Here is a 144,179-nt window from a genome sequence, read left to right as displayed (position 1 = left end):
TAGGTGGAAAGCATGGCCAGCCGTAGAAAAATGCTTATTGAAATTCTCAATTATAGTGGGCTTATCGGTGGTGACAGAGTTTCCTATCCTCAGTGCAGTGGGCAGTTGGGAGGAGGTGTTCTTATTCTCCATGGACTTTACAGTGTCCCAGAACTTTTTAGAGTTTGAGTTGCAGGAAGCAAATTTCTGTTTGAAAAAGCTAGCCTTGGCGTTTCTAACTGCCTGTGTGTATTGGTTTCTAACTTCTCTGAAAAGTTGCATATCGCGGGGGCAGTTCGATGCTAATGCAGAACGCCACAGGATAATTGTTGTGTTGGTTAAGGGCAGTCAGGTCTGGGGAGAACCAAGGCTATATCTGTTCCTAGTTCTACATTTCTTGAAAGGGGCATGCTTATTTAAGATGGTGAGGAAGGCATTTAAAAAAAATAACCAGGCATCCTCTACTGACGGGATGAGGTCAATATCTTTCCAGGATACCAGGGCCAGGTCGATTAGAAAGGCTTGCTCGTTGAAATGTTTCAGGGAGCGTTTGACAGTGATGAGTGGAGGTCGTTTGACCTCTGAACCATTACGGGTGCAGGCAATGAGGCAGTGATCACTGAGATCTTGGTTGAAAACAGCAGAGGTGTATTTAGAGGGCACGTTGGTTAGGATGATATCTATGAGGGTGCCAGTGTTTGCGGCTTTGGGGTTGTACCTGCTGGGTTCATTAATCATTTGTGTGAGATTGAGGGCATCAAGCTTGGATTGTAGGATGGCTGGGGTGTTAAGCATGTCCCAGTTTAGGTCACCTAGTAGCACGAGCTCTGAAGATAGATGGGGGGCAATCAGTTCACATATGGTGTCCAGAGCACAGCTAGGGGCCGAGGGGGGTCTATAGCAGGCGGCGACGGTGAGAGACTTGTTTTTGGAGAGGTGGATTTTTAAAAGTAGAAGTTCAAATTGTTTGGGTACAGACCTGGATAGCAGGACAGAGCTCTGCAGGCCATCTCTGCAGTAGATTGCAACACCGCCCCCTTTGGTCATTCTATCTTGTCTGAAAACGTTGTAGTTAGGGATGAAGATTTCAGAGTTTTTGGTGGACTTCCTAAGCCAAGATTCAGACACAGCTAGGACATCCGGGTTGGCAGAGTGTGCTAAAGCAGTGAATAAAACAAACTTAGGGAGGAGGCTTCTAATGTTAACATGCATGAAACCAAGGCTATTACGGTTACAGAAGTCATCAAAAGAGAGCGCCTGGGGAGTAGGAGTGGAGCCAGGCACTGCAGGGCCTGGATTCACCTCTACATCCCCAGAGGAGCAGAGAAGAATGAGTATAAGGGTACGGCTAAAAGCTATTAGAATTGGTCGTCTGTGACGTCCAGAATAGAGAGAAAAAGGAGCAGGTTTCTGGGGGCGATAAAATAGCTTCAAGGTATAATGTACAGACAAAGGTATGGTGGGATGTGAATACAGAGGAGGTAAACCTAGGCATTTAGTGATGATGAGAGAGATATTGTCTCTAGAAACATCATTGAAACCAGAAGATGTCATAGCATGTGTGGGTGGAGGAACTGAGAGGTTGGATAAGGTATAATGAGCAGGGCTAGAGGCTCTACAGTGAAATAAGCCAATAAACACTAACCAGAACAGCAATGGACATTGCATATTGACATTGAGGAGAGGCATGCTTAGCCGAGTGATCAAAGGGTCCAGTGAGATTCAGACAGCTAGCCGGGCCATAGGTAGCAAGCTGGTGGAAGATGGAGGGAGGTCTGTTTTTAGCCACCTCGTGTGTTTCCGTCTGTGGGTTAGTGGGGTTCCGTGTGGAAGGGGGGACCAGTCCAAGTTGGCAAAATAGTTAGTTATAGTGGCCCAAGAAATATTGTCCGATAGACCTATTCAGATCGCAGCCGATAAGACAGCTAACGATTAACGATTAGTGGGCCGCAGATGGGCGATCAGGTTATGTCGCGATAACTCCCTCGGGCAGATAACGTCGGAGGTCCAGTCGTGAGGGCCCGATGGGGCTCCGCATCGGCAGTAAAGCGGGTCAGGATAGGTGATTGTAGCCCAGGGGACACTTCAGCTGGCTAGCTCAGGAAAAGCCCACGAGTGGCTGACGGAACTCTTCAGCTGGCAAGCTCCGGGATAATGTGTGTTAATTCCGGGACCGACGTTGCCAATAGTCACTCAGGTAGCAGCTAGTTAGCTGCAAGATCCAGGTGTAAATGTCCTGAGCCTGCGGTAGAAATCGGGAAAAGGAGAGAGAATAGGTCCGGTATGCTCTGGTCTGAGTCGCGCTGAACAAAAAACTGGCGATAGCTTTTCGAGCTAACGGATAGCTGAGGACAGCTAACCGTGGCTAGCTGAACTCCAACGTTAGCTAGTGAAAATGGCTAACCTCTGGCTAGCTTCTGTTGTGGATTTCGGATTTGAGGTAAATAATACTTTCTTTTTTAAATTGGTGAGGCGGGTTGCAGGAGAGTGCTTTGAGGTTGAGTTTTAGAAAAAAAAAAAAAAAGATAATGCGAAGAAAAATATGTAAATATATTTATACACGGGACACGACAAGAGGAGGGTAAAGGACATCTGAACTGCTACGCCATCTTGGAATAACTGGGGAGTAATGCTGGGGAGTCTGGCGCCTTCGAGCGCCAGGGAGGGGGAGCGGGGGTAGGTGTGACAGATATCTTCTTTCGTTCTCAAAACAAGGTCTGGGCATACTGCCAAATTGCAGCTATTGATAGTGAGGATTCTTTCAGTCAGCCACTTGCATGAACACAGAAATTGGTTATTAGAACAGCACATGAATAGAACACAGAAATTGGTTATCAGAAAAGCACAAACATTAAAATTCCCATTACAGCTTATTCATCACAAAACCATTTGATGTTGCCAATTATTTGAATGATTACTTCATTGGCAAAGTGGACACACTTAGGCAGGAAATTCCTAAAAAGAACAGTGAGCCATCGTACTCATGCATAACAAAACAAATAATGAAAGAAAGTTTGAATTTTGTAAAGTTAGAGTGGGAGAATTGTTGTTATCGATGTATAATGACAAACCTCCTGGTATTGACAACTTAGATGGAAAGCTACTGAGGATGGTAGCTGACTCTATAGTCACTCCTATCTGTCATATCTTTAATCTGAGCCTAGAGGAAAGTCTTTGTCCTCAAGCTTGGAGGGAAGTCACAGTAATTCCGCTACCCAAGAGTGGTAAATCAGCTTTTACTGGTTCTAACAGCAGACCTATCAGCTTTCTGCCAGCTTGTAGCAAAATATTGGAAAAAAATGTTCGACCAAATACAATGCTATTTCTTTGTAAACAAATTAACAGACTTTCAGCATGCTTATAGAGAAGGTCACTCAACATGTACTGCACTGACACAAATGGCTGATGATTAGTTGAAAGAAATTGATAATAAGTAGATTGTGGGAGCTGTACTGTTAGATTTCAGTGCAACCTTTAATATTATTGACTATAACCTGTAGTAGAAAAACACTTTTTTTGTCAATTCAAATAACATTAAATTGATCAGAAATACAATGTAGACATTGTTCATGTTGTAAATGACTATTGTAGCTGGAAACAGCAGATTTTATGGAATATCAGCATAGGCGTACAGAGGCCCATTATCAGCAACCATCACTCATGTGTTCCAATGGCGCGTTGTGTTAGCTAATAAAAGGTCATAATTTAAAAGGCTAATTGATCATTATAAAACCCTTTTGCAATTATGTTAGCACAGCTGAAAACTGTTGTTCTGATTAAAGAAGCAATAAAACTGGCCTTCTTTAGACTAGTTGAGTATCTGGAGCATCAGCATTTGTGGGTTCGATTACATGCTCAAAATGGGCAGAAACAAATAACTTTCTTCTGAAAATCATCAGTCTATTCTTGTTCTGAGAAATTAAGGATATTCCATGCGAGAAATTGCCAAGAAACTGAAGATCTCGTACAATGCTGTGTACTACTCCCTTCAAAAAACAGCACAAACTGGCTTAACCAAAATAGAATGAGGAGTGGGAGGCCCTGGTGCACAACTGAGCAAGAGAACATGTACATTAGAATGTCTAGTTTGAGAAACAGACGCCTCACAAGTCCGCAACTGGCAGCTTCATTAAATAGTACCTGCAAAACACCAGTCTCAACGTCAACAGTGAAGAGGCGACTCCGGGATTCTGGCCTTCTAGGCAGAGTTGCAAAGAAAAAGCCATATCTAAGACTGGCCAATAAAAAGAAAAGATTAAGATGGGCAAAATAACACAGACACTGGACAGAGGAACTCTCAGAGGAACTCTTTTTTAAAACCATGTGACTTGATTATGAAAAACTGGTCCCATCATAGCCCATATAAAACATTTTTATGATGAATCACTGTCATACCTTATAGGGTCCAGAGTTTTCCTAGTTCGGTTAACATATAACGAAAAACTCCAGGCCCCATGAGGTAAAAATTGCCCCACCGCTCTGGGATCTATGGTGCCACCAGTCTGCTTGCAGTTGTCAGTTATCGTCAGGTATGTGGATGATCAGGTCTTTATTCACAAACGTTTCTTGGGCTACTTTTATGTGTCAAGTGGGCGATATGCGCAGTCTGTGTTTGACTTTATGAATTTTGAGATGTCTGAGTTGAACATAGAGAAACTCGTTGTCCAAACCTACGATGGCGCAGCTGTAATGGAATGTATCTGCTATTTGTATTTACAGCTAAGTCCCCTCATGTTCCCTGATTAAGAGGTGATGACTACTCCACTCCACTACTATTGTCAACTTTCTCCTGACATGAATTGAAGCCACGATGTCTCATGTGCCCACTCATCCACTGGCACATTGAATGGTTCCCTTCCAAGCACTGTGAGTACCCCTATCAATTTTCTCTCATTACTGTATGTAGAGTCAATCACATACACAATCACATTATTACACATCAACGATTTTACTCCTTGCTTGGACTAACTCATTCTTAGCTCTTTGTCTAACTGTGTAGTGTCTTGTGTTATTGTTTTTTGTCTTCCCAGTAAAATCCTGTCCTGCATTGGTCAAGCCTCTGAACACCTCAACTCATGCCTCACACCCTCATTCAATCATTGCTGTGATCTCTTTCCAACACTGTGTAAGTAGCCCTCTCATTCCCCTTCCCCATAATACTGTACTATAAATGTCTTAAATGCTTTAGGTTAAAATAATTAGTCTTTGATGATTTTTGAAACACACCTTGTGGTCTCTGTGCGTTCCGGGCCTATACCGTGAGTCTCCCATCCTCCTCAATTGTTCAAGTCACCAGCTTCCACTGGTACAGAGAAATCCTTGATAGAAACCTGCTTCAGAGCACTCAGGACCTCAGACTGGGGCGAAGGTTCACCTTCCAACAGGACAATGAAAATCAAACTGGATGGACGTCAGAAATAGAGGAAGGACTAAAAACAAAGAAAATATAACTATTGTAAAATAGATTGTGTCTGTAAAATGTGTATAAGATGTATAAACTGAAGGTAGAAGCCTAGGTGTTTATTAGTTTACTTCAATTGGGTTTGCGGGGAATAATTAAGGTATATTCTTTAAAAAGTATGTATATCTATATAGGTATGTGTATGTATATATGTGTATATGTATGCATACGTGTATATATATATGGATATATATATTTACCCCAAAAATATATGGGGGATTGGAAATGATCCAGACAATTACATTGATGGAAGCAACAGTCTTTCCGCAATATTAAGCTGATCCACCCTTTAAAAAAATATATTTAAAAAAAACAGGACAATGACCCTGAGCACACAACCAACAAAATGCAGGAGTGGCTTCGGGACAAGTCTCTGCATGTCCTCGAGTGGCCCAGCCAGAGCCCAGACTTGAAACCGATCAAACATCTCTGGAGATACTTATTTTTTAGAAAATAGCTGTGCAACGACGCTCCCCATCCAAGCTGACAGAGATTGAGAGGATTTGCAGAGAAGAATGGGAGAAACTTCCCAAATACAGGTGTGCCAAATTTGTAGCGTCATACCCAAGAAGTCTCAAGGTTGTAATCGCTGCCAAAGGTGCTTCAACAAAGTACTGAGTAAAGGGTCTGAATACTTATGCAAATGTGATATTTAGGTTTTGTATTTTTAATACATTTGCAAACATTTCTAAAAACCTGTTTTTGCTTTCTCATCATGGGGTATTGTGTGTAGATTGATGAGCGAACATTTTTTTGGAATCCATTTTAGAATAAGGCAAAACAAAATGTAACAAAATGTGGAAAAAGTCAAGGGGTATGAATACTTTCAGAATGCACTGTATATGCACCCTCCTTTAGTCCAGGGTCCATGTGTCCCAAATAGTGCTTTTGACCATGGGTCCTGGGTAAAAGTAGTGCACTAAATAGGGAATAGGGTGCCATTTCCTAACAACTTTGAAGAAAGGTAATGTTTGACCTGGGTCCACTAAAGCCTCAGTCATTAGTTGGATGAAGACCTATTCCAATACCCAATTATTTCCACCAGCTAATGCCTCTCTAGTTGATCCTCTCCTCGCCTCTACTCTGAACGAAACTACCCAGCTTTAATGGACTTTCAGCTATCCTGTAAAGTATGGCTAATGCCCATTTATGTGAAGGGATGATGACTGTATTACTTGTGTGTGCAACGAAACCTCTTCAATCGTAAGTCGAGCTCAATTTGACAAAGCCATCTGGGCTATAGGAATAATGGAATGTATATATATATGGTATATGTTTTGACAGTTTGTTTGATAGAGGGTTGATTAATATTTTGTGTTTGCTTATGATACCATAATACTAAGATGTGATTTTACCGTCAGTCAGTGTGATTTTTTTTCACTTTGTATATATAATTATCCAATACATTACATTTTTCTAACTTTCCCTGGGACAGACTTAAAACATCATAACTTACTGACTTGTTGATACATTATCTTTCACCAAGGGTCCTTGGAGAGCCAGTGGTGTTTGCTGAGGTGGGAAATGGATAAATACAGTATGTACTGTATGGATTCAGTGAATATTTTATACATTTTTTTACTAGGTAAGCTGACTGAGAACACATTCTCATTTACAACAATAACCTGGGGAGTAGTTACAGGGAAGAGGAGGGGGATGAATGAGTCAATTGGAAGCTTGGGATGATTAGGTGGCCACGATGGTATGAGGGACAGATTGGGAATTTAGCCAGGACACCGGGGTTAACACCCCTACTCTTACGATAAGTGCCATGGAATATTTAGTGAGCACAGAGAGTCAGGACACCCGTTTAACATTCCATCCAAAAGACAGCCCCCTACACAGGACAATGTCATTGCCCTGGTGCATTGGGATATACATCTTTTTTGACCAGAGGAAAAAGTCCCTCTTCTAGGCCCTCCAACACAACTTCCAGCAGCATCTGGTCTCCCATCCAGGGACAGACCAGGACCAACGCTGCTTAGCTTCAGATACAAGCCAGCAGTGGGATGCTGCTGGCAATGTGATATGCTATTAGACTTTCCTTTGTTTCAGTATGACAAGTTTTCTCACAGGCTGGTCATGACCTCAGCAGAACTGGTAGTAATTATGGCCTATAACGGAGCCATTCTTTACCGCAGTTACCATAGCAGCGCCGCTGACAGCTAATACCATTAAGTTTGTCTCATCAGAATGAGATTGTTAAAAAACATTGAAATGTTAAAACGGGTGGAAATCCCCCTGTTCAAATGTCGACATGTGTTCTCTCTCTCACTTTCCTGTATGAACTTATGTTCAAAGATATTTACCACTAAATATGCGTTTGTCTTGTGTTTTCTGATGATTGGTTTAACATGACCGCATGTTGCAGCTGGGTTCAATTTTATCATGTCAAATGTAATACTCCGGCACACTCGAATGGCGAGGATAGCTGCACTGAGCCTTGTTTTATCCTGTAGTTAACAACACACAAGAAAAACGTATTTTCTATATGTCTGAGGTTACTTCATTTATCCTTTCACCCCAATAACCATTGGAGTGTTCTCCAAAAGAACATCATGAAATGTTTTTATTAACGACTTATACACCCTCTATAAATTCTTTATTATCATAGCTGAAGGCCCATACTGGGAAATGTTTACACAGACAAGCATGCACAGTAGAACAAATCGCAGGCACTGCAAACTGCACACACCTAGTTATAGTTATGTGTTGGTGTACTGATGTTGAATTGTAGCCTAGACATACTTGCCTCTTTGGATTGACCTCAATAATAATGTTTTTCCCATGCAGGAAATGGCATTATGAGTTCTTGCACTACTATGTGGGCCTACAAGTTTCACCTGTGACATACTTGTCTCTCCCAGACAACCCTTATCCATCACAACAGCCATCCATGTCAAAACAATCTTAACCAATCAGCGGTGAGACAAACAAGTACCCCCCCCCCCAAAACTCACACAATATTTACTCCCAAACTCCTGTCACTTGCTTTTTCTCCTTCTCCACACTTTAATTGCAGTCTTGACATTCACATTTTCCCAAGGCCAAGTTTCTGGGTCTGCTATTCCAATTGTAATTGTAATAATAATTGTGGTTTGGGCTAATCTGTAGTCTCACTGTGCCACTGCTCCGGTGTTAGCAGGATTTCAGATAATGAAATAATTATGCCTAAACGCAGCAGTCCACTTTTCCTCAGCGCAGCAGTTGAAACCTCCTGCACCCCGGGACAGAGCATTATCATCATTCATTGAGCATCTTTAAACCCTGTTTTCCACTTTCATTGAAATGTAGATTATTGTTGACCCCTGGGGTGAGGGTTGGTGGACTGAAGAGGGAGAGGATGCTATAAACCACTAACGCGTTCTGTATCATTGAGATTGGAGGGGGATGCCATCTATCTTTAGAGTGTGTGTGCGTGTGCGTGTGTGTATGTATGTGCGTGTGTGTGTGTGTGTGTTTGTGTCAGTCGAGGATGGTGGGAGGAGCTATAGGAGGACAGGCTCATTGTAATGGCAGGAATGGAATTAATGGAACAGAGTCAAACGTGGTTTCTATATGTTTGATGTGTTTGATACCGTTCCATTTATTCCATTCCAGCCATTACAATGAGCCTGTCCTCCTATAGCTCCTCCCACCAGCCTCCTCCTGTGTGTGTGTTTTTTGTATGTGCGTGAATGTAAGGCTTAATAACTGTCACGTCCTGACCAGTATAAGGGTTATTTGTTATTGTAGTTTGGTCAGGACGTGGCAGAGGGTATTTGATTTATGTGGTTCGGGGTGGTGTTTTTTGTAGAAGGGTATTTGATTTAGGTATTCCGGGGTTTTTGGGCACTGTTCCTTGTTAATGTATTTCTATGTTTAGTCTAGTTAGTTGTATTTCTATGTTTAGGTTAATGGGGGATTGGACTCTCAATTGGAGGCAGGTGCTTTCTCGTTGCCTCTGATTGAGAGTCCTATATATGGGTATGTGTTTGGTTTAGTGTTTGTGGGAGATTGTCTCTTGTTTTGCGTGTGTGAGCATTACAAGACTGTTTGGTTGTTCGTGAGTTCTTCGTCGTTTGTTATTTTGGTGTTTTCTTGGTTTCAATAAATATCAAGATGAGCATCCACATCCCTGCTGCGTTTTGGTCCTCCTTTCCCGACGACAACCGTGACAATAACTGAAGGGTGTTCTCTCTGTGTTAATTACCAATGGAGGCCTCTGGCCAGATAACCGCTCAACGGGGACGATAGGCCAATCTCTGCAATACTGGACATACTGTACAGTCACGACCTAAATTATTGGCACCCTTGATAAAGATGAGCAAAAAAGACTGTATGAAATAAATAATACAAATACTGAGCTATATTGTATACTAAAAAAAAGTTGGAAAGTTATATTATTTTATACTAACACAATTGCTCAGAGAAAGAGATTTTGTTTATCAAGTAAAAAAAAAAGTTTTAAAATTATTGGCACCTCTGTTTTTAGTACTCCGGCACCCTCCGCTTGCAAGGACAACAGCACTGAGCCTTGTTTTATCCTGTAGTTAACAACAAAGAGATAGGATAAAACATTTTCTATATGTCTGAGGTTACTTACTTTGTACTTTCACCCCAATAACTATTGGAGTGTTCTCTAAAATAACATCATTAATATTTTTATTAACGACTTATACACCCTATAAATCCTTTATTATCATGGCAGAAGGACTGCACTGGGCAATGTCACACATGCATGCACCTAGACAAGCATGCACAGCAGAGCAAGTCACAGGCACTGTGATCAAGCAAACTGCACACACCTTCTAGTTATTATCCCATGTGTTTGTGTACTGATGTTGAACTGGCTTATTATCTGTCACTTTCCTCTGTCTTTTTCCCTGTCTTTCTCTTTCTGTCTCCTCTCCTTTATAACAAGACCTGAGGGATATCAATGGAGTGATCTCTATAAACACAACACCGACCGGTGGCCATGGCAGCTCTGCTAGCACCTCTCTCCCAGGGACCATTAGCCTGCTCTGTCTGTTTGCTACCTCTTGTTTTCTCTTTCAAGATCATCTCTAAAACAGGAGTCAGACAGTCAGAACGAGCTCAAATGGAAAATAATTGTATCGTAGAAATGTTTGTATTAAAATACTACATACAAATCCTAGTTTCTTATGTACCTCTGCTTTATTTTTTTTTATTTAACTAGGCAAGTCAGTTAAGAACAAATTCTTATTTACAATGATGGCCTACCCCGGCCAAACCCTAACAACACTGGGCCAATTGTGCACCGCCCTATGGGACTCCCAATCACGACCGGTTGTGATACAGCCTAGAGTTGAACCAGGGTCTGTAGTGACGCCTCTAGCACTGAGGTGCAGTGCCTTAGACTGCTGCACCACTTGGGTGCTTCCTCAAATCCCTTCTGTAATTGTATGTGAAGCAAGAACATTAAATGTTTTTCACTCCTAAATGGTTAACAAAAGTTTAACTGGTGGGGCCGCTAAAGTATTTGGAATGGAAGATTTTGCATTGTCTTTCTAATCCAAAAGGTAAACTAAGATAAGGACATTGTCTCAAAATGAGGGATAGTGGAGAGAATAACACACACACACATACAGTACCAGTCAAAAGTTTGAACAAACCTACTCATTCAAGGGTTTTTCTTTATTTTGTACTATTTTCAACATTGTAGAATAATAGTGAAGACTATGAAATAACACATATGAAATCATGTAATAACCAAAAACGTGTTAAACAAATCAAAATATATTCTTCAAAGTAGCCACCCTTAGCCTTGATGAAAGCTTTGCACACACACACACACACACACACACACACACACACACACACACACACACACACACACCCCCTGTCTCCTCATGCAGCCCCATGTGGCTTGTCTCCAGTTACAAGTCACAATGGGAATAATTATTTCTGTTAAGCCACTTCAGGGCCACTGTGACCTGAGCCTCCAGGAATCTATCTGGAAATCAGAATTATTGAATCCATGGAAAAGACTGGGGGTAATGGGAATATGGGACACCACTTAGGATTCAAGGACACTCATGTGGGGTAATAGACAGACAGAGACTAACCAGATATTAGTCTGGATCGGGCTACTGTAGCTACATGATTTGATCAGAGACAGACTGTCACACCCTGATCTGTTTCACCTGTCCTTGTGATTGTCTCCACCCCCTCCAGGTGTCGCTTATTTTCCCCGTTTTATTCATCCCTGTGTTTCCTGTCTCTTTGTGCCAGTTTGTCTTGTCAAGTCAACCAGGATTTATTTCCCGTGCATCTGCTTTTTCTATTCTGTATTTTGCTAGCCCTCCTGGTTTTGACCCTTGCCTGACCTGACTCTGAACCCACCTGCCTGACCATACTGCCTGCCCTGACCTCCAGCCTGCCTGCCACTCTGTACCTCCTGGACTCTGACCTTGTTATGATCTTTTGCCTGTCCACCACCATTCTCTTGCCTGGCCCTTGGATACTAATGAATATCAGAGACTCGAACCATCTGCCTCCCGTGTCTGCATCTGAGTCTCGCCCTGTGCCCTTATAGGACTATGTAAAAGGGCTTTGGTTTGATTCTTCCAGTATTGGTCCCTGGCTTGCAGAGTACTTGACGGATGTTGTATTGTTCTTGTTTATTGAATGAGGCTCCAGCTATTAGAATTATGTACAAGAGTTTTAAAAATAATGTTTTAAAGGCAATTAGCAGTGCTAGAGTAAAAGGGACATAAGAGATTTTATTTTTCCCCAGTCAAAATGAATCATGATTTAACACGCCTATTGTTTCTTGAATAGCTGAAGAAGAACAGAACAAGCCATTTTTTTGTCTCCGCCTTCTATCTGAAGAACTTGTATGTCCTAATTTTTCTGAAGACATTCACTCAGCAATCTAATTAAAGTTTCTGAAGGAACAAAAAGCTGAGCCGAGTCGATTGAGGGACATTAATTGCTTTTGACACAACACATAGCAGATCATGGTAGATCAGATCTAACCGTGGACTTAAGGCCGATTTTAATTAGCAGGGTTTTGTAAGAGCGATTTGTAAGGCCAAGAGAAGTCTCTGCACTGTCTTTATATTCCTATTTTAGACTATTACAGCCAGCAGTTTAAGGGAAGCCCTAGAGAGATAATGGCATAGAAACTTCTAATATTATCCTCAAGGTTTTATCGGAATATACAGTAATATAAAAATACTGTACAACCTTCACAAATTGGACTCTCTTGATACGTGGCGAAGGAGATGGAAGGAAAAGGATCTAACACTAGGTTATACTTTTCATAATACAGCTCATTATATAATCATCAAGCACTATTGTGTAAAGCCTAAAGTCAGCTGTAACCTGGGCAGAGGGACGGACAGTTCGGGTTGGGTATTGATTGGTTCCAATTATTTTCAACTGTTTTTCAAAAGTAAACTTCAGAAGCTTGCTTACACCTGTACACTGTTGAATGTGATATGAAATTGAATGCTTCTGATATTACATTCTTAGACAGATGTTTTATGTGTGTTTATTTTAGGAGGGAGACCTTGGTAATTTAAAATGGCCCCCGGTTGTGTTGGCTGAGCCTCGTATAGCACAGATAGAACAATGAGACAGATATTTCACTGGAAGTATAAATATGAAGCATCTGCTTGGCGTTTCCACTCACTACCAAATATGGTAGTGAGAGGAAGCCCACTGGCGGGAAGTGGTGGAAGATTGAACAAGATGGATTTTGGCCTACATTCTGCACAGTTTCTCATCAATAAAACGTTTGATCTCAATACAGTTATCTGTTCCCTAAACTAGAATCTGTTATGAACAGAGCGAACATTAGCCTTTGCCAAAGTTTTAAAAAATCTCATTGTTTAGAAGGAGTGCAAAGTCGAATTGAGTTATTGCACACGTGCATTTCACAGAGTAGACGTTCCCAAATGGAAATATGCAGATATATGCTAGAACAGGCCAATAGGATCTTGCTAGCTCGTGCTTGGCTCTGCCCACCTCCTTGCTTGTTCTGCCCACTATGACTCATCTGTTCCCATTCGAAAGGACAGGCTGCGGTCTACTGTATCTGTGGTTGTCTGTGGTGAACTTGATTGGTCAACCTCAATGAGGTCAGCAAGGCTACGCTGCCACCACTCTGAAATGACAGGCTTTGGGGATTTGGGAGGTGTCCATCATGAATCACTGAGGTGTTCTAAAATCCCCTTAGGAATGGGACCATGGGTCTTTTTATCTCAGACTTTGTATGATCTGTCTCCATTTTTCTCTCTCACTCTTCCTTCTCTCACTAAATGAAAGCATAAAATGAAAATTAAATGAAACATGCCCCTAAAAAAAAAATATTGTGAAAATAATGTGTCACTGTATGTACTCGACCAACACTATTTTACTGATAATTACCTAATAAGCAGTAGTCCTTTAAGGCTGCAGGTATGAGTATGGTTGGAGGTGTGTTCAACCCACAGGTGCCATTTTGATTTAAACAATGGGCTGCAGGCCCATTGTTTGAGAGAGCCTAGCAGGGTTGTTCCACGAAAAGGGTGCCTATTGCATCCCTTTGATATTTTAACTAGAAATTGTTCACCAATATAACATTTTAAAAGCCTGTTATATTAAATGAAGTGCCCTTTAAAGAGATTCTCTGGTACTTTTGTATACTTTTTAGCCAGTAGTTCTGAAAGTAGCACTTACAAGCCAAAAGTGGTCCCCAAAAATTGCGTACTACATCACATAGTGTATGTGCAGATACTGTATGTGCACAACATCATTGCTCTCCCTCTCTCTCTCTGTTGTGTACACTGAGCCTTATGAATGAAGGCTTGCTAAAATGACAATGTCCCTCCGTCAACCCCGTGTCATTTCTATAAAGATTTCAACCCACTTAATCCCCAGAATTCTCAAAATGTCACCATCATTGTAAAGCCCTAGTTATTTTGTTGCTTTGACAAAGTAATTTCTGAAGATTATTATTTATTTCACGTGATTAGTGATTCATTTACGTCTGTCCCTCGTTTTAACATTGAACATCTAATAATATATGTATGTATCTCTGTCCTTGACCTGGTCTTGTCTATTATTGTTCTGAATTACGTTATGTTTCATGTTTTGTGTGGACCCCAGATAGAGTAGCTGCTGCTTTTGCAACAGCTAACGGGGATCCAAATTAAATACTAACTCCAAATCCTACTGTTCAAATCATAGTTTAAAAACAGGTGAGCTGGTTCTACTCTTTTTGGCCATTTCTTTTGTGTTTTGGGGTGTGAAACTAAGCGGGTCAAGCATAACACGTCAACCCTGTTACTCATAAATAGACACGCTAGGAATGTTTTGGCAATTATTGTTTTTTTTAGGAAACTCCCTGTTGTACACAACAAGCTTCCATTCCCACTGTCACGAGGGGATTTATGGGTAATTTAAGATGAAATTGTCAACCATGTTACTGTCAACCCTGTTACTTTATTTGGCACTTTAAGCACTTACTATAGTCATTTTTATTTAACCTCTTGAGATGTGGAAAAAAAATGTATGAAGTGGAACATACCCACTGGGCACACAATGGTTGAATCAACATTGTTTTCATGTCATTTCAATGTAATGATGTGGAAACAATGTGGAATAGATGTTGAATTGACATCTGTGCCCAGCTCTTTATGAGAGAATTTTAAAAGTTGGTGACGTCAACCCTTTTTTTGATCAAGTTACACTTCTCAAAAGGCACCAAATTGGTGGAACCACCCAGCATTGTTTGCTATGGAAAGGGAATTCATTTTGGTAGAAAATAGAAATTGAAGAGTTAAAGGGCGGCTGAACTCACATGTGTTTTTCTCATGCTCATTTAGAAAAAGTGTGAAAAAAAAGGGAAAAAAAGTGGCAGTGTGTTTCAATGTGGGTGTGTTATGTTGGCTAAATCGTAACCTGGCAGTCATTGTTGTTTGTCCCTCTTGAGTCACGGTAGCAACATTTTGCCCTCAAAATAGTCTGAATTAATATATTAAGATAAATAAAAAAATCTGTAATTAATGTTGACGTTTTTGCCAAGGAGATCTTATGGTATCCGCATCATTCTGAGCCAAAACAGTTTGGAAGAGTTTGTACATATATTATGACAATATTTTGTGATGTTTTGTTTTATCTTGGACTTAGGTGAGGGTTTTTTCAACTATTCGGGCAAACACATTTTTTTCTAGAGGCAAGCCAAAGTCGATACCTGAAGTCTACGCCCCTTCATCTGTGATTGGTCATCAGTAGGTATTCTTCAATAAAGTCTTTGTTGTCATTCAACGAGAGATGACTCGTTTTCATGAAAATTCTTTCACTGAGAAATACTGCACCAAACATCTTAGTTACGAGTAACATTGCGTGACTAAGATCTCTTCGGCAAAAACATCAAAATTAATGACAGATTTATTGAGTTACTTGAGTTACCTAGGAAGTTTATAGTGGCGGCAGCATCTCTAAATGGACAAACAGTACTATTGCTGCTTTTTTATAGTTTTCAAGCGTAGGTCTTTTAACCACTTAAATGTAATTAAATGTAATTGAAAATGTCATCTACGTAATCCCCAAAAGTAATTATTTAAATTGAGAGGGCCATAAACAATAATGAATAATACTGCATACTCAAAGAAAGGTTAAAATCACCTTTCTGGTAAACATAGTTTTAAATTGCTGAGGTGTAGTTTGAGGACACAAGCTCAAGTACACAATATAAAATATACAAATATGAAAATATGAACTATTTTATATGATGTATTTCCTATTCAGCAAAACTGTATGAATAAGGCTGGACATTATTTATGTGCTTTCTAAATATAGCATAATCAATTTATAAAATGACTAACTATAAGATTTCACCTTCCTTATAACTGTAAAAATACATATTTGTATGTTTAGTGTTAGAGAAAATGTGCATATTTTATGAAGGTCTTTCTTGATCCCCATCGCTGTGAACGTCTCATCACTGTGAACGTTTGTCTATGACAAACAGAAAGTGTTTTTTGTTTACAATCTACTAATTATATTTGATTAATGGCTATCAATCGATCTCTGATTGTGCTACCGTGATGAAACCCCTCTCTCCTGCTGTGCTACTATGTAACGATTGCAGGCATGTGCTTTGTCAGTGGCTGCAATGCAGGGTTCAGCCAGGAGTTGATGAACAGTTGGAAAAGCGAAAGAAATTGTAGAAGGAACATCCCAGCTTCAAGTGGTTTCAGATTTCACATCCTACACAGTCTCAGAAAAAAATACTACTGTGATTGTGGGAACCAGGGCTATCGCTCGATGCAAGTCATTTCGATCTTCTGTGTCCACAGATCGATTTATAAGTGAAAATGTTGGTCAGAACTGGTAGCAGTACCAGAACCATGCTGGTCCCCAAAATAGGGGACCTGTTGTGGAAAATATTGAATCAAATACTTCTCAGATACTGGAGCTTGTGAATTCAAATAGACTTTATTACAGAGAGTAACAAAGCCAAGCAATTCCATGGAAGAACCAACTCTTCATTCTTAGTACTTGGCTTTTATACAGTCTTACCCTTACATAACATCGTCATCACTCCACTTTACGAATCTTGTTGTCTTACATAGTTTCTATTCTCTTATTGGCTCAGACATTGGGGCATAGATTCTATTGGTGGCGTGATATGCATACTCCTACTGTTGCCTATCACTGATTAGCTAATGTTCCTGACCAAAGGTCTTCACAAGTTCAGACCGAAGTTGATTAACCCATGTGTGTGTCCAGTAGTCTTCACAAGATCAGACATGGCCCAGACCAGACAAGTCTTGTTGGTTTACCTTGCCTAATCCACACAGATTCTGCTTACATTCTGTTTTTTACATGTCCAATGGTCAATTCGATGTTGATCTAGCTTTGTACGCTCACATCAGCTTCAGCCTTCATTCTGCTTACACATGTCTAATATTTAAACTTATATCGATTATTCTTTCTATTTCAAAGAGAACAGTATAGTTACTGAGAATCATCAGATGACTGGAAAATCCTCCCACAGACCTTACATCTTAGAGGTTTTAATGGAGTATGCAAGCTCGGAAAGGCGCCAGCCGAAGTGAAGCATGCTGATGCCTTGAGTCACAATTGAACATCTAGCTAAAGTGTTTGGTGCGGTATTTCTCAAGTAAAAAAATGGGCATGACTGCAGACCGTATCGAGTCAGCTGCTGCTGCACCCAGGAAAGATTTCTGAGAACATGTCAACAACTTCATCAGCAAGCTGTAAAACGATCTTAAATACTCTAAAGCACAAGGTACACTCTCTTTATCAGTGCACAAAATCACTAGCCAGCTAAGCTCCATCTCTGTGTTTGTCAATGAAGCTGGCACATTGAGCAGACAGTCCACGTTAGCTACTGTAAATCAGCTTACCAAGTCACAGACAAGTGGCAAAGTGCTTTGGTCTCGTTTTTACAACTTTCTCACAATCTATTACCAGAGTGTGCGTCTGTCTAATATTGCTTCATAGCAAATCATGAACACAAGAATAGGTTTTAAATTTTGGAATATTGTCAAGTGGCAGTTAGGATGCAAGTGTGCACCTTCTCAAATCTTACTTTGCACAAAACAGTGGTAGACTCGAGTGATGACTATCAAACATATCAGCAAGTAGCCGCTCGATAAAGGGCTTAGGGACCAAGTGTTGTTTTAACATAACATTGGCGAGTGTTGTCTGAGGTTCTACATAATGTGGGCAGTTCTGTCTGTCATACGATTGGATAGAGCGTACATGACAGTTCTCCGTAGGAGTGGTGGCAACCCATCATTCAGGGCATGTGAGGCAGAGCCCCACCTGTATTGAGCCCTACCTGTTTAGCAATTGATTATTTATTTTTTGCCTGTTTTGCATGTTATTTTGGCATTAATACGTGTCACATATCAGTTTGAAAACAAAAATGTATTGAGTTAATAAAACAGCATACAAACATGGTCTCTTTTTTGGTTTCTTGAGTTTTGCAGCTGCAAAATGCAGGTGTTTCAGCCTAGCTCTGTGCTTTCTGTGGTGGAGGGGCAGCCAGCAAAAAATACAACGCGTGGGGGTTAATAATCTTCTCTAGTTGCGCCGTGATTGGCTCAGTGTTCTGTCACTCATGGGGACCCTACCTCACCGCAAAATCTACAGGGAGAGCTTGAAAGTTCAAGCCCTCTTGGGTGCTGCCATAGATTTACGTTAGAGGTGCACATCCAAGATGGTTCAAGGTAATTGGCCACAGATTAAATTACGTCAAATCACATTATATCTACTGATTGGACTGATCATGTTAACAACATACCTTCAAAATCTTAGCTAGCAAGCTAGACAAGCAGTCATCATCATGAATCAAGTCGACAATATACTGGCAAAACCTTTTCAATCCTTTTCATATGAAGAGAAATTACAGATGAAACGTATCGGCCATTTGACATAAAAATTACACAAGAAGTTGCTATTCGGTGTAAAGTGTCCAAGTCTGGGTTTAAGGGTCTCTTTTCCAAGCTTGAAAGGATAAACATTCACCCGCAAAACCATGTGCCAGAAAAGGTTGAATACATTGGCCATGCTGTCAAACCAGCATGACACTTGCCGCGTTCAAATCACCTGGAAACTCGCTACTGGGAAATCTCAGACTTCAGTGAGTTCAAGACAACTGGGAACTAGGGAAAAAACTAGCTCTAACTGGAAAAATATGTTTTGAAAGGTCATCCAACTCAAAATTCCAAGTTGGGAACTCTGGCATCGTTCTAGAGCTCTGACCTGAAGATCACTGACCTCATGATTCAATCTTGTTTTATTCTGAGTTCCCAGTTGTCTTGAAAGCACAATAAATCCAGAGAATGTCAGACTTTGATGACAAAGTTTCATGACATTATTTGCCCACAAGAAGGACTGCTGCACCGCCTTCCTGTTCAAGTGAGAACAGCACAACGGTGAGTCCAAAAATGTATTGTATGCTGCTGCATAAATTATGTAATATGCCAGGGAGATATCTATACTGTAGCTAAGAAAGTAATACTAAGTGTATATTGTTTAGTAAGCTTCTAGTTGCCCATGTGCCTCACTCTAATCATTTGGTGCCTTTCCCCTCTGCTCTGACTTGGTGGTGCCAATGTAGCCTATAGCCTGTTTTAGAGAAATGAACATTGTAAGAGGTTTCATTGTCTGCTTATATGCCCCCTTAATTTATCCTACTGTTCTGACTTGGTGTACAGGGAGAATACTGTAAGAACGGCCCATGTTCTGAATTCTGTCGCTGTACATTTCAAAAGTGCTGAACAAATAGTTATATTGACTACGTCTGTCTTAGCACGCTCATTAATGTCTTAATCAAAATTACGGATTGCCTTTTATCCACGCATCGTTCCCTTAAGCCATGTTTACACTAGAATCATAAGCGTTTTCAACCAGATACATTTTAGTTCAGCTGCCCTTTTAAGAGCAATCCATTTTCCATTTCAGGGGCATAGACAAAAATTCGGGGGAGGGGGGACTGAGGAGTATTTAAAAAAATTATCATATATAATTTTGGGTTTTTTGCTCAATCTGATTGTGGGCCTTGCAGGGCCTGACTCCCCAGTGGGTGGGCCTGTGTCCACCCACACCCACTCATGTCTACAGCCCCTGATTTCCATTACATTTTTATTCCCCATTGGATTACAAATATTTATGTAGACTTGGACTTGGTTTTCCTTTCAGACCTTTTCATTTACATTGTGGGTTTGCTCTTTGGACTGTACAAGCAAATCAAGGGACAGACTACAGGCTTATGGAGACAGATACTCTACTTGAGCTTACATGTTCCCGCACTCTCAGATGGCAGATCTGTGTGAAAGGCAACCAGCATTTCATAAATAGTTGAACACAGCCCATCTTATGTGTACACCTTCATGAAAAACCACATTATTTCACTTGTGAAATTATTCACAAAGTTTCACGTGGATATTTTTCACAGGTGATGCCCTGCAAACAAAAATGTGTCATTAGGATGTCCCCGGAACGTTACGCAGTCAGTGTTCAACTTACATATTTGACACACACAAGTACATTGTTACATATTCGACATACAGTGCATTCGGAAAGTATTCGGAACCGTTTTACACATTTTGTTACTGTCACGACTTCCGCCGGCGGCGTTCGGCGGTCGACGTCACCGGTCTTCTAGCCATCACCGCTCCACCTTTCATTTTCCATTTGTTTTGTTATGTTTTCCCGCACACCTGGTTCACATTCCTTCATCAGACTAAATGTATATTACCCTCTGTTTCCCCGATGTCTGTGGAATTGTTCTTTGTGTAGAGTGTTACGCTACAGGCTGGCCTGCGCTAGGTTTGTTTGTTTTGTTTAATCAGGTTCATGTTACCGTGGTTGTGCTTTGTGCTGCCTCGCCTGTGCCTTTGGGCCAGGGTGTATATTAAAGTTCTCCTGTTATCACCCATCTCTGCTCTCCTGTACCTGACTTCCTGGCAACCAGTCACTCACCCCGTTACAGTTACATTACAGCTTTATTCTAAAATGAATTAAATGTGTTTATTTTCCTCATCAATCTACACACAATACCCCATAATTACAAAGCAAAAACAGTTTTTTTTAAATGTTTGCAAATGTATTAAAAATAAAAAACTGAAATTACATTTACATAAGTATTCAAACCCTTTACTCAGTACTTTGTTGAAGCACTTTTGGCAGCGATAATATCCTGTTTGGGATAGGGGGCAGTATTTTCACGGCCGGAAAAAAACGTACCCGATTTAATCTGGTTATTACTCCTGCCCAGAAACTAGAATATGCATATAATTAGTAGATTTGGATGGAAATCACCCTAAAGTTTCTAAAACTGTTTGAATGGTATCTGTGAGTATAACAGAACTCATATGGCAGGCCAAAACCTGAGAAGATTCTATATGGGAAGTGCCCTGTCTGACCATTTCTTGACCTTCTGTAGCCTCTTTATCGAAAATACAGGATCTCTGCTGTAACGTGACATTTTCTAAGGCTCCCATTGGCTCTCAGAAGGTGCCAGAATGTGGAATGATAACTCTGCAGTCCCTGGGCGAAAAACAGTAGGGGTTTTGGAGAGTGGTCCATCTGAGAACAATGACACTGGTGCGCGCGTGCATGTGAAGACTCCATTTTCTTATTTCAGTGTTTGAACGGATACAACGTCTCCCGGTTGGAATATTATCTCTATTTTACGAGAAAAATCGCATAAAAATTGATTTTAAACAGCGTTTGCTTCGAAGTACGGTAATGGAATATTTAGAATTTTTTTGTCACGATACGCGCCGGCGTGTCACCCTTCGGATAGTGATTTGAACGCACAAACAAAACTGAGCTATTTGGATATAACTATGGATTATTTGGAACCAAAACAACATTGGGTGTTGAAGTAGAAGTCCTGGGAGTGCATTCTGACGAAGAACAGCAAAGGTAATCCAATTTTTCTTATAGTAAATCTGAGTTTGGTGAGTGCCAAAGTTGGTAGGTGTCAAAATAGCTAGCCGTGATGGCTGGGCTATCTACTCAGAATATTGCAAAATGTGCTTTCACCGAAAAGCTATTTTAAAATCGGACTCCGCGATTGCATAAAGGAGTTCTGTATCTATAATTCTTTAAATAATTGTTATGTTTTTTGTGAACGTTTATCGTGAGTAATTTAGTAAATTCACCAGAAGTTTTCGGTGGATATGCTAGTTCTGAACAAAACATGCTAATGTAAAAAGCTGGTTTTTGATATAAATATGAACTTGATTGAACAAAACATGCATGTATTGTATAACATAATGTCCTAGGTGTGTCATCTGATGAAGATCATCAAAGGTTAGTGCTGCATTTAGCTGTGGTTTTGGTTTTTATGACATATATGCTAGCTTGAAAAATGGGTGTGTGATTATTTCTGGCTGGGTACTCTCCTGACATAATCTAATGTTTTGCTTTCGTTGTAAATGCCTTTTTGAAATCGGACAATGTGGTTAGATAAAGGAGAGTCTTGTCTTTAAAATGGTGTAAAATAGTCATATGTTTGAAAAATTGAAGTTTTTGCATTTTTGAGGTATTTGTAATTCGCGCCACGCTATACCATTGGATATTGGTGAGGCGTTCCGCTAGCGGAACGTCTAGATGTAAGAGGATATCCTTGGTTTTTCTTGCGTATGACGCTACAAGCTTGGCACACCTGTTTTGGACTCCCGAGTGGCACAGCGATCTAAGCCACTGCATCTCAGTGCTAGAGGCATCACTACAGACCTTGGTTCGATCGGAAGTCCAATAGGGCGGCGCACAATTGTCTCAGTGTCGTAAGGGGAGGGTTTGGTTGGGGTAGGCTGTCATTGTAAAATAAGAATTTGTTCTTAACTGACTTGCCTGGTTAAATAAAATACAATTTGGGGAGTTTCTCCCATTCTTCTCTGCATAGTGGTTAGAGCGTTGGGCTAGTAACCGAAAGGTTGCAAGTTCGAATCCCCGAGCTGACAAGGTACAAATCTGTTGTTCTGCCCCTGAACAAGGCTGTAACCCACTGTTCCTAGGCCGTCACTGAAAATAAGAATTTCTTCTTAACTGACTTGCCTAGTTAAATAAATAAAAAAATATATATATACACTGCTCCAAAAAATAAAGGGAACACTTAAACAACACAATGTAACTCCAAGTCAATCACACTTCTGTGAAATCAAACTGTCGACTTAGGAAGCAACACTGATTGACAATAAATTTCACATGCTGTTGTGCAAATGGAATAGACAACAGGTGGAAATTATAGGCAATTAGCAAGACACCCCCAATAAAGGAGTGGTTCTGCAGGTGGGGACCACAGACCACTTCTCAGTTCCTATGCTTCCTGGCTGATGTTTTGGTCACTTTTGAATGCTGGCGGTGCTTTCACTCTAGTGGTAGCATGAGACGGAGTCTACAACCCACACAAGTGGCTCAGGTAGTGCAGCTCATCCAGGATGGCACATCAATGCGAGCTGTGGCAAGAAGGTTTGCTGTGTATGTCAGCGGGGTGTCCAGAGCATGGAGGCGCTACCAGGAGACAGGCCAGTACATCAGGAGACGTGGAGGAGGCCGTAGGAGGGCAACAACCCAGCAGCAGGACCGCTACCTCCGCCTTTGTGCAAGGAGGAGCACTGCCAGAGCCCTGCAAAATGACCTCCAGCAGGCCACAAATGTGCATGTGTCTGCTCAAACGGTCAGAAACAGACTCCATGAGGGTGGTATGAGGGCCCGACGTCCACAGGTGGGGGTTGTGCTTACAGCCCAACACCGTGCAGGACGTTTGGCATTTGCCAGAGAACACCAAGATTGGCAAATTCGCCACTGGCGCCCTGTGCTCTTCACAGATGAAAGCAGGTTCACACTGAGCACATGTGACAGACGTGACAGAGTCTGGAGACGCCGTGGAGAACGTTCTGCTGCCTGCAACATCCTCCAGCATGACCGGTTTGGCGGTGGGTCAGTCATGGTGTGGGGTGGCATTTCTTTGGGGGGCCGCACAGCCCTGCATGTGCTCACCAGAGGTAGCCTGACTGCCATTAGGTACCGAGATAAGATCCTCAGACCCCTTGTGAGACCATATGCTGGTGCGGTTGGCCCTGGGTTCCTCCTAATGCAAGACAATGCTAGACCTCATGTGGCTGGAGTGTGTCAGCAGTTCCTGCAAGAGGAAGGCATTGATGCTATGGACTGGCCTGCCCGTTCCCCAGACCTGAATCCAATTGAGCACATCTGGGACATCATGTCTCGCTCCATCCACCAACGCCACGTTGCACCACAGACTGTCCAGGAGTTGGCGGATGCTTTAGTCCAGGTCTGGGAGGAGATCCCTCAGGAGACCATCTGCCACCTCATCAGGAGCATGCCCAGGCGTTGTAGGGAGGTCGTACAGGCACGTGGAGGCCACACACACTACAGAGCCTCATTTTGACTCGTTTTAAGGACATTACATCAAAGTTGGATCAGCCTGTAGTGTGGTTTTCCACTTTAATTTTGAGTGTGACTCCAAATCCAGACCTCCATGGGTTGATAAATTGGATTTCCATTGATTATTTTTGTGTGATTTTGTTGTCAGCACATTCAACTATGTAAAGAAAAAAGTATTTAATAAGATTATTTCTTTCATTCAGATCTAGGATGTTTTGTTTAAGTGTGTTGTTTAAGTGTTCCCTTTATTTTTTTGAGCAGTACATATCCTCTCAAGCTCTGTCAGGTTGGCTGGGGAGCTGCACAGCTATTTTCAGGTCTATCCAGAGATGTTCAAACGGGTTCAAGTCTGGGTTCTGGCTGGGCCAACTCAAGGACATTCAGAGACTTGTCCCGAAGCCACTCCTGCGTTGTCTTGGCTGTGTGTTTAGGGTCGTTGTCCTGTTGGAAGGTGAACTTTCACCCCCAGTCTGAGGTCCTGAGCAGTCTGGAGCAGGTTTTCATCAAGGATCTCTCTGTACTTTTCTCCGTAAATTTTTCCCTCAATCCTGACTAGTCTCCCAATCCTTGCTAGTGAAAACATCCCCACAGCATGATGCTGCCACCACCATGCTTCACCATAGGGATGGTGCCTGATTTCCTCCAGACGGGACTCTTGTCATTCAGGCCAAAGAGTTGAATCTTGGTTTCATCAGACCAGTGAATCTTGTTTCTCATGGTCTGAGAGTCCACAGTGTTTTTGTGGACCTACAATGCTACAGAAAATTTTTGGTACCCTTCCCCAGATCTGTGCCTCGACACAATCGTGTCTCTGAGCTCTACGGACAATTCCGTTCGACCTCATGGCTTGGTTTATGCTCTGACATGCACTGTCAACTGTGGGACCTTATATAGACAGGTGTGTGCCTTTCCAAATCATGTCCAATCAATTTAATTTACCACAGGTGGACTCCAATCAAGTTGTAGAAACATCTCAAGGATGATCAATGGAAACAGGATCCACCTGAGCTCAATTTCAAGTCTAATAGCAAAGGGTCTGAATACTTATGTAAATAAAGTAAAAAAAAAAAAATATATATATATATATATCCATAAATACATTTGCAAAAACAAAGATAAAATGGTTTTGCTGCTTTGTCATTATGGGGTATTGTGTGTAGACTAATGAGGACATTTAAAAAAAAACAAAAAAAACATTTGAATAAGGCTATAATGTAATAAAATGTGGAAAAAGGGAAGGGGTCTGAATACTTTTCGAATGCACTGTACATGAGTACATTGTGTATGTTAATTTATACAGTAATTATTATTCAACATGTCCTCACCTGGGATTTCGAAGTGCAGAGATGTATTATAGGTAATACATCTGTTGTGGACTCTGAAAGTGCTACAGACTTTGTGGCTCAGCAGAAAGATCAGCGTATTCTAAATCCAGAGGTTGTGAGTTCAAATCCCAGGTTGGGTCATATTGAAAAGTCAGTACTAAGTGATCAGGTCAAATGTAATCATATTGTTTACACTAGCGTGCCACTTAGCGTGCCACCTTAAAACCCCCATACCATTTCAAATCAAATTGTATTAGTCACATGCGCCGAATACAACAGGTGAAATGCTTATTTACGAGCCCCTAACTAACAATGCAGTTTAAAGAAATATGGATAAAAAAAGAAATAAAAGTAACAATTAAAGAGCAGCAGTAAAATAACAATAGTGAGACTATATACAGGGGGGTAGCAGTACAGAGTCAATGTGCAGGGGCACCGGTTAGTTGAGGTAATATGTACATGTAGGTAGAGTTATTAAAATGACTATGCATAGATGATAACAATAGAGTAGCAGCGGTGTAAAAGAGGGAGGGGGGACAATGCAAATAGTCTGGGTAGCCATTTGATTAGATGTTCAGGAGTCTTATGGCTTGGGGGTAGAAGCTGTGAAGTAGCCTCTTGGACCTAGCCTTGGCGCTCCGGTACCGCTTGCCGTGCGGTAGCAGAGAGAACAGTCCATGACTAGGGTGGCTGGAGTCTTTCACAATTTTTAGGGCCTTCCACAGACAGCGCCTGGTATAGAGGTCCTGGATGGCAGGAAGCTTGGCCCCAGTGACCTACTCGGCCGTTCGCAATACCCACTGTAGCGCCTTGCGTTCGGAGGCCGAGCAGTTGCCATACCAGGCAGTGATGCAACCAGTCAGGATGCTCTCGATGGTGCAGCTGTAGAACCTTTTGAGGATCTGAGGACCCAAGCCAAATCTTTTCAGTCTCTTGAGGTTTTGTGGTGCCCTCTTCACGACTGTCTTGGTGTGCTTGGACCATGTTAGTTTGTTGGTAATGTGGACACCAAGGAACTTGAAGCTCTCATGGACATGAAGCTCTCTCTTCCTACAAGCTCTCATAGTCTCACGTCAGAATTAGACATTCATCCATGTTTATCAAACATCCAATTTCAAAATTGTTCCAAACGTCAAGTTTCAAGGTGTTTAATTCTACTTCCCTTCCAAAAGAACACGTGAAATGTGCAATTTCAGATGTGAAATAAGCTGTTTTCACGTTGAGCTGAAACTTTCACATGTAAAACAAAAGAGACACATGTGAGGGCAGTTGTTCACATGTTAACACCACCTTTTCACGTGAGGAAAATGTCATATTTTCACCTCGTGAATTGGAGATTCGCATGTGAAAGTCGAATTTGTATTTTCACATGCAAAAGACTTTTAAATGTTGTCACGTGTAGTTTCATGGTATCAGTTGTTGAAATTTTGCATCCCCATGTTGTCCGATTTTTTTCATATGAGATCATGTTTTCACATGTGCTCAATGTTTTCATATGTGTAGTTTCATGTTATCACGTTGCTTTTACATGTTGTCACATGTTATCACATTAACTTCACATGTGATTACATGTTAAATGTAGGTGTTTTTTCAGTAAGGGTACTGTATACAAACCCATTGTCTTGAGAATGCACACACACTCATCATCCATCATTTGTGCAATATCTAATACAAGAAATATTCACAATAATATTAATGTAATGTAATGTTGATACTTTCCGGTGGATAAAAAAAGATATGTCTAGACACACATACACCCCCCTCCCCCCCCCCCCCTCCCCGTTTGAGATGCTAGGGTCTCAGGTCTACATGGGGATGTTAGTTAGGCTCAGTAGTGGTTGTGACATGATGGCTGAGGACTGACCTGGTTTAGAGTCCAGCATCATGAATCATACATACAGGCCTCAGGGCAGAGAGACGGGGAAAGAAACTCTGCTGTCTGTCCGTCCATCCGTCCGTCTGTCTGTCTGACCATAGAGCACTTAACTGCTCTGTTGGATCACTGCAGTCATCTTCCACTGAGCTGAGCCCTCTCACTTACACACAGATACACACACCTTGGACCTGTCTATGTTGAGTGCTCTCTTTATCTCTCTCTCTCTCTTTATCTCTCTCTCAATTTTTCCCCCATCCCCATTCTTGCTGTAGAGTCTATATCAGCATCCTCTCTTCCTCCACAGCAGCCAGGCATCATCATCATCTGTCTGTCTGTCTGTCTGTCTGTCTGTCTGTCTGTCTGTCTGTCTGTCTGTCTGTCTGTCTGTCTGTCTGTCTGTCTGTCTGTCTGTCTGTCTGTCTGTCTGTCTGTCTGTCTGTCTGTCTGTCTGTCTGTCTGTCTGTCTGTCTGTCTGTCTGTCTCTGTCTGTCTGTCTGTCTGTCTTCCCCTGTCTTCCCTCTATTCCTTCACGGCAGGCTTAATTAAGCAGAGATGTTTTGATTACCCCTGAGAGGGAGAGAGGGAGGGAGCAGGGAGAACAGGGACAAGAAGTGATGGTTCAAACAGATGGTGGAGGAAAAATACCACTTAGAGGAACAGACCATCCTTAATCTTAGCTCTCCATTCAGCAAACCATTTAGTAAACACCTTGGAATGATAGCTCATGTGAACATATACATGTTTTTAGCATCTCATTTGTTGTGTACCTATACTTTAACAAAGTGTCTTAATGTCAGAAGAACAAATATAATGTAGTATTTTCTAGTCACATGTTGGTAATATGGGGCTAGTAAGTGGTTCCTTCCAAGGTGTACCACAGAGCAAGAGTGAGAGTGCAGAGTGACACACACAGCATTTGATTTCATTTTAGCTGCCAGTGATTGGCAGGACTCGCAGGAGGTACAGTATGTTTGTAAATTAATTTGATCAAGCTATGTAGCCTATTCCTTCTTGATAAATAAATAATACTTAAAATGTTTTGTTTCTCTGTAATACCACCCACATAGAAATGTTATGAAGTTGGCTTTAGGTAGCCAGCTAGATAGGTTCCTAATCTCCCAACCTCATACCTAGCTACCAAGCCATTTCAGGCTATCAATCATTTTAGCTGGCATGTCTGCTGGCAAGTTTGCTAGACTTTAGAAAAGCAAGCAATTAGTAAATGTACTGAATAAGACTCACATTCCTTGCAATCATTTCCCCAGATTTTTTTTGCAGAGATGCAGAGATATTTAGTTTATTTAAAAAAAGAAAAACCAGTCAGGAAGATACAGACAGCTCAAGAGGTATGCTTAGATATGAAGAAAATACTTGGTTTCAATGTAATCTAGCACCTTATGATAATATCATGATATTTGTGTATTAATTCCGATGCCATGATATGTGCCTGTATTGATGATATGTATAATGATTCCATGTACTGTGCTGTAATTTGGATGTAATAGCCTATGCATGTTAGTGCAGTATATTGACATGTGTTATTTACAACAGGCAGCATGACCCTGTCATTAAAATTACAATTGAACAGGTAAAGAGGTATGCTTAGATAACCTTTGCAGAAATGTTTTAATATATTTAATATATTTTAAATATAATTAAGCATAATGATTATGTCTCTAGATTGCAGGAAAGAGTTTCAGCTGTTTGAAAAATGCTAAATTATTAGTGCACTATAAAGGGAATAGGGTGCCATTTGGAATGTAATTTGGTGCAGCAGATTGCCACGAGGACACAACTCAGTAGGACTAGAGCCAGGGACACACTCTCCAGACTGTCCCCTGGACAGGACAAAATAAGATTTGTGAGCAAAAAGCTGAGACAGTTTTTCCGTGAGAAATGTAGACTTCGGTTTGCTATTGTAAAAATGATGGATCACTCATTCACTGAGTATGAAACTTGCTGTGCTCAGTGTAAAACTTTCAGCAAAAAATAATTGCTAAACACGAAACACTAAACTAAACATGATGGTCTGTTAGAGCTATACTGTACAATTGTAGATCTAGGGAGCCGAACCTCAACAGTGTAAGTGGATATGAGGCTAACATTGTTGCCAATAGCCTCCCCAACACAAAAATAACTGGAGCAAAGACCCAATTAACTTCACAAGGCTAGACACAACACAAATAAATGGAAAGTAAATATATCAGACTGCCGACTAACGAGTAGCCGGTGTTTTTCAGTTTTTGAAATGAACGCGTTACATTTCCTAAACCTGTGTTTCCACAAGGAACCCATGAGAAAATAAATGAGCAGAGGAGAGAAAGAAAAGGAAAAATGTCTGTGGCTATGTTTGCTTAAAAAACGTGTTGCTGAGGTATTCAGAATGGTGCAGAAGATCACATGGGGCTGTAGACTAGCTAGCCCGTGTCCCTCTCATGTCTTCTTTTGAGAACAATCGAAAAAAACTTCACAGAACGCAGAAAGAATTCACAGGACTAACAGCTGCATTCATTCAATATATGGATTTTTGGAAATGGGCTATTTGACTTCTGTACATTGTCAAAAAGTAAATGTTGACAGAGTGGTTGGGTTACTTTCTTATATTTCTATGGAGATTACAGAACCACAGAAATTCAGATAAAGAATTGCCCTTAGGACTATGTTGTACCGTAAAAATATGTATCTCAACAATAGGCCTATGTGTACTTAAATTTTTTTGGGGGACTTTGGGTCTGTAAAATAAGATATTTCTGTTGGCAGTGAAATAAATAACTAGTGTACATGGCAAAGTTGTATCCGGTCATGATCAGTGGCAGCTGAAACATCTGCTGCAGTGATCACTGACCTCATCCACCCCTGCCAGTTTTCAGGGAACGTCTCTTCTCTCCTCTCCCACTCAGTCTTTTTTTTCTTCATTCTCTCCCAGCCTTTCGTTTTCTTTTCCTCCTCTCTCATTCTCATGACTGAGACCAGAAACATAATTTCCCTTGGTCTCTTCTTCAAAGACTAAAGCAGGGATGGGAAAACACATAAATGGAAATCCCATCTACTATTATTTTTCTCATGGAGAGAGGGAGCGTGAGAGACAGGGAGGGAGAGGGAGAGAGGGCGAGAGAGGAGAGCGAGAGCAGGTGAGAGGATAGATGGATAAGATCGATATCACCACATCATTTAGCCTGGCTGACCGCACGTCTTTAGACAGGAGATCCCCATGACAACGGTAACAAAACACAGGTGAATCCACGCATTAGCGTCTGATGATCATCCAACCACGTCCCACCTCTCAGACAAAGGAGATAACGTATCATATTCAGCAGAAACTATTGTTAACTTTCGTCTTAAGTCCATGCTTGAATTCTCACTGACTCCGTCCCAAATGGTACCATATTTCCTAAGTAGTGCACTACTTTTGACCAGGGCCCACAACTATTATTCAGTTGTAAGCCGGAGTCAGTGGTGTGAGTCGCCGGTGTGAACGCTCAATTGGTTCAGAAGACAACTGTGGAGTATTTCTATTTCTCTCAGACACACACAAGCACCATGGTAACAGTGTATTCCTCTGAAAGGTAGGAAATGCGATACATCAATCAGATATAAATCTTTCTCACCCAAAAGTTTGGCCCCTCAAAATGAGAGCAGTTAATGGTCTCTGAAAAAAATGATAGTCTCTGGTGTTGGATCTGACTCTGGCTGAGAGCTCTCTTGAAAGATGAAATGAGAAGTGTTTGGGGACAAATTATAGTTGAGAGTCTCTGCGAATGAACAAAGAATGGGAAAGTTTTCAAGCCAGATACTTAATCTAAATGACGACAGTTATTGATTGCAGATTTATTTCTGCAAATAGGAAAACACAAACCATTTCAAATTTCAAAGTATTTTTCCTCACTCTTGACATATACTTTAACATTGAACTAGTTTCAGTCCCCACTGACTGTATCCTTCCAGTAGCTGGATTGTGAAAGAGAGGAGAGAGGAGAGGAAGAGAGGGAGAGCGAGGAGGGACTGTAGAAGGGCAGGCAGGCGGGGCACAAAGCACAGCATGCTGGGTAGTGGAATGGTAGTGGAATCAATGTAGTGATAAATGGAGCTAATTTCACCTGGATGCTCCAATCATTACCTTAGCTTTGTCTCTCTGAATGCACAGAGAAGTGTAGTGTAGGGAAAGTCTCAAACCAATAACTACCTCCAATCATTACCTTAGCTTTGTCTCTCTGAATCCACAGAGAAGTGTAGTGTAGGGAAAGTCTCAAACCAATAACTACCTCCAATCATTCATTACCTTAGCTTTGTCTCTCTGAATGCACAGAGAAGTGTAGTGTAGGGAAAGTCTCAAACCTATAACTACCTCCAATCATTACCTTAGCTTTGTCTCTCTGAATGCACAGAGAAGTGTAGTGTAGGGAAAGGTTTGAACTACCTCCAATCATTACCTTAGCCTTGTCTCTCTGAATCCACAGAGAAGTGTAGTGTAGGGAAAGTCTCAAACCTATAACTACCTCCAATCATTACCTTAGCTTGGGTTCTGGCCTCTGTCTCCTCCTGTACGACCCTATGAAACCTCTCTACTAATGAGTTTTAAACATGGATGTATAGTGCATTGTACTGTATGACCAGTCGTATAGCCAGCCTGGGAGTGTTGGGCTAGTCTCACACTATGCATCTGTCCTCTCCTTTCCTCTCTAGTCTTCTCCTGTCCTCTCCTGTCCTCTCTCACTCTTTCCTTTTCAATTTCTTCTTTCTAATTATTTTCCCACTCGGCACACACTGGTTGAATCGCCATTTCAATAAAATTACGTTGAACCAATGTGGAATAAGCGTAGAATTGAAAATGAAGATGGCGCTGCAGTGGATAGCTGCCGTTTTACTGGCTCCTGACCAATTTATTTACGCTGATCTTAACTTTTTTTCATATAATATTTCCGCCATCATTTCCTATGACCGAAAACAGCTTCTGGACATCAGAACAGCGATCACTAACGATCAGCTGGCAAGTGTCTTCACTGACATTTTCAACCTCTCCCTGACCCAGTTTCAAGCAGACCACCATAGTTCCTGTGTGCCCTCCAAGCTAAGGTTGGCACAATAGTGCCCTCCAAGCTCATCACTAAGCTAAGGACCCTGGGACTAAACACCTCCCTCTGCAACTGGATCCTGGACTTCCTGACGGGAAGCCCCCACGTGGTGACGCTAGGCAGCAAGACATCCATCACTCTAACCCTCAACACGGGGGACCCTCAGGGGTGCACGCTTCGTCCCCTCCTGTACTCCCTGTTCACCAACAACTGCGTGGCCGTGCACGACTCCAACACCATCATTACGACAGCCTATAGGGAGGAGGTCAGTGACCTGGCAGTGTGGTGCCAGGACAACAACTTCTCCCTCAATGTGAGCAAGACAAAGGAGCTGATCGTGGACAACAGGAAATGGAAGCCAAGCACACCCCCATACACATCAACAAGACTGCACTAACTCTTTTGACTCATCACATACGCCGCTGCTACAGTTTATTATCATCCTGTTGCCTAGTCACTTTATCCCTACCTATATGTACATATCTACCTCAATGTACAATGGTACCCCGTGTACATAGCCAAGTTATCGTTTCTCAGTGTGTATGTACCCAGCTAGGACTGAGACCCACAGTATAGACAGTATAACTGTGGTTTTAGTTTGGGTCTCCTGTAAGACTATGTTTGCCCACTGCGCTAAAGCCTAGGCATTCTCTCGGAGAGCTAACACCAGACTTCAGGTCTCAAGCAACTCCTGGGAAACACTGAATCATGGGTCAGTGATTAAAACAGCTAAAGTACTGTACAGTCAGGAATCCTTTAAGTGATCGATCTCATTTGAGTATCTGGAACATATAACACATGTTAAATATGTTTTCATACCACACTAGATGTTGTTCTAAGTACATTTTAGCAAGTATCATTGAAATGGGGGAAACTTTGGAACCATTGATAGAAATTGAAAACAGATGTCAGTCCAGTGCGTTCTGAACACCTTATTGGAGGCCAAGGGATACAGCCAGGCGTTAGAGTAGGGCTATGTCCCAAATGGCTACCTATTCCCTATTTAGTGCAATACTTCGACCATGGGCCCTGGTCAAAAGTAGTGCACTATATAGGGAATAGAGTGCCATCTGGGACACAGCCTTATTTCTGGATCAGACCTTTACTTTACCACAGCTGGAGAGGAATGTACTGTACTGTATGGAAAGGAACTCTAATGTACAGTTTATATATGGAATGGAACTCAATGTACTGTATTTTGTTTCTATATGGGAGCTAACTGAAGACCTGGGAGAAACCTCTCACCTGTCACTTCCTTCCTATAATGGTTTTATCCTTGTGGGAGGTTCAGTAAAAGTACTGAGGTGCTGTGGGAAGATATTTGATTTAACATGACCCCTGGTGTGGTATTGTATGGATAGAGCAATAATGATGATGTAAAAATAGTTAATTGACCAAACCATCCATGGAGGAAATAGTTCAAATGCTTTCCTGCCTTGATATACACTCTACTGCAGCCATAGTAAGACCTGGCTTATGACAGTGAAACACAGCTGAAATGCCAATTGATTTAACTTATTTTATATTGCTGAGGTTGAATGAATATTAGTGAACATCAATGGAAAACAAACTGAAACTTTGACATGGAAAAGATGTGTTAGTATCACACGCATGAACATGACAAAACGCAAATGAGGACATTTTCAAAATGTCTTTATTGATCAACAAGATGGATCCAGGCTCCATAGATACAACACAATGTAGAGAATGATGCTCAGCATGTATGCAAGATGGAAAATAGTATACAAAAGATGGTTAATGTGTTTCATTATGTTTCCTATTTAACTTAATAAGACCCTTCCCCAAATGTAATGACATGAATACAGGAATATTAAGACACAGCATAGTGTTTGTGTGTATGGGGGGGGGGGGGGGGGGGGGGTGGGCAGTCCCCTTGATACACACATATACAATGAAACAGCATACATCTGACTCAGTACACACACACACACACATACACACACACACACGTCCTGTGGTTATCACTGTTAACCCATCCACTCTCTGTCTGGTACACAAGGTGATAACAGGTGTGGACGATGGTGAGAAGAGGTAAGAGGATGGTTGAACAATTATTTATATTTCTTAGCTATTCCAGAAAACAGAGGATCAACCTGTATTTCCAACCCGCTTCCAATCGCAGGTGTATTACAGTGAAACATAAATAACCTTCACCTTTTCAATTTCTTGATCCCTCCTTTCTTTCCTCCCTCCATACCACCAGACCTTGTAAGCTATGGGAACGTACCAAATGGCACCCTATTCCCTTTATAGTGTCCTACTTTTGACCAGAGCCCACAGAGCACTATAAAGGGAAAACAGTACCATTTGGGATGCATCCTATACACCACTGTGTATGGGTGACTCCTTGACCCTGTGACCTTTTAGTAGCGACCCTGGTCTCAGCAGAGTGGCTGCTGGGATACATTACATTAACAACCACCAGGATGATATGTGCTTTCCATTTACCTACAGCCATTAAACACTGCACCGTAACGACTTGTGTTAAATGAAAATGTATTACTCTTGTTCACGTTGTAATCACTCAAGTTTAAGTCAATGACAGAATAGGAAGAAGAAGAAAAAAACTACGGAAAGAGAAACAGCACCATAAAACTAGCCCTGCACGGCCACAGCTCCAGCCCTGGCTAGTGTTCTGTAGGTTCGGTTAGCACCAATTTTTCAGCCTGCCTCCCAGAGCGACACGTCTCCAAGGGATAGTCCAGGCTCCAGTCTCGAGCTACAGAACCAGATACAGACGTAGATACACACACACTGTCTGACATGTAGACAGAGACCCAGACATATATTTGTGAATAAGCACACAGTCAGTGGTAAGTAATGGTAGAGCGTTAAAAGGCAGACAGGCAGGCAGCAAACACGCCCGCACACACACACACAGGCATTTGAAAAGAAACAGGAGTGTATTTGCATCACTGGGTAAGTGGTAAAAAGTGCAAACAGAAGAAAGAAAGCCCTAGAAGAAAGCCATGGCTGGATTGTGCTCTAAACATAACTGTAACCATTATGCCATTGTCTAAGTCAGACTCACAGCACAGACGCCATTTTGCAGCTGAGTTGTATTGTGACAGGGGAACAGTGAACTCTCTAGCCACAGAAGGGCTATCGTCTTACTACCGTATGTGTGTTCATGACCACAACCAAAGCCCAAGTAAGTGAACTGGGTCGACCTCTTTGTTGATGGCAGTTAGTTACCGTCTGGACTGGAGTGCAGTGGCAGTAGAATAAACACTACTGTCTGGCGTCTGCCCTTGTAGCCTGCTATCCAGCATGTTTTTAAATGATGAAAAACAGCTGTAAAATTCACAGAGTGGGCCTTTAAATGCCTGCATATCTTTAAAAGGTCTGATTTTTATCATGTGACTTAATGTGACACATAATACCAGTTAGAAGGATGTTGAGCTTTCAGTCTTGGTATTTCCCACATAAACATCAACATGGTTTAACTCTGAAATATAAATGTTGTCATTTTTCCTTTTGTGGTCAGATTAGACTAAGGAAATCCCCCTAGAGTTTGGAGAATATATTTAGAGTTTGTTTTATTTGTCCAGGCTGCGGTATACTTGCTGAGTGTCTGGTAAATAAGGTTTAAGTACATGTCTATTGAGAGCACTGTACTGTCTGACATCACAAACCAATTGAGTTGTTTTCTACACATCAGACACGTGTGAGTTAATCTCTTCTGAGAGAAATGGATTGCGAGCAGAAGTAGTTTTGATTTGGTGAGGATTTACCATTAAGAACACAGCAAGGGGCAAGGGGAGAGCTTACACACATAGCTAAAACCTGTGAAATCCCACCTCACACCCCCATAGCAAAACTATTCACATAACACACCCTTACTCCACAACTTCATTGGGTATATCATGTATATATAAATATAAACAATGAGTTTCAAGGCATCATTTTTTAATCATATACTGATCAATTTATTAATTCTGTCAGGACATTTTCCATTGTCCCAATCTGTCTTACACGAAGAAGGAAGAAGGATGTCGCATTTGTTTTTGCAAAAAGAAAGAAAGTAGAAACCATTATCATGAAACAGACACACATTCAAACACTGCTCACCATGAAGCAACGACACTAGTAACTTTTTTAGGATTCGGTGACCAAATCAAATCAAAGTTTCCTCTGGCCAACCTAACCTAACTCGCCAATTACCAAGAAATGACCTAAACGCCTGCTTCCTATAGCTCAGGTGAGATATTTTCCATTTCAATCGTGAGGTTCCAATGACTCTTTTGTTTTTATAGTACCAGAAAGGGAACCCGCAGCCATGAAACATAAACAAATAGATGCAAACAAGGTATATTCAAGAGTTTGAGCATCGTCATCAAGTCCTTCCGTAAGCTTTGGGCAGAACCACTGGTCAAGCTGCATGCCACATGGTGTGTTCTATTCGCATACAAGGAACCTGCAGGTATGTTCCACCGAACTGTAACTGCAACCTGTTTTCAAGCACTGGAGGAACAAACTGCTGTATCTGTGAATCCGGTTTGTCCATATTGTTTGTTTTCACTTCTTCTGTTTTATTTTCGTAGAGGTTTTCTGAGCAGTCCAAAGTGGATGTAGATGCTTGCATGCACTTGGACACAGGAGAAGACACTGCATTGTCTTAACTGACGTCACTCTCACTCCTATTGGTCCTCGGTCGAGAGACAAGTGCATCATGGGTAGTAGGCGTCTGTGACTTAAGTAGAACTCTCTCAACAAGGCAGTCAAGAAGATTAAACACGGTCTGTCCGCACGTTTACAAAGACCATACAATTATTTTGGGATGCAAACTTAACCAATACAGAACTACCATTTCAGAGGGGTAAGTGTCAGTTGACAGGACCAAACAATAAGCAAATCTATAGTGTAACAGCATTTTAATCTCTTTAATTTATCAGTCTTTGCTATCAAACTGATATATATATATATATATCAAGTCAGATACCATAACAATACCATAACACTCAACTTTAGTGGCTTTTTTTTCAAGAACCTTCATCCTCCCTATTTTGACTAATATCTTAAACTCTATATACAGGCAGAATCTTTCCCCTGTTCTGGTGGTCTGGCAAACCAGCGCTGACGCCTCTGGGTAATAGAACATGGGTTGCGTCCCAAATGGCACCCTACTCCCTAGATATTATATACTACTAGTATCTAGGGAATAGGGTGTCATTTGGCATGCAACCTTGTTTAACCCATGACTATTTATCTTGGATAGCAACCAATATGGCCCCAACAGCTCTTTCAAGAAACAAGTAAACAAATAAACAAACAAAGCCGTATACAAAATAGCAAAAAACAAGAAAATGAAACACAAGAAGAACACAATTGATCTTTAATTAAGGCGATTAAAAATATTGCAAAATATTTTGGCCCCTGTTTTTGAGACAGACTGCCACAACAGTCAAAGTTTCCACTGCATAAAGGATCAAGAAGAGCAGGGAGAGAAAAAAGAAAAGAAAAGAAAAAGAAAGTGATAGCAAAAATGATTATGAAAAAAAAGCATCCTCTTTAGAGAGAAAAAAGTATTTATTTGGTTTGGGTTGTACTTTTCTTCAGGACTGTTTTAAATGGGACTGTAAAAACGTTCATTTTTGAAAAATAAATTATATTTTGAAGGAAAAAAACAATAAAAAGAGACAGGAGTTGGTAACTCGGTGGTTAACTTCAGCAACATTTGTTATTGGGGGTCTTTTGTCTTTCTGAGCGCGTGCAGTAGGGGTTAAGACCTAAGATACTGTAGATAAGAACTGGCTGTGTTCCTCTGATTGGGCGACAGCCTGATATGACAACAGGAAGATGACTGACGCAGTGCACCATGGGAAGAGTTGAAAGCCACATGAAAGTTCTTCCCCGTTTAAGAGCGGTTGCACCAGGCGCCGTCCTAAAAGGGCAGGGCTAGGAATGGGGGTTGATGGGATACAAAATAACAGTACCCTCTGTTCAATCTCAGGGTGGAGGGGTATCTAGGCAAAGGCCCCACCCTCTCCCGCCCCCATTTAAAAAGACGGGGGAGTCTTGGGAGTAGGCCTAAAATTAGATCAGATCATAGTGGAGTCACCGACGTACTGCAACCACCACCACCTCTGTCTGGATGTAATTTCCGGACCATTGATTCCATTATACTGGAGGGTATAATAAAGTCATATTGGTCCAACTAGCGGACCCCTGTGTGTCACCCAGAGACATCACACCCACTCCTGCATGGAGCGTTTGCAGTACAGTATGTGTCTGGGCGTTCCCTTCCTCTTAAACTGGAAGACGGTGTAGACCAGGACAAGAAGACAGAGCGCCAGGACACAGGGGATCACGATGGCAATGGCCTTCACTGTGTTGGCCTCATTTTCCAGCTCAATGACAATGTCGACGTCCTCCGTGGGCGGCCACTCGGGGTCGATGGGGGTCAGGTCGCAGCCCATGAAGTCCTTCAGGATGGAGCGGGGGTAACCGGGTTCGACTCGCAACCTCTGATTGTTGAACTTCCAGTACTCCTTCCCTTTGTAGAAGTAGGTGAAACCTGGAGAGAGAAAGTGATGGAGAGAAAGCGACAGAGGGGGATGAGAGAGAGAGAGAGAGAGAGAGAGAGAGAGAATACAATTAAGTACAATCTGTTCACAGTCTAAGTCTCCTAATATGGTCTCCACATGATTCATTTGGATGTCAATCTGAGGTTGGTAAAGAACTTGTTTCCATGTAGTTTGTAATTCTCTCTTTATTCCAGGGGCCCAATATATCCCTGGGGGTTACAGGCCAGTAGAATAAAGCCCTGGCAGTGATAAAGACAAGTGCTTACTCCTCTCTGGAGGACCTGAAACACTGGACCACAAACACACTGTAAACCAGTGACATATCCCCAGCATGACAACCTGGCTAAACTCCCCATCTCTCCTCTCCTCTCCTTTCCTCTCCTCTATACCTCTCTGCATTATTCATGAATTCTTCTAAGAAAAGAGAGAGGGAAGAATAGATGAGATATGCGCTCTATTTCCAAGTGCACAGAGGAGAGGAGGAGTCCTTTAGAAGGGAAGAGAGAGAGAGAAAGAGAGCGAGAGAGAGTAAGAGTCCTAGAGAAACAGAGAGAATGGGGTTCTAAATCACATGGGCAGCTGAGTTGTTTACGGTTAGCAACCCAGGGAGTGAGAGAGCACGCGCGCGAGAGAGAGAGAGAGCAGTGTCCTGAAAGATTAATCTTGGGAAAGAAGAGAGGGAGAGACTTGGCTTTTAGTTGAGCTCTGACTGGTGTGGGCGAAAGAAGAGTTTCATTCCAAAACGCTATATATTCATTTTCCATTTACCATATCCATTTTCAGAAATGTTGGTAAATTAGCTTAAATTAGGTGACTTGTTTTCCCGACATCGTCATTACATTTACATTTCAGTCATTTAATCAGACGCTATCCAGAGCTACTCACAATTAGTACATTCATCTTAAGATAGCTGGGTGGGACCCACCACATATCGTTGCAAGTCCATTTTCTGGGCATTTTCCATGTGAAAGGACCCATGAGCACCAACGTGAGAAGTTCATAGGTGCATGTCAAATTGGGTGTCAAATGAAAGCTAAGAGCCTATATTATTGAGAAATTAAGGCATATATAATTTTTTTTTAACCATTTCCCATCTTATAAACTTAGAAATAAGCAAAGGTTTTGATTTCTGGTCAAAAAGATGGAAAAGGGGTATTAGACACTCTCTCTCTCTCTGCCACTCTCTCCCTGTTCTCTCTCTCTCCAGTTAATGTCACCTCTCCTGGCTCTTACTGACACCTACCATGACACCTACCACCTATCCTCTTTCCATTTACTGGAACAAGCATCCTCACCCACTGAGCACTGATCACACCGGATGTCCATTGACGTTGAAAAGAAGTTGAAATTTGCTCAGTCCGGCCTGGCCGGACCAAATCTGAACCAATCATAGACATCTATGTTTCACAAGTTTAGGCAGCACAGTAAAAAAATGTCTTATTTAGTTCACCTTTATTTAACCAGGTAGGCCAGTTGAGAACAAGTTCTCATTTACAACTGTGACTGACCAAGATAAAGCAAAGCAGTGCGGCAAAAACAACAACACAGTTACACATGGAATAAATAAATGTACAGTCAATAACACAATAGAAAGATCTGTATACAGTGTGTGCAAATGAAGTAAGGAGGTAAGGCAATAAATAGGCCAATAGTGGCGAAGTAATTACAATTTGGCAATTTACACTGGAGTGATATATGTGCAGATGAGGATGTGCAAGTAGAAATACTGGTGTGCAAAAGAGCAGAAAAACAAAAAAAATATGGGGATGAGGTAGGTAGTTGGTTGGTGTCACGTCCTGACCAGTAATAGGGGTTATTTGTTATTGTAGTTTGGTCAGGACGTGGCAGGGGGTATTTGTTTTATGTGGTTCGGGTGGTTGTGTGTTTAGTGGTGTGTTTGATTTATTATTCCGGGGTTTTGGGCACTGTTCTATGTTAATATATTTCTATGTTGAGTCTAGTTCTTTGTATTTCTATGTTTAGTTTATTGGGGGTTGAACCCTCAATTGGAGGCAGGTGTTTTCTCGTTGCCTCTGATTGAGGGTTCTATAAATAGGTATGTGTTTGTTTTAGTATTTGTGGGAGATTGTGCTGTGTATAGCTTTGTGCCTTACCGGCCTGTTATTAGTCGTTGTGTTTTTTGTGTACATGTTGTTTTGGTTCACCTTCTTATCCATTTAATAAAAAGAAGATGAGTGCACATTTCCCTGCTGCGTCTTGGTCCACTTTACCCTACGACAACTGTGACAGTTGGATGGGCTATTTACAGATGGGCTGTGTACAGCTGCAACGATCGGTAAGCTGCTCTGACAGCTGACGCTTATAGTTAGTGAGGGAGATATAAGTCTCCAACTTCAGTGATTTTTGCAATTCGTTCCAGTCATTGGCAGCAGAGAACGGGAAGGAAAGGTGGCCAAAGGAGGTGTTGGCTTTGGGGATGACCAGGGAAATATACCTGCTGGAGCGTGTGCTACCGGTGGGTGTTGCTATGGTGACCAGTGAGCGGAGATAAGGCAGAGCTTTACCTAGCAAAGACTTATAGATGACCTGGAGCCAGTGGGTTTGGCGACGAATATGTAGCGAGGACCAGCCAACGATAGCATACAGGTCGCAGTGGTGGGTAGTATATGGGGCTTTGGTGACAAAACGGATGGCACTGTGATAGACTGCATCCAATTGGCTGAGTAGAGTGTAGGAGGCTATTTTGTAAATGACATTGCCGAAGTCAAGAATCGGTAGGATAGTCAGTTTTACGAGGGTATGTTTGGCAGCATGAGTGAAGGAGGCTTTGTTGCAAAATAGGAAGCCGATTCTAGATTTCACTTTGGATTGGAGATGCTTAATGTGAGTCTGGAAGGAGAGTTTACAGTCTAGCCAGACACCTAGGTATTTGTAGTCCAGAGTAGTGATACTAGTCGGGTGGGTGGGTGCGGGCAGAGATCGGTTGAAGAGCATGCATTTCGTTTTGCTAGCATTTAAGAGCAGTTGGAGGCCACGGATGGAGTGTTGTATGGTGTTGAAGCTCGTTTGGAGGTTTGTTAACACAGTGTCCAAAGAAGGACCAGATGTATACAGAATGGTGTCGTCTGCGTAGAGGTGGATCAAAGAATCACCCGCAGCAAGGGCGACATCATTGATATACAGAGAAAAGAGTCGTTCCGAGAATTGAACCCTGTGGCACCCTCAGAGACTGCCAGAGGTTCGAACAACAGGCCCTCCGATTTGACACACTGAACTCTATCTGAGAAGTAGTTAGTGAACCAAGCGAGGCAGTCATTAGAGAAACCAAGGCTGTTGAGTCTGCCGATAAGAATACGGTCGAAAGCCTTGGCCAGGTTGATGAAGACGGCTGCACAGTACTGTCTTTTATCGATGGCGGTTATGATATCGTTTAGGACCTTGGGCGTGGCTGAGGTGCACACGTGACCAGCTCGGAAACCAGATTGCAAAGCGGAGAAGGTACGGTGGGATTCGAAATGGTCGGTGTTCACATGGCTTTCGAAGACTTTAGAAAGGCAGGGCAGGATGGATATAGGTCTGTAACAGTTTGGGTCTAGAGTGTCTCCCCCTTCGAAGAGGGGGATGACTGCGGCCGCTTCCCAATCTTTAGGAATCTCAGACGATACGAATGAGAGGTTGAACAGACTAGTAATAGGGGTTGCAACAATGGCAGCGGATAATTTTTGGAAGAGAGGGTCCAGATTATCTAGCCCAGCTGATTTGTAGGGATCCATATTTTGCAGCTCTTTCAGAACATCAGCTGTCTGGATTTGGATGAAGGAGCGGGGGGGGGGGGCTTGGGCCAGTTGCTGCAGAGCTGTTGGCCGGGGTTGGGGTAGCCAGGTGGAAAGCATGGCCAGCCATAGAGAAATGCTTATTGAAATTCTCATTTATCGTGGATTTATCAGTGGTGACAGTGTCTCCTAGTCTCAGTGCAGTGGGCAGCTGGGAGGTGGTGCTCTTATTCTCCATGGACTTTACAGTGTCCCAAAACTTTTTGGAATTAGTGCTGCAGGATGCAAATTTCGATGCTAGTGCAGTACGTCACAGAGTGTTTTTGTGCTGGTCAAGGGCAGTCAAGTCTGGAGTGAACCAAGGGCTATATCTGTTCTTTGTTCTACAATCCACTTCACCTAATGTAGGTCAATAACCAAAATACATTTTTCAAACTAAAGGTGTCATGTCATAGCTGACACCCCAGTCTTTATGCAGACATCTTTGAATCTTAATTCAGAGCAGATATTTAACATTGTTTTAGGAAAATGTGGTCACATAAAAACCTGATAAAGAGTTTACCATCATTCCGTTACAAACTTCACATCTGCACAGTTTTCCAGTAAATGTCCTTTTGTAAAATGTTCAGTGTAAAATGTTCAAAATTGTCCTTGTGCATAGAGTTGTATGGTTTGTTAAACTTTGAAATCAATGGTTTTTGTTTGGCATACATTTTAAAGTGAAAAATCTAAATCAAAGCTCAATTCCGTTATCGTGGAATTTACCTTCCCTCAATAAAGCAGTTATCAGCTAAGTCAGTGCTGGTATGAAAATACCATGGTACCAGACGTTTACCTAGGTTCAGACGTTTACCATGGTACCAGACGTCTACCTGGGTTTCAGACGTTTACCATGGTACCAGACATTTACCCGGGTTTCAGACGTTTACCATGGTACCAGACGTTTACCTGGGTTTCAGACATTTACCTGGGTTTCAGACGTTTACCATGGTACCAGACGTTTACCTGGGTTCAGACGTTTACCATGGTACCAGACGTTTACCCGGGTTTCAGACGTTTACCATGGTACCAGACGTTTACCTGGGTTTCAGACGTTTACCTGGGTTTCAGACGTTTACCATGGTACCAGACGTTTACCTGGGTTCAGACGTTTACCATGGTACCAGACGTTTACCCGGGTTTCAGACGTTTACCATGGTACCAGACGTTTACCTGGGTTTCAGACGTTTTCAGAAGATGGGCAGGGACTCTGCTGTCTGAGCTTCAGGGGGAAGCTGGTTCCACCATTGGGGTGCCAGGACAGAGAAGAGTTTTGACTGGGCTGAGTGGGAGCAGTCCTCCAGTAGGGTTGGGAGGGCCAAGAGACCAGAGGTGGCAGAACGGAGTACTCGGTTTTGGGTGTAGGGTTTGAGCATAGGGACGGGGACAGATGGCATGAGTGTGCTCCACCTCCCAACCTGGCCTGTTTTTTTTCCCATAGAGGCACTGCCAGGTCCGCTCAAACCCCGCCCTGCTGGCCATTACCAACCAATAGGAGCCATTCTCAGGCTTTTTGTACAATCCACTTGTCTAATAAGTCTAGCCCGCAGGCCTGACAAAAAAAAAATAGAAACCTCATCTTTCCCACCCTCTGTGCAGACCAACTGGCCTCAACCTGATTGGGCAGCAGACTGTGGTATTTTGTTTTCTGCTTCCCTGTCATATTCCAACTGGGTCTTACAATATACTGTCAAAACATGACTACTAAATCATAGCTTATTGTAGCTACAAGGTATTAAAATGTGTAGTTACGAGGCTGAAGTAAAGGCTATGTTTGGTATACACTATGTGAGTGTTACTGTCTAGCGGATGGAAGGAGAGGATTAATAGATAGGGAGACGTGAGTGTCATTATGTTACTGTCTAGTAATAATGGTATTATGGGATAGATAGGTGGACATACCATTGGCTTTGTCTACGAAGGCTCCTTGTGGAGAGTCTGGAACGCCCTTCCAGACAGTGATGGATTTAGGGTAGCCTGGGTCCATTGTCCTCATGTCCTCATTGTAGCGCCAGTACCTGGACAGACAGCCATGGGGATTAGGGTGTGGGATAATCAGACATCAAAACACACATCTCACAATTTCATAGGCATCCCAGTCCCAATACATTAGAAACACACACACACACACACACATGAACTGACACACACACACCCCCAATTCCCCACGAAGGCACACACACACACACACAGCTCAGCTCAGTGTACACACCTGTCCCCTTTGAAGAAGTATGTCTTGGCTACGTCCTCCCACCAGACGGCGGTCTCGATGCTCTGGGTTGGCATGCCGTGGCCGAACATAGAGATGTCCTGGGGGTAGCCGGGCTGGAGCATGGTGTCCTTGAACACCCAGAACTGCTTCCCTGGAAGAGACACAAGGACAACAGGGCTCAGAGGGACTGCTGGGACATTACACGTCTCAAATGGCACCCTACTTCCTTTATAGTGCACTACTTTTGCCATAGGGCTCTGGTCAAAAGTATTGGACTATATAAGGAATAGGGTGCAATTTGGGACGCATCCACTCACTCACCAGCACTGAGGGTATTTAACCCAGGGATGACATTTGGTTGGCCAGGAGGGTTTACTAAAACCTGGGGATGACATTTGGTTGGCCAGGCAGGGTAACTATAATCCAGTCTGCCTAATGTGAGCCATACCAAATCAGTTTCAGAACCCCAAGGTGTACAGTATCTGAAGCTGTAGTGTTGCTAGACTACTACATCACTAGAGATCATGAATGTTACAGTACAGTGAGGTTGTTAGAGTCATATCACATTGCACAAGAGTTGCAGCATTTTAAATTTTGGTTATATATAACCACATGATAATATGTTAGGTGCAATAGTCACATTATCATTGAACAGAACATTCTCTCTGGAACAATCAATAATCACAAAATGCTGGTTCAGTAGGGAACTACAATATCTAAGCATTAGTCTAATATTTGCACGTTTCAGCCTCATATTTGGTAGAGTTCATGATGCCGTTGACCTTAACAATGGCCCCAGGACCAGTGGACGTAAAAAAGCCCCAGAAAATCAAAGATCCACCACCGTATTTTAAAGTAGGCATGAGGTTTGTTTTTGCATACTTGTATGCATCCTTATTTTGAGGCCAAACCCACCACTGGTGTGCGTGGCCAAAGAGCTCTATTTCCACCTCATCTGGCCATAGCACCGGTTCCAATCAAAGTGTCAATGGTTTAAGCAAACTCCAGGCATGTACATATGGTGGTTGCTCTAAATAAAGTATTTTTTTTATGGCAACACTTCCAAATAGCCTACTGGCATGGAGTTGGCATCTAATTGTAGATTTGGAGACTTGTTGACCCCAAGATAAAACCAAGTTCTGTAATTCTCCAACTGTGGCCCTTGGTCTTTTCTTTGCCTCCCGAACCATCTTCCTCACTGCTAGTGGGGACAAGATACACTTGAGTCTTCTACCAGGAAAGTTTACCACTGTTCAAGTAGTATTCAACTTGTTCATTGTTGCCTAATTGTGGTAAGTGGCATATTTGTTTTTTCAGTTGTTGATTTTCTACCTCTCACAAACCAAGAGGCAGTCCCAAATGGCACCCAATTCCCTAAAAGGTGCTCTACACGTGACCACGGCTCAGGGATAGGGTGCCATTTGGGACAATGCGTTAAGAGTCTAGATGCCAGGGCCTGTATTCAAGAAGTGTCTCAAAGCAGGAGTGCTGTCCATATAGTGTTATTCATTATGATCAGGTTCGAGAAGTGCAAAGCCGAGACTTGAGGAAGTGATGTCTTGTGTGAGGAATGGAGGGAGGAGGAGGGAGGTAGAGAGGGATGGAGAGAGTGGAGGGGGGAGTAGAGAGTTATGGAGGGAGGTAGAGAGGGATGGAGAAAGAGGAGGGAGGTAGAGAGGGATGGAGAGAGTGGAGGGGGGAGTAGAGAGTTATGGAGGGAGTTATGGAGGGAGGTAGAGAGGGATGGAGAGAGCGAAGGGAGGAGGAGGGAATTATGGAGGGAGTTATGGAGGGAGGTAGAGAGGGATAGAGAAAGAGGAGGGAGGTAGAGAGGGATGGAGGGATAGGAGGAGTGATATGTTTCTGGTAATTAGGTTGTGGCACGGTTTTGACTTGGTGACCCCAGGAAGTGTTTTTTTTTATTCACTGGCATAGGTCTGGGGAGGACTGGGAGGAAATGAACTGGTTTTAATGTCTATGGAAGAGAAGGGCAACTGTGATTGTGGTGGGAGGAAGGGAGGGAAGAAGGGAGAGGGAGTGAGGGTGGGACATAGGGATGTGTGAGGGAGGGAGATGGTTTTAGGGGAAGAGGAAGGGGAGGGAAGGTCGCAGGAGTATAGCCTAGCTCTCGTGACAGGGCCATGTGACAGGAAATGCCTGTCATTACACCTGTTTTATTCTCATGCTCCATACATAGCAGGCTCATGGTTACCATGGTTACTCCAGCCCTGCCAAGCCCCTCTCCCTGGCACAGGCACTAAGGAAGTCTGGGTAAACTGGGTCAGGGGGCATTGGGGTGTGTGTGAGTGTATGTGTGTGTGTGTGTTAAGACGGGTGTGAAGGATATTGGACATAAGGGGCTTCTCAGAACTCACCAGGGTGAGATATTTGGGGAGTAAATAATGATTCAGACTAGACTGACTACATCTTTTAACTTTAACTGTCAGTATTTAATGTTAGCTCAGATGTTCCTCCTGCAGTGAACACTGCTAATCTCCTGCTATCTCCTAACAACGTCTAAACAGTGTTGTACAGGGGATGGTGATCATTGAGTCTGGGCAAGGTGCCAAGAACAACAGGCTCCTTCCTCCTCCACATGGACCACACAGAGTGTATTGTACACACACATGTATATGTGTGTAGATCACACACACACATTACGTAAACACACACACACACACACACACACACACACACACACACACACACACACACACACACACACACACACACACACACACACACACACACACACACATGGCCCCTCCACTCTACCCTAAGCCCTGATTGACTTCAATTGTTCAACATTTTCTTCTGTATGGGACTCAGACCAGTAATTGAAAACAGATCAAACACACACACACACACACACACACACACACACACACACACACACACACACACACACACACACACACACACACACACACACACACACACACACACACACACACACACACTTTCGCTACACTCTTTCACATAGTGACCACACAAAACATTACAAAACACAGGGCATGCATTGACCGTGTAGGCTAGCTTTCTCTGTATAAACAACGAAACATAATCAAGGCCAAGCTAAATAAATCATTGATTGGCTCTAGCAGTATACATAGCTAAATGGTCTCTCTCTCCCCCGAGTGGTAGATTGTATAGATGCATAATTCTCTTAGAACCAAGCATTGATATACCCATTGTGTGTGTGTGTGTGTGTGTGTGTGTGTGTGTGTGTGTGTGTGTGTGTGTGTGTGTGTGTGTGTGTGTGTGTGTGTGTGTGTGTGTGTGTGTGTGTGTGTGGGTGGGTGTCTGTGTGTGCGTGTGTGTGTGTGTGTGTGTGTGCGTGTGTGCGTGTGTGTGTGTGTGGGTGTCTGTGTGTGCGTGTGTGCGCGTGTGTGTGTCTGTGTGTGCGTGTGTGTGTGTGTGTGTGTGTGTGTGTGTGTGTGTGTGTGTGTGTGTCTGTCTGTGTGTGCGTGTGTGGAGGACATGTACACACACACACACACACACACACACACACACACACACACACACACACACACACACACACACACACACACAGCGTCCCATGGCCCCTCCACTCTACACTAAGCCCTGATTGATTTCAATTGTTCAGCGTTTTCTTCAATATGGGACTCAGCCCGGTAATTGAAAACAGTGTGTGTGTATATGTGTGTGTATATGTGTGTGTGTGTGTGTGTGTGTGTATATGTGTGTGTGTGTGTATATGTGTGTGTGTGTGTGTATGTGTGTGTGTGTGTGTGTGTGTGTGTGTGTGTGTGTGTGTGTGTGTGTGTGTCTGTGTGTGTGTGTGTGTGTGTGTGTGTGTGTGTGTGTGTTTCTGTCGGGCTAATCAGAAAGACCATGGATGCAGTGCTACCGAATTAATGGGTTGATGCAGTTATTCTGGTAGCTCTTCTACATTTAGTTTAAGTCTCAAAAGGAACCCTATTCCCTTTATAGTGGACTACCCATAGGGCTTTGAACAGAACCCATAGGGCTCTCTTCAAAAGTAGTGCACTATATAGGGAATAGGGTGGCAATTGGGACACAAGCTTATAGTCAGTGCACTTTGATACTATAACTTCCTATCTTATCGCATTGCTCCCATTTAAAGGTCAGCAGGGTGTGAGTGGACAGGGTATGAGATTTCACCACACCCCTAGTCCTAAAGGCAGACAGCTAAGGAACAAGGTTGTTATGAGTGATGCATATTTATTCAAATGAGGGTCTAATTTACATGCCGATTCAGTGTTTGTATAACACAGCTTTAAAAACAGGGAGTCCGCGTCACAAATGGCACCCTTTTTTCTAAATTAGGACTCCCGAGTGACGCAGTGGTCTAAGGCACTGCCTCTCAGTGCAAGAGGTGTCACTACAGTCCCTGGTTCGATTCCAGGCTGTATCACATCCGGCCGTGATTGGGAGTCCCATAGGGCGGCGCACAATTGGCCCAGCGTTGTTCGTGTTTGACCGGGGTAGGCCGTCATTGTAAATAAGAATTTGTTCTTTACTGACTTGCCTAGTTAAATAAAGGTTAAATATAAAAATTCAAAATATATATTCCCTGGTCAAAAGTAATGTCCTAAATAGGAAATGAGGTGCCATTTGAGTCTGCATGAGTCAAACAACGTCAGAACGTCTTTATAAGCTTTGCCTTATAAGGCATTCAAAGTCAATTAATAAACATTCATGAAGGCTTTTCTCCACAGTCACCCTACATGAATATGTGTTGCCTACATTGTTACCTATAGAGTCACTTTCTTCTGGTTGAAAGCTCACTGTTGTTTTATTACAGGACAGTAATAAACCCTCTTATTTCATGGAAATCTCAACGCTACAACCAGAAAAATAAAAAATAAAATAAAAAAGGGATTTCAGGAGCCCTTGGGTACACAGGGGACAACTATTCTGTTTTTCGAGGAACTGTGAAAAATAGAAATGTGTTTGCGAGCCATCTGTGATTTGTAGTTATTATCAAGACAGACCCAGATTTACACCCGTCTCCTCGCTTCCCCACAGCCCTCCCTTCCTCTCTCATGGGAGTATACAAGTCTGTTTGTTTGTTTATTTGCTGTCTCTCTCAGTAAATGTATATATTAAGACATCCCCTTCTTCTGCTATAGGTTTATATGATGTAAACACGTTCAAAGAAGAGACTAATCTGTGCTGCAGTGGGACTAGTGAGGTCATACATTCAAATAGACTGATTATGGAAGAGACAATGCATGAAAGCACACGCACACACACATTTTCAAAGGACAAACTGCTTTTGACTGTCTGAGATTAAGAGGCAAATTGCCTGGGTTACAGTAAGTACAGGGTCTATAGTCACGTAGTCTAGAGAGATAAGCCTCTGGTTAATCCTTCTACTACAGCAACGTCACTCCACGCACACACGTACGCATACACACACACATAACCAAGAATAAGGAGCAGGACCCATCCTACTGTATCCTATTGAAAATGCTTTTTGGTCCAGGATTTGTCTGATTATGCAGATCAGGGATGGGCAACATTGGTCGGGGGGGAAAAGAGAAAAATGTGCAGTTTTACAGCTAATTTCCTGCAATTCTACACATGTTGCTATACTGTAGGTTGGAGGCAAACGTGTGCAGCTTTTAATATGATAACTGATGATCAATGGTCCACACGCTGGTCGGTAATTGGACCATGCTTACTACAAGTTTAGATAGCTGGCCATTAGACTAACTTACCAAACCCCCCAAAATAAGCTGACATGGGCTAATTGAGTAACTGCTGATGCACAACCAAATTTCAAAAATTGCACTTTGTGTACTATTATTCTAACTCTCAACAGTAAGTAAGAATGAGCCCCCCCCCAAAAACCTACAAAAGGGGGGCCATGCGACCCGCGGGCCGCCAGTTGCCCTTCCCTGATATAGATCATGTATAATACATCTGTGGGCATCCTCACCTTTGAAGAAGACAAATTTCCCCTCGCTGTTCTCGTAGACGGCGTCTATCTTGGGGGGCAGTCCTCTCCAGAAGACATTGATGAGCATGGGGTACCCCGGCATCACTGCGTTGTCCCGTACCCTCCAAAACCAGTGATCCTGAGAGGAGAGGAGAGGAGAAAAGGGAGGGAGAGAGAGGAGAGGAGAGAGAAAGGGTCATTAACACACTGGCATACCAACATATCAACACAAGCTAAAATGTGTTTTTGGAAATCAAAACCCAGCTGGTTAGTTTGACAGCTGTGAAGCTTAATGACCGAGAGATGATTCCATTACTCTGCATCAACATCCATTAGGCGTATTAGTATGTAACCTGTACACTTCAATGTAAACATGCTAAACTATTCAGGTCAAATGGCTCCGTTTTTTTTAAAGAAACTTGAGGAAAAATAAAACAATCTAAAGGAAAAATGCGCATAGCCAAGTTTAAGGTGTGCCTGTCTTTTTGATGCTGGATGTAACCTGAAGATAAGAGAGTTGGGCCAAAACTCAGAGGAAAGAGCTCACAGGCCCAGCTGAGAAAGACATTATGGCTCAGTAAGACACCACACCCTTGGCACGGAATGGCCGCTCTAGCCTTTCACAGAGGCCAAACACACAGTGACCTGCCCTCGGAGAAGTAGAGACAGAGAGAGAGAGAAAGAGAGACAGACAGAGAAGGGGGGGGGGGGGGGGTAGAGAGAGAGGGTAAAGAGAGACAGTGAGAGAAAGACAGGGGTGAAAGAGGGAGAGAGAGAAAGAGAGGATGAGGGGAGTGAGGGGGAAAGAGAGAAGGATAGAGATACCTCATCACTGGCATCATCACAACACCACGCCTTATTCACATTAAAACCTGCACAGCCCATTTATCAAACTCTCTCTGTCTCTCTCTTGTGTGTGTGTGTGTGTGTGTGTCTGTGTATGTGTGTGTGTGGAGGACATGTACACACACTTTCACACACACACACACACACACACACACACACACACACACACACACACACACACACACACACACACACACACACACACACACACACACACACAGCGTCCCATGGCCCCTCCACTCTACACTAAGCCCTGATTGATTTCAATTGTTCAGCGTTTTCTTCAGTATGGGACTCAGCCCGGTAATTGAAAACAGATCAAACTGTGAAATCGGAGCTATTTGATTCCTTTAGACTCTGTAGAAGACAAAATGTTCCAATCTCCCTCTTTCTCCTGCTCTGAAAATATGGACAGTGAGCCAACCTGAGATGTAGGCAATTTCTGCTGGCACTTGGAATTACCCAAATGTCCAAACTAATCAAAATAACTACCAAAACCTCTGTAACAGAAGATTATGGCTCTGTTTCATTTCTGCTTTGTTTGGGAGAACCTGTTACAAATGCAGACAAACAGACTCACAGTGCTACCTTGCAATACTGATGATGCATTTAGACAGTGGTACAGCTGTAAAACAGGACAACAACAAAATAAACAACTCTTAACACTGAATGTTTGAGTTCACAGATGTTCCTCAATGTAGTGCAAATATCACTGCAGGTATGCATGTAGGGCTATAAGTCAACAACTGACATCTTTAAATGATCTGCATTAAAAGTGCTGTAAGTAAGAGCACCTAACCACAGAACAGCCATAAAGCAGCATAAGGGCATCCCTGAGAGACTGAACATGACAAGGGTCAACAATGAGGTCAGCTGAGGCTAAACAAGCCAATTGGGGTTGATCTGATGTGCGTGTGTGTTAAGGTGAAAGGACAGTGGGGAGAAAGGAGTGGAGATGAAAGAAGCCAGGTCCTGGGATCCCCTCAGAGGGATAAGCACAGATAATACACACACTTTGTTACCCACTTCCTAGTAGACCTCGTACATCAACGCACATGTACGTATACATTATGGTCTTTTAACAGACGCTCTGATCCAAAGCGACTTACAGGAGCAATTAGGGTTAAGAGCCTTGCTTAAGGGCACAACGACATATTTTTCACCTAGTCGGCTCGGGGATTCAAACCAGCGACTTGTCGGTTACTGGCCCAACGTTCTTAAATGCTACGGCTAGCTACCGCCTCAGAGAGGGGAAGTCAGGCAGTAGAGACAAGCACACTACTCTAGTTAAGACAAGGAGGAAGGGAAGAATGGAGAAAGATGGGTGGGGATGGATGAGTGAAAGACACTTGGTTAAGTGATGCACGCTCTTCTCTTCAAGCCCAACTGAAGAGGAGAGAGGAGGGGAAGGGAGAGAGCAGTGAGGAGAGGGCGGAGAAGGAGGGAAAAGAGGGTGGGAGGCGAGAAAGAGAGAGAACAAGAGAAATAACCCCCATTTACAAAACAAAAGGTGTAGTAACAGTAAAAAAAGAGATTGAAAGGTGGAGGGATAGAGGGACGAATCAGATGGGTCTTCCTGCTCTGCATCCTAGTGTGACCAGCCAATCCAGCACTACAACTGTTCACACATTCAGGACAGGAAGGAAGCGTCTCTCTGCTGCTCTAGTCTAAATCGGGCTCTCGCATGAGAATGTGTCCCTCAATCCCTGTACGCAGGGGCACGGGAGAGGAGGGGGTAGGAGGAGGTGGGTGGGAGCCAAGGGGTAGCATAAGGAAGTGTGCAATTTTTGGGGGCATGTACGGTATCATGTGGTGGTGATTGCTGGACGCAACATGTCATGTCTGTACAGTTTACTGTTCTCTCTGAAACCTTGCCGACCCTCTTCAACCCCTCCTCTCCACCACTGAAGATGGCAGGGTCATAATAACTGTAAATCCAGACTTGGCTGAATGGTTTTACCGTTGGCTCTGAGCTCCGTCAAGGACACTGGAAAGCTACTGAACAGCATGTGTTTTCCTTTCATCCGTTCCCTCCTCTTCCTGTTGAAAGCAGAGCGGAGAGGAGGAAAGGTAACTCCTTCTAAATGCAGAAAGTCTCCGTTATACATCACTGTGGTACGTCAGATAGGCAGGGGGGGTACAGAAGAGGCCCCAGAGTTTGAGACTGTAACTGTAGTTATGATGAGAGATACTCCCTCAAGGGGTCTCTTGATGTTTGATGGAAGTGTATGATATTTTCCTTCATGGTTTCATATAACTTACAGCTGAAACGATTGTAGGTCTACCACACCATCCTCTCTAGTCCTATTTCCCATTATGGGAACACCTGTGTTTCAGTCTTTCAGGGCTGAGGAGATTTCATCTTTAATGACTTGGCAGGTAGTGACAACGTGTCTTCCAACACAATCAACTGGAGGACGAGGTGAGCCAAAATAGCCAAAGCTCGCTCGTACTCCCTCCCTCCCTCCCTCCCTCCCTCCCTCCCTCCCTCCCTCCCTCCCTCCCTCCCTCCCTCCCTCCCTCCCTCCCTCCCTCCCTCCCTCCCTCCCTCCTCAGTAACCCATCAACCAGACAGACTGTCACTCTGCACACAGACCTGCTTCAGAGGAAATACCACAGACACAGACTAATGAAGATTCCAACTCTACTTGTTACTGGCGCCAATTCATGTACATTGCAGAGTACAGCCCTAAGTATGAGTAGTAAACATCCGTCCAAATTGCTATTCAATTAGAGGACTTATTTGTTCAGGAAACTGTTTATCTCTTTACATCATGTATTCTATCTACTTACGTATCCCTCCCTCCATCCCTCCCAACCTCCCTCCCAACCTCCCTCCATCCCTCCCAACCTCCCTCCATCCCTCCCAACCTCCCTCCCTCTGTTGTTATTCACCCACTCTTGACCAGTCAGTCTCCTCCATGACAACCTCAGTTACCCTGAACAGAACATCCATGCTCTCAGCGTCCTGCTTCCTGTCTGATGTGTGTGGGAGGGATTGTGATTGGCTCTGAGTAGCTGTGAGCCAGTCAGAGAGTAGCACTAGCTTCCTCTTCATCTCCCCTGCTGCTGGTTAAGTGATGCTAATAGAATCCCCCACACCCTCTCTCTCTCTCATAATACCTAGCTTAGATGTGTCTTGACCATGCGGAGCACATTTGGATTTGGGAGAAAACATGCATTGTGCTTTTGTTGCAAATGATGGACAAGCTGAGAGCTTCTCTTGAAAACCGGATTCAAGCCACACACTATAATTACAATGAGCTCAAACGCATAGTGTAAAAAACAACTTAGAAACACAATTCATATACATAAAGGAAGTTGCATAATAGGTGATTTTGTGTTGTCTCTTTACGAGAGGAGATAATGATGATGGTTAGAACAGGGAATGTGATTTATTTTCATTTTAGCTTCGTTAAATATGCTCATTGACAGCTTAAAAACAGAACAAAAAAACAATAGTACAACAGCCCTTGAAACCAACTCTTTCTGGAGTTGAAAAATTGGAGGGAAATACCACTAAACCAAACCAATAAATAAAACGGGTCAATGCTCTCTTTGATCTGCGAGTTAAATATGACCTCTATCCATGGCCTGAATCATGAGTAGTTGGCCAGTGTTTTGATTCATATCCACAGAGTCGTTATTGTGGAAATCTATCCATCCATCCCTGAGCTAAGCTGAGGTGCCAAACTCATAAACGATCAGACTGAGACTTCCTGTGTTCCTGTGTACATCCAAATAGCACCCTATTCCCTATATAGTGCACTACTTTTGTCAAGAGCCCTATGGGCCACTATTTGATGTAATATCTGTCTTAGCTCTGTCTTGAAATCTCATGTCTCTCTCCACTACTGACTATCACCAAGGCCGGGTCGTTCCACGTCAACTTTTGCCAGGGGAGAGGAGGGAGAAACCATGTGAGGTGGGTTCTTAGGCAGACATTTCCATGGAGACACAGGTCACTGAGACTGATGGCCTGAAGGTTTTTCCTACACACAAATATTATACATTTGTCCTTTTATCTTGTCTCCATGATTAAGTACAGCGGACTGAGACAGGAGAAGAGAAAAACCTGCAATGGCTGTTACTGTTTTTTGGAAAGCCGAATGAGAATGAGGATTTTTCCAAGCAATGTAAGACACAAGTAGAATCACTGTTCAAATGAAATAAACCAAACCACAGTGTAAGTGTGTTTGGCAATATTCTATGAGAGGGGTATTTCCCCAGTGAGTTCCACGTGTCTTAGCCTACTTAACCAATGAATACTAGCTATTTATAACCCCTGAAAAATACACACAAAAGAACAGCCGCTCTCTCTCTTTCTCTTTCTCTTTGGTGGAGAACATAGCTGATCTTTGTGTTGCCTGGAGGGCTTTCCCCTTTTCTCCTGTGTGTGTGCATATGTATATGTGTGTGCGGGCGTGCATTAGCTGACTGTGAGCTGCCAGGGCCTTGTACTCAGAGACTCTGAGTCTCTGGATGAGGATACATAAGCATAGACACATCACGACTCTGTGTAAAACTGGACAGAAAGCTACTGTGGGGTTTGTTACTGGACAGAAAGCTACTGTGGGGTTTGTTACTGGACAGAAAGCTACTGTGGGGTTTGTTACTGGACAGAAAGCTACTGTGGGGTTTGTTACTGGACAGAAAGCTACTGTGGGGTTTGTTACTGGACAGAAAGCTACTGTGGGGCTTGTTACTGGACAGAAAGCTACTGTGGGGTTTGTTACTAGACAGAAAGCTACTGTGGGGTTTGTTACTAGACAGAAAGCTACTGTGGTGTTTGTTACTGGACAGAAAGCTACTGTGGGGTTTGTTACTAGACAGAAAGCTACTGTGGGGTTTGTTACTGGACAGAAAGCGACTGTGGGGTTTGTTACAGGACAGAAAGCTACTGTGGGGTTTGTTAGTAGACAGAAAGCTACTGTGGTATTTGTTACTAGACAGAAAGCTACTGTGGGGTTTGTTACTAGACAGAAAGCTACTGTGGGGTTTGTTACTGGACAGAAAGCTACTGTGGGGTTTGTTACTGAACAGAAAGCTACTGTGGGGTTTGTTACTGGACAGAAAGCTACTGTGGGGTTTGTTACTGGACAGAAAGCTACTGTGGGGTTTGTTACTGGACAGAAAGCTACTGTGGGGTTTGTTACTGGACAGAAAGCTACTGTGGGGTTTGTTACTAGACAGAAAGCTACTGTGGGGTTTGTTACTGAACAGAAAGCTACTGTGGGGTTTGTTACTGGACAGAAAGCTACTGTGGGGTTTGTTACTGGACGGAAAGCTACTGTGGGGTTTGTTACTGGACAGAAAGCTACTGTGGGGTTTGTTACTGGATAATCTCTCATGGACAGACCACGTAAACATAAACCAAATTATGCACCATTTTTTGTTCTGGGTAAACTGAGATGAGTTTGCTACTGTGGGGTTTGTTTGGGAAGAGAAAACCATATTCCATCTGGACTAGATGTTATTTCTATGTAAGCTAATAGATATCCAAACAAGTCCTGGGCTTGCGTCCCAAATGGCACCCTACTTCCTATTTACGGCACTACTTTTGACCAGGGCTCTTGTCAGAGGTATTGTACTATATAGGAAATAGGGTGCCATTTGGAACGCATCCCTGCCATAGCGTACAGACCTCACATTTAGAATGTGTGAGTCACTCAGTCACTTACATAATCACTATAAAGTGCTATGTGTAGACTATCCTACAGTGCCGTCTGTTAAATTCCTCTTAAGAAAATGAATGTGGAAGAGAGTTACATTTTAGAGATGTTAAAGTGCTAATTACATGAGCTACAGTGACGTACATATGTCCCCTTGAGTTTCAATGATGATAACGCTTGAAATCTCCTGACCAACAGAAACCACTGACTACTCTGTAGCTATATATAACTACGGATATACCCACTACCCAGAGTGCTTCAGTTATCTGCTACATTAGTACATATTAGGCACATATATGAAGCCCTCCCACACAGAGCCTTTCCATTAGTTCGACTCTGAGATCTGACTAACTGAAAGCACACTTTCCGAAATAAAGGTTTCTATTTGTTCTTAAAGGGGTACAAATGCTTGTCACTGTAGTGGTATCCTGTAAGGTATTCGTTTGTACCTTTAGTTATAGGTATATAATTGTACCCTTGCAGTTTGTACCTTAAAAGAGCCAATCGTTTACCTTAGGGGATGAGATAGTACTTTATTATATGTAGTCCACAGAAGCATACATTTGGAAAAGGTCAACGTTTCCCTTTTTTTGTTGTTGCCTTTTTCCTTTTTAAGGGGCAAAAATGTATGTCTTAAACGGGTTTTAGGTGTTGTTTTAACACTGTAAGGTGTAAAACCTTGAATATTTCCCAGGGTGTTTGTTTTGTGCATGCAAAAACAAACGGGAGCAATAAATCCAACTACTAACAGATCAGTTTTGCTATATTACATGTAAAACCATATTTTGACAGCCTAGTTTTATCCCAACACAGTGGTCTGAAACTCCTGGTTTGCTGGCCACATCGGGCAAGTCACATTATGCTGCTTGCAAAGTGATAAGTAGTTCTTATTGGAATCCAGCCAGAGTTAGGATATCTAAAAATGTGAACTTCTATTCACCTGTAACCTGCATTTAGAATGACTGCCAAGGTAGGGAAAATTGATAAATGAGACTACCTAAACCATCTAAATGGAAACAACCATCTCAATAACGGGTGCAATAAATCCAACTACTAACAGATTAGTTTTGTTATGTATGTAATTTAACTTTGTGTAGCATAAGATCAATCAATCAATTCATGTGCATGCAAAAACCCACATATTGAAACAAAATAAATACAAAAATCTACCTGAAATAAAGCATGCTGGGAAATATTATAATAATGGGAAAAGTTTTGAGAGTGTGTGATGATTGTAGCTTTATATTCAAAATATTAAGTACAAAAATGTACCATTATAATAGATTCTCAGCACATGTACCAGGTGAGAAACGTGTACCTCTGAAGATATATTATGTGTATTTTTATATTTTTGTACCCCCGGGAACAATACTGTACCCTAAAAGTACCCTTGTGTGCGGCTGATCCACAGAGTGTTTCCCTTAAGGGTTTAACTTAAGGAATAATTGTACCTTACCTAAGGGAATTATTTAAGGGCATTGCATAGAGCCCCTCAAATAGTTCCGTAGGTAAGGGCAAACTTAAGGGGTTTTACGGTAGTTTGAAGGCATGTATGGAAGAAAGAGTATCTGGTTACCACGGAGACGGCCTGACTAAACGACTAGTCAAAAAGGTTGCTTTCATTTTGTAAGATAACAAAAAATAACTTCTAAAATCAAGATAGGATAACCATATTGCTTCAGAAGATAATGAACAACGTTTCTTGTAGTTACTTTTTTCTCAACTTACATGATATTACTTTCTCGTACGTCAAGCTAGCTTACAGAGTAGCTATAGCTAACTAGCCAGCTAGCTTTATAGCCATTTAAGGGGGAAATTCACATTAACATGTTTTGTGCAACTAACTTAAAGTTAACCTGTTAGGGCTAGGGGGCAGCATTTGCACGTCTGGATAAAAAAAATGTACCCGATTTAATCTGGTTACTAATCCTACCCAGTAACTAGAATATGCATATACTTATTATATATGGATAGAAAACACTCTAAAGTTTCTAAAACTGTTTGAATGGTGTCTGTGAGTATAACAGAACTCATTTGGCAGGCAAAACCCTGAGACATTTTCTGACAGGAAGTGGATACCTGATGTGTTGTATTACCTTTAAACCTATCCCATTGAAAAACACAGGGGCTGAGGAATATTTTGGCACTTCCTATTGCTTCCACTAGATGTCACCAGCCTTTACAAAGTGTTTTGAGTCTTCTGGAGCGAGATCTGACCGAACAAGAGCCATGGAACGATGATGTCCCATTAGACACCTGGCGCGCGAGTTCATGTTGGGTACCCTCGTTCCAATACGTTATAAAAGAGTATGCATTCGTCCACCTTGAATATTATTCATGTTCTGGTTAAAAAAGGCCCTAATGATTTATGCTCTACAACGTTTGACATGTTTGAACGAACGTAAATATATTTTTTCCCCTCGTTCATGACGAGAAGTCCGGCTGGCTTAGATCATGTGCTAACAAGACGGAGATTTTTGGACATAAATGATGAGCTTTTTTGAACAAAACTACATTCGTTATGGACCTGTGATACCTGGAAGTGACATCTGATGAAGAGAATCAAAGGTAATGGATTATTTACATAGTATTTTCGATTTTAGATCTCCCCAACATGACGTCTAGTCTGTATCGCAACGCGTATTTTTCTTGGCGCAGTGCTCAGATTATTGCAAAGTGTGATTTCCCAGTAAGGTTATTTTTAAATCTGGCAAGTTGATTGCGTTCAAGAGATGTAAATCTATAATTCTTTAAATGACAATATAATATTTTACCAATGTTTTCTAATTTTAATTATTTAATTTGTGACGCTGACTTGACTGCCGGTTATTGGAGGGAAACGATTTCCTCAACATCAATGCCATAGTAAAACGCTGTTTTTGGATATAAATATGAACTTGATAGAACTAAAAATGCATGCATTGTCTAACATAATGTCCTAGGAGTGTCATCTGATGGAGATTGTAAAAGGTTAGTGCATCATTTTAGCTGGTTTTATGGTTTTGGTGACCCTGTCTTTGACTTGACAAAACATTACACACAACTCTTGTAAATGTACTGTCCTAACATACTCTAAATTTATGCTTTCGCCGTAAAACCTTTTTGAAATCGTAAAACGTGGTTAGATTAAGGAGATGTTTATCTTTCAAAGGGTGTAAAATAGTTGTATGTTTGAAAAATTTGAATTTTGACATTTATTTGGATTCAAATTTGCCGCTCTTGAATTGCACCTGCTGTTGATGGAGTGCACCACGGGTGGCACGCTAGCGTCCCACCTAGCCCATAGAGGTTAAGGAAACTTTAAGGGAAAATATAAGGGGAAAAGTAACTGAAGGTGTTTTATGCAACTGGGCCCTGGTCCTTTGAGCTGGATACACACACAAGTATGCATGCACACACACACACACCCAGGAACATGACATGTTGATGTTGTGCTATCTTGCTGTGAAGTTGCTGTGTTGGTCATATGTGGTTTGTTTGTTGTTGTTTTTCTTGTTGTTGTTGCCACTCAGGTAGTTATTTTGAATGTAGTTGAGAACTGGTGGATGGTTAAACACAGTGACTTCCTACCTTGAACACGAACATCTCTCGTCTCAGAATGGCCAGGGTGTTGAAGCCCCCATCACAGATGTTAGGCTTGGCGTTGGGCTGGCTGGGCTTGTCCCCCGTAGGTATCCTGGGGGGTCGCGTCTGCCTGTCAGGCTTGCGAGGGTCCGAGGGGGGTTGTGAGCGGTGTGGGGGGGCTGTTGGTAAAGGCTTGGTCGGCTGGGGTACCTTATCTGGTGGACCTGAATGAAAACGACATCAACAATATTACTAAACAAACAAACAAATTAACAAAAACAATCAAAAGACTACAGAACATTTTAGTAATTTAGCAGAAGCTCTTATCCAGAACAACTTACAGTACATTCATCTTAAGATAGCTAGGTGGGACAACCACATATCACAGGCAAAGAAAGTACATTTTCCCTCAATAACATAGCTATCCGTAGACTCAGAGCTAGAAGGTGGGTTGGGGTCTACACAGCATTGTACTCTCAGGTTGAGTCCCAAATGGCAGCCTATTCTCTACGTTATGTCCATAGGGCTCTATAAAGTAGTAGTGCACTGTAGAGGGAATAGGTTGCCATTTGAGATGCGGACCTAAGGGTATCTGAAACTTTTGGTCCTGACGCAATAGCCGACAGACACAGGACACAGGACACGCATAAGTCATTCTCCTCGGAGCTTTGTGTCGCAGGGTTCCACCAAAACACTCGACTTTAATCCTCTCTAACTACCTGTTACAGAGAGGTGGTGTAATTGGCTTAGCAAATGTAATAGTCATTTAGATTGGTAATAAAGAACAGAGAAACACAGCGTGACACACTGTCATCATTAACACATCAATTACAGTCCAATGTAAACCTAGCTAGACTACAGCCATTAAAAGGAGACGAGACCTAGCCTGCATCACAAATTACACCCTATTCCCGATATAGTGAATATGGCTCTGGTCAAAAGAAGTGCACTTTACAGGGAATAGGGTGTCATTTGGGACTTAGCCCTGCTATCCAACCAGACTCAACTCTCACTTTGTTCTTATTAAATGAATTGACTGTGATTCTTTGACATTATTAGTTCAGTAGTGTTATTGAATGTTAAGCGGCTTGGGTTCAGTGTTGGTGTACTTATTTCGTTAATATAAATAAACAGCTGAAATTCTCTAATGGATGTCTGTCCATAGCTGTGGGTTATTAAATGATCATTAATCCCATTTGGACAGGACCGGTGCCAATCATGCAGCCGGATAACATGGCCGGGGCCAACAACAGTGATAGGACTATTACACAGAGGTGACAGCTTTAGGAAATAGAGAAAGAGAGGGCGAATAAATTCATTAGCGAGTAAAGTGAATGACTGAATGAACGACTGAACCAAAAAAACAAACGAATGAATGGACAAACTAACCAACAAATGAATACATGGACGAACACATGACCTTGGGCAATCATCCCCAGGGATTGTAGGCCCATGGGATCAGGAGATTACAGTGCTACTCCACTAGTTATCATCATCATCATCATCATCATCATCATCATCATCATCATCATCATCATCCCAGTCAGTCAGTACAGTGACCTGATCAGCTGCTTCCTGGGAGGACCACGGGGATTGTATTCATTGACTGAATTAAATCTCTTGAAATAGACCCTGGATTAGTGGGGGCAAAGCACTTTGCAATTATATAATGATAGCGAGAATGATGGAGAGATAATGGAGAGATAAACCACACATAAACAGAAATAGAATCTGCACTCGATGCTATCCCTTATGACGGTAAACCCTCATGTTGGTACACACACACACACACACACACACACACACACACACACACACACACACACACACACACACACACACACACACACACACACACACACACACACACACACACACACACACACACACATGCCTCCAATACAACCCTGATTTTAAGAGGAGGAAGAGGGGAAAGGTTAAGACCCATCCGCTTTATAAGAGTCCTGCCCACTTCCCTTGAAGACCAAAATGACAAGGAAAGGGTGGAGGAGGAAGATCAGTAAAAGAAGGAAGGACGAGGAGAGGTTTGATGGTGTACCCAGGTCTGCCCCTCCCTCCCTCCCTCCGGCAGCACACTGATGATATAAGCAGATGGTTGTATTAAACGAGAGGAAGGCTAGCCTACCGTAGATCTTCTGGATGCCTTGGAGGTCATCGTGGGGCAGCTTGAAGTTCTCTGTGTCCATGTACTGGTAGAAGGGGGCCATGATGGCTGTGGGATCGTTGGAGTGTTCCAAACCAAGGGCATGGCCCAGCTCATGGACTGCCACTAGGAACAGATCATTACCTAGAGAGAGAGAGAGAGAGAGAGAGAGAGAGAGAGAGAGAGAGAGAGGAGAGAGAGAGATGTGTGTGAGACGTGTGTAGTGTGAGATCAGATCAGAGCACTATGGGTGACATCTGCCTTTCGCACACATACAATCCCTATGAGTAAATGCACCATCATACTTCAAATGGACGGGATGTGTGAATTATAATCTGCAGCGCAATTTATTCGGAAACTTTTCTTGGAGTTTTACTATATACCCAAGAAACCCACAATCGCTAAATATGCACACGCAGAAAGAGATGAGTGATATGTGTGTGAGAGGCGAGCAGGGTCAGAGTAGGGTCAAAGCAGGGTCGGAAGGGTCAGAGAGTGTGTGTGACAGCGACAGAGAGTGTGTGTGATCCACCACTGATCCCCCAAATGAAAGGATGATGCAGTAAAAACAACCACTACCACTGATGGGAACCATTATGGTCTTAACACACACACACACACACACACACACACACACACACACACACACACACACACACACACACACACACACACACACACCACACACACACACACACACACACACACACACACACACACACACACACACACGTGCACACGCGCACACACACACACGCACACGCACGCGCACGCACGCACACGCACACACACACACGCACGCACACGCACACACACACACACACACACACACACACACACACACACAGATCAAAATGAACTGGAGTGTCTTCCCTCTGTGAGAGCATGGGAAGCACTGATCCCCTTTCTAATTATGCGGGTAAGCCGGTGATTTTACGCTGGGTTGAACTCTGACCCCAGAAGGCTCCAGTGGCAACCAGCCGTGTCCCAGTCAGAGTGTACGTCCCAAATGACACCCTATTCCCTATATAGTGCACTACATAGGGAATATGATGCCATTTGGGACGTAGCTTTAGAGTCATTCACTAACTGGGACAGAGGAGGACACAGGAACCAGAAAACCCAGAATAAATAGAGAACAGTCGGAAAGCCACATTATCAATTAGTCTCTCTCTTTCTCTCTCTCTTCCGCTCTCTCTATCTCTCTCCCTCTTACCCTCCTACCATCTCCCTCTCTCTTCCTCTTTGTCCCCCCTGTCTCTCTCCCTGTCTATCGCTCTCTCTCTCTCCCTCCCTCTCTTCCTCCTACCGTCTCCCTCTCTCTTCCTCCCTCTTCCTCTCCCCCTCACTCTCACTCTTTCTGAAGCACCCGGCATGGATAAAAGGAGAATAGTTTATTCATTCTGTTCTCATTGACTTGAAGCACTTATCTACAGAGGAACGTATACCATGAATAACAGATCCAGTAACACAGAGCACACCCCTGGCCAGATGTGCTCTCTCAATAAGTATGCTGCTATAGACAAACACACAAATGACTGGGTCTGGATTTGTGTATACAGCAAATAAAATAGATGCCAGTATAAAGTCATATATAGTACCCACTGGGCACACACTGGTGGAATCAACATTGTTTCTACCACATTTCAATGAAATTACTTTGAACCAAAGTGGAATAGAAGTCGAATTGACGTCTGTGCCCAGTGGGTAGTGTCTCACAGTGCTATAATAGGCAATGTAAAAAATGATTCCAGCTGTATTTTGTTATGTAAATGACTGTTATGGTTTAGCTGACATCAAAATGAAAATGTGAGCAAAATGCTAACAATCACAGAAAAGATTTATGCAAGAATATAATGAGGGTGAACGAGATAAATAATGATAGAGAGAGAGAACGAGAAGAGAGAGAGTCCAATGGTTTAAGAATCACTTGGGAAATTGGGGCATATTGCTATGCAAATGAAGAGCGCGAGATGTCTACTCCAATCTATTTCCCTGATGGAAAGCAGAAGAGAAGCGAGGAGAAGAGAGAAGAGGAGAGGTGAGTAGAAGGGAGGAGAGGTGAGGAAAAGACAGGAGCGGTGAGGAGAGGTGATGAAAAAAGAGCAGAGGTGAGGAGAGGAGAGGAGAAGAGAGGTGAGGAGAGGTGAGGAGAAGAGAGATGAGGAGAAGAGAGGAGAGGTGAGGAGAAGATAGGTGAGGAGAAAAGAGGAGAGGTGAGGAGAAGAGAGGTGAGGAGAAGAGAGGAGAGGTGAGGTGAAGAGAGGTGAGGAGAAGAGAAGAGAGGTGAGGAGAAGAGAGGTGAGGAGAAAAGAGGAGAGGTGAGGAGAAGAGAGGTGAGGAGAAGAGAGGAGAGGTGAGGTGAAGAGAGGTGAGGAGAAGAGAAGAGAGGTGAGGAGAAGAGAGGTGAGGAGAAGAGAGGTGAGGAGAAAAGAGGAGAGGTGAGGAGAAGAGGTGAGGTGAAGATAAGAGAGATGAGGAGAAGAGAGGTGAGGAGAAGAGAGGTGAGGAGAAAAGAGGAGAGGTGAGGAGAAGAGAGGTGAGGAGAAGAGAGGAGAGGTGAGCTGAAGAGAGTTGAGGAGAAGAGGAGAAGTGAGGTGAGGTGAGGTGAGGAGAGGAGAGGAGAGATATCGTTGGAAGTGGTTCTCCTGAGCTGGCCCATGTGGACCAACTGAGGACAGAGTTGAGACCGCCTTGAAACTAATCTTAATCACCAAAGCTTTATTTTAGGGAGAGCAGCAAAACAGTGAGCGGACGTTGCCATATGTCCATCATGGAACGAGAAATGCGATGATGCCGTTGACCCTGGTATTTCGAAACTTTTACGTTTTTTTTCCTGTAACAATTGTAACAGAAGCTACAAGAAACCCCATTGTTTTTTTTGGGGCGTTCATTATTATTAGGGGTTCAAACAGTGAAGCTTGCGAGTCAAGTTAGAGATTATCCTGAAGCATGTTCCTCTTAAATCATGGAACTGGGTGATATCAAGTGGATTGTTCTGGTTACCAACAGGGATTAACTCCCAAGAAGGACGCTCTGAACTCTCAGCCAAAGACAACCACTTACCCAGAGTCTGATTGAGGCTGCGCTGCTCCAGTGAACTCAGGAGTTCCTCAGAGGTTGAAGGGGCCACCTGGGAGCCGCCCACTGAGAGAAGTCCCAGGACAACAGTCACAAACACCACCAGCATCATTTCTCAAATGTCTCACTATAATCTCTCAATATGTCTCCGTTTGTCTCTGTACAGAAAGTCTGTCTCACTCCGGCTGTTGATATTTTAATAGTTGCAGTCTTTTATCCACTGTTGTTTGCTCTCCTGTCCCTCTCTACCGCCAGATTCCAGGGACATTTGCTGTTTGCGCTGTCTGGGTCTTAGCACTGTTACTAAATATTAACAAGGTGAAAGTTGGGAATCAATGTAGGCCTGGATTCAATCAGATCCAGCGTTAACCAGCAATAGCAGACACCCGCATAACGGATGTTTTGGCCGTGTCGGAGGTGGAACTTCAGGTGGAACTTTTGAAGCCGTCAAATCAGTGAGCAGCTACTCTTGACCATTGTCACAAAGTCCCACTCTGTTAATTAGTCAGAACGAGAAAGTGTAGGCTATACAGAAAGAATGCCGCTCAAATAGAAAAATGATTCAATTAAATAATGAGGGTTTCTATCATCCTAATAGAGGTGTAGATTACATCTCTCATTCCAACTCGTAAACAAGGCTGCATGGGATTTCTGTTAATGTGCAGCCAATGGCAATGTCCGCTTTAGGTGTAATGCCGGGAGCCACTTGTGGATTTGACAGCTCTAACGCAGTTCCATCTTCGACACCACCAAAACCACCGCCATGCGGATTTTGGCTCAATTGAATTGAGTAGCAACCAGAGATTCTTTGATCACGCCCATATATGGACTAATATATGGACTGATATGTGTCAATTTGAAAGCTTCTTTAACAAAGCTTATCTACTGGACAGCATGTGATTATTCTTCCGAAGAACTGTATCAAAAACATATAAGCCACTTAAATGTTGCTAAAAGTAATTAGGTCATTTTAAAATCCTCTGAAAATGAAAAGTATTCTCTTACTGCCCTAACTCACAGATAGTGATAACATGGACCAACAAGCTATTTGATTCTCTATTTTAGCAAACAAATGTGTACACAATTATTTAAAAGGGAATCAGCAGTTTAAACCTGTTAGGGACAGACGTTCCGCTAGCGGAACGCCTCACCAATATCCAATGGTAGAGCGTGGCGCGAAATACAAATACCTCAGAAATGCTATAACTTCAATTTCTCAAACATATGACTATTTTACACCATTTTAAAGACAAGACTCTCGTTAATCTAACCACATTGTCCGATTTCAAAAAGGCTTTACAGCGAAAGCAAAACATTAGATTATGTCAGGAGAGTACCCTGCCAAAAATAATCACACAGCCATTTTCAAAGCAAGCATATATGTCACAAAAACCAAAACCACAGCTAAATGCAGCACTAATCTTTGATGATCTTCATCAGATGACACTCCTAGGACATTATGTTATACAATACATGCATGTTTTGTTCAATCAAGTTCATATTTATATCAAAAACCAGCTTTTTACATTAGCATGTGATGCTCAGAACTAGCATACCCACCTCAAACTTCCGGTGAATTTACTAAATTACTCACGATAAACGTTGACAAAAAACATAACAATTATTTTAAGAATTATAGATACAGAACTCCTTTATGCAATCGCGGTGTCAGATTTTAAAATAGCTTTTTGGCGAAAGCACATTTTGCAATATTCTGAGTAGATAGCCCGGGCATCATGGCTAGCTAATTTGACACCCACCAAGTTTGGCCCTCACCAAACTCAGATTTACTATAAGAAAAATTGGATTACCTTTGCTGTTCTTCGTCAGAATGCACTCCCAGGACTTCTACTTCAACAACAAATGTTGTTTTGGTTCCAAATAATCCATAGTTATATTCAAATACCTCCGTTTTGTTCGTGCGTTCAAGTCACTATCCGAAGGGTGACGCGCAAGCGCATTTCGTGACAAAACAATTCTAAATATTCCATTACCGTACTTCGAAGCATGTCAAACGCTGTTTAAAATCAATTTTAAAATAGCGATAATATTCCAACCGGGCGACGTTGTATTCATTCAAAGGCTGAAAGAAAAAAATGGAGTCGTCTCGTGGATGCGCATCTCCAGTGTCATTGTTCCCTGCCTGACCACTCACAAAAACTCCTGCTGTTTTTCGCCCAGAGACTGCAGAGACGTCATTCCACTTTCTGGCACCTTCTGAGAGCCAATGGAAGCCTTAGAAAATGTCACGTTACAGCAGAGATGCTGTATTTTCGATAGAGATGCCACAGAAGGAGAACAAATTGTCAGACAGGGCACTTCCTGTATGGAATCTTCTCAGGTTTTGGCCTGCCATATGAGTTCTGTTATACTCACAGACACCATTCAAACAGTTTTAGAAACTTTTGTGTTTTCTATCCAAATCTACTAATTATATGCATATTCTAGTTTCTGGGCAGGAGTAGTAACCAGATTAAATCGGGTACGTTTTTTATCCGGCCGTGAAAATACTGCCCCCTATCCCAAACAGGTTAAACAATGACAAAGTGCTTCCCCGCCCCTGTTTCCATAAAAAGCTGAAGGATGGAGCTGGAGAAATGTAACCACTCTCAAATTCATAGACAGAACTAGGGAAGCAAGGATTGACCATCCATGATATCAACATGATAGTTTTAATGAATACATTTTTTATTAATGTTCAAAACTGATCAAGAGGCCAAACTAAATTGATAAAAGGGCCAGATCTGGCCCGTGGGCTGCCAGTTGAAGAGCCCTGCTGTACAGTATATGGTACAGCGTGCAGAGAGATTCACAGGGTACCTTGACTCTCACCTTGACCCCTGACCCCTGTAGTCTCTGTGACATCATATCCTGTCAACAGCCATATCTCATCCTCCAACAATGGAACCGGATGAAGGGAGGAGCACTGTCCTTCAGATATCAGTTTAAAAACCACTACTGTATATCTTCTCTATATCTCCATCCCGCGTGACCAACAGACAGTGGCATTGTGAAAACCTGCTGGAGCTCTCCTCTCCTCCCCATGTCTCCCTTTTACCTCTCATCTCTCCCCCTTTCCCATCTCATCCCCTTTCTCACCTCTCCTCCACCCTCCTGTCCTTTCCTCTCTCCTCTCCTTTCCTCTATTTCCATCTCTCCCCCTTTCTCCTCTCCTTTCCTCTCCTTCCCTCTCTCCCCCTTTCTCCTCTCTGCTCCTCTCCTCCCTTTCTCCTCTCTGCTCCTCTCCTTCCCTCTCTCCCCCTTTCTCCTCTCCGCTCCTCTCCTTCCCTTTCCCCCCCTTTCTCCTCTCCTCTCCGCTCCTCTCCTTCCCTCTCTCCCCTTTCTCCTCTCTGCTCCTCTCCTTCCCTCTCTCCCCCTTTCTCCTCTCCGCTCCTCTCCTTCCCTTTCCCCCCCTTTCTCCTCTCCTCTCCGCTCCTCTCCTTCCCTCTCTCCCCTTTCTCCTCTCCACTCCTCTCCTTCCCTCTCTCCCCCTTTCTCCACTCCGCTCCTCTCTCCCCCCATTCTCCTCTCCGCTCCTCTCCTTCCCTCTCTCCCCCTTTCTCCTCTCCTTCCCTCTCTCCCCCTTTCTCCTCTCCGCTCCTCTCCTTCCCTCTCTCCCCCTTTCTCCACTCCACTCCTCTCTCCCCCATTCTTTTCTCCTCTCCTCGCCTCCCCTCTCTCTGCCACTACAGTCCTCTCCTACTGAACAGACACTGGAGGTCATACTGTTATAAATGAGGCAGGGAGGAAGCTAACCCTCTCGCACAGAGAGAAGAGATAGGGAGGGAGGGAGGGAGGGTGGGAGGGAGGCTGGGAGGGAGGGGAAGACACTGGAGATTAATGATCACCATCTCATTTTCTATTCTCTCTCTCTGCCCCCTCTCTCTCTCTCTATCTCCCTCCCTCTCTTTCTCTCTCTCTCAATTGAATTGAATTCAAAGGGCTTTATTGACATGGGAAACATATGTTTACAATGCCAACGCAAATGGAATAGACAATAAACAAAGGGGAAATAAACAAGGGAAACCATAGTGAACGTTACACTCAAAAGTTTAAAAGAATAAAAGACATTTCAAAGGTTATATTATTGGCTATGTACGGTGTTGTAACAATGTGCAAGTAGTTGAAAGGGAAAGTAAATAAACAGATCTCTCTCTCTCTCTCTCTCTCTCTCTCTCTCTCAGCAGCAGCAAAATACACAGGAGCTGTGATTAGGAACCTGGAGCTCCACTAGATCTGCCCTTTCCTCATAATTGATTGGTTACGTGGCTAGCTGCACATGCCACAGTGCAGGGCTGCTCGCGGGGACACACGTGACTCAGTCTGTTTCTTACTCACCAGACTGACTCTGAGTCCTTCGTCTTTTCCACTAGATCTAGGGCTCTCGACACACAGGAGTTCTATTGCTCTGCATGGCAGTGCTGGCCTCTACCTGCGGTTGTAACTCTGACCTCCTATTCCCCATACAGTGAGAGGGACGACAGTATTTCACCACAATAAACTTTCGCTTCGACAAGAAACAAAGTCATATGGATCTGACCGTGGTTTACTGTACCTTTCTCTGCTCTACCTCTTTACGTACAGTACTGGACTCTCTCTCTCTCTCTCTCTCTCTCTCTCTCTCTCTCTCTCTCTCTCTTTCTGCTCCTAACTTAACAAAATAAAAGCTTATCATTGCTTTTGTCATGAATGCTGTTTCAGTTGCTCTGTATTTATCTACTCATTCAATTCATCATGGGTTTGTGAAAGGGCATGCGAGAGAGGGAGAGGAGAGAGAGAGAGAGGTAGGGAGACAGGGAGTGAGAGGGAGAAAGAGAGTGAGGGGGAGACAGAAACAGAGACAGAGAGAGGTGTTTGTACGATATTAAAAGGCTGACACTGCATCTTCTGCAGGAACTAAAACAACAACAATTGAACTGCATCATCCACATGCCATATAATTACCAACGATGTAGTACAACACTCCCATCTCTAGCAGAGCTCCCCAAGGAAAGACAGATCTGCCGCCCATCAGCCTTCCCCCACTCAAGGCCTGACACTTGTGTTGACAACTGTGTTATTATTGCATGCTTGCTGTTGCTGCTGTTGTTTACGCCCGAGTCTTAGCACTGAGAATAAGCACTTCCTTTGTCCCTGGAGGAGCTAAATGTTCCCATTGTCTTCCTCCTACCCAGAATTCCCTGGGTCGAGGCCCCTGAAGAGTAGAGCGGCCGTCTGAGAGGTGTGAGTGTGTGCGCCGGCGTGCGTGTGAGTAACTGGTTGTGGTACTAAAGGACTGGAAGTGAGTGGGAGGAGGAAGAGGAAACGGGAGAGGAGAGAGACGGAACGGAAGAAAGATGAGAAAGAAGCTGAAGAAATACAGGGAAACAGTGATTCCCAATATTTTGACAGCAGTGCCGCTTCAGTCAATTGTCAATAACATGTCACGCATATGTACTGGAGAGTCAAACCGAAAGAGGTAAAGTGTGAACGAGAGCAAGGCGAGGGAGGGAGAAAAGAGAGGGAAGGAGTAGCTGAGTGCTGAGATTCCAGGAGCAGTCTGGGAGTTTGGTGCCCCTGCCTGCCTGTGCTGTTGCCAGCAGGGCTCAGGTTCTGTTTCTTATGCTGCGCCTGGCCTGGTTTCTGGGTGTGAACAGACTGGCCATTATGGCTGCAGCCAAACTACAGCACCCCGCCACAATGTTATCTCTCTATCTCCCTGATTTACACTCTCTCTCTTTTCTCGCACCACCCCTCTCTCTCTCTGTCCGCCCCCATTCTGCATACCTGTGCTCTCTGCTTTGGGGAAATTCCATGCTTACAGAATTACGCTGAGACTCCGATTTTTCACATTAAAATGTATATCACACAAAAACCGGAAAAATGCGATTCTCAGCGTAATTCCCTTTCGCAAAAACCTTATCAGTGATCTCCTGTTAAAACACAATTGTGTTGAATGAATCCATCTTCTCTACAAAAGAGCTGAAAAAGGAGGCAGGAAAGGAAAGAGGGGAAGTGGCTGTGTATGGAGGTTGTTTAATTAATGGCCTTGTTGGGGAGGTTATGAGTTTGACTTCCAGCTCCCTGCCTGAAGTGCTGTGGCAGAAAGAGGCATGTGAGATAAACTATGTAGAGAGAGGTCTGTGTGTGCGTGTGTGCGTGCGTGTGTGTGTGTGGGCGGAAGAGGCTGATGCCACCCACATAGCAGCTAGAGCTAGTGTCAGTGGGTGAGCGTCTATTTCTAGAGGCAGCCTGGTGGGGTAGAGAATGGTGCTAGCTTTCTCTCTCTCTCTCTCTCTCTCTCTCTCTCTTATCTCTCTCTCTCTCTCTCTCTTATATATCTCTCTCTCTCTCTCTTATATCTCTCTCTCTCTCTCTCTCTCTTATATCTCTCTCTCGCTCTCTCTCACTCTCTCTCTCTCTCTCTCTTTCTCTCTATGCCACACACTGTGTTAATAAAACAAATCAAGTTCTTTCTCACTGCATAGATTCATTGCTATCCAAACATTTGGGAAAATCATTAAAAATCAAGTTCTTCTAATTATTTTGTCTGCTAGTTCATGTATTTGTTTGCTTTTCCCTCAGTACAGTACAGTACCCTAGCCTCCTCAGTTCCCTCAGTACAGTACAGTACCCTAGCCTCAGTTCCCTCAGTACAGTACCCTAGCCTCCTCAGTTCCCTCAGTACAGTACCCTAGTCTCCTCAGTTCCCTCAGTACAGTATCCTAGCCACCTCAGTTCCCTCAGTACAGTACAGTACCCTAGTCTCCTCAGTTCCCTCAGTACAGTACAGTACCCTAGCCTCAGTTCCCTCAGTACAGTACAGTATCCTAGCCTCCTCAGTTCCCTCAGTACAGTACAGTACCCTAGCCTCAGTTCCCTCAGTACAGTACAGTACCCTAGCCTCCTCAGTTCCCTCAGTACAGTACAGTACCCTAGCCTCAGTTCCCTCAGTACAGTACAGTACAGTATCCTAGCCTCCTCAGTTCCCTCAGTACAGTACAGTACCCTAGCCTCAGTTCCCTCAGTGCAGTACAGTACCCTAGTCTCCTCAGTTCCCTCAGTACAGTACAGTACCCTAGTCTCCTCAGTTCCCTCAGTACAGTACAGTACCATAGCCTCCTCAGTTCCCTCAGTACAGTACAGTACCCTAGCCTCAGTTCCCTCAGTACAGTACAGTACAGTACCCTAGCTTCCTCAGTTCCCTCAGTACAGTACAGTACCCTAGTCTCCTCAGTTCCTTCAGTACAGTACCCTAGCCTCAGTTCCCTCAGTACAGTACCCTAGCCTCCTCAGTTCCCTCAGTACAGTATCCTAGCCTCAGTTCCCTCAGTACAGTACAGTACCCAAGTCTCCTCAGTTCCCTCAGTACAGTACAGTACCCTAGCCTCCTCAGTTCCCTCAGTACAGTACAGTACCCTAGTCTCCTCAGTTCCCTCACAGTACAGTACCCTAGCCTCCTCAGTTCCCTCAGTACTGTACAGTACCCTAGCCACTTCAGTTCCCTCAGTACAGTACAGTACCCTAGCCTCCTCAGTTCCCTCAGTACAGTACAGTACAGTACCCTAGTCTTCTCAGTTCCCTCAGTACAGTACCCTAGCCTCCTCAGTTCCCTCAGTACAGTACAGTACCCTAGCCTCCTCGGTTCCCTCAGTACAGTACAGTACCCTAGTCTCCTCAGTTCCCTCAGTACAGTACAGTACAATACCCTAGCCTCAGTTCCCTCAGTACAGTAAAGTACCCTAGCCTCCTCAGTTCCCTCAGTACAGTGCAGTACCCTAGCCTCCTCAGTTCCCTCAGTACAGTACAGTACCCTAGTCTCCTCAGTTCCCTCAGTACAGTACAGTACCCTAGCCTCATTCCCCTCAGTACAGTACAGTACAGTACCCTAGCCTCCTCAGTTCCCTCAGTACAGTACAGTACCCTAGTCTCCTCAGTTCCTTCAGTACAGTACAGTACCCTAGCCTCAGTTCCCTCAGTACAGTACCCTAGCCTCCTCAGTTCCCTCAGTACAGTATCCTAGCCTCAGTTCCCTCAGTACAGTACAGTACAGTACCCTAGTCTCCTCAGTTCCCTCAGTACAGTACAGTACCCTAGCCTCCTCAGTTCCCTCAGTACAGTACAGTACCCTAGTCTCCTCAGTTCCCTCAGTACAGTACAGTACAGTACAATACCCTAGCCTCCTCAGTTCCCTCAGTACAGTACAGTACCCTAGCCTCCTCAGTTCCCTCAGTACAGTACAGTACCCTAGCCACTTCAGTTCCCTCAGTACAGTACAGTACCCTAGCCTCCTCAGTTCCCTCAATACAGTACAGTACCCTAGTCTCCGCAGTTCCTTCAGTACAGTACCCTAGCCTCAGTTCCCTCAGTACAGTACCCTAGCCTCCTCAGTTCCCTCAGTACAGTATCCTAGCCTCAGTTCCCTCAGTACAGTACAGTACCCTAGCCTCCTCAGTTCCCTCAGTACAGTATCCTAGCCACCTCAGTTCCCTCAGTACAGTACAGTACCCTAGTCTCCTCAGTTCCCTCAGTACAGTACAGTACCCTAGCCTCAGTTCCCTCAGTACAGTACAGTATCCTAGCCTCCTCAGTTCCCTCAGTACAGTACAGTACCCAAGTCTCCTCAGTTCCCTCAGTACAGTACAGTACCCTAGCCTCCTCAGTTCCCTCAGTACAGTACAGTACCCTAGTCTCCTCAGTTCCCTCAGTACAGTACAGTACCCTAGCCTCCTCAGTTCCCTCAGTACAGTACAGTACCCTAGCCACTTCAGTTCCCTCAGTACAGTACAGTACCCTAGCCTCCTCAGTTCCCTCAATACAGTGCAGTACCCTAGTCTCCTCAGTTCCTTCAGTACAGTACCCTAGCCTCAGTTCCCTCAGTACAGTACCCTAGCCTCCTCAGTTCCCTCAGTACAATATCCTAGCCTCAGTTCCCTCAGTACAGTACAGTACCCTAGCCTCCTCAGTTCCCTCGGTACAGTATCCTAGCCACCTCAGTTCCCTCAGTACAGTACAGTACCCTAGCCTCAGTTCCCTCAGTACAGTACAGTATCCTAGCCTCCTCAGTTCCCTCAGTACAGTACAGTACCCTAGCCTCAGTTCCCTCAGTACAGTACAGTACAGTACCCTAGCCTCCTCAGTTCCCTCAGTACAGTACAGTACCCTAGCCTCAGTTCCCTCAGTACAGTACAGTACAGTACAGTATCCTAGCCTCCTCAGTTCCCTCAGTACAGTACCCTAGTCTCCTCAGTTCCCCTCAGTACAGTACAGTACCCTAGCCTCCTCAGTTCCCTCAGTACAGTACAGTACCCTAGCTTCAGTTCCCTCAGTACAGTACAGTACAGTACAGTATCCTAGCCTCCTCAGTTCCCTCAGTACAGTACAGTACCCTAGTCTCCTCAGTTCCCTCAGTACAGTACAGTACCCTAGTCTCCTCAGTTCCCTCAGTACAGTACAGTACCCTAGCCTCCTCAGTTCCCTCAGTACAGTACAGTACCCTAGCCTCAGTTCCCTCAGTACAGTACAGTACAGTACAGTATCCTAGCCTCCTCAGTTCCCTCAGTACAGTACAGTACCCTAGCCTCAGTTCCCTCAGTACAGTACAGTACCCTAGCCACTTCAGTTCCCTCAGTACAGTACAGTACCCTAGCCTCCTGTTCCCTCAGTACAGTACTCTAGCCTCCTTAGTTCCCTCAGTACAGTACAGTACCCTAGCCACTTCAGTTCCCTCAGTACAGTACTCTAGCCTCCTCAGTTCCCTCAGTACAGTACAGTACCCTAGCCACTTCAGTTCCCTCAGTACAGTACAGTACCCTAGCCTCCTCAGTTCCCTCAGTACAGTACCCTAGCCTCCTCAGATTCTTCTCTGTGTGTTCAGCTCTTCACAGTAACCGTCCCTGCTGCTGGCCTCCAGCAAGGTATACCACTGACAGTCATCAATATCAATACCTCTTCTCCAAATGTCACCACACTGGGTGTTTGTAGAAGCAAACTGTTTATGCACGCACACGCGCACACACACACACACACACACACACACACACACACACACACACACACACACACACACACACACACACACACACACACACACACACACACACAGTAAAGAGACAGAGATCAGTCCCAGTTCCCTGGCAGCCGAGCAGCATCAGTGTATAAATGACTGTTTTCTGCTGCTGCAGTTTGAAGGCTGCTCCATCTTATCAAAGCTCCACATCCCGTCACTGGCCGCATGCTGAGAATCCAGGCCTAAAAATAGACCCACAAGGACACCATATGTTCCTTCACAACACAGCCTCCTTCACTGCCACATCTACAACATCCACAACACCAAAGCCTGAAACGGTGTTGAACCATGTTCTACAGTAGGTTATCCCTGTGAGTCTTTCATGAGACACAAGGACTGTATTTTAGCTGCCGGCATCTGAATAAGGAATCAGTTCAACGACAGGGAAAAGAGATTGGAAATAGACGATTAGCAGTTCATTCAATCAATGGAAATGTTTTAAGCTTCATGCTATGTTGCAGTGTGACAACCAATCAATAAACCGACGAGTCAATGGCTATCAACTCCCACGTCCCTGTATGGCCCATCCTCAAACATGTTATTACAGATTTAGGATCAGCTTCCCCTCCCCCAATCCTAGCCTTAACCATTAGTGGGGGAAATGCTGAACTGATCCAAGGTCTAGGGGCAACCCCACCCTATTCCTGTTATTCCATACGATCTCCAACCCAGCAGGATGTGACCCATGTAGAATGTAGACTCATAAAGTCTTGACATTCTATCTCCTAGTGCATTGTTTAGCTAACCCCTACATTCATCGTAGGTTCAGAGTGAAGAAATGCCACCCTGGAACCTTCATTTCCTGTTAGGCACATCAGCTAATATGTATGTAAAGTTGAACTAGTTTCCACTGCGTTAGGCTAGTCGATGCTATCGCCACATGAACGCAGGTTGTAAAGCATACCACTCCTTATAAGTCACTATGGGGATGTCAGTATGGGAAATACCAGTTTGGCATTTTATCTGGTTTGACTGTTATCGTGTTGATCTCGTGCCAGTCTTTTGCCAGTCGACTGAACATCAACGATTAGGAGCGCATACGACTGACTGCTCACAGGGTGATGTGGCCTGTAGAAGGCCACAAATAATCCCACAGCATGCCATGTGGCCAGGTCTGCACCGGATAGTCAAGGAATCTTGGCTTTAGATTTCACTTTTTCTTTAAGTATGTCTGAGCTAAGGCTCTCCGCACTATACGAGATACTACACACCAACGTTGCAAGTGCATTTGGAACTAACGCTACAAGCCCTGCTAGAGATCAACCAACCAGATCAACTACATATGATGTGAATGTTACTTCAAATTTTACTTCACGACTTCAATGTTTTTCTAAGTACCTACGAGGTTGAACACGTAACATGTGGTCCTTGTTATAACAAACCTTTCAGCAAACCAAAGGGTGCTCAACTATAATCCATCCCTGACCAAAATACTTCCCTGTTTCCCATCGCAACCCCTCCCTCCCCTGTCCTCGAACTCTCCACACTGCCTAGGGTGTGTGTAGAACAGCAACAGCCGTGGTAGCTCCAGAGCTCCAGGACAAGAGGAGATGGATCTCTCTGTTCTAGCCCCCAGGCCTCCCACCCTCACTCTGGCTACAGCAGCTGAACATCACCCCCTCTCTGGCTCTCTCCTCTCTCCCACCACCGCCTGTGCTAGCACGACGCTGGCAGGTGTTACTGTTCCCTCTCTCTGTCTGTCTGTCCTCCTGCACCTCCGGGAGTTGAAGACACTGGAGATAGATAATGTTTTGAGGGAGAGGGGAGGAGGGTTGGAGAGAGAGAGAGAGAGAGAGAGAGGGAGACATAGAGAGGGAGAGATAGTGAGAGAGAGAGAGGGAGAGATAGTGAGAGAGAGAGAGAGAGAGAGAGAGAGGGAGAGATAGTGTGAGAGAGAGAGAGAGAGAGAGAGAGAGAGAGAGAGAGAGAGAGAGGGAGAGATAGTGAGAGAGCGAGAGAGAGAGAGAGAGAGAGAGAGGAGACTAAAATATATTACCGGGCCCTATTGAATGTGACCTATTCATCGTTATGCTCTCTGCATCACTGACAGTCACAGAGTGCTTTATTCATTAACGACTTGACCTAGTTCCTGACATCACATGACCCACAATGTTGGGCTGTGATCTCCATTATAAGTGGTGTATGCTCTGTGATCTACACAAGGTGTATTTCTTGTACTGTAATGTACTGTCAACTGGTGCAGTATGTATAAAATATACTGTTTATGATTGATGGGTTACACTTCTAATTCACTACTAATGTTTTCCTGCCATATGTCTTATAAGTAATAAGTGAACTGCTACGATGTGCCAGATAAACTCTCTCCAGCTGTGTATTTGGTTTGCTAACTTGCTAGTGTGTACGTGCATGTGTGCATGCAGACTAAGGGGTTGGTTAGACTGTCAGCACGTGTACAGAAATATGAGAAATATATATATATATATTATTACTGTATATATACATTATATATATATATATATATATAGAGAGAGAGAGAGAGAGAGAGAGAGAGAGAGAGAGAGAGAGAGGAGAGAGAGAGAGAGAGAGAGAGAGAGAGAGAGAGAGAGAGAGAGAGAGAGGAGAGAGAGCGAGAGGGAGAGCGCAAAAGAGAAAGAGAGATCGGAAGAGAGAGAGAGAGAGAGAGAGAGAGAGAGAGAGGGGGAGAGAAGTGACAGGCAGAGTTGTGACATCATCCACAGCTGTTCTCTACAAACACACAGACACACAAAGGGAGAGCTGAGGGAATGAGACAGCGAGAGGGCGAGGTGGGGAGAAAGCTAGAGACAGACAGAGAGCATGTGGAGAAGAGCGACGAAGAGATGAAGCGATGGTGTGAAGGAAGCGATAGTTGTAGCGAAGGGACAAGAAAAGAGAGGGATGTATGATGTGGCGATGGAGTGTTTGGAGGCGAAAACAGGAAGGATGTACTAGTGTGAGGATATGATACAGGTCATACGATGATAGAGTACAACTGGTCCCTAGGAAAAAATTGCCTGGTAACCTCCTGCTGCAGCTAAAGGCTACAGGGTGAGTGAGTTATTCACCCCAGCTTCTCAATTCAATTCAATTCAATTCACCGGGCTTTACTGGCATGGGAAACATGTTTACATTACCAAAACAAGTTAAATAGATAATAAACAAAAGTGAACTAACCCCCCAAAATGAACAGTATAGAGACATAGAGACATTTCAAATGTCATATTATGGCTATATACAGTGTTGTAACGATGTGCGAATAGTTAAGGGAAAATAAGGGAAAATAAATAAACATAAATATGGGTTGTATTTACAATGGCGTTTGTTCTTCACTGGTTGCCCTTTTTCTTGTGGCAACAGGTCACAAATCTTGCTGCTGTGATTGCACACTGTGGTATTTCACACAATAGATATGGGAGTTTATCAAAATTGTATTTGTTTTGGAATTCTTTGTGGGTCTGTGTAATCTGAGGGATATATGTGTCTTCAATATGGTTATACATTTGGTAGGAGGTTAAGAAGTGCAGCTCAGGTTCCACCTGATTTTGTAGGCAGTGTGCACATTGCCTGTCTTCTCTTGAGAGCCAGGTCTGCCTGTGGCGGCCTCTCTCAATAGCAAGGCTATGTTCACTCAGTCTGTACATATTCAAAGCTTTCCTTAATTTTGGGTCAGTCACAATGGTCAGATATTTTGCCACTGCGTACTCTCTGTTTGGGGCCAAATAGCATTCTAGTTTGCTCAGTTGTCTTGTTAATTCTTTCCAATTTGTCAGGTAATTATATTTTTGTTTTCTCATGATTTGGTTGGGTCTAATTGTGTTGCTGTCCTGGGGCTCTGTGGGTTCTGTTTGTGTTTGAGAACAGAGCCCCAGGACCAGCTTGCTTATTGGACTCTTCTCCGGGTTCATCTCTCTGTAGCTGATGGCTTTGTTGTGGAAGGTTTGGGAATCACTTCCTTTTAGGTGGTTGTAGAATTTAACGTCTCTTTTCTGGATTTTGATCATTTGCGGATATCGGCCTAATTCTGCTCTGCATGCATTATTTGGTGTTTTACATTGTACACAGAGGATGTTTTTGCAGAATTCTGCATGCAGAGTCTCAACTTGGTGTTTGTCCCATTTTGTGAATTATCGGTTGGTGAGCGGACCCCAGACCTCAGAACTGATTCAAGTATTTTTCACCAGATCCTAATTGCGTTGTCGAATTTTATGTTCATTTGATGGCGTAAAAGGCACTTCTTTGTGGAAGTTACCTGTGGCGATCATGTTTAGGCAAAGGTATGTTAAGGTTTTTGTGTGCCCTAGTGGAATTTGAATTCGTGGTCCAGGCCTGGACCTGTTTTGGAACACCATTATTTTTGTCTTACTGAGATGTACTGTCAGGGCCCAGGTCTGACAGAATCTGTTCAGAAGATCTAGATCATCAGCAAACAGTAGACATTTGACTTCAGCTTCTAGTAGGGTGAGGCCAGGGTTCTGCAGAAAGTTATAGTGCCCTCTCGTTGATATATGTGTTGTTAGGTTCTAATGGTGAGGCTCAAGCTGCATCCCTGTGTCACCCCACGGACCTGTGGAAAGGAATGTGTGTTTTTTGCCAATTTTAACCGCACACTTACTGTGTGTATACATGGATTTTATAATGTTGTATGTTTTTCCCCGAACACCGTGTTCCATCAATTTGTATAGCAGACCCTCATGTCAATTATTTTAATCAACAAGGCATGTGAAGATTTTGCCTTTGTTTTGGTTTGTTTGTTTGTCAATTAGGGTGTGCAGGGTGAATATGTGGTCTGTCGTACAGTAATTTGGTAAAAAGCCAAATTCACTAAGGAAATTAAGAGTCTGCTGTTAATGATAATGCAGAGGATTTTCCCAAGGTTGCTGTTGACATATATCTTACGGTAGTTATTGGGGTCAAATTTGTCTCCATTTTTGTGGATTGGGGTGATCAATCCTTGGTTCCAAATATTGTGGAAGATGCCAGAGCTGAGGATGATGTTAAAGAGGTTAAGTATAGCCAGTTGGAATTTGTGGTCTGTATATTTTATCATTTCATTTAGGATACCATCAGCACCACAGGCCTTTTAGGTTGGAATGTTTGTATATTGCACTGTAGTTCACACAGGCCTTTTGGGTTGGATGGTTTGTATTTTGTCCTGTAGTTCATTCAATGTAATTGGATAATCCAGTGTGTTCTGGTAGTCTTCAATAGTTGATTCTAAGATTTGTATTTTATCATGTATATGTTTTTGCTGTTTGTTCTTTGTTATAGGGCCAAAAGATTGGAGAAGTGGTTTATCCATATATCTCCATTTTTGGATAATAACTCTTTGTGTTGTTGTTTGTTTAGTGTGTTCCAATTTTCCCAGAAGTGGTTAGAGTCTAAGGATTCTTCAATTACATTGAGCTGATTTAATTTGTTGTTGCCTAATATATTTTTGGTAGGTCTCCACACTACTTTCCTTCCATCTATAGCATTTCCTAATATTATTAAGTTATTTTGGCTTTGATGCCTCATGTTTGAGTATTGCTCTCTTCAAGTAGACTGTGATTTTGCTGTGATCTGATAGGGGTGTCAGTGGGCTGACTGTGAACGCTCCGAGAGACTCTGGATTGAGGTCAGTGATAAAGTAGTCTACAGTACTACTGCCAAGAGATGAGGAATCCTACTGTAGGAGTCCCCTCGAAGCCTACCATTGACTATGTACATACCAGCATAAGACAGAGCTGCAGGAGTAGTGACCCGTTTTTGTTGGTTATGTTGTCGTAGTTGTGTCTAGGGGGGCATATGGGGGAGGGAATGCTGTCACCTCCAGGTAGGTGTTTGTCCCCCTGTGTGCTGAGGGTGTCAGATTATTGTCCAGTTCTGACATTTAGGTCGCCACAGACTAGTCTCTCTCTCTTCCTCTCTCTTTCTTTCTTTCTCTTTCTTTCTCTCTCTCTCTCTTTCTCTTTCTCTCTCTCTGTCACTATCTATCCCTCTCTGTCTCAAACCCTCCTCTATCTCAGGCTGAATCAGGCTGGAAATGCCAATAGTGAATTTAGGGCAACCCTTCTTCCCCGCAGCACTACAAGTAGTTTAACTATAACAACGTTCCAATTCCAAGTTACTACCTACTGTACATATTACCATGATTAAAACACCCACATTTGTAAGTGTGTCATGCATCATGGAGTTGTCAAATAATTTAGAATAGGATCAATAAATCAGGGCAACATATAGTATGTTTCCTTTTCTTTTATAAAGCACTAGCTACCTCATAGCTCAGTGAATAACTACTGTATTTGAGTATCAATTGAAGATCATGTTCTGAATTACTCTGTTCATGCCAATCTACGGTGGTCCTATGGTTAAGTAATGCTACAGAGAAATCTTTATATTATTATTATTATTAGGTAAGTGTCATAGCTCTAAGTAACAACGTTCGACACAGTAGATACCCCATGCCATTCCCATCAACATGCATACACACACCCACGCGCACCCACACCCACATACACACACCTGCGCGCACGCACGCACACACACACACACACACACGCACGCACACACACACACACACACACACACACACACACACACACACACACACACTGAAATAACACACACGGAGGATATTGTATTGATAAAGATACCCAGACCTTAGCCTGTCTTCATGATTACTTTAAGCAACACATGTTTATATTCAGTGGGATACGTTACTGCTCGTGAATATATCATTTAATTGAATGTTTTCATTGATGTGTGGGCAGTGTTGGAAAAAAGAAGCCGCATCAATATTACATTGAGGAGAGAGAGGGGCACTGAATCACTAGCTTCTCTGACAGCTGCTTCTCCATCTCATTAGCATGTGTGTGTGGGTGTGTGTGTGTGTGTGTGTGTGTGTGTGTGTGTGTGTGTGTGTGTGTGTGTGTCCGTGCGCATGTCCCATAGGACTCACTTCAGATGTGTCCTTTAATAGCTTACATCTATACCCAGACTATTTCTCCCCTCTCCCGCCCCTCCACTGGATATGCTGCATTAACCCTAAATCATCAGCTATCTGCTTTACTTCCTACTTCACAATCTGGAACTCTCCAGTACCTCTTGTCTGAACTCTTCTCCTCTCCCTGACCTTACATCTCTCCTCTCATCCTCCTCTTCTCCTCGTCTACCTCTCCAGCTGCTTTTTCCTCCTTTTGGGTATCCCTCTCTCTCATCTTCTCTTTCTCTTCAGTCAGACACTCTAACTCCCTCCCATCTCTCCCACGCCTCTCTGTCATGTCCTTCTGTACTTCATTTTTTTATCACTCATATCGCCATCTTTTTCCATGTTTGTCTCTCTTTCCCTACCCCTCACCCATTCTCTCTCTCTGTCCCTCCCTCCTTTCCCTATCTTTCTCATCTCTCACCCCCATCACTCTCACTACCTCTTCCTCTCTCTCTCCCTCTCTCTCTTCCCCTCTCTCTCGGTCGATGATGACCCTGGTTGTTTTATCCTCGATGGGATGTACTCAGACAGTGCTGCAGACTGCATGCAGGAGGTCAAAGGTCAGATAGTGAGCTTAAACGGAGCGCATCGACCGGCCTGCCGGCGGACCTGTGACTCACCATAACTTCCCCTCCTTGCCTGCTCATACAGAGAGAGGCACAGCCAAGCCCAGACCAGAGGAACACAACACACTGAGTCCAGGCATAAATTGTAAACCAAACTTACATATCAACTCAAAAATACTGTGACAGTTGATAATGTTTGATAGGTTTCAAACACTCAACTAGTCCAGAGGAGTGTGATGTCATAATCATATATTAGTTGACTACATCATTGTTATATAAGCATCAATGTCTGTTTCCATATTAATGTTAAAGGTTATCATTACCCATCTTACCGTCGTGGTTGGGGTTGCCCAGGGTCCAGGGTTCGTCTGAGTCAAAGTGGGTGTCCCCTCCGATTCCGGGGCCCGGGAAGTAGGCGTGGGCCAGGAAGCCCCCCTCTCCGTCAAAGGGCGAACTGTCGCCGTGGAAACCCGAGGCAAAGATGATGGTGATGTCCACGTCCTTCTTGGTACGCTCCAGGTCGCTGTAGGGGACGGCTTCGAAGCGGAGCGGCGTCACGTTCTGCCACACATCGAACGCCCGCCGGATGGCATCATGGGTTTCCTCTGCGCCCACCTTGGGTGTGACGTTCTTTATGCTGTGGCAGGGGGAGAGGATAGAGGATGGTAGGGGTTAGGCCACACATACTGTGTATAGTATATCATAACAGTATATCATAACACACATTCCATGTTGTAACATATTAGAATGTACCATAGCATACAGCAACACACATACCATTACCTCTCATCATTATGCACTAAGTCGTACTACCGAAAAGTGAAGTGTAAAAAGGGGCTTTGAGAGAGAGTGTGCATCCCAAATGGCACTCTATGCACCATGGGTCCTGGTCAAAAGTAGTGCACTATAAAGGAAATATGGTGCTATTTGGGAGGCAGCCAGAGATGCAGCTGAGTCCTCTCCTGCTGCTTGGACTGCTGTAGCCAGGTGTTGAGAGAAGAACTAGAGGATTTCCTGATTTCCTGTCCCTGGAATTTACTTTCTAATTAAGGATTATACACAGCTCACCGCGTCACAAGAGCACCAGCAATCTGTATCCCCTATGGCACCCTACTCCCTATTTAGTGCACTACTTTGGATCAGGGCTCAAAGCGCTCTGGTCAAAAGTAGTGCACTATGTAGGGAATAGGGTTTCATTTGAGACGAAGCCACAGTCTGGCTTGGCCAATCTCCATACCCTCTACACTTTAGTCACGGCTAAAATACGGGAAAGAGGGGCACTTTGAATTTAAACTTATTTTTCCTTCTCAACATTGCACTTGAGCATCAGGCTTTATCCCCAGTTCTTCTCTTGAGCAGAAGTGGATGAGTGAAGTAGAGAATTCAGACACTCGCTACATTTCTACTGAAGTTAGCAGGTACTCTAGCTCCATGGTGTGCTATCTTCTACTGAAGGAATCTAAACTGTTAAGGGTGACTGAGTGTTCAACTCATCTGCTCTTCAGAAGTGATGCCTGCCTCGAAAAAAAAAAAAAAATTAATTTCCCCTCTTTGGAGATGATCTGCTCTCTCCCTCTCTCTCTCTCTCTCTCTCGGTTTCTCTCTCTCTCTCTCGGTTTCTCTCCGTCTATCTGTCTCTGTTTCTCATCTTGGCTCTGGTGCGTTTACTCTTCTCCACTCCTGCTCTCGGTTTCTTGTCCCCTTCTTTCTTTTCCTCTTTCTCTAATTCTTCTGGGCAACATAAAAAATATGGTGAATCTATTGTCCTGTGCTCCTTCTATATCTACTCCTAGGGAGTTTACAGTATCAGCATAGTATAAGCTGAGAGCTGAGCTAACGACTCAGCAGCTCAAAGGTGATCTTTGACATCTCTCTCTATCTCTCCTCTCCAGACTCATAGTCCTCATGGCTATCTGTTCTTACAGATGGAGCTGCTGGACTGCATGCTTCCAGTCAGCATTCCAGCCTTCTATCTCCCCCGCCTCTATGTCTCTCTCTCTCTTTCTCTCCCTCTCCCTACCTCGATCTTTCTCTCTCTCTCTCTGTCTCCCCCAGACGTTCCCAGACTTCCACAGAGAACTCTGGTTAGGCAGAAGGTAGTAGGCTGTTGTTTGAGGAGTTTGATAATCGTCTATTGTCTCTCAGTGTTACGGCAGTAAACACACAAAATACAACAGAAACGCTAACAGATGACAAGACGAGTAAATCTTGGATTTTACAGCACCCCTTCTCTCCTTCTCCCTCCCTCTCTTGCTCTCTCTCTCTCTCTCCCTTTTCCACTCTCTTCATCTGTCACTCAGGTCAGAAGATGTCACACTAACAGAGAATGAAAGATGTCCTCGTCCAATAAGGACTCTAAGTCTTGTTTATTAATTCACAGGGGGACATTTGCCACCAAGGTGTCTCTCTAATCCGCCGCTGGTTGGATTGAACTTTGACTGTCTGCAGCTGTCTGTCGTCCCATGATTACTCTCCGGGCTCTCTGAGGCACAGCTTGATGCTGAGGTACTCTAAGGCCACACACTCGTGATGTCCTTATGCGGAGCACAACTACCAAGGCAGAGTGTCCCGTGATTGGTGGTTTCAGTCAGAAATGTGTCATTCTGATGAGTGATGGCTGTTAGCATCAGAATTGTGTCATCATGTCCAGTGCCATTGCATGAATACCATGTCTAGAATACTTGATGGGAGGCTCTCTCAGCTCAGATCTTAGTGGAAGACTGTGGGTGTTGATTGCAGTGTGGTTTGTGAATCAGTGGTCCATAACTGGAATGTAACAGAAACGTTACAGTTGTGAAGTAAGGTTATTGTTCTAGAATCTCCAGTATATCAGATTTGGATGTACTCTGAGGTATGGCAAACAAGCGGGGGAAAAATAGGTCACTGAAATACATATCAGCTGATCGAGTAATCATAAAACCTCGGCTGTGGAACCACTTTCTCACGGACACAGAGATTAGAAGTAAGAGGTCTCCGGCTTCGCAGTCGACATGAAAAGGCTAAGTGTCCTTGTTTAACCTTGTCTAACAGCATAATGACTCCTACACTTCACCTCACTTAAAATATAAAACCTGTATGGCTATGACCACTTAAAGAATAAAAGGCAAAGAGAAAGTGCACTTTAATTTAAAAAAACTGTTTCACCCCTTTAGCCTGAATTAGTAATACAGTATGCATTTTGTGCAACACTGAAGAGCCAAACAAATAAGAGTAACTGCCACTGTCTCCACTCAGATTGTTCAAGTTACTGAAAGAGTACAACTCGTTGCTGCTGACAATAAACTGCTCGGGAGTCAGAAGCATACAGTAGAGAGGGGGAAAGAGAGAGAGAGAGAGAGAGAGAGAGAGAGAGAGAGAGAGAGAGAGAGAGAGAGAGAGAGAGAGAGAGAGAGAGAGAGAGAGAGAGAGAAACAGTACTGTAGTGTATGAATGCATGTTGTTTTAATGAGGTTGAGCTATAAGGCTGTACACCACCTCCATACTCCATGCTGGGAGAGTTATGGGGATGCTAGAGCTAATTATCGCCTCCCTACCATTAGCATGTGTCTACTGTATGTCAATGCATGCACATGTCCAGTACCAACAGAGAGAGGCATAATCACTTAACTGGCAAACACCCAGACTTCCACTCAGGTTACATGGATACACAGCCTCTCTCTCATAGAAATGCATCTAGGCAATAATGCAGAGCAGGAGTGGTTGGGATAGGTATGATGATGGGACATGGTAGATAGAGAGATGGATGTGGCATGAGGAATAGCTTCATCCCCATCTGGCCAGGCCAGCTACTGGAGACAACCACACACACACACACACACACACACACACACACACACACACACACACACACACACACACACACACACACACACACACTCACACACACACACACACACACACAGACACAGACACACACACACACACACACACAGACACAGACACAGACACAGACACAGACACAGACACACACACTCTCCCCTGCCCTCGTCCTCACCCACTCCCTCTCCCAAAATGTTGTATATCGTTATATAACCATCATCTGACTCAGCTTTCTGCTCTGCATCGCTACCTCTCTTTCTCTCTGTCTCTCTCAGTACTGTCTCTGTCTCTTTCTCTCTGTCTCCCTCTCTCCATCTCCCTCTCGCTCTCTTTCTCTCAGTGTTCTATAAGCATTAGGTCATTGTAACTAACAAAGGATTTCATATACTGTATAATACTGTATATTAAATATAATATCAGTACTAATATTAATATGCTGTATTATCTAATATAATGGTCAGGTATGTTCAACTGTATAGAGATGGACACACATTTTTGGTGGTGGTTGCCTTGACGAATGACACAGTGTGAAAAAATGTCATCTTCTCCTTGAATCTCTCTTTCCCTTTCTACTGCAGCACTCTCCCCTGCCTCATCTTCCTTTACCTCTCCTTTCTTCAATCTCCATCCATTCCTTTTAATGCACTGCACGCACTACAGCCCTTTCTATTTTTGCCCTATCGCTTCTTTCTTCCATTCCTGCCTGGCATCGCTACAGTTCATGAGTGGGTCACAGAGTCCAGATTATAATCAGGGTTTTGGTAATACTGTTCATATTTATCCTTCAAGGCAGACAAAAATGAAAATACATTTTTATTCTGAAGCTCAAGGATTAGTCCATAAAGTATGGGATTGGGGGCAGTTATACTTAAAAATGTAGGGCCAGACCGAGACCTATATTTGATCTGTTGCAAAATTTTTTACATATATTTCTTGGTATATAGCTTTAAAGTGTGATATGTGTTACTGAGTAATGATATGTTGAGACATGGGTGTAATCCTATCTAATGTAGAGTGGACACAGCCTAACAGTACCCCTTAGGAGCAAAGATGTTGAAAGAACAAAAGAGAGAGCGATAAAAGGAGCGTGAAAAACGGAGGAGAAGAAGGGGACCGCGAGGAGTGGCTTCAATGTTCAGATTAAAGAAGGATTGCATGGCAGCTGCCCTTCTAATGTCTGTCTGTCTGTCTGTCTGTCGCATTCTGTCTGTCTGCCATTCTGTTATTCTGTCGCTCTGTTTGTCTGTCATTCTGTCTGTATATCTGTCTGTTTTTCTGTCTGTCATTCTGTCTGTCTGCCTGTTTGCAAGTCAGACGGTTGTATAAAAAGAGGGAGGAATGTGATTTCTAATGAGTTGAGTAAGGCTGCTAGTTAAGTTTGTAGAGAGGAAACGGGTATTCTACCTCTGGTTAACCAGGTTTCAGTATAGGACTTGTTCCCGCAGGAGATGTATAGCTAGTAGCTAGGGGAAAACTCAGGAGACGTATAGCTAGTAGAAAACTCAGGAGACGTACAGCTAGTAGCTAGGGGAAAACTCTGGAGACGTACAGCTAGTAGCTAGAGGAAAACTCAGGAGACGTATAGCTAGTAGCTAGGGGAAAACTCAGGAGACGTACAGCTAGTAGCTAGGGGAAAACTCAGGAGACGTACAGCTAGTAGCTAGGGGAAAACTCAGGACACGTACAGCTAGTAGCTAGAGGAAAACTCAGGAGACGTACAGCTAGTAGCTAGGGGAAAACTCAGGAGACGTACAGCTAGTAGCTAGGGGAAAACTCAGGAGACGTACAGCTAGTAGCTAGGGGAAAACTCAGGAGACGTACAGCTAGTAGCTAGAGGAAAACTCAGGAGACGTACAGCTAGTAGCTAGGGGAAAACTCAGGAGACGTACAGCTAGTAGCTAGAGGAAATCTCAGGAGACGTACAGCTAGTAGCTAGAGGAAAACTCAGGAGACGTACAGCTAGTAGCTAGGGGAAAACTCAGGAGACGTACAGCTAGTAGCTAGGGGAAAACTCAGGAGACGTACAGCTAGTAGCTAGGGGAAAACTCAGGAGACGTACAGCTAGTAGCTAGGGGAAAACTCAGGAGACGTACAGCTAGTAGCTAGGGGAAAACTCAGGAGACGTACAGCTAGTAGCTAGGGGAAAACTCAGGAGACGTACAGCTAGTAGCTAGAGGAAAACTCAGGAGACGTACAGCTAGTAGCTAGGGGAAAACTCAGGAGACGTACAGCTAGTAGCTAGAGGAAATCTCAGGAGACGTACAGCTAGTAGCTAGGGGAAAACTCAGGAGACGTACAGCTAGTACCTAGAGGAAAACTCAGGAGACGTACAGCTAGTAGCTAGGGGAAAACTCAGGAGACGTACAGCTAGTAGCTAGGGGAAAACTCAGGAGACGTACAGCTAGTAGCTAGAGGAAAACTCAGGAGACGTACAGCTAGTAGCTAGGGGAAAACTCAGGAGACGTACAGCTAGTACCTAGAGGAAAACTCAACTGTGGTTCTGGGGTTCCTTTTCTTTATAAACTGTACATTCTGAAAAGTTTTCAGACCCCTTGACTTTTTCCACATTCTGTTACGTTACAGCCTAATCATTCTAAAATGAATTAAATTGTTTTTGTTTCTCATCAATCTACACACAATACCCCATAATGACAAAGCAAAAGCAGGTTTTGAGATTTTTTTGCAAATGTATAAAAACCAAAAAACTGAAATATCACATTTTCATAAGTATTCAGACCCTTTACTCTCTACTTTGTTGAAGCCCCTTTGGCAGCGATTACAGTGTCAAGTGTTCTTGGGTGTGACGCTACAAGCTTGGTACACTTGTATTTGGGTAGTTTCTCCCATTTTTCTCTGCAGATCCTCTCTGTCAGGTTGGATGGGGAGCGTCGCTGCACAGCTATTTTCAGGTATCTCCAGAGATGTTTGTTCGGGTTCAAGTCTGGGCTCTGGCTGGGCCACTCAAAGACATTCAGAGACTTGTCCCGAAGCCACTCCTGCATTGTCTTGGCTGTGTGCTTAGGGTTGTTTTGGCATTCAGGTCAAAGAGTTCAATCTTGGTTTCATCAGACCAGAGAATCTTGTTTCTCATGGTCTGAGAGTCCTTTAGGTGCCTTTGGTCAAACTCCAAGTGGGCTGTCATGTGCCTTTTACTGAGGAATGGCTCCGTCTGGCCACTCTACCATAAAGGCCTGATTGGTGGAGTGCTGCAGAGATGGTTGTCCTTCTGGAAGGTTCTCCCATCTCCACAGAGGAACTCTGGAACTCTGTCAGAGTGACGATCGGGTTCTTGGTCACCTCACTCAAGTTGTAGAAACATCTCAAGGATGATCAATGGAAACAGGATGCACCTGAGCTCAATTTAGAGTCTCATAGCAAAGGGTCTGAATACTTATGTAAATAAGGTATTTCTGTTTTATTTTTAATAAGTGTGCAAACATTTCTAAAAAACTGTTTTTGCTTTATCATTATGGAGTATTGTTTGTAGATTGATGAGGTATTGTTTTTATTTTATCAATTTTAAAATAAGGCTGTAACGTAACAACATGTGGAAAAAGTCTATGGGTCTGAATACTTTCCGAATGCACTGTATAATATAATATAATATAATATACTGTATCGTCACTGTCTGATGAAAAATGTAACTTAAATGTACTCAATATGTACTCAATATACTGTATGAGTACTCTAGGATCAAGAGATTGTATTCGAAATAGCTTCTGAAGTTTCGTAATTGTATGTTCGTTAATGGGAAAATATGGCCGTTTTAAAACATTTCCTGAAAAGGTTTTGTTTTGGAGGGTTTCATCAGACAGTCACAATATAATACAGTGTATGCAACTTAACTGTAGCGTTTTATCCAAAGCGACTTACAGTAAATCGAGTGAATCCCTTTTTAGTATGTGATCCCTGCAGGTATTGAACCCAATGACCATGGTGTTGTTAGAGCTGCGCTGTTACCAACTGAGCCACACAGGACCTTTTACATATAGCCTAGCTGAGAGGTTGCCACGTCTTCACCTAGTAAGACCTTCTTATGTAGACTCATGAACACAGACATGAAGCCTAGACACATCCTCAGGCACATGGCAGACCCATAGAGTAAAGCCCATGTTTTAAAGTACTGTATCAATTGTTTTAACCAAAAATCAATCCCTAGTCAACCAATCATCCAACCAACCAATCAATCAACTCACCTGTATGCGATATGCTTATGCTACCAACCAACCAACTAATAACAAACCAACCAAACAACCAATCACCAACCAACCAACCAACCAACCAACCAATCACAAACCAAGCAACCAAGCAACCAATCACCAAGCAAACAATCAACTCACCTGTATGTGATATGCTTATGCTGCCACTTCTGCCCCGTAAGGGCGTACCGCTTTTTCCGGACACTGAATTTGGACGCCCCTCCTAGCTGGTCTGGTACACCACATCGGGGCTTCTTCATCCAGCTAGGAAGAACAGAGAACACCATTAGTCAAAACAGGGTGTATGCTTGGCCTTGGCTGAACAAACTTTGTAATGCAGTCCTGTCATTACTTCCAATAGACATACTAGTTATCACAAAGTCACACACACACAAACACGCTCGTGGACACACACACACATCTGCAAAGAAATAGACATAATAAGAGATATGCCTCACCTTACTGTGTAATCGCTAACATCATTATACGAAGCACAAAGAAACAAAAAATTAGACTTTAGCATGCAGGTTAGTCATCACAAATTCCACCACATTGTTGTAACTGATTTGATACACACATCATACAATTGATCTCAGCAACAAAGGCACTTGTTTCTCTAATACTTTTAACACAACCAAACTGCAGCTTCTTAGACTCCTTCGTGAATCCCAAATGGCACCCTATTCCCTATTAGTGCACTACTTTTAACCAGAGCCCTATGAGCCCTGGAGAAAAGTAGTGCACTATATAGGGAACAGGGTGCCATTTGGGATGCAGCCCTAGGGACTCTTACACATGTTGATTGGTTCAACGAGCAGCAGAGAGACAGACAGGCAGACAGGAAGACTGAAGCTTTCATTCCCTTTTCTAGGCTTCTAGGTTCAGAGTAATACTGTGGCATTTACCCTGACTTTGATCTGCTGGTGTAGGTGTATCTGCTGTAAAAGAGCCCTTTGATCACATTAAAACGGGACACTTAACCTGTGTGATGCTAACTCTCTGTCTGGGAAACGCTCCCGTCTGTTCTCTTCTCTTCCAGAATGTCAAGCAGCGAATCAGGACAGCATTACAGGTATGTTTATAAAGGTCTGTGACTGTTTATTGGACGTTTAGGGACGTTCATTAACCTACAATGAAGTTGTACTGCACAGAATGAATGATTTATAAAGCACCTTGCATCCCAAATAACTACTCATTCTGTGATCAAGATGAATAATTATGTGCATCTTCCTTCTCAAACCGATCCCCTACAACATGCAAAGTGGTGAGGCTCACTCTATAGTGTTCCTGTCCAGCGATCCTGTGACGTTGAGGCCATAGAGACGCTGCATGGCAGCGATAGCAGACTGCATGGTCTGGGCCGTCCGCAGGACCGACATCCTGGGGTCTGTAGGGGGAAGGTAGCCATACCTCTGGAGCCATGTCTGAAGGGGGGAGAGGGGGAAGGAGGGGGGAGAGAGAGAGAGAAAGGACACAGAGGTGAGTGGTCAGTAAATGGTCAAATAATGTACAATTCCAATAAGGTAGGCTTTATATATAGTATTTTATAAGAGCCATTGAAACCCACACAACCATGAAACAGTGGTGTAAAGTACTTAAGTAAAAATACTTTAAAGTACTACTGAAGTAGTTTTTTTGGGTATCTGTACTTTACTATTCATATTACTGACAACTTTTACTTTTACTCCACTACAATCCTAAAGACAATGATGTACTTTTTACTCCATACATTTTCCCTGATACCAAAAAGTTCTGTTACATTACGAATGCTTAGCAGGACAGGACAATGGTCCAACTCACGCACTTATCAGGAGAACATCCCTGGTCATCCCTACTGCCTCTGATCTGGCGGACTCATTAAACACAAATACTTTGTTTGTAAATGATGTCTGAGTGTTGGAGTGTGCCCCTGGCTATTCGTAAATTTAAAAAACAAGAAAATCGTACTGTCTGGTTTGCTTAATATAAGGAATGTGAAATGTTTTATGCTTTTACTTTTGACACTTAAGTATATTTTAGCAATTACATTTACTTTTGATACTTAAATATACACTGCTCAAAAAAAGAAAGGGAACACTAAAACAACACATCCTAGATCTGAATGAATGAAATCATTTTATTAACGACTTTTTTCTTTACATAGTTGAATGTGCTGACAACAAAATCACACAAAAATAATCAATGGAAATCCAATTTATCAACCCATGGAGGTCTGGATTTGGAGTCACACTCAAAATTAAAGTGGAAAACCACACTACAGGCTGATCCAACTTTGATGTAATGTCCTTAAAACAAGTCAAAATGAGGCTCAGTAGTGTGTGTGGCCTCCACGTGCCTGTATGACCTCCCTACAATGCATGGGCATGCTCCTGATGAGGTGGCGGATGGTCTCCTGAGGGATCTCCTCCCAGACCTGGACTAAAGCATCCGCCAACTCCTGGACAGTCTGTGGTGCAACGTGGCGTTGGTGGATGGAGCGAGACATGATGTCCCAGATGTGCTCAATTGGATTCAGGTCTGGGGAACGGGTGGGCCAGTCCATAGCATCAATGCCTTCCTCTTGCAGGAACTGCTGACACACTCCAGCCACATGAGGTCTAGCATTGTCTTGCATTAGGAGGAACCCAGGGCCAACCGCACCAGCATATGGTCTCACAAGGGGTCTGAGGATCTCATCTCGGTACCTAATGGCAGTCAGGCTACCTCTGGCGAGCACATGGAGGGCTGTGCGGCCCCCCAAAGAAATGCCACCCCACACCATGACTGACCCACCGCCAAACCGGTCATGCTGGAGGATGTTGCGGGCAGCAGAACGTTCTCCACGGCATCTCCAGACTCTGTCACGTCTGTCACATGTGCTCAGTGTGAACCTGCTTTCATCTGTGAAGAGCACAGGGCGCCAGTGGCGAATTTGCCAATCTTGGTGTTCTCTGGCAAATGCCAAACGTCCTGCACGGTGTTGGGCTGTAAGCACAACCCCACCTGTGGACGTCGGGCCCTCATACCACCCTCATGGAGTCTGTTTCTGACCGTTTGAGCAGACACATGCACATTTGTGGCTTGCTGGAGGTCATTTTGCAGGGCTCTGGCAGTGCTCCTCCTGCTCCTCCTTGCACAAAGGCAGAGGTAGCGGTCCTGCTGCTGGGTTGTTGCCCTCCTACGGCCTCCTCCACATCTCCTGATGTACTGGCCTGTCTCCTGGTAGCGCCTCCATGCTCTGGACACTACGCTGACAGACACAGCAAACCTTCTTGCCACAGTTTGCATTGATATGCCATCCTGGATGAGCTACACTACCTGAGCCACTTGTGTGGGTTGTAGACTCCGTCTCATGCTACCACTAGAGTGAAAGCACCGCCAGCATTCAAAAGTGACCAAAACATCAGCCAGGAAGCATAAGAACTGAGAAGTGGTCTGTGTTCACCACCTGCCGAACCACTCCTTTATTGGGGGTGTCTTGCTAATTGCCTATAATTTCCACCTGTTGTCTATTCCATTTGCACAACAGCATGTGAAATGTATTGTCAGTCAGTGTTGCTTACTAAGTGGACAGTTTGATTTCACAGAAGTGTGATTGACTAGGAGTTACATTGTGTTGTTTAAGTGTTCCCTTTATTTTTTGGAGCAGTATATTTAAAACAAAATACTTTTCGACTTTTACACAAGTAGTATTTTACTGGTTGACTCACTTATACTTGAGCCATTTTCTATTAAGGTTTACTTTTACTCAAGTATGACAATTGGGTACTTTTTCCACCACTGCCATCAAATATGATTAAAGTGAAAAAGTAATGTACTATAAATTCAACCATAACCCTGCATGTAAAAAAACTCTTAGTTGGAGAAGCAATGCCATTTTCAATTTTGGTAGTTGTTGGCACTTTAAATAATTTCCAAAAAGCGCCCATGCTAAAAATGTCAAGTGTCCATCCAGGCAGGACGACTTCAGCAGCCAGACAGCAGCCTCTAGCCACAGTGTTAGTGAGGAGACAGGCAGAGAGACAGAAAGAGAGATCCTCTGATGACCTTTCAGCGTGGGAATGTTATCTATTATCACATCGTCTGCTTGTCAGAAAGCACTCTGATGTAATGGAGCTTTCAGGGCACCCAATAAAACCTGAGATCTCTATACCAAGGGAGGAGAGGAGAGGAGAGGAGAGGAGAGGAGAGGAGAGGAGAGGAGAGGAGAGGAGAGGAGAGGAGAGGAGAGGGCCTTGGTCAAAAGCAGTGCAGAATAGAGGGAATAGGTGTATTTGGGACACAGTCATAGAGTAGTAAGCCAACAGCACTGAGCTGGAAGCAGGGAATAACCAGAGCATAAACACACACCTCCCTACAGAGCTATTATGGGGCTGCATTACTGCATTACACATGAAAAAGACCCGCTCCTCTCATCTTCTCTCCTGCCTGGGAGTAAAACACAATCTCACACATACTGGAGCTCAAATCCATATCCACTCCACTCAGAGAGAGGGGGAGGGGAAGACACAGAGAGAAAGAGGGAGAGAGAGAGAGAGAGAGAGAGAGAGAGAGAGAGAGAGATCTGCACAGAGAAAGGCTTGGATTAGAGTCTCACCAACAGAGAGTCTCATTACTCCAGCAATGTGTTCACACAGACTCTTTTACGACCAACACAACCAATAGGCTACAGTGGAACACAGACAGGCCTAGTGGTAGAAAGGAAACAAACAGACATACAGACATGTGTGAAACGTGTCCAATACTCGTATATTGAGGACAAACGTGTCCAATACTCGTATATTGAGGACAAACGTGTCCAATACTCGTATATTGAGGACAAACGTGTCCAATACTCGTATATTGAGGACAAATGTGTCCAATACTCGTATATTGAGGACAAACGTGTCCAATACTCGTATAATGAGGACAAACGTGTCCAATACTCGTATATTGAGGGCAAACGTGAAAATACTGCCATCGCAGCAGAAAAACCCAAGGAGACAGCTATTACAGTATTACAGTATGATGTCTAAATTGACATCGCATATTTCAATCAGATATAGTGATTGGCACGTAACAGTACAGGAGGTTGACTGATCCTTGATGCACTGACTTCCTGATCCCAAAAGACTGGGTAGGGAGTGAAGTAAAGAGAGTCCCACACACAGTGGCAGTGACAGTTTGTCACTTGACTGTCTTCTACATGGCAGGTGTCAAACTGCTGTGTGGAGACATGGTGTGAGAAGAGGAGAGACGAGGAGAGGAGCCAGGGGAATAGAGCAAAGACTAGGTTAAAGCCTTGTGATTGCTCTGATTCATCACAGGAGAGCAGAGACTACTACTGTGCTGTATGCATACGCCACACTTACATTCAGAAAGACAGAGAGACCAGCGAAGAGCGGCGAATGCGACAGACAGACAATGAGACAGATCTCCGACAATTGTCATCCTCCTCACATTCATTCTCAACCTGCATCAACCCACTACTGACCTTATAGCAAGACTCACACACTATGATATTGTTCTATTCGATCCAGAACTGGCGTGAGGGATAATGCCGACTGCTCCATGCTTCAGGACGGTAGTGAGCTGTAGTACAGTGTGAAGTATGCAGGCTAGTTTACGTTCCACAGAGCACTCACTACATCAGACATTGAACTGTTGAGGGTTTATTCTGCTCCACTGCTCCTCCTGAATCACACACACACACACACACACACACACACACACACACACACACACACACACACACACACACACACACACACACACACACACACACACACACACACACACACACACACACACACACACACACACACACAGAGCGAGGGAGCCTTTCAGGATAGGATTCAGTGTGGACTAGACATGTCATCAGTCCTTCCACATCGCTGCACCTCCATCACCTCTCTGTGTTCTTCCTGCTGGATAGAGTCCCATATGTCACCCTATTCTATATTCCCTATTAACTACACTCCTTTTGACCAGGGCCCATATAAGCCAGAAGGAGAGGGAGACGTTTTTTTATTTAAACAACCTCTTTCTTTCTTTCTTTTGATATTTTCTGTGATGTTCTTATTTGTCCATGCAAGGGTTAAAATACAGCGAGCTGTTAAAGTGTCTCTCTCTCTCGCTCTTCTCCATCTGTCCTTTGAGCCTTTCTCTCCTCGTCTTTAACCTCACCTATTCTCTCCATCTTTCCCCCTCTATGCGAGGGGATGATAACACATACGGCGTGTGCCAGTTATTCTCAGGGCTGAAACGGCCCCTGGGGGGGACAGAGGCTAGATACAGTCCAGTGTGATTCCCAGTGAACTAGTCAGGTAATGACACTAGACACCACCTATAAATACACAGAAACAGACACACTGTACTGTACAATACCCAATAAGGAAAACTACGCAAATAGACTGATCATCGAATTCAGTGAACGTTGTATTTTATAACTTGCTAGTGTATTGGAAAGCCACAACCCTCAGCTTTCAGGTACACTTGATAATCAGCAGACTATACACTCATGAGACAAGGATTGATCCATCACTGTAAACTTGTAGAAAAACGCATGAGGGATCTGCAGGCCCTGATAAAATGTACTATAGAGGATCTCTATTTCTCTATCTCTGTCCTTTTTCTTCTGTATATCTCTCTCCCTCTCAATCCCTATTTCTCTCTCCCTCTCCGTCTCCCTATCGCTCTTTCTTTCTTTCCCTCCCACCACTCCCGCTCTCTCTCTCTCTCAATCTCTCTCTCTCTCTCTGCCCTTCGACCACAGCTCCTGGACGACATGGAAGCTATTACAGTAAAAGACTATCTATGATTGTGCTGTCCCAGCACTTTTCTGGTGCTTCGGGGGGTATAACAGAAGTTAGGATGAAAAGTGCACCGTTTAGACATTAGGTAAACAACGCCACCACTATTCACAAGCGCTATCTCATTGTTTCCTGTGAGTCAAATGGGGCTCAATTGTTTTGCTAGGAATTAAAATATACATATATTTCAATGCTCAGCACAGCTAAAAGCAGGGAATTGCTTTGAATTAGAAAAATGATGTTGTACCACTGTCGATGTGCTGTTCCAGAAGAATGTGTTCTGTGTGGAGGAGTATTATGTAAAATGTAAAAGCTATAAATAAACCAAAACAACAAACATCTGGGTTGGAGTTGTATTTATTGTGAGGCATCTACATCCCAAATGACACCCTATCCCCGATTTTGTGCACTACTTTTGACCAGCACCCATAGGGTCCTGGTCAAAAGTAGCATACTAAATAGGGAATAGTGTGTCTTTTGGGATGAAATTAAGTCCCCTAATTCACAGCTCTTAGTTCAGAAGCTAATAAAGTGTAGTCTAGGCCGTTAGCACTGTGAAAAATGTGCTTTCAGGCTATGAGAACAAACTTTCTTATCTAAAAGCACAAGTGTTGCAGAAAGCTGAATTAGTATTTTAGAAAACTGGGGCTCACAGTCACAATTATGATATAGCCCAAGGGATTGCAGTAACACATTGTCAACAAAAACAAAAATTGTCTTGTTAAAATTTCCATTATGATAGTTGTGTCTTTGCATTAGGCTAAGCTATGTAGGCTACTTAAGGATTAACCTATTTAAAAATCTTGCCAGAAGTCAAGGTGTGTGTCCCAAATGACACCATGTTTCCTATTTAGTGCACTAACTTTGACCAAGGCACATCTTAGAAAAAAGGGTTTGAAAACTGTTCTTCGACTGTCCCCAACCCTTTTTAGTTCCCTGTAAAAGCCTTTCTGGTTCCAGGTAGAACTCTTTTGGGTTCCATGTAGAACCCTCTGTGTAAATGGTTCTACCTGGAACCAAAATAGTTCTACCTGGAACCAAAACGGGTTCTTCAAAGGGTTCTCCTATGGGGACAGCTGAAGAACCCTTTTAGGTTCTAGATTAGAGGTCGGCCAGTTCTGATTTTTCAGCAGCAATACCGATACAGATTATTGGAGGACCAAAAAAAGCCGATACCGATTAATCGGACGATTTATATATATGTATTTGTAATAATGACAATTACAACAATACTGAATGAACAATATATACAAAATATAACAAAATATAATACATAAATAAAATTAAATTAGTCTCAAATAAATAATGAAACATGTTTAATTTTATTTAAATAATGCAAAAACACAGTGTTGGAGAAGAAAGTAAAAGTGCAATATGTGCCATGTAAAAAAGCTAGCGTTTAAGTTCCTTTCTCAGAACATGAGAACATATGAAAGCTGGTGGTTCCTTTTAACATGAGTCTTCATGTAGGACTATTTCTCTCTAAACCATTTGTATTTCATTGACCTTTGACTATTGGATGTTCTTGTAGGCACTTTAGTATTGCCAGCCTAATCTCGGGAGTTGACAGGCTTCAAGTCATAAACAGTGCTGTGCTTCAAGCACTGCGAAGAGCTGCTGGCAAATGCAGGAAAGTGCTGTTTGAATGAATGATTACGAGCCTGCTGCTGCCTACCACCGCTCAGTCGGACTGCTCTATCAAATATCAAATCATAGACTTAATTATAATTTAATAAACACACAGAAATACGAGCCTTAGGTCATTAATATGGTAAAATCCAGAAACTATCATTTAGAAAACAAAACATTTATTCTTTCAGTGAAATACGGAACCGTTCCGTATTTTATCGAACGGGTGGCAACCGTAGGTGTAAATATTGCTGTTACGTTGCACAACCTTCAATGTTATGTCATAATTATGTAAAACTCTGCTTACACTGAACGCAAGAGAAGTGACACAATTTCAGGCACCACATTGATTATATGCAACGCATGACAAGCTAGTTAAACTAGTAATATCATCAACCATGTGTAGTTAACTAGTGATCATGTTAAGATTGATTGTTTTTTATAAGATAAGTTTAATGCTAGCTGGCAACTTACCATGGCCCCTTGCTGCCTGCACTCGCATAACAGGTGGTCAGTCTCCTCGTGGATCGCTATATAATCGGCCATAATCGGCATCCAAAAATGCAGATTACCGATTGTTATGAAAACTTGAAATCTGCCATAATTAATCGGTCGACCTCTATTCTAGATAGCACCTTTTTTTTCTAAGAGTACAGTGCAAAAGGTGCCGTTTGGGACAAAGATCAGGGAAGTCAAATGTGTATACGTAAAGCTTGTGTTCCGGTCAAACCAGCCATCGTACCAGCTACATTCTACAGCCATCTGCCAGATCCATCAACATAGACAGATTGATTTAGAGGGATCGGTTCTGTCGTGGTTTCCCCATCTCCCTGTGGGACAATAACGATGCCAATCACATAACCCTTTAGCATTAGAAGGGAAGAGGAGGGGGAGGGAGGGAGGGTGGCGAGAGGGGAGACGGTTGGATATACGGGAGCCCACCGTCAGTCATTTAGTGTTCATTTGTACAGTCGTCCAGTCATGTCTCTCTCTTCTGTCAGCCTGTGACTTACGGCTGTCCGTGTCACGCTATGACACCACTTCAACTATTTGAATCTTGCAAATTCAAGAGCAGATGCAGAGAGAGCAAATAATGAGTGTTACACGTGTGTCTCTGTAGTGCGGACACTCTCTTTCGCTTTCTCATTGATATACAGTATTCATTCTCCTCTTGATCTGGTGTCCTAGCACCGTTGTCTATGTAAGGGTTCAGGACTAAAGCACTGGCGTTTGGCTTTTCATGTCAGACAGGCTCCCACTCAATATACTAGTATTTCTCTCCCTGTCCTCCTTTTCCTAACTCAATAACGATCAAGCTTGTAGGCCCAAACAACTGTGTTCAATAGAATCGGAATGGGCAACTCTTGGCCTTCTGTCATTGTGAATCACCTCAACATGACTCGGACTCTTTCAAAGGCCACAAAACTGCACAAAAGAGCAACCTAAAAGTGTCACACAAAGAACATGTACCAATCAGAGATTACACATTACACAGATTCATCACAAACTACACACAATGACAACATACACCGAGCTACAGGTAGTTAGTGACAGACAATAATCTATAATATGAAAATGAACTACAGCAGCTCTTCTGTCAGTGTCTGTGTGTTGGTCACCTCAGTAGCTCCTCCGTCAGTGTCTGTGTGTTGGTCACCTCAGTAGCTCCTCTGTCAGTGTCTGTGTGTTGGTCACCTCAGTAGCTCCTCTGTCAGTGTCTGTGTGTTGGTCACCTCAGTAGCTCCTCCGTCAGTGTCTGTGTGTTGGTCACCTCAGTAGCTCCTCTGTCAGTGTCTGTGTGTTGGTCACCTCAGTAGCTCCTCTGTCAGTGTCTGTGTGTTGGTCACCTCAGTAGCTCCTCTGTCAGTGTCTGTGTGTTGGTCACCTCAGTAGCTCCTCTGTCAGTGTCTGTGTGTTGGTCACCTCAGTAGCTCCTCTGTCAGTGTCTGTGTGTTGGTCACCTCAGTAGCTCCTCTGTCAGTGTCTGTGTGTTGGTGTTGGTCACCTCAGTAGCTCCTCTGTCAGTGTTTGTGTGTTGGTCACCTCAGTGGTGAACTCATAAGAACTTCCTGTGCCTGTCCCAGCTGGGTAGTGTCAGTGGATCGCTAGATAACGAGCTAGCGCCACATCATGTAGGCTCACTAATTAGCCTGGCCAGGAAATCAAAGGCTAACCTTTAAGGCAGTGGGAATACTTCATTAGAGAAGAGACACACACTTCCAAGAAGAGGTAGCCATAGCAACATGCTTCTGGGACAGTGGCTGTCAACAAACAGTGGTGCACATGGCTGGTATATCAAATCAAATTCTATTTGTTACATGCCTTACAGTGAAATGCTTACTTACAAGCCCTTAACCAACAATGCAGTTTAAAAAAAAATTGAATAATAAAATACCACCCCAAAAAATAAGAATAAGAAATAAAAGTAACAAATAATTAAAGAGTAGCAGTAAAATAACAATAGTATGACTCTAGGAGAGATGATGATTTGCTTGCCGTGTGGCTGTGACCCGTCTTTAGATCGTAAACAGATATTCTCACGCAGACTGCCTTTTAACAAATGACATTTCAGAACATGACACCGGCCTCTTGGGGTAGCTGACGTCACCTCTCTGCTCCTCGATTTCTCACCCTCGCCTCGGCCTGCTTGAATAATACAGTAGGACACACGCCAACCGACCAGCAAGTAGTGCCAACCTTACCCAGGGTCGCCAAGGCAACACAGCTTGACCCACCAGCAAGTAGTGCCAACCTTACTCAGGGTCGCCAAGGCAACACAGCCTGACCCACCAGCCACCCATTGAAGAGATCGCTACGCCGTGTATTGAGGCTGTAGCGCTATTAGGACAAATGTCAACAAATATCACAATGTGGTCATGATACTAGCGATACTAATGATTATTTCCTGTTCCTCTTTGAAAGCGGACATTCTGAAATACTGACTAAATGTTTACGTCCTGCTTCACAGGATTCTGTACTTAACAGAGCGCTCTATCACTTCTGAAATTCTAGGCTTTGTTCATTTTTTTAATGTAGACACACAAATCCAACTACTATTAAGTAAACGATAGTGTAATCAAGAAAGAGAACAAGCTAACAGCGTAATCAAAGATATTTTATAACTAGTTAATCTGTGTTGTTTTCAATGGGAGCAAATGAATGAAAGTGGGCAGAACAAGCAAGGAGGTGGGCAGAGCCAAGCACGAGCTAGCGAGATCCTATTGGCCCGTTCTATTAATTATTTGCATATTTCCGCTTGGGAACGCCTACTCTGTGACATGCACGTGTATGATAACTCAATCCACCCTTGCTCTCCTTGTAAACAACTTTTAAAAACTTTGGCAAAGGGTAAAGTCTACAAAACGTAGTGCTCTCTGTTTGTAAGAGATTCTAGTTTTGGGAACAGAAAACTGTATTGAGATCAGGCTTTTCTTAGACGCCAAAATCTGCAGAATGTCAGCCCAGTTCCATCTCGCTACATACTCTCCCACTGCCGGCTCCTGGGCTTCCTCTCATCACCATATTTGGTCGGGAGTGGAAATTCCAACCGGATGCTTCAGAATTATTCATCCAGTGAAACATCTGGCGCCTTGTTCTATCTGTAGCGTAATGGCTCTGTCTCACAGTGACATGTTCCCATGACAATGGATAGTACTGAAAAGACACAACACGCCTACTGCTGGTGACGACTACAGACAGCTTCGCCTGTGACAGTGTGACTCTACCCTAACTAAAACTGGACTCTTCAGTTTCATGAAAGATTTAATAGCTCGCAGAACTGCTACTAACCACAACCTCGATCAATGTATGAGAGAGATGCAGAGTGTATGAGCAGTAGAGAGGATGGTAGATAATGGAAGAGAGATTAATGAAAAGAGAGAAAAGTTTGAGCAGGAAGTAGAGAGAGAGGGGGGACAGAGAGAGAGAGAGAGAGCAAGGGGGCTGGTAGAGAGAGAGAGAGAGAGAGAGAGAGAGAGAGAGAGAGGTGTGGTGATGGGACTGGACAAATAAACATACACCAAACCAAGCAGCCCCTGCTCTGACCATTGAGCAGCCATTAGTACAGACCTCAGCATTGGCCTCGGTCCCACCATGGAATCATCATAACACTGTTGGCCGTTGGCAGTACGAGACACACACACAGAGACACACACCACACACACACCACCCGCTTTCAATTATTCAGTCAGCCAGGCCTCCCAGGCAGGGCATGCCAACTGGTAACATGAGTCATGTCAGGAATGGGCTCTGTCGTTACACTTGTGCCTATGTTGTGAGTCCTAGTGACAACACCACATCATACCCCATGCTAGATATTTAGCATTTGGGACTGAGATTGGCATAGCTAGCTAACTGTTTGTGCTTATTAATGCATTGTATTCAAAGACACTTGCTATTGTATTGAAATAGTACACTTCATCTCTATATTATATACCTATAAAAATCTCTCTGAGGTGATTTCTGTGTCTAATGTCTTGGTATAATTCAAACCCTTTGAGACTAATCATCCAACAGTTTTACACCTGATTCTGCGCTGAGGGAAACCTTCACTGTATGCTAGATGTGGAGTGGCAGATAGTGGGGTCATAGTGGGGTCACAAGGTTATACTACCTCAGTGTACGTCTGTAAGCATAAAGTGCCTTCGGAAAATACCCCTCGACTTTTTCCACATTTTGTTATGTTACAGCCTTATTCTAAAATGGATTAAATAAAAAAAAACAACCCTCAGCAATCTACACACAATACCTCATAATAACAAAGCTTAAACAGGTATTTAGAAACATTTACAAATGTATAAAAAATAAAAACAGAAATACTGTATTCAGACCCTTTGCTAAGAGACTCGAAATTGAGCTCAGGTGCATCCTGTTTCCATTGATTATCCTTGAGATGTTTCTACAACTTGATTGGAGTCCACCTGTGGTAAATTCAATTGATTGGACATGATTTGTAAAGGCACACACCTGTCTATATAAGGTCCCACAGTTGACAGTGCATGTCAGAGCAAAAACCAAGCCATGAGGTCGAAGAAATTGTCCGTAGAGCTCCTAGAAAGGATTGTGTCGAGGCACAGATCTGGAGAAGAGTACCAAAACTTTTCTGCAGCATTTAAATCCCCAAGAACACAGTGACCTCCATCATTCTTAAATGGAAGAAGTTTGGGACCACCAATAGTCTTCCTAGAGCTGTCCGCCCGTCCAAACTGAACAATCGGGGGAGAAGGGCCTTGGTCAGTGAGGTGACCAAGAACCCGATGGTCACTCTGACAGAGCTCTAGAGTTCCTCTGTGGAGATGGGATAACCTTCCAGAAGAACAACCATCTCTGCAGCACTCCACCAATCAGGCCTTGATGGTAGAGTGGCCAGACGGAAGCCACTCCTCAGTAAAAGGCACATGACAGCCCACTTGGAGTTTGACCAAAGGCACCTAAAGGACTCTCAGACCATGAGAAACAAGATTCTCTGGTCTGATGAAACCAAGATTGAACTCTTTGGCTTGAATGCCAAGCGTCAAGTCTGGAGGAAACCTGGCACCATCCCAACCGGTGAAGCATGGTGGTGGCAGAATCATGCTGTGGGAATGTTTTTCAGCGGCAGGGACTGGGAAACTAGTCGGGATCGAGGGAAAGATAAATGGAGCAAACAACAGAGAGATCCTTGATGAAAACCTGCTCCAGAGCACCTCAGACTGGGGCGAAGGTTCACCTTCCAACAGGAAACTCCCCAAATACAGGTGTGCCAAGCTTATAGCGTCATACCCAAGAAGACTCAATGCTGTAATTGCTGCCAAAGGGACTTTAACAAAGTACTGAGTAAAGGGTCTGAATACTTATGTAAATGTGACATTTCAGTTTTTTATTTGTAATAAATTAGCGGGGGAAAAAACAGCTGTTTTGGCTTTGTCATTATGGGGTATTGTGTGTAGATTGATGAGGGAAAACATGTTTTTTAATCAATTTTAGAAGAAGTCTGTAACCTAACAAAATGTGGAAAAAGCCAAGGGGTCTGAATACTTACCGGAGGCACTGTAACTGTTACAGCTGTGGTTATTGAATAATGTCGTCTTCATTTCCAGGAAAAATGGGGTCTATTTGTATGACTACAGTCATAAAATGTAAAGAAACAAGTGCTGAATGAGAGCGAATGGAAATGCTGCCTTGAACTTGATTCTGTCAATGTATACAGTATATATACACACACACACACACACACACACACACAAATACACCAGAGTAGAGGGCAAAATATATCAAGTACCATGCCAGCAATTCGATTTTTTGCCATTTACTCTACAGAGAAATAAAGACCTTGAACATAAAGTAGTTAAACTTTACTGGTTGAACCTTACTAGTAGTTTGTAGTAAAGTTGTTTCACGTAAGGCAATGACATGTATGCTTGTTGAATCAGTACACTGTGATTCCTTTTAGTCTCTCTCCACCAGGGTCTTATTCATTAGCGGACACTGTAGCAAAACGCTTTGCAACAGAAAATGAAAACAACCGTTTGTTATTGGTCAAGTTCGGGTAGTCCCTCCCCGTTTTGGCCCTTTTGCTTCCGTTTCGTGCCTAATAAAATAAACGACATCATTTGGTTCTCTGTTCTCTCTCTTCCATTATAACAAGGGCAGACTAATGTGGGGAGAATTGGTTTTTAGCAGAGTGGCAGACGGACCAAAAGAGTGAAAATGATCAGAAATGCTCTGCAAAATAAATACTGCACAATGCCTGCTGCATTGGAGAAGAAGTAAGCAAGTTCAAGTTCAGGCCTCTCTGGGGTTATAGGACTCTCAACTAACAACCAACCAGATACAGGAAGTTGGGACCATTATTACACTTTTCTCCAATCCCAGGGAGGATTTCTCTTGAAAATAGTCTGACCACCAATTACAGAGCAGCAGGTTTATGTCAACCGTCATCTTTTATTGTCCTCTGTGACCTATATGTGTGTGTGTTTGTGTGTGAGTATAAAGAGTTGCAGGAGAGACAGGCTTCCAGACCCACCCTGTACTGGCCAAACCACACCGATTCACCACAGTACTCCAAACCAACAACCATTTTTAGTATCAGAGGGATTTAGGGATATGAATCATAGTATGTTGGTTCTCTTTCACTTCCTTGCGTAACAATAAATACCACACACTGTACGCTGTATGAGCTTATATTCCAATGCCCATTCATTGTGTTGTGAATTTTCAACAAAGGAAAAGGTTTAATCTTAGTGCAAATAGAATAATATACCTATTGAGCTTTTATAGGTCATACAAATGTATTTTGCTGTGGAATGACAAACATTTCCTTCCTGCTTTATAATGCAGTTTATCTGTTAGCCTTCTCTCCATGCACTGACTGCAGAAAGAAGGGACTGAAAGCTCAATGTATTTGCATTACAATATGCTCTCAGTCATCTGATCTGATCTCAAGCCAGATCACAATGATCAAGGTTCTTCCGTTTCAGGCTCCTGGCTATGCTTTTGACCGTGCACCAAGACATGACTGCTTCCTAAATGGCACCCCATTCCCTTTAAAGTGCACCACTTTTAACAAGGGCCCATAGGGAGGGCTTTGGTCATAAGTAGTGGCCTATGTAGGGAGTAGGGTGCCATTTGGAATGCAGCCATGAGGTGGGGGAGAGGGAGGGCCCCAGCCCCCTTGTCATGTTGGCTTTGACATCTATTACTGCATGACCTGTAGCATCTGTTTCTCATCTTCACAGGTTTGTATATGTTGGGCTTGCAAATCATGTGGATATAAACCTTCTATTAGCAGTGTTAACATGCTAAATGCATAGAGATCCTATAATTCATCCTATATGTAAGTATATGGGTAACTGCTTGGTAATGGGATTATGTCCATTCAATTGCAAAGGAATGACAGAGCCATTTGTTCACTCACCCTAAAATGGACTATTAACATTTTACTCTATACATGTTCTATAGTTTTGGCACACATGTTATGGAGAAAGTCTACTTTTGGCACAGACTTTGACTTTACCACACCCTCCTTTAATTTTAGGGAATGCAGGCCAAACTTCAGCTGGCACCACCCACTTGGCAAAATATTGACAGTGATAGTGGGTAATAATTTTAATTTTTTCATGAGTACCCGGTACAGGATGGGGAGACATGAACCTTTTGAAAGAAGGCTATGTTTTTGTTTTTATTTAATTGATGTTTAATGACAGAAACATCTGTGTAACATCAGAAATAAACTAGGCTGTGTAGGCCTATAGCCTATTGTAAACCCGTTATAACAATTCATTACCACGTTATAAGCACTCCCTTGTTAAGTTTTGAAACACCAGAAATACTTGAACACTAAATATTACTGACGAATGCATCAAGCGGTTAAACCAATGGATAAATAGTTGAGAACCATTCTGATAATTAGATATGTAGGCTACAGATGTAGGATGATAATTGTATCCTGCAGCAACAGAAAATCTGAATTATTATGTGGATTATAATTATTGGACATTTTTGTAGGGGTTGATACATTTTTCGTAAGGGAAAATGAAGTCTCAAATTTCAAGTGGAAATTACAAACTTCAGAAGCCTTTTTAAACCTCAAATATACTACAAGTTTAACATTTCCTGTATTGCAGGACATTTCTCCTACAACAGGGTAATCAAATTAAGATTCTGATCTGTAAAGTGGGGAGTTTAAATAAATGTTCTCTAAATCCCATTCTCATTTGCCTTGAGTTGTGTGGGACATCACAAATCCAATTCCCACTCTTGCAGTTTAGGTAATGGCATCACCAAATGCGCTAATAGCCTATGGTGCTGCGTTATGAAAATATAAGTTATATTTGAATTAGGATACATAATCACAAGTTAGATCTCAGTTCATTATAATACCACTCCAATCAATGTTCAAAGTTAGTGACCAGATATATCAGCTGAATTTATTTAACAACAACCATTGAACCATAGAAGCATGCTTTGCTTCTAAAATTGCCTAACATATGGCAATAGGCACATTCCACGTATAAAATAGTAATAGCGTCAGGGAAAGGTGGAGAGAATGGAACAGTACTGTTGTAGCCTATCTAGTTCGCACCTCGTAAACACTCACAAAGAGGTCTGCTGTTGAAGCTAAATTCAACTCCATCCCTAAAGCATGGAGGTCTCATAACGGTTCTTATTCAAAACCCAGGCATACATTGGCATGCATTATGATCATATTTGTCTTGGTAACTTGGAATTATTATGCATAAAACACAAGATGTTTCTATTTTTTTATTGAAATAACAATGAATGGTCACCACCAGTGAGAAAAAGCTAGCAGTACCCCCGTTCCCATTCTTACCTCTACGCTGAACGGTTGTTCCTCTCCATTCACGGCACATAAAATCCACAGCAAGAATTGCAAGCACAACGTCCCTAGATAAAAGCTATTCAAACGTCTTCTAGTGTGAAATGCTAACAAAATCATAATGAAGCCCCTTAATTGTTTCTGCTTGTTTTATTAATAGTCAATCAAAACAAACGGACAAGGAGTAAATCCCTGGCGTCTCAGGCGGAGGCTAGGAGGAACATTGTTGGTGACGGTATCTCTCTCGCATGCCCGGGGAAAGAATGCTCGTCGCCTCGCCTCGTCGAGGGTTGAAGAGGAAGTTATCCGGAGAAGACAATAACTCGCAATTGTTTTTCAGATGTTCCGTTGTATTTGTCCACTGCTCAGTTCTCCTCAGTGGATCCACATCTAATGCAGTTGTCAGACACATTTACCTGGGGTCCTACACTGGGCACGGCATAGCTGCTAGTTTTCAACCAGAACTCGGATGACTGCGCCTGCGCTCTCTCTCTCCGAACCCCCCCACCAGAGCCGCATATTATAACTCTCCCATTTTGGAGCCTGCGCGGCTCACCGCGTCACGGAATCTGGGATCAAATACCAAACTATAACATCGCTATGTCGTACCTTATGGACAGTAGTGGAAAAGGGAGGCGATAAAGGAGCCCGAGGTTGTTATTCCTGGGGCCAAACACAAACGTGCTACCTTAACCAAGCCAGTATGACAGAATCTGTGTTGCCCATAACATCGGTGGTTGCTGATGACGATGAAGCTTTCCATTAGGATTTTTACTTGGATTATGATTAGCCTATATAATTGCACAGACGACCTATTTCACTCATTATGACATGTTATCAGCCTACATGTTGCCCGTTCCATTGATGCTCTTACACAAAACTATTTTTAACATTCTAACACTAGGCTACTGTCAAGCAGCAACACTTTCATTTCAGATGTTCTCTGTACACTTTGTTAATAGCTAATGTTCAAAATGTTTTTTGTTGAATGACTTCCGTATAGTCCGTGACAGCCCAGCATATACATCTTATATGTGGTTGTATTTGAAATGTCACTCTATTCACTTTATAGTGCACGACTTTTGACCAGGAGCTATATGGCTTTGGTCAAAAGTAGTGCACTATGTAGGGAATATGGTGCCATTTGGGATGTATACACAGTGATTGTACAGTAGTAGGCTATGATAAAAGCAGAGGAAATGCACTGTACGTTGTTGTCTGTCAAGTCCACCAGAGGGCAATGACAAGCTAAATGTGATATTAGATGAAAGGGAACGTGCCAGCTTACTACTGTACAGTACAATAGTTACATTTATGTATATGCAAACACACAATGTCACAGTCCCATGGATTTGTACAATAGTTGCATTGAATAAGAAAATATACACACCAATCTAATTGGAGTTAAAATTACTATTGCCCCAATCTCTTTCCCGTACAACCCCTCTCTCTTTCTCTCTCTCTGGCTCTCTCGCATCTCTTCAAATAATAGATAAGGAATCCTCCAAAAGTTTGAGAGCTGCACAGTTGAGAGCATCTTAACTGCCTGCATCACCGCTTGGTATGGCAACTGCTTGGCATCCGACCGCAAGACGCTACAGAAGTTAGTGTACCGCCCAGTACATTACTGGGGCCAAGCTCCCTGCCATCCAGGACCTCTTTACCAGGCGGTGTCAGAAGAAGGCCCTAAAAATTGGCAAGGACTCCAGCCACCCAAGTCTATCTGTTCTCTCTGCTACTGCAAGGCAAGCGGTACCGGAGCGCCAAGTCTGGGACCAGAAAGCTCCTGAACAGCTTCTACCCCCAAGCCATAAGACTGCTGAACAGTTAATCAAATGGCTACCCGGACTATTTTCTATTGACCCATTTTTTTTGTTTAACTGACTCTATTGCACTGGCTCTATGCACACTCACGGGACTCTACCCACACACTCACACATATTACACTGACACTCGATCACACACACTCGCACACTACATATGCTCACACACAAAACACACACACACACATGCATATATACAACAGTGGTAGGCCTGATCCCCGACAGCGACAAGACAGCCTATAGGGAGGAGGTCAGAGACCTGGCCGTGTTGTGCCAGGACAACAACCTCTCCCTCAACGTGATCAAGACAAAGGAGATGATTGTGGACTACAGGAAAAAGAGGACAGAGCACGCCCCCATTCTCATCAACAGGGCTGCAGTGGAGCAGGTTGAGAGCTTCAAGTTCCTTGGTGTCCACATCACCAACAAACTAACATGGTCCAAGCACACCAAGACAGTCGTGAAGAGGGCACGACAAAACCTATTCCCACCAAGAGACTGAAAAGATTTGGCATGGGTCCTCAGATCCTCAAAAGGTTCTTCAGCTGCACCATCGAGAGCATCCTGACTGGTTGCATCACTGCCTGATATGGCAACTGCTCGGCCTCCGACCGCAAGGCACTACAGATGCTAGTGCAACCGGCCCAGTACATCACTGGGGCCAAGCTTTCTGCCATCCAAGACCTCTATGCCAGGCGGTGTCAGAGGAAGGCCCTAAAAATTGACTCCAGCCACCCTAGTCATAGACTGTTCTCTCTGCTCCCACACGGCAAGCGGTACTGGAGCGCCAAGTCTAGGTCCAAGAGGCTTCTAAATAGCTTTTACCCCCAAGCCATAAGACTCCTGAACATCTAATCAAATAGCTACCCAGACTATTTGCATTGCCCCCCCCCCCCTCTTTTACACCGCTGCTACTCTCTGTTGTTATCATTTATGCATAGTCACTTTAATAACTCTACCTACATGTACATATTACCTCAACTAACCGGTGCCCCCACGCATTGACTCTGTACCGGTACCCCCCTGTATATAGACTCGCTATTGTTATTTTACTGCTGCTCTTTAATTACTTGTTACTTTTATTTCTCATTATCCATATTTTTTTTAACTGCATTGTTGTTTAGTGGCTCGTAAGAAAGCATTTCACGGTAAGGTCAACACCTGTTGTATTCGGCGCATATGACTAATACAATTTGATTTGATTTGATATTGATGCCACACCCTTTCGCACTCTTCACATACACTGCTGCTACTCTGTTTATTATCTATCCTGATTGCCATGTCACTTTTACCCCTACCTACATGTATATATTACCTCAATTACCTCAACTACCTCGTACCCCTGCATATTGATTTGGTACCGGTACTCCTTGTATATAGCCTTGTTATTGTTATTTGTTACGATTTCCTTTTTTAATTAGCAAATTTGTCTTACTTTTTAACTCTGCATTGTTGGGAAAGGGCTTGTACGTAAGCATTTCACGGTAAAGTCTACACCTGTTGTACTTGGCCCATGTGACAAATACATTTGATTTGATTTTTGATTTTCATTTGAATCTAGTTTAATGAAGCAGACCAATGATTTTCCACTTAGAGTCAAATGTGATGGGGGAAAAACAACCAGAGAGTGGGTAGAGGGTGGCCTTGACACCATTAGTTGTGTTGATGAGGTTTCAATTTGCCTGGCCTCCCCCTTGGGGGTCTTGTTGTACACAGTGTGTGTGTGTGTGTGTGTGTGTGTGTGTGTGTGTGTGTGTGTGTGTGTGTGTGTGTGTGTGTGTGTGTGTGTGTGTGTGTGTGTGTGTGTGTGTGTCTGCTGATTTCAAATGAGCCAATGGTTGAAATCCGCTGTAACTGTATGGTGTATAACTTTAGCAGGATAGCCTGCAATTATTTTGTTATGATCATTATATGCTGTATGTAGGTACGTATGGTAGTGTAGACTTATTTTATGGGAGATGTTATTGCTTTCTAAGTAACTGTTGTGTAGTTCTAAAATCCGATGAATCAGTTGTTGGGAATTGTAATGGTAATTTATTATCTACAATACCTACAAACGACTTTGTTCTATTCCGATTGGTCAGGTGTTAGTTAATTGTTGGAAGAGAACAGGAAGTAGGTGAGTTGATGAATGGCTGTAAGTGTGGTCAGTTGGTTCTTCATAAAATCTACTAACGAGTAATCGGTCCACACCCAGTGTTTGTCTACATAGAGAATTATCCATATACCATCTAAAGAACCCTCAAATACAGTAGACCAAATTCACCAGGTGAGCCATGAGCATACAATTGGATAACATTCTTGTTTTGAAGGTTTCAGCTAGGAATCGCTGGAGTAGCACACAATATACACTACCGTTCAAAAGTTATGGGTCACTTAGAAATGTCCTTGTTTTTGAAAGAACGCAATTTTTTTTGTCCATTAAAATAACATAAAATACAGTGTAGACATTGTTCATGTTGTAAATGACTATTGTGGCTGGAAATGGCTGATTTTTAATGCAATATCTACATAGGCGTACAGAGGGCCATTATCAGCAACCATCACTCCTGTGTTCCAATGGCACGTTGTGTTAGCTAATCCAAGTTTATAATTTTAAAAGGCTAATTGATCATTAGAAAACTCTTTTGCAATTACGTTTGCACAGCTGAAAACTGTTGTTCTGATTAAAGAAACAATACAACTGGCCTTCTTTAGACCAGTTGAGTATCTGGAGCATCAGCATTTGTGGGTTCGATTACAGGCTCAAAATGGCCAGAAACAAATAACTTTCATCTGACACTCATCAGTCTATTCTTGTTCTGAGAAATTAAGGCTATTCTATGCGAGAAATTGCAAAGAAACTGAAGATCTCATACAATGCTGTGTACTACTCCCTTCACAGAACAGCGCAAACTGGCTCTAACCAGAATAGAAAGAGGAGTAGGAGGCCCCGGTGCACAACTGAGTAAGAGGACAAATACATTAGAATGTCTAGTTTGAGAAACAGACGCCTCACAAGTCTTCAACTGGCAGCTTCATTAAATAGTACACGCAAAACACCAGTCTCAACGTCAACAGTGAAGAGGCGACTCCGGGGTGCTGGCCTTCTAGGCAGAGTAACAAAGAAAAAGCCATATCTCAGACTGGCCAATAAAAATAAAATATTAAGATGGGCAAAAGAACACAGACACTAGTACAGAGGAACTCGGAGTCACCTCTTCACTGTTGACGTTGAGACTGGTGTTTTGCGTGTACTATTTAATAAAGCTGCCATTTGAGGACTTGTGAGGCCCATTTGTTTAGCTCTAAAAAAAAAATTATATATATTTGTTGCCTGTTTTGCATATTATTTTGGCATTAATACGTGTCACATATCAGTTTGCAAACAAAGTAAAAAATATATATATTGAGTTAATAAAGCCGCACACAAACATGTTCTCTGTTTTGCTTTCTTGAGTAAGGCAGCTCCAAAATGCTGGTGTTTCATTCTAGCTCAGTGCTTTCTGTGGTGAAGGGGCAGAGCCAGCGGAAAATACAAAGTGTAGGGGTTGGTCATCTTCTCTAGTTGTGCTCAGTGTTCTGTCACTCATGGGGACACTACGTCACCGCAAAATCTACAGGGAGAGCTTGAAAGTTCAATCCCCCTTGGTTGCTGCCATAGATTTACGTTAGAAGTGCCCATCCAAGAAGGTTCAAGGTCATTGGCTACAGATAAAATTACATCAAATCGCATTACATCTACCGTAGCTTTGATTGGACTGATCATGTCAACATCATACTTTCAAAGTCTTAGCTAGCAAGCTAGACAAGCAGTCATCATCATGAATCACGTCGACAATCTACTGGCAAATCCTTTCAATCCTTGTCATATGAAGAGAAATTATAGATAAAACGTATCGGTGCTCAATGGACATTGGACATAAACATTACACAACAAGTTGGAAATCGCAAATTCAACAGTGAGTGGTTTGGAAGGAATCAGTGGCTAACAGAAAGCGTTGCCAAGGAATCCCTATTTTGCTTCCCCTGCCTGCTATTTGGCGGAAAGGGTGTGTGGTCCAAGTCTGGGTTTAATGATAAACATTCACCCGCAACACCATGTGCCAGAAAAGGTTGAATACATTGGCCAAGCACGACTTCTGCCGTGTTCAAAACAAATGGAAACTTGGAACTGGGAAATCTTAGACTTCTGTGAGTTCAAGACAATTGGGATCTCTGAAAAAAACTAGCTCCGACTGGGAAAATAAGTTTTGAATGGTCATCCAGCTCGGAATTCCAAGTCGGGAACTCGGGCCACTTTCTAGAGCTCCGACCTGAAGATCACTGACGTCATGATTCAACCTTGTTTATTTCAGAGTTCCCAGTTGTCTTGAAAGCACCATAAATCCAGAGAATGCCAGACTTTGATGACAAAGTTTCATGACAAAAATTCCCCACAATTGTTGAAGTGAGTCCAAAAATGTCTTGTATGCTGCTGCATAAATGATGCAATATGCCAGGAAGATATGTATACTGTAGCTAAGAAAGTATGTATATTGTGTAGTAAGCTGTTTGTAGCCCATGTGCCTCACCCTAATAGTTTGGTCCCTTTCCCCCTCATAACTTAGCCTACTGTTCTGACTTGGTGGTGAAATGTCATCATCGAATATTGTAAGAGCTTTCATTGTCTGCTTATATGCCCCCTTTATTTATCGTTGGTTATTACTTGGTGTACAGGGAGAACACTGTATGAATGGCCCATGTTCTGAATTATTTTGCTGTACATTTCAAAAGTGCTGAACAAATTGTTATATTGACTACATTCGTCTTAGCTCACTCATTAATGTCTTAATCGAAATTACGGATTGCCTCTTATCCACGCATCGTTCCCTTATTCAATAGTGTGTACGTCTCAATTGTCAGTAGAAACCACAAGTCAGCCATATAGGCAATGTTTTTTTTTTTAGAAAAGGCTGTAAATGACTCTGAATGAACTGTTTTGCTAACAGATAAGGCTGATAGCAAGTGTAGCAGTGGTAAGGATTCACTCCATGGTGCTGAAAAGAAAGCTCTGCTGTTGGGAGAGCTTTATGTCGGCCCTAACAGTTTGTAGGCACCGTTTGTCACCGTTATAGTGCATTTCCTGTATTGTTTATTGTTGTGTTGTGTTGTGGCTTTGCTGGTATGCACCTAAAAAAAAAAAAACAGTTTGCCCCACCAATATTTACATGCTAAAATCCCCACTGTTAAAGCAACATTAGAAATGTCATATTTGTTTTTACAGTATGTGTAATTAATGAGCAGAAAACAGGCAATGATGAATGTGGAATGCAAGCTATAGATTTGCTTGTTGTGTCTGTTGTGTTGATTGAATTACATAATTGCCATGCTAATTGTAATCAATAGCAAATATTGAGTGAAAAGGCTGCTTTCTGAATAACTACAGATTGTTACATCAGACAATGTGATTTAACAGAAACGTTTTGGTATCCATTACTGGGAGTTACAGGTACTGTTTAGTGTAGCACAGATCATGTTTGGCTATACTATCTTCGTTCTCGATTCTGAAAAACATATATATTTTATAATGTCCGTGTCCAGTTGCAGGTGGTGCGTTTGAAATGAGAAAATGCTCTGTTATGAAAATCCTTTTTTTTTTCTTTTTTTTTAAATAGACAAGACGGCGGTGTACACATTGTTGGATTGTTGGAGCGAAACGTTTATTCATTTTAATAACGGAGTCCATTCTAGTTTCAAACGCACCACCTGCAACTGGACTCAGACATTTTAGAAGATACATGTTTGACTCGAGAACGAAAATAATATCACCAAGTTAAGATTGATTGAAAATTCTCTGTGCTACACCAAACAGTACCTAATCTATAACTCCCAGTAATGGATACCAAAAATATTTGTTTAAGTCACATTATCTGGTGTAACAATCTGTAGCTACTTTTTGAACTGCTAGTAGAACGAAGAAATAACGAACCTTCAGAAGCTTCAAGAGACAAATGGATAAATTAACTCTAAATTTGTTATTAAGCTAATATACACTGAAAAAAAAAAATAAACGCAACGTGTAAAGTGTTATTAAATGTTCCATAAGCACAAAAATATTATTTCTCTCATATTTTGTGCACACATTTGTTACCATCCCTGTTAGTGAGCATTTCTCCTTTGCCAAGATCATCCATCTGCCTGACGTGTGGCATATCAAGAAGCTGATTAAACTGCATGATCATTGCAAGTAGCATTTATACACTATTCTTGTTCAGTGTACTGCACATATTCTTTACTGTAGTGGGTAGCTATTCTTTACTGTAGTGTGCATTTGTCTTTGATGTTATCTCAAGCTGGTGGTATTGAACACACACACACACACACACAGGCAGCAGAACAGAGAACAGGTGCAGCAGACTCATGGATGGTCTGGTCTGTGTCCCAGACGTTCAGTGACGCCACACAGCATCCTAAAACTAGAGCACATGCAGTCAATTTACCTGCCATCTGCACCACAGGCCCCTTTAGTCTCTCTCTCTCTCTCTCTCTCTCTCTCTCTCTCTCTCTCTCTCTCTCTCTCTCTCTCTCTCTCTCTCTCTCTCTCCCTCTCTCTCTCTCTCACTCACTCTCTCTCTCTCTCTCACTCACTCTCTCACTCTCTCCCACTCACTCACTCACTCACTCCTATTTCCCCGTCTCTCTTTTTCTCTCAAATCCTATTTTTTTCCCATTTAATTTCCTGCTCTGTAATCTTCAGAGGAGTCTTTAGCCTGCACCACCACCAACACATTGCTCCTCTCCTCCACTCTCCCTGTTCCTCCCACGGTGCAGTCCTGCCAGGGCTAGGCAGGGCCCCACAAACCTCCAACCTCCCTCTCCTCCTGTCCTTTCAATCTCTCTCCCTCTCCCCCCGCCTCATTTCCTCTCTTCTGCTCTCCCTCCATCTATCCTTCTCCAAATGTGACTCTACATGTAATATCTGCATCTGTTCTTCATTCACCCAGCCTAGTCATATTGGCAGCTCTGCTCCAAAGCCTTCCTTCTGCTTCCTCCTCCTTCTGAGGGCCAGAAATGAATGAAAAAAGCCCAGAAGCCTGCTGTAGGCTTCATAGGTGCACCACATTCTGCTCAGGTCAAGTAGTTGGAATTTGTTTATCCCTTCTCCTTTACTCTATCTTTCTCTACCCCTCTCCTCTCTTTTTTCTGTCTGTTTCACTCTAGTTCCTCAGTTCAATATCTCCCTCATAGGATCTATGGATCTAAATGTATTAGGACTTTATCCAACAAGGTTTGCAACCACATTAGAGAAAAACAATGTCCATGTAATTCTGATGGTGTCTGCCTGATGTAAGACGAACATTAGCTTGGAGGCTAACATCCATTTAGGATTTAGGTATAGGCAACATGGGCAGCCGCCCAGGGCGGCATCTTGCCGGGGGCAGCATGGGGCGCCTGCACAGAAAACAATTGGAATGGTGCTATTTGCGCGATCGGTTTTCTATCGCTCATTTGCACGTCACGTCAATGATATCATGTCACCGTGTGGGACTGTGTGTCAATTAATCTTGTCGGAGTGGGCGCCCTGATTCTAGTTTGTGAGCTAGGCAGGCTACTGTCTGGGAAGGTCTCCCACTCAGAAGTACGAGATGGGGAGGGGAGCGGGGGTAGGTTGTCCTCAGGTCTCCCCACTGGAAGCCCGAGGTAGGGGTTTGCGGGGGAATCTATAAAATAGCGCACCTCTAACTTTGTACAGTACCAATGCAATTAGTAAAATCAGTCACACTACGAAATGCTACCAAATAAACCACAATTCATTCATAATACTGTGAATATATAGTTTCACAGAGATATTGTTGAATTTTTTTCTGGTTTGTGCGAAATCATTAAGAATAATATAAAACCAGTCTGCACATTACCAAGGTGAACTGTTTTAGTCTTGACTCTTGGTTGACAGTGTTGGAGGATGGGTAATGTATTGATGCTCGAGTGCAAAATCAGCATTTGTCTTTGTTACTTTTTTTATATTTATGAGTCGTATTTTTGTACATATTTTTATATTTGTATAGTTTTAAATATTAGGATTATTTATTTGTGTTGTTCCAAATGTCAGAATAAAAATTACAGTTAATGCAGAATGGTGTTTTCTTTGGGGGGGGGGGGTGGGGGTGAGGAGGACTCTGAAGGGGGGGTTCGCCCAGGGAGCCATACAAGCTAGAACCGCCACCGCTTTACACCCTCACCACTGGTCAAGTCTTCCAGGAAGAGACAAGCCATATAAACCGGTGGATCAGCATCCAATCAACATCCAAGACCAGCTGACAGAGGAAATTGACATATCAGAGTCTCTTAGAAAGATTTGACCGTCTGTTATGTCATTGGACTTCATTCTAGGAAGTTTGAAAGGAGACATAAGGCATTGCACTGATCGGCCTGTTACTCTAACCATAGCTTGAGAACTATCAGTAATGGAAAGGATGCTTGGCTGTTTAGGCTTGGCCAGAGAGAGTAGGACAGACAGACAGACAGTGTCGCAGTGCATGGTATAAAAATAACCTGATTACATCCCACACGTTCCCATCACTGTGAACAGACTGGGTATTTACATAATAAGCTTAACCATGCAGTCAGATTTACACGAGCCAACTCTCCAAGAAACCAGCTAGAGTTTGTGAAAGTGATGGGGCCTCTGCCATCTGTGGTGAGAATTGAGAGTGTGTGAGTTTGTGATCGTGTACAGCGTGTGTGTTCATGTGTGTGTGTTTAAGTGTGTTCATGTGTGTGTTTTCTTCTAGGTTGTACTGCTTGGAAATTAGAGTTGCTATAATGGATACAGTCCCTAGAGAGCCTGAGAGTGAGAGGCTAGCAGCTAGCTATTCTCAGAAAGTCACTTTGAGTCATAGTAATTGGAGCATCACCCAGGCTTAACCCACACTATCCACCAACAAGATGATGATGAAAGTCCACTCTCACTGGGGTACAGTTTGGAGAGGGAAACCCCGGGTAATTGGCCCTTCTCCCAGAGAAACACAGAACATGTCATCGTTTTTTATAATTCCTGTGACAAACATACTTACAATACATCAGCGCTTTGCTCACTGCTCACTTTTCTCCAATCTGATCCACACCAAAATTGGAAGTGGGACGATTGCTATGGATGCTGTTCTGCTGGTGCTTGTGGCGAGTGTGTCTCAGAGTGACCAAGAGAGTTTTCTTGAAGACTCCCCAAGTCTGTGAAAATATGGAGGACGGCTGCCATCCCAAATCTGTTTATAGCATAGCACACAGTCATAGTATAACCAACCCCAGTGAGTGATAGTTCCCATTTTCTCCTGCCATAACTGGATATACAAACCAGATGGTGGGAATGAAGATGTGGGCTTTAAAGAACACATTTTAGACTCACTTCCACTGTAACATCAGAATAATCTTCATTTTATTATATGAAGCTGTAGTGTACATAGTAAGCTTCTGGCGTATCTGATCTGTAAATACATTAGTTGTGTATATTTTCCCCTTGTCACGGCTGTTTGAAGGAGCGGACCAAAATGCAGCGTCTGTTTCGTTCCACATATTTATTAGATTGTGAAACTAAATGCAATGCCAAAATAAACTGAAAGACAAAACAACAAACCGTGACACAGGAGGAACAAACACACTCACAAAATATAATCACCCACAAAACAGGAAGAGAAAAACCCCTACTTAAATATGATCACTAATCAGAGGCAATGATGATCAGCTGCCTCCAATTAGAGATAAACCCCAAACAATCCCAACATAGAAATAGAACAACTAGAACTAAAACATAGAAATAGAAAACATAGAACAACCAAAAACACCCCCTGTCACGCCCTGCCCTACTCTACTATAGAAAATGACATCTTACTAGGGTCAGGACGTAATACCCCTTTACATGGGAGGATCCCTTCCCCAGTTTAAAATGTTCTTAATTAAAGGGGAGACTGGGGAACAAAGTAACACTTTTAGGCTTTTGCTTTTTATGAAAATATTATTCGAGTTAGATTAATGATATTTTTATGTGAACAACATGCATCTCAGCTACCATTACAAACAGCAACACGGTTTCTAGGACATACAAGTTGTTTACAATTCAAACGAAAGTAGCAGAAGCTAAATGTTATAATTGACCCAGTAGGCGGGGTTAAATTAACAGACTACGGGGTTAAATGTAACATTGTCTTCAATAGTAAAAAAAAATAAAAAGGGTAATTGAAAATGTTATGATTTGATGTCATATTGACCAGTGAGAAAGTTGCAGAATCTTAAATATCATACCCCCTCCAAAAATGCTAACCTCCCCTGTTATTGTAATGGTGAGAGGTTAGCATGTCTTGGCGGTATGATATTTGTGCATGTAACTTAATCGCTCATCATTATTCACGATTCATGCAGGATTATCTGTCATCATGGTAGCATCCACATTAATGTAGAAGTTTTCAGAAACATATTCTACCCTTATTTACAATAAAAGTGACTCCAAAATGACACAATATATTATTTACCATTAATTTCAATTGGGAACAAAATAATCTAAAATACAACCAAAACAAACTGCAAATGCATCCAACAAGTAGTAGAGTCACAAGCTCGATTTAGTCATTGTGTGCAAGGAATATGGGACCAAATACTAAACTTTTGACAAAATGTAATACACTGTAAGTGAATTTGTACAAATACTTATGACACCTTCAAATGGGGGGACTAGATACAGTGCATTCATTTGTAAATGGTAAAAGAGAGATGTATGAAAATACCCTCAAATAAAAGGTAACATTCTGTACTTTCGACTGTTATTAAACATTTGATCTCAAATCCAAAATGCTGGTGCATACAACCAAATTAAAAGTTTTAGATTCACTGTCCAAATAAATACATAGGGAAGTGTATATTTACTTTAGGGTCTCAAAACAAAAAATGTTGTCGATAAAACACTAGATTTATTGGTAATTACTTCTAATATGTTTACATTATTTATTTGATTCATTTCCCACTGTTTTCTAAGTCAGAACACAAAAAAACCCACTGTTCTAGGACATTCAGACGCTTCTCTGTCGAATAAACATGTCTCTGGCTCTATCCAGTTCTTGGCTGAGTCATTACAATCCATTTTGCCAGCTCTTTGCCACGTCACCTCAAACGGGCCGTCTTTAGAAAGGTTGACACCCACTGTCACACAGCCATCGCTGGATTCCTACCGAGGATGTGGTTCTAAATATATAACTTTCATAGCTGTACGATAACGAATGTGACCGACACACTTCTCTAAACCTAAGATAAGTAAAGGAGTCATTTTGTGTGGAGACGTAATCGGAGACGTAAGCACAGTAGAACTAAGAAAAAGCGAGCTTTTTTGACTATCACTAATGCCATGATATTTTGGGTAGTAATAAAGGGTAAGTAATAAAGAATGTGAAATATTTTGGGTAGATGTTGCTAAAACTGATTGCAACTATATATAGACATTATAAAGTATGAAAAGGGCTAATTCATTCACATGTCATGAATTCACTATAATATTATCATATTTGTATATGGTTTATTATACTTGCATTATGTACTGGATCATATGGGCTTTCTTTCTCAGATGTAAATAATCCATTTATGGGGGGGCACGACTACATTATTCCAAATATTGCCTTCTTGCTAGATTGATGAATTGAGCCATAGCAAATCAACTGTTAGTTCAAGAGACACTAACCAAGCATTAGCACACTGGATAAAAGCTTTCTAAGTAGTTTCTAATTTGAGTTATTAAGCTGTTTACAAGTGACCCAATTACTTTGTTCCCTTGGTCTCTCCTACTGCCCAACATAGTCTCCTAAGCAAAATGCTCAGTTGGGCAGTTTTTCTCGCTTCACTTAAAGCATACAAGAGTGCAGTGTGGATTATTGCCTTGTAAACATTTCAAAATGAGCTAATAACATCACATCATCAAGTACACATCACCACAAACTCAGGAAAAAAATGACTAGTATAAATCCCACTGTTTTATTGCCGCCAATATATTATTAATTGTTAGTGTAATCTTTCTTTAAAAACGTTGTGGTGAAGGAAAAGGAACCTTTGCAGGGGAAAGAAAGAGCTGATCCGTGGTGTTTTCAGCAGACTTGCAGATTGATCTATAAATCTACCAGTCAGGGTTTAATGTTTGCCATTCAGATATCTGCACCATTTATCTAAATAGAGTCTCACATGCATCAGGAAAATGAATTGCCCAGTAGGACATATATGCAATGGTGGGCACACAATGAGACTCTGGGAAAATGGATGGGTCTTCGGCTGGGCTGTGCATCTCTGTATCATGTCCAACTAGTGTCATAGCCTTAAGACTGAAGACCTCAAGTGAACATCAATAAGAACCACATCCACAGACTGTTAGTGAATGGGTTGGCTAGAATGTGGATCTAGTATATTTTTTTGCTGGTGATTATGGTGTCTAACCAGTGTCATAGCCTGGAATCCACATTGTATAATAACTCTCCGCTTCACTGTTGTTTCACTTCACTGATTCATTCTGGGGCAGCTCCATCAGAGGGTTTGTATCCCAGGCTACCAGTGGCAGGTTGGCGTTTTTTGTCATGATTCGACTTCTGGAGGCAGCTCTGCAGAATAGTCACTAGCTGGCACAGCCACAAAGTCAGAAAAACTGATTTAAACCTAACCTTAACCTTAACCACCCCGCTAACCCTATTGCCTAACCCTTACCTTAAATGAAGACCAAAAAGCACATTTTTATTTTCATGAATTTTTACAATATAGCCAATTTTGACTTTGCAGCTCGCCCATCTAGCGGAAATCGCTCAGTTCTGCTTCCAGGACCAGACTCATCCCAAAAACTGTCTACCATTGTATAACCAGGTATAACACTCCCTCACCTGCACTTGCTGACTGGCACGGCACAGTTTAGTCAGTGAGTCAGGGTTATCAAGAAAAGGCACATTTCCTGTGATACGTTTACACATGGGGCTGCTGGGAGGGGAAGTGACATGTGTACAGGCTCTGTGTGGAGGTCTGGTGGTGCCAGATCACCCTCGGAGAAAACAGATTACACACAGTCACAATGACATCATTGTATTCCTGTCCATGCAACATGGAGGTAAAAACCACAACACACGGACAAGACAGGCATGTAGTATGTTACATCCCTGGGACATTACAGACAATACAGTCATATCACACATGAAAAGCAATCAAGATCCAACATGGGAAACCAATGCTGCAAAATGGGAGATTTTTGACTCTATGGGAGGTTTTTGACTAAATGGGAGATTTTCTACTCTAGCTGATCCTTATAAGGAGGGACCACATGAAGAGAATCATGATGTAGATGAAGATTATAAGAATTGGTAGCAGCTGGCAAGACCCATGGCACCAGAACCACGTGGCGGTGGAGGATGGGGTGGGGGGTGGGGGGTGTTGGATTATACCATGTAATGACAGACCCAGGGGGATCCTGGGATTATACCATGTTTTAACAGGCCATCACCAGGAGGACTGTGGGAACGTATTTTAAGAAGCCAGCCTTCGTTACATAATGACAGACAGGTTGTTGGATTATCAGAGGATTTGGTGACAGGAGGAGGGAGAGGAAATATTCTGTCTGTCTCTAGTTTAGACTTCCTATTTTAATATCACACATAGGCACACACACACGCACACACACGCACACACACACACACACACACACACACACACACACACACCACACACACACACACCACACACACACACACACGCACGCACGCACGCACGCACGCACACACACACACACACACACAAAAAATCGATGGTTTCTTAAAACTGATCTGTTGTCAGCTCAGATATATAATATAATTTGATGATATATTAAACCCCCTGGCCTTACCTATTAACCATTAATACTCACATTAACTCTGAGGTCAAGCCGTATACAGTAGGCAAACCTTTTGCATACAACCATGACACACATGACAGTCAGTCAGTACTATTAAGGCCAGAGACATTACAATAACCTAGCCATCATCGACATACAGTAGGTCTTCCGAAACAAGTACACGTGTTCAGGGAAGATGCACTGTAGCTAGATATTCAAAGTGAATGTCAATGATATGACAAGTGGCTCAAAGCTAATATAAACACATTGGATACACTGAATTGGATTATTAAAAGTAAATGTAGCCTGCAACATTCTAATGCCACAAGGAATACAGTGTAGAGGGCACGGGAGTGTGTCGGCGTGATAAGCAAACACACTACAATTCAGGTGATCAACAATAGGTAGCGCTTCTGAATACAGATGAAGGAAGGAAGGCCCATTGTTAACAGCCAAGCTTTATTTCTCCTCATTTATTTCTTTCCTAACGGGAATGAAACATGAGCGAGCGAGGGGAGAGATGTGTATCGCCGTGGCTCCTCGCTCGGCGCTAATCTTGTTATGTGTAGTGGGAGAGGAGCGCTAACTGAATTGTTGTGCGTGTTGAGATAGTGGGGGGGAGTAGAATATGGCCGCACGTTTCTCAGATAACATCGATCAACGTCGTTTTTCAGACGGACTTTGATACGTCTCTGGGTTTTGTGTTTCTCTGTCGGGGGCCAAGCCCTTTTCCATGTCAGGCTTTCTTCGTTGTCTTAATCTGCTGAGCGTGGACCTGTACAGTGTAGTCTGTCTGCCCTCTACATGTTATCAACCAGGAAGGCCACAATTTTACTAACATGATTTGTGGACAATATGATTTTGCTTCTGCTTGCATTTTGGTGTCTAGGGCCAGGTTATTGTAAATCACTTTATGACAACTGCTGATGTGAAAATGTCTTCACAAATACATTTGATTGATAATTCAGGTTGAGTATCAAATTCCAATGGGCAATGTGGATAATAATCATATTTCACTAAATAGAGTAAAGCTCTGCACCAGCTAGAAAAGCTTTATCTTAAACTATAATAGCGTTTCCAAGAGCCTCTCAAATCAATTACTTATAACCTTACACATCCAGCTCGTTGGATCAATGTAGAGTATAGTCAGGTTCAATTGAATGATCTAATCTTGCCATTTACAATTACGGGTGGTGCAGTTATTGACTTTGGCATAGGGAACAAGAGTGACGCCACTCTGAGAACAGGATACTAACTGTACAGTACTCTAAACCCTGCAGCACACATGGCGAGGTGGCAGGGGACCATATGTGTGCCAGTGGGGGTTGAAGGACAAGACATATAGTCTGCAGACAAGCACACAATACACACACACAAGCATGAACTCACCGCACGCATGCACACGCACACGCATGCACGCACACACACGCACCATCCATTATTTCACCATATGCCAGGTTATACAATAGGATAACATCTTATTTTTCCTTAGCAACCCAATATTTCAGATTCGTTTCGGTCTCAATTTTGAATGGAGGACTTCATGAACTGTAATCATGGGACAAATCCTACCAAAACAGTTTGTTATTTTATGTTTGTTGTTTTGAAAGTGTTCCCCTGTGCATGGTGTTATTGTGAAACCAATTTTGGCTGTGAATGAGCTCATCATCATCATCTTCCTCTTTCCAATTATATACCTCCTCTTTCTCTCTCTCTCTCTCTTTCTCTCTCGCTCTCTGATGGCCTGTTTGACTGAGTTTCAGAGCCTGCTGTCATCTGGTCTCTCTGTTACTCACTTTTAGAAATGGGACACATCCCTCCATCCCTCTAACCCTCCATCCCTCCTACCACAATCTGTTCTTATTATGGCACTGACTGACTGACTTTTAGGAAGGCTGTGTCAGTGGCCAACTCTGGTCCTTTCTTCACACCTCCCTCTATGACTCTCCCCTCCTCCTACGTCCCGTTTGGGCATCCAGATGGATCCTTGCTCCGGGTTCACACAGCCTCAGCTGGTAGCCCACTTTACAAGGAGGACATGACCGAAAAATATATCTCAACGAATTAAAGAAGAACATTTCAGGGATGGTACTTTTATAACAACCAAAAAATAAGTGTACCCTGAACTGTTGCATTTAACAGTATTCGAGTTGGTCAGCTACATATCTTGATCAATGGCTGCGCTTTTCAGAAAAGCATTGACTTGAGGCTCTGTACACAATAGAATTTAGAAGTGATCTCCCCAGAGAATTATATGTGCATGTGTACTGAACCAGTGAGAAGTTCTATAGGGAGACATTGACACGATATGAGTGAAAACCTCCATTGTCTTACATTAGATAGCGCTCCGTGGTCTGTGGTATCACAGTTCTATGGACCATAGATGTTGTGCGTTTTGTAGTGAAGTCTTTAGGTAGACTTGCTGTCTGCTATACAGTAAACAGCTTTTAATAATGTGAAGCTTTTAAATGGATGGCAATGGCAATACTATGGTTCTTGAGAAAGAGGTGTTCTATAATCTATCATACACTACGGAAGAGCTATAACCCAATCACATCAGACTACAAAAGAGAGATGATTTGAAACATTAGGAAATGCAAAAATGCTCTCAGGCTACAAAGGCAATTTCAGTTATGGGGGAATGGCAAATGACCAACGGTGAACATAAAATGTGAGTGAACATAAAAAACATTGGTGATTAATAAAACAAAATAAGAGGATATGATAAGGGAGGGGTATATTGTGCTAAATTAGTTTTGTGTGTGAGTGGATGAATCAAATACTTTTAGTTTAGTTCAATACAATTAAGGGGGTAATAGACAAAATCTGAGATGGTACTATAGCCAAAAATACTTCTTTGGATATGCCCTAGCTGTGGGGGAATGTTGGTGCCGTTATCCCAAAATACCTTTTTTTTCACTTAGCCACTGGACTATACTTTAGCATTGAACATTCAAACCTCTGTATCAATGTGATAAAAACAATCATTGCACAAAACCATATTTGGCTCAAGTGGCAACTTGTAGTCAGTGAACTTGCAATAGGCATTGTGTGTATATTCTGTTGATACCAGTGAAAGTGAAACAGGAAAAAAAACGACGAGTAACTCCAAAAAGTTTTCTCGTTTGGCAAATTATCAAGAGGGCCATTTGAAACAGCAGATTTTCTGTTTGCACAGTTCTCTATTATTTTTGATCTCCTCTTTCCTTTTGGCCAATGTTTGATTTATATTATAAACCTGTCGCAATGATCTTCTTGACTCTAGCCATTTGCCATGGATCACTGCTTTGAGACAAACTTTAAGGATGAGCCTCCACCCAGTGAGAACCATAACAACCTAATTGTATTACTGAATTGCACTATGAAAACAAAGCCATAAAAGACATTCAACTCTTTGGTTACTATCTTTTCGCTGACGGCAATTTCCATGGGGGTTGGAAACGCTCCAATTTTCTATCATCATTAACATCATCAATAAAACAATAACACACCAGCAGTCCGGCCGATACTTGTTATGAAAGGACATGAAGATTTTATGGAAGCTAGCGGAGACAATTGTGTCATAAAAATCAAGTTGGAAATCGTCGCCTGTGGATTGATTATTGCATATGAACTTCAGGAAACTCTAAAAACGCATCATAATAGTGGTAGGAGTTATTGATGTGTTGTACATTGCCAATCCTACTTCCGAAATTCTAACGATGCAGAACCAGCGCACTGCAGGAATTGTTCCACATTCTCCTTCAGATCCCAGTTTCATGACAGGGCGTAACATTTATGTTTTGTCGTCATTAGAGACTACATAGCAAGGTATCGGAATACACTTGTACTTTTCTTGGAAAGGCTTTTCTGTGAAATGAACGGAATACATTCAGTGACGTGTGTTTTATTTGTCACACATCTATGTTGTCTAACACACAAATGAAGGCTACCAAGAAATCTATCAGTATTGCTCCTTGTCAGCTTAGCCAATTGATCTACACTTACAATGAAGTACCTTCATGTCAAGGTCCAAGGACAAGCATGCCTTAAATCAATGACTGACATGACTACACTGCAGAGATACGCTACACGCCCCTGTCTTAGCGTTGAGTTACTGCCGTCATATTCCTGATGAGGTTACTATTGACCTATAGACACCTCGTCTCTCTCTCCCTCTGTGTCTCTCCCTCTCGCTCTCTCTCTCTCTCTCCCTCCCCTTTACCCCACCTCCCATGTAACCTATGTTACCTAGGTTTCCTCAGAGATATGATTCAATGATAATGCTGTAGCTTTATAGATACGAATTAGTGCCTCAAAGCAAAGTAACCATGCTCCTCTCAACCTCTAAATTCTCCGTCTTGGTAAAGCATTCCAAGCCACCCCTGGGACTCAAGTCTTGGTGATCACCTGTGATCGATGGGGATATTATTATGGGACTCAATGGCTTATCACACCATCTAGCAGAGGGCAATAGGCATGGACTATGTGTTCATATATGTATTAGTGAATATAAGATGCAGCTCTACTAGGTTAATTGCTATGCTCAAGGGTACTGCCGCTTTCAAATGGTTTGTATTCAATAGAGCTGATGTGTTTAATGGGACAGTGAAGAATAGGCTCTATTATGCCTACTAGTGAAGAGGGTGAACAAGAGGACACCGAGGCTATATTGGGCGATAGTCGTATTCAGTAACTGAGTCATCTGTCAGAATTAAATCTGGTATCTTAATACAAAGGGCCAGGATTATGATGATATAGTTACACGGTATGTTGTAAACGTGTAGTGTTCTCAATAAACTCTGCGAGCTGCTCGTTCAACTGTGCACAAATCCGGTTGTAGACGAGATGACTCTGACTCTAGAATGACATGATATGATGACCATTCTCCCTGTAGTGTAGTCTCAAATGACACTGTATTCTCTACACGATGTAGGGCTCTGGTCAAAAGAAGTGCACTAATAGGGTGGATTTGACCAAATGCTTCCTCTCATGAGATTTGGGTTATGTGATAGCTTCACTCATTGGCCTAAATTAGACACCTCTCTAAAAGCTTAAGGGAACTTCTCCACAAGTCTGAGTCACTGCTCTTCGTGATGGAATCTCTTTCTTTTCTTCAGTGACAATATCAACCGTGTTCTGTCTGGCTGGGAAAGTGAAGAGGATGATGGTTCTTCTGCCAGTTTCGTCCACTGGAAGATGTTCTCTCGCCTCCACATTATGGTGCATTAAGGTACTCAACTTGACAATCTGTTGCTGCTGGTTCCCTTCAACAACATGAAACAGATATTAGGTTACGTCCCAAATTGCACCCTATTTCCTATGTAGTGCACTACATTTGACCAGGGTTGCCATTGAGGATGTAGCCATAAGACTCCGGCCGTATTTGAGTTACATTATACAATACATACTTTCCAATAAAAAAATAAGTTGCAGTAAGGACAAGACTGAACAATTCTGTGATGTGGTTTAAGGTGAAAGTATATGCTGTTATTTCATGCATGCCTTTGGGTCATTATGTCTGGGTACTGGAATCGGAAGAATCTACGTCAGCGCCCCAGATGGCACCCTCTACTCTACCTACATAGTCCATTCCTTTTGGCCAGAGCCCTATGGGAATAGGGTGCTATTTGGGACGCAGCCTAAATGTTAAACCATTCAGGTTGACTGACCTCCTTTCACTCTACGCAGACGTGCATTCTTTGGATGCTTAAACATTTTCACACATTTCTATACTTCTTTACCACAAATATGCATTCTACAGTATACCTTGGGCTTTTCAATAGAGCCAATGTCTCAGAGCTCTTAGAATGGAAGACAGCTTTATTAGAGATAGAAGGGGAGTGAAGAGCAATATGAAGTGGCCAAGGTAGGTAGAGATACAATAAGATGAGAGATAGAAGCAAATTATTTTCATAGAGAACAAGATATGCATCCCAAATGACAGCTTATTTTATATGGACCCTGGTCAAAAGTAGTGCACTGTATAGTGAACAGGGTGTTTTGGTACGATTTGGCTATTTTCCATGAACAGTTAGTATGAACATGCTTTCCCTCCAAATGTGAATAGTTATGCTAAATGCTAATCACACACACACAGGTTCCAATCTGGGCCATTTCTTGAAGTACATTTTGGCTTTGGCTTTCATGGTTTGAAAGCAAACCTCCAATAAAGATACAACAGTAAATCAAACCCTCCAGTCTCCTCTAACCTGGGCCTCTGTTTCTGGGCAGGTGTTTTAGTTTAAAATCCTCAGACAGAAACAATGGCAATAATGTTTTACACAGACAAAAGGATCTTGCTCACAGAATGGTATTTCCTCTTCGAAGCTGCTGGAAACAATTTGGGAAGTGGGACAGTATGCCCTCTCACTCACTCACTCACTCACTCACTCACTCACTCACTCACTCACTCACTCACTCACTCACTCACTCACTCACTCACTCACTCACTCACTCACTCACTCACTCACTCACTCACTCACTCACTCACTCACTCACTCTTTCTCTCTCTCACTCTCTCTCTCACACTCTCTCTCTCTCTCAAAACATATGTTTACATTGCCAATGCAGGTAAAATTGATAAACAAAAGTGAAATACATGTAAACAATCAAAAATGAACAGTAAACAGTAAACAAAAGGGAAAATAAATAAACATAAATGTGGGTGTATTTACAATAGTGTTTGTTTGCCCTTTTCCTGTAGCAACAGGTCACAAATGTTGCTGCTGTGATTGCACACTGTGGTATTTCACCCAATAGATATGGGAGTTTACAAAAATTGGATTTGTTTTCAATTTCTTTGTGAGTCTGTGTAATCTGAGGGAAATATGTGTCTCTAATATGGTCATACATTTGGCAGGAGGTTAGGAAGTGCAGCTCAGTTTTGTGGGGAGTGTGCCATAGCCTGTCTTCTCTTAAAAGCCAGGTCTGCCAATGGTGGCCTCTCTCAATAGCAAGGCTATGTTCACTCAGTCTGTACGTAGTCAAAGCTTTCCTTAATTTTGTCAGTCACAGTGGTCTGGAATTCTGCCACTGTGTACTCTCTGTTTAGGGCCAAATAGCATTCCAGTTAGCTCTGTTTTTTTGTGTGAAGTAATTATCTTTTTGTTTTCTCATGATTTGGTTGGGTCTAATTGTGTTGCTGTCCTGGGGCTCTGTTTGTGTTTGTGAACAGAGCCCCAGGACTAGCTCTAGGACTCTTCTCTAGGTTAATCTCTCTTTAGGTGATGGCTTTGTTATGGAAGGTTTCGGAATGGCTTCCTTTTAGGTGGTTGTGGAATTTGAAGGCTCTTCTCTGGATTTTGATCCTTAGCATGTATCAGCCTAATTCTGCTCTAAAATGGATGAAATAAAAAACAAATCCCCATCAATGTACACACAATACCCCTGTCACGTCTACTTCCGCTCCGCCTCTGGCGCTCATTGTCGGCAGTTTCCTCATTATCATCTATACCTGTCACCATCGTTACGCACACCAGCGCCTTTATGACACTCACCTGGACTCCATCACCTTCCTGATTACCTCCCCTATATCTGTCACTCCATTTGGTTCTTTCCTCAGGCGTTATTGACTCTGTGTCTGTTTCAAGTCTGTATGCTTTTCATGTTTCTTGTTTTGTTCCATGTTTGTTTGTTTATTAAATTATTCACTCCCTGTACTTGCTTCCCGACTCCCAGCGTACACGTTACAACCCCATAATGACAAGGCGAAAACAGGTTTTTAGAAATGTGTGCAATTGTAAAAAAAACAACAATTGAATCCATTTTAGAATAAGGCTGTAACGTAACAAAATGTGGAAAAAGTCAAGGGGTCTGAATTATTTCCGAATTAACTGTTATAAATATATAAATATATATATATATATATATACAGTGGGGCAAAAAAGTATTTAGTCAGCCACCAATTGTGCAAGTTCTCCCACTTAAAACGATTAGAGAGGCCTGTAATTTTCATCATAGGTACACGTCAACTATGACAGACAAAATGAGAAAAAAAATTCCAGAAAATCACATTTAGGATTTTTAATGAATTTATTTGCAAATTATGGTGGAAAATAAGTATTTGGTCACCTACAAACAAGCAAGATTTCTGGCTCTCACAGACCTGTAACTTCTTCTTTAAGAGGCTCCTCTGTCCTCCACTCGTTACCTGTATTAATGGCACCTGTTTGAACTTGTTATCAGTATAAAAGACACCTGTCCACAACCTCAAACAGTCACACTCCAAACTCCACTATGGCCAAGACCAAAGAGCTGTCAAAGGACACCAGAAACAAAATTGTAGACCTGCACCAGGCTGGGAAGACTGAATCTGCAATAGGTAAGCAGCTTGGTTTGAAGAAATCAACTGTGGGAGCAATTATTAGGAAATGGAAGACATACAAGACCACTGATAATCTCCCTCGATCTGGGGCTCCACGCAAGATCTCATCCCGTGGGGTCAAAATTATCACAAGAATGGTGAGCAAAAATCCCAGAACCACACGGGGGGACCTAGTGAATGACCTGCAGAGAGCTGGGACCAAAGTAACAAAGTCTACCATCAGTAACACACTACGACGCCAGGGACTCAAATCCTGCAGTGCTAGACGTGTCCCCCTGCTTAAGCCAGTACATGTCCAGGCCCGTCTGAAGTTTGCTAGAGAGCATTTGGATGATCCAGAAGAGGATTGGGAGAATGTCATATGGTCAGATGAAACCAAAATATAACTTTTTGGTAAAAACTCAACTCGTCGTGTTTGGAGGACAAAAAATGCTGAGTTGCATCCAAAGAACACCATACCTACTGTGAAGCATGGGGGTGGAAACATCATGCTTTGGGGCTGTTTTTCTGCAAAGGGACCAGGAAGACTGATCCGTGTAAAGGAAAGAATGAATGGGGCCATGTATAGTGAGATTTTGAGTGAAAACCTCCTTCCATCAGTAAGGGCATTGAAGATGAAACGTGGCTGGGTCTTTCAGCATGACAATGATCCCAAACACACCACCCGGGCAACGAAGGAGTGGCTTCGTAAGAAGCATTTCAAGGTCCTGGAGTGGCCTAACCAGTCTCCAGATCTCAACCCCATAGAAAATCTTTGGAGGGAGATGAAAGTCCATGTTGCCCAGCGACAGCCCCAAAACATCACTGCTCTAGAGGAGATCTGCATGGAGGAATGGGCCAAAATACCAGCAACAGTGTGTGAAAACCTTGTGAGGACTTACAGAAAACGTTTGACTTGTGTCATTGCCAACAAAGAGTATATAACAAAGTATTGAGATAAACTTTTGTTATTGACCAAATACTTATTTTCCACCATAATTTACAAATAAATTCATAAAAAATCCTACAATGTGATTTTCTGGATTTTTTTTCTTCTCATTTTGTCTGTCATAGTTGAAGTGTACCTATGATGAAAATTACAGGCCTCTCTCATCTTTTTAAGTGGGAGAACTTGCACAATTGGTGGCTGACTAAATACTTTTTTGCCCCACTGTATACATATATATATATATGTGTGTGTGTGTGTGTGTGTGTGTGTGTGTGTTACAACCCCATATATATATGATGACAGTTTTGCAAACTCTTGGCATTCTCTCAACCAGCTTCATGAGGTAGTCACCTGGAATGCATTTGAATGAACTGGTGTGCCTTGTTAAAATTTTATTTGTGAAATTTCTTTCCTTCTTATTGTTTGAGCCAATCTGTTGTGTTGTGACAAGGTATCCCTATTTGGTAAGTCCATATTATGGCAAGAACAGCTCAAATATGCAAAGAAAAATCATTACTTTAAGACATGAAGGTCAGTCAATATTGAACATTTCAAGAACTTTTCAAGTTTCTTCAAGTGCAGTTGCAAACACCATCAAGGACTATGATGAAGCTGGCTCTCGTGAGGACCTCCACAGGAAAGGAAGACCCAGAGTTACCTCTGCTGCAAAGGATATGTTCATTAGAGTTACCCGCCTCAGAAATTGCAGCCAAAATAAATGCTTCACAGAGTTCAAGTAACAGACACATCTCAACATCAACTTTTCAGAGGAGACTGCGTGAATCAGTCCTTCATGGTTGAATTGCTGCAAAGAAACCACTACTAAAGGACACCAATAAGAAGAAGAGACTTGCTTGGGCCAAGAAACATGAACAATGGACATTAGGCCGGTGGAAATCTGTCCATTGGTCTGATGAGTCCAAAGTAGGTGAACTGATGATCTCCGCATGTGTGGTTCCCACCGTACGGCATGGAGGAAGAGGTGTGATGATATGGGGGTGCTTTGCTGGTGACTCTGTCATTGATTTATTTAGAATTCAAGGCACACTTAACCAGCATGGCTACCACAGCATTCTGCAGCGATAAGCCATCCCATCTGGTTTGTGCTTAGTTCGACTATACTTTTTGAACAGGAAAATGACCTGGCACACCTCCAGGCTGTGTAAGGGCTATTTGACCAAGAAGGAGAGTGATGGAGTGCTGCATCAGAAGACCTGGCCTCCACAATCACCCTACCTCGACCCAATTGAGATGTTTGGGATGAGTTGGACTTGTCAAGTCGCGTCAATTCGAATCTGGTATTAGGATATAAACAAACCATGCAACTTAGTTTTGCAATGATTATTTAATTCATAAATAGAATGATAGTACAAATGGAAAATATGATGTTCGTATATATACGGTCTCGCTGTGACACCACGCAGGGCAGACAGAGAAGAGAACGTCACATCCTATTGTTCTCTCTTATATACTCTGACAGAGATAGTTACCGCTCAATGCTGGCCTGTCAGGGCGAGGATGAGCATGGTTTAAACTTCCTCATCCTATCGTCGGCATGCAGGCTGGTCCCAGCCTCGTGACGCACTTCCTGTCGCCGGGTGTAGTTCTTGTCTTCAGCAGTTGACTTATCCGTAGTTTATATACTTAATATTGTAGCATAGCTTCCCCGGTATATTATATAGGTTATGCAAACAAATAGCCAGTTCAAACCTAATAGACTGCAGAGTGAAGGAAAAGCAGCCAACAAGTGCTCAGCATATGTGGGAACTCCTTCAGGTCTGTGGGAAAAGCATTCCTCATGAAGGTGGTTGAGAGAATGCCGAGATTGTGCAAAGCGGTCATCAAGTTAAATGGTGGTTACTTTGAAGAATCTAAAACGTAAAATATATTTTGATTTGTTTAACACTTTTGTATTTTTTGGGGGGGGAGGGGTTTCATAGTGTTGATGCCTTCACTATTATTTTACAAAATAGAAAATAATAAGAATAAAGAAATACCCTTGAATGAGTAGGTGTGTCCAAACTTTTGACTGGTACTGTGTGTGTGTGTGTGTGTGTGTGTGTGTGTGTGTGTGTGTGTGTGTGTGTGTGTGTGTGTGTGTGTGTGTGTGTGTGTGTGTGTGTGTGTGTGGATGGGATGTATAGACATTATGGACAGTACGTGGATAGAATATTTTGTATATCTGTAGAATACGTAGGATAGAATAGTATCTATACAGCAATAATTGAATAGGATGACATTAACTAGAATACAGTATATACATATTAAATGAATGACCAGTTTCCATTATTAAAGTGACCAGTGATTCCATGTCTATGTAAATAGGTCAGCAACCTCTAAGGTGCAGGGTTGAGTAACAGGGTGGTAGCCGACTAGTGACAGTGACTAAGTTCAGGGCAGTGTACTGGGTGGAGGCTGGCCAGTGAAAGATAGAAGCTGTTTCCAGTCTCTCGGTCCCAGCTTTGATGCACCTGTACTGACCTCGCCTTCTGGATGACAGCGGGGTGAACAGGCCGTTGCTCGGGTGGTTGATGTCCTTGATGACCTTTTTGGCCTTCCTGTGACATTGGGTGCTGTAGGTGTCCTGGAGGGAAGGCACTGTGCCTCCGGTAATGCATTGGGCTGAGCGCACCAGCCTCTGGAGAGCCCTGCGTTTGCGGGTGATGCAGTTGTCATACCAGCCAGGGACACAGCCCAACAGGAGGTTGTCAATGGTGCATCTCTAAAAGTTTGTGGGTCTTAGAGGTCAAGCCGAATTTCTTCAGCCTCCTGAGGCTTCCTTCTTCACCACACTGTCTGTCTGGGTGGACCATTTCAGTTTGTCAGTGATGTGTACACCGAGGAACTTGAAGCTTTTTACCTTCTCCAATGTGGCCCCGTCATTGTGGATGCTCCCTCTGCTGTCTCCTGAAGTCTGCAATCAGCTCCTTATTTTCCTGGCACCACTCCGCGAGGGCACTCACCTCCTTCCTGTAGGCTGTCTCATCATTGTTGGTAATCAGACCTACTTCTATTGTGTCTTCTGCAAACTTGATGATTGAGTTGGAAGCATGCGTGGCCACGGGCCCTGAGCTTAATGATGATCTTAGAGGGTACTATGGTGTTGAAAACTGAGCTGTTGTAAATTAACTGCATTCTTACATAGGTTTTCCTCTTGTCCAGATGGGATAGGGGATAGGGCATTGTGCATTGCAATGCATCGTCTGTGGATCTATTGGGGCGTTGTGCAAATTGAAGTGGGTCTAGGGTGTCAGGTAAGGTGAAAGGGAAATGATCCTTAATTAGCCTCTCAAAGCACTTAACGATGACAGAAGTGATTGCTTTGGGGCAATAATCATTTAGTTCAGTTACCTTTTCTTTCACGGAAACAGGAACAATGGTGGACATATTGAACCAAATGGGGACAGCAGACTGGGATAGAGAGAGATTGAATATGTCCGTAAACACTCAGGCTAGCTTGTCTGGGAATGCTCATATTTGCTTTGTTGTACGTTGTGCACAGAGGATGTTTTTGCAGAATTATGAATGCAGAGTCTCAATTTGGTGTTTGTCACATTTTGTGAAATCTTGGTTGGTGAGCGGACTGTGGTGGAAATTCTAACCAGAGCCTGTAGAATTCTTCAAACAGCAACTTTATTATAAGATTTGCAAAAATGGAGCGGTTAACAAACCACTCAACAGTGCAGAGTTAAGAGCCCAACAAACATAGTTGGGTCTCAGCTTTTATAGAAAAAGTACAACCTCTTTTGTCTATGTGGCAGTTAGCAGATGTGTGGAAACAGCGAGAGAACATGGTGTAAAAGGCGATTGGTTAGTCCGAGGTTGATAGCACGAGGGCTCAACAGTATATCTGCGTTTTGTCGCAGTTCACACTATAATGTGCTCCTTCCTGCAAGTTTCCATACAGCTGACTTCCTGCAGATAGTAAAACCATGGGATGTCTCACATACTGCGGTCACACCCAAACGGATCTTAGCTATGCGCCCAGTCTTACAGCTAAGTCACAAAAAGACAAGTTTATATCAGGTTAGAAAAAAACACTAGCATATAACAAGAGACAACTTTTTAAGTAGTAAAACACAGGATAGCATGACTAATAATTTGACTGTAATTTTCCATGACTGGACCCCAGACCTCACAACCATAAAGGGCAATAATTCAAGTATTTTAATCCAGATCCTAATTGGGATGTCGAATTTGATGTACCTTTTGATGGCATAGAAGGCCCTTGCCTTGTTTCGCAGATTACCTGTGGTGCTGATGTTTAGGCAGAGGAGGGTTAAAAAAAATGTGTTTGCTTTAGGGCAACGGTGTCTAGATGGATTGGTCCTGGAAAATTGACCTTTTTTGGAACACCATTATTTTTGTCTTACTGAGATTTAACAGTCAAGGCCCATGTCTGACAGAATCTGTGCAGAATATCTAGGTGCCCTCCTTGGTTGGGGACAGAAGCACCAGATCATCAGCAAACAGTAGACATTTTACTTCAGATTCTAATAGGGTGAGGCCGGGGGCTGCAGACTGTACTAGTACCCTCGCCAATTCATTGATACATACTGTACATTGAAGAGGGTGGGGCTCAAGCTGCATCCCTGTTTCAATCCAAGGCTCTGTTACTTCCAGACAGTTCCAGACAGTTCCAGACAGTTACTTCCAGACATTTAAGAGAGAGAGAGAGAGAACAGCTCACTGAACATTACTCGCCCTAGCAGAGCTGGTTAGTCTGTTATGTTATCCAGAGTGTTGGTGAAAGCAACTGTGCTGTCAGATTGTCCGTTCGTAAATGCAGAGAGTTTCGTGTTAAGAGAGCACACTGCACACTCTGGCCAATAAGTAGTGTTGATCCAAAAGCTCTGACCTCACAACAACAGTCAAGCACCCTAGCTAACTGGCTAACATTGGCTAGCTACTTACAGACACATAATGAGAGAACACCCCACTCTGACCATGTTACTCACACAGCAGAGCTGGTTAGGCTGTTTTCATGTTATTTAGAGTGTTGGTGACAGCAATTGTGCTGCTGACATCGGACATATTCAACGGGTGTTGAGCGTTCAAATTTCATCAGTTATTCTGCGCTCTGGCACACTAAGACGAGAGTCTTTTCTTAAGAAATGTAGCTAGATGCAGTTGAAGTCTGAAGTTTACATACACTTAGGTTGGAGTCATTAAAACTTGTTTTTCAACCACTCCACAAATTTCTTGTTAACAAACTATAGTTTTGGCAAGTCGGTTAGGACATCTACTTTGTGCATGACACAAGTAATCTTTCCAACACTTGTTGACAGACAGATTATTTCACTTATAATTCACTGTATCGCAATTCCAGTGGGTCAGAAGTTTACATACACTAAATTGACTATGCCTTTAAACAGCTTGGAAAATTCCATAAAATGATGTCATGGCTTTAGAAGCTTCTGATAGGCTACTTGACATCATTTGAGTCAATTGGAGGTGTACCTGTGGATGTATTTCAAGGCCTACCTTCAAACTCAGTGCCTCTGCTTGACATCATGAGAAAATCTAAAGAAATCAGCCTCAGAAAAAAATGGTAATCCTCCACAAGTCTGGTTCATTCTTGGGAGCAATTTCCAAACGCCTGAAGGTACCATGTTCATCTGTACAAACAATAGTACGCAAGTATAACCTGTCTGGGCTAGGGGGCAGTATTTTCACGGCCGGATGAAAAACGTACCCAATTTAAACAGGTTTCTACTCTGGCCCAGAAACTATAATATGCATATTATTAGTAGATTTGGATAGAAAACACTCTGACGTTTCTAAAACTGTTTGAATGGTGTCTGTGAGTATAACAGATCTCATATGGCAGGCGAAAACCTGAGAAAAATTCAAGCAGGAAGTGGAAAGTCTGAGAATTGTAGTTCTTCTTTTGATTCTCTATTGAAGCTACAGTGTCTGTGGGGTGACGTTGCACTTCCTAAGGCTTCCATTGGCTGTCTAATGCCTTCAGAAAGTGGTTTGAGCATTTACCTGTCACTGGGCAGAGTATAGGAGCTCATTCACTGAGTGGTCTGCCTGGCAACAAAGGGATTGGACATGTGCGGTCACACGAGCACGCCGTTCCTTCTTTTTCTTCTTGAATGAATATGCTATTGTCCAGTTGGAATATTATCGCAATTCTACGTTAAAAATACCATAAAGATTGATTTTAAACCGCGTTTGACATGCTTCTAAGTACGGTAATGGAACATTTTGACTTTTCGTCTCTCGTTCTGCGCTCGCGCATTATGCCTTTGGATAAGTGATCTGTACGCACGAACAAAACGGAGGTATTTGTACATAAATATGGATTATTTCGAACAAAAACAACATTTCTTGGAAGTAGCAGTCCTGGGAGTGCATTCTGACGAAGATCAGCAAAGGTAAGAGAATATTTCGAATACTAATTCTGAGTTTAGGTTGCCCCGAACTTGGCGGGTGTCTGAATAGCTCACCGTGATGGCTGAGCTATGTACTCAGAATATTGAAAAATGTGCTTTCTCCGTAAAGCTATGTTAAAATCTGACACAGCGGTTGCATCCAGGGGTAGTCTATCTATAATTCTTAAAATAATTGTAATATATTTTGTCAACGTTTATGATGAGTATTTTTGTAAATTGATGTGCACATTCACCGGACGTTTTGATGGGAATACATTTTCTGAATATCACGCGCCAATGTAAAATGCTGTTTTTGGATATAAATATGAACTTTATCGAACAAAACATACATGTATTGTGTAACATAATGTCCTAGGAGTGTCATCTGATGAAGATCGTCAAAGGTTAGTGCTTCATTTAGCTGTGTTTTGGGTTTTATTGACACATGTCCTTGCTTGGAAAATGTCTGTGTGATTATTTTTGTCTATGTACTCTCCTAACATAATCCAATGTTTTGCTTTCGCTGTAAAGCCTTTTTGAAATCGGACAATGTGGTTAGATTAACGAGAAGTTTATCTTTAAAATGGTGTAAAATAGTTGCATGCTTGAGAAAGTAGAATTTTGACATTTTGTTGTTTTTGAATTTTCCGCCCTGATATTTCACTGGCTGTGTCCCACCTAGCCCATAGAAGATAAACACCGTGAGACCACACAGCCATCATACCGCTCAGGAAGGAGACGTGCTCTGTCTCCTAGAGATGAACGTACTTTGGTGCAAAAAGTGCAAATCAATCTCAGAACAACAGCAAAGGACCTTGTGAAGATGCTGGAGGAAACAGGTACAACGAGACCTATATCGACATAACCTGAAAGGCCGCTCAGCAAGGAAGAAGCCACTGCTCCAAAACAGGCAGAAAAAAGATAGACTACGGTTTGCAACTGCACATGGGGACAAAGATTATACTTTTTGGAGAAATGTCCTCTGGTCTGATGAAACAAAAATAGAACTGTTTGGCCATAATGACCATCGTTATGTTTGGAGGAAAAAGGGGGAGGCTTACAAGCCGAAGAACACCATCCCAACCGTGAATCACGGGGGTGGTAGCATCATGTTGTGGGGGTGCTTTGCTGCAGGAGGGACTGGTGCACTTCACAAAATAGATTGCGTCATGAGGCAGGAAAATTATGTGGATATATTGAAGCAACATCTCAAGACATCAGTCAGGAAGTTAAAGCTTGGTCGCAAATGGGTCTTCCAAATGGACAATGACCCCAAGCATACTTCCAATAAAGTCAAGGTATTGGAGTTGCCATCACAAAGCCCGGACCTCAATCCTATAGAGAATTTGTGGGCAGAACTGAAAAAGTGTGTACGAGCAAGGAGGCCTACAAACCTTACTCAGTTACACCAGCTCTGTCAGGAGGAATGGGCCAAAATTCACCCAACTTATTGTGGGAAGCTTGATGAAGGCTACCCGAAATGTTTGACCCAAGTAAAACAATTTAAAGGCAATGCTACCAAATTCTAATTGAGTGTATGTAAACTTCTGACCCACTGGGAATGTGATGAAAGAAATGAAAGCTAAAATAAATCATTCTCTCTACTTTTATTCTGACATTTCGCATTCTTAAAATAAAGTGGTGATCCTAACTGACCTAAGACAGGGAATTTTTACTAGGATTAAATGTCAGGAATTGTGAAAAACTGGGTTTAAATGCATTTGGCTAAGGTGTATGTAAACTTCCGACTTCAACTGAAGCTAGTTAGGTAAACAATGAATCCCAACACATGACGTAACGTTAGTTAGCAAGCCAGCCATCTAATGTTACCTAGCTAGATAACAGTACACTTTAACTTGAAATGAAAATATTTAGTCAAAATGAGAAACACGTAATATCTGAAAATGTAGATAACTAGACTAACTTACCCGTGGTCTGAAATCCGAGTAGACTGCCAGAGCGAATTTACCAGCTAGTACATCTATCAACAGTTCCAGTGACATTCTATTGAAATGGATACTTGCATAGTGAGCTAGCTACCTAAACAATGGACCATAATCACAACTCATGACGTTACTACCCTGCATGAATCTGCAGGTAACTAACCAACCAGTTCTATGGCTATAACTAGTCAAGCAAATGTGTCTGATATACAAAGAATAAGATCATACACATAACGTTAGCTAGCGACCCAGCCAACTAATGTTAGCTAGCTAACAGTACACTTGAAATGAAACCACTTTCAATCAAAATTAGAAACGTCTCTTGTCTGATGCCATGCATGGTTGCCCTTGTTTGAAGATGTAATCCAGACTGGTATTTTCTCCATCTCCTTAGCTATCATACTCGAATTACACTGATTTCAAAACTCGGTCCTCCAGAAAGTGGAGAGCATACACATAACGTAAGCTAGCGAGCCAGCCAGCTAACGTAAGCTAGCTAACAGTACACTTTAACTTGATATTAGGTTTATGCAGTTTTACTATGCAATACATTTGTTTAAAAGCAGCGTTCAACAAGTTACCTAGACATACTGACCAGCTCCAATAGACAGACACGTGCTATATGGCAGACCAATCCAAACTTATCTCTCGGCATGTCCAGCCCACTCATTATCTCAGCCAATCATGGCTAGCTGGAAGGTTGCTCCCTTGTTCTGTGGCTAAACCAATTAGGCTTGTAATTTAACAATTGTATTTGTATTTACAGATGGCATACAAGTTTGATGTTAAGGCACATGAAAGTTCACATGTTCGAGAAGGCATTTCTGCCAAAAAACGCACTTTGATAAAAACATATTTTTTTACATTCAAACGGCTCTCTTGTGAAGTTGTGACTTGCGACATATGCCTAGTTTCCTGAATCGGGTCACAAATGTGTGTAGATTTTGCCAATTTTAACTGTACACCTGTTGTTTGTGTACATGGATTTAATCATGTTGAATGTTTTTCCCCCAACACCACTTTCCCTCAATTTGTATAGCAGACCCTCATGCCAAATTGAGTCCAAAGCTTTTTGGAAATCAACAAAGCATGAGAAGATATTGCCATTGTTTTGGTTTGTTTGTTTGTCAATTAGGGTGTGCAAGATTAATACCTGGTCTGTCGTACGGTAATTTGGTAAAAAGCCAATTTGACATTTGCTCAGTACATTGTTTTCACTGAGGAAATGTATGAGTCTGCTGTTAATTATAATGCACAGGATTTTCCCAAGGTTGCTGTTG

General features: G+C 42.8%; 1 protein-coding gene across 4 annotated transcripts; it reads right to left on the bottom strand.

Annotated features, from left to right (window-relative positions):
* Window positions 1-34,237: 34,237 nt before the first annotated feature.
* On the bottom strand, window positions 34,238-110,174 carry mmp16a (matrix metallopeptidase 16a (membrane-inserted)). 4 transcript variants are annotated; one of them, XM_082965645.1, is made up of 11 exons: window positions 109,681-110,174; window positions 93,247-93,395; window positions 92,430-92,444; window positions 92,113-92,235; window positions 84,277-84,590; window positions 63,295-63,456; window positions 61,155-61,372; window positions 51,067-51,205; window positions 45,135-45,285; window positions 44,825-44,940; window positions 34,238-39,139 (listed from the first exon to the last, which is right to left on the bottom strand). In XM_082965645.1, the coding sequence occupies exons 1-11, from the start codon at window positions 109,804-109,806 to the stop codon at window positions 38,811-38,813; spliced, it is 1,842 nt and encodes a 613-aa protein (XP_082821771.1). In that variant the 5' UTR covers window positions 109,807-110,174; the 3' UTR covers window positions 34,238-38,810. The 4 variants fall into 4 exon arrangements, with proteins under 4 accessions (XP_082821771.1, XP_082821772.1, XP_082821773.1 ...); XM_082965646.1 differs by having other exon boundaries at window positions 84,286-84,590; window positions 109,681-110,172; XM_082965647.1 differs by lacking the exon at window positions 92,430-92,444 and having other exon boundaries at window positions 109,681-110,173.
* Window positions 110,175-144,179: the final 34,005 nt, after the last annotated feature.

The sequence above is a fragment of the Salmo salar genome, chromosome 19, assembly GCF_965601325.2.
Source record: "Salmo salar chromosome 19, fSalSal1, whole genome shotgun sequence".
In the NCBI taxonomy this organism is placed as follows: domain Eukaryota; kingdom Metazoa; phylum Chordata; class Actinopteri; order Salmoniformes; family Salmonidae; genus Salmo; species Salmo salar.
The sequence above is the reverse complement of the archived record's forward strand: the minus strand, read 5'-3'. Positions and strand labels throughout refer to the sequence as shown.

Excerpts from the sequence above, each read along its gene's own strand:
- mmp16a (XM_082965645.1), bottom strand. The coding sequence starts at position 109,806 with ATGATTTTGTTAGCATTTCACACTAGAAGACGTTTGAATAGCTTTTAT. Across the intron at positions 61,373-63,294 it reads AGGCATCCAGAAGATCTACG|GTCCACCAGATAAGGTACCC; the intron begins GTAGGCTAGCCT and ends GTTTTCATTCAG. Across the intron at positions 51,206-61,154 it reads GAGAGATGTTCGTGTTCAAG|GATCACTGGTTTTGGAGGGT; the intron begins GTAGGAAGTCAC and ends CTCTCCTCTCAG.